The following is a 144,179-nucleotide window of genomic DNA, read 5'->3' as shown; positions in this document are numbered from 1 at the left end:
TACTGCCAATCACCTAGGACAGCTCTATAGTATTTCCCCCAAAACATCCCTTCCTTACTCAATCAAAGCCTTAACCAATAATTTAAAAAATCTATAAAACAACACACCGCAAAAAAATATGAAATGCAAATAAATCTTTAAGAAGTCATCCAGTCAATTACACAAGCAATGCTAGAAACAGGCTAAAGGCATTATCAAAAGCTTTAAACATAGTTGCCGCAATGAAACCTTAGTGTTTGCGGCCCATGGCCCAGTTCCCATTAAGTACAGGCTGGGTGTGCAACAGTTGGTGCGCTGACCTTGCCCAAAATGGCAGCCAAGCTACATTGGTGTAACAACTTACTCAAAAAATGAGATATTAAGGCTATTGCTTATGGAAAGTCTTAGATTGAAACAATTGGGTTTTTGAAGATGTGCTACAATTTTCAGGAAGAGAAGTATTTACTAAAATGTATGTAGCTGTTAATAGGAGGGACATTATGTGTTGGACTGATCAAAGAAAGCCTGGTATAGTATTGAGACCTGGTACTAAAGTTCCCATCATGACATTTAAATCCAAAGAAGAAAGTATAGTTCAGATTATATCTAATTATCCTACTGTTTTTACTGATACTATGGGCACAGTTTAGGGGTTTGAACATCGGATAATTTTAAAACGTGATCCTATACCAGTAAAACACAAGCTTAGGGATGTTCCCTTAACTGTAAGGGGGAAATTGAAAGACATCTTCATCAACTATATAATGATAAGATGGTTGAACCAGTCAGTGCAGCAGAGTGGATCAGTGCAGTTGCCATAGGTAAAAAAAATGGTAAGTAACGTGTGTATGGTGATTTGCATTCGTTCAACAAAAAATATAATAGTTATCCAGTACTTAAAATGAATGAATTACTATTCACCTTAGATGGTGCAAAAGCTTTCAGTAACATTGATCTCAAAGCTGCATACCAACAGATACCTCTAAAAAAAGAACCTCAAGCTCTCACATCATTTATCACACCATTTGGACCTTAAAGATATTTGCTTTTGCACTTGATTTAGCATCACCCGCAAGTGTGTTCCAAAAACTAATATTTACATCGTATAACGATGCACCTGGTCTATTAGCCTTTCAAGACAATATACTCATCTTTGCTAAGACTGTTCCTGATTATAATTGTATCTTAGACAAAGTACCAAACATTTTGAGCAAACATGGAATGACTGGGTCAAAGGTAAATGCAAATTTCTCACCAACAATGTAGAATACCTAGGTCACTGCATAACAGCAGAAGGAGTCAAACCTAAGAGGGACATTGTAGGTGTGTTAAGAAATGTGCCTTCACTAAACAATAAGGATGAGTTAGAATCCTTTCTAGGATTGAATGATTATTATTCAAGATTTTAAGTGGGTTTGTCACTCTCATGGAGCCGCTCAACAAAATGCCTCCAAAGACAGAGAAGTTCCATTGGGGATCGGAAGAACAAAATATTTTTTTTTAGATAAAAGACATAGGGGGTCATTACAACATTGGCGGTAAAAGCCGCTTACAGCCGTGCAGAAGACCGCCAATACACCGCCACAGCTATTATGACACACATCTTGGAATCCGCCGAAATTCATACACCCACACAACTCCGCCACACCAAAGGTCAGTGATAAACTGGCGGAAACAAATCTTCCACCTCCACGCCAACAGAAACACGCCCATGCTATTATGACCCACGAATCCACGCGGCGGTCTTTCAACCGCGGTATTCCATTGGCGGTACACACCGCCACGCTCAAAATACACACACTCTTACAAAACACAGCCACCTTGGACATTTCCAAATACACATACTTGACACACTTACAAACAGCACACCCAATACAATATAAAACACACACCCACATCACCCACAAACCCCTACGACCAAAAATTAGAGACAAAGGCGACAGAGAGATAGCACAGAATAGACAACCCCACTACACAGAGGCACAGAACACCATCACCCACACAACATCCACGCACAAAACTCCACACACCACTACACTCACCACAACCATCACCACATACACCACCCCACACCACCCCATGTCACGCCAAAGACACCCCCGCTTCTCCGAGGAGGAGCTCAGGGTCATGGTGGAGGAAATCGTCCGGGTAGAGCCACAGCTATTTGGCTCACAGGTACAGCACACATCAATAGCCAGGAAGATGGAGTTATGGAACAGAATAGTGGACAGGGTGAACACCGTGGGACAGCACCCAAGAAATAGGGAGGACATCAGGAAGAGGTGGAACGACCTACGGGGGAAGGTGCGTTCAACGGTCTCCAGGCACAACATCACAGTACAGTGGACTGGCGGTGGACCCCCACCTCCTCCCCCACAACTAACAACATGGGAGGAGCAAGTCTTGACCATCTTGCATCCTGAGGGCCTCGCAGGAGTCGGTGGAGGATGGGACACTGGTAAGTCAAATCTTAACTATCATATCCCCCACCCTACCTGCATGCTATCACACACCCCCTCCCTCACCCCCTCCCCTATCACTACAACTCCTCACTATTGTACCCATGACACCAACCACCCATCCCAACACCAAACCCTGCATGACACAACTAAGCATGGACACCCCTCACTAAAGCATGCCCACTGCACATACCCAGTACACCCCCCCAACCATAACCACACAACCCCACACACAGGAATGCTTGCACTGGGGTACACAAACACCCACCCATTGCACACCATTACACACACACGTGCAATAATCTAGCTCTTATGCCCCTGCAGGAACCCGAAGGACCGTCACCACACCAGAGGGTCCAGACAACACCACTCCACCCCCAGAAGAGGCCCACAGTGACGAGAGCAGCTCTGCCCTACTGGATCCTGATGACCACCCCGGACCATCGTGGGCCTCGGGACAGTCGGTTCCCCTTGCACAGGCACAGCCCAACACTGACATTCCACCCTCTGGTAACACCAGCACAGCACCCACCCAGCGGGCCCAAACCTCCCTACCCAGGACAGGTCAATCAGCGGTGTGTCCACCACTACAGGGAACCCAGGGTAACCCACCACCCCAACAATAACAGGGACCTGGGGGCAGTGGTAGTGGGCACACGGTCCAGGGGACAGAGGCACAAGAACACAGGGGAACTGGGAGGGCTGCTGTGCGACAGGGGGCGGACAGGCCAAGGGAACCCACTCTCCACGAGGCCCTATCCTCCATCATGGGAGCATACCACCACTCCCAGGAGACGATGGCGACGGTCCTGGACAAGTTGCAGGAGACCCTGCGCCTGCAGGACGAACTGTATTTGGGGTTCAGGGAGGAGCTCAGGACAATCAGCTCTGCCCTGGGCACCATCGTAGGGGTGCTGAAGGACATACAGCAGACCTTGAAGCCCACAGAAAGAGGGACTCTTATTCTGCGGACTTTGCGTGCAGTGGAGGTGTCTGGGTGGGGGAGGTGGGCTGTGGGTGTCCCTAGGCCAAGGCGAGTTAGGTAGACAAGGCCCCTCTGTAATGTAGGCCATGTGGCACTCTACCCCACCTCAGCAGAGTGCCAAGTCGAGGTATAGTTGCCCCTGTGGCATCCATGTGCACAGATGTCCACCATTGCCATATAGGCCATATCCCAGAAATTGCATGTGCAGAGGGCAGGAGCACGGCGTAATGCAGGGGGCAGCTGTGTTTGTCTTGTCCGCCAACGGTAGCGGTATGCCATGCACTAAAACTATCTTTCTTCTGTCTTCCCCCCTTTTTCGGCTTTCCCTGTCCTTTTGTACATCAGCATCAACAGGCGGAGGTACAGTGGCACCGGAGAATGAGGGAGCTGCATCCCACATGGCCATGGAGGGCCACACCACAATCTCTGAATACACCAGTGGGACGGAGGGCGAGGGGAGCTTCACGTCGGCCACCGGATCACCAAGCAGCGACACGGACTCGTTCGACGATGTGGGCTCCCTTGTGGTGGTGGCACCATCTGTGCCCCCCACCTCTACAGGTACAGCCGCCACCTCCCCTACCAGCCCCGCCCTCCCAGCAGCCCCTCAGCATTCGCCCCGTGCCCGCTCACCCAGGAGGGTGGGCATCACCTTCGCCCCAGGCACCTCAGGCCCTGCCCCAGTCACCTCTGCTGCCCTCAGTGAGGAGGCCATTGACCTCCTCAGGTCACTCACTGTTGGGCAGTCTACCATTGTGAATGCCATCCAGGGTGTAGAACGAGAGTTGCAACACGGTAATGCATTCCTGGAGGGCATTCATTCTGGTCAGGCTGTCCTTCAGCGAACCCTGCAATCTCTGGCCTCAGCACTGATGGCAGCCATTGTCCCTGTGTCTAGCCTCCCCCTTCCAACTTCCTCCACCCAGACCCAATCTCCTGTACCACAGCCCATCCCAAGCACACCTACAGACCAGCATGCACACAAGTCAACACACACAAGTAGCTCAAGCAAACATAGGCACCACACACACCACAGGCACTCATGCAAGCCTCACCCACATACAGACACCACAACATCCACTGCCTCCACTGTGTCCCCCTCCTCCTCTTTTCCCTCCTCCCTCCCAGTCTCGTCTACAAACACACCTGCATGCACCACATCTACAGGCACCATGAATCGCACCAAGACACCCAGCACCACAAGCCGCTCACCTGCACTCACCACCTCCACTGCCATTTACACGTCCCCTGTGTCCTCTCCCAGTGTGTCTGTGACGCCCCCTCCCAAAGTACACAAACGCCGGCAATCACTCACCCAACATCCATCTACCTCACAACAGCCTCAAGTACCTGCACATGCATCCAAAACAGCCAAAGTTACACCTCCGACAACCACCTCCTCTTCCTCCACTCCCAGACCCCCTCCAGCTGCCCATCCCAGTGTTCGTCAGAAACTGTCCCTCTGTAAAGTTGACCTTTTTGCCCGCACCCCCTCCCTCCAATTCATCAGTCCTGTCGTAGCACCTCAGCCAAGAAGCCTCCAATACCAGTAGTGCCTGTTCAAGGTTTTTGGAGTGCACCGGCCACCAGGGCAGGCAGTAGGACCTGGAGCCAAGGCACTGGCAGCCCACCCCCTGTAAAGGCTCTAAAATTGGAGAGTGGACGACGGGACCGTGTTAAGACTCCTGGTGGGAAAACAACTGACATGGGTTCCAAGGGGATTGGAGAGTCAGCTGTGACTCCACCAAAGGTGGGGAAGGGCCAGAGGAAGTCTCCCCAGCCTGTTGTGAGTGTCACGGCGGAGAAGTGCGCCATCATTTCCGGCGGTCGAGACACAACCGCCAGCACCGTCGTCACTGGTCCAGAGACCACCGCCAGAGTCACAGCCCAGGAGGGCCCAGGTATCGTCACTGGTCCAGAGACCACAGCCAGAGTCACAGCCCAGGAGGGCCCAAGTATCGTCACTGGTCCAGAGACCACCGCCAGAGTCACAGCCCAGGAGGACCCAAGTATCGTCACTGGTCAGGAGACCACCGCCAGAGTCACAGCCCCGGAGGGCCCAAGTATCGTCACTGGTCCAGAGACCACCGCCAGAGTCACAGCCCAGGAGGGCCCAAGTATCGTCACTGGTCAGGAGACCACCGCCAGAGTCACAGCCCAGGAAGGCCCAAGTATCGTCACTGGTCCAGAGACCCCCGCCAGAGTCAATGCCCAGGAGGGCCCAAGTATCGTCACTGGTCCAGAGACCACCGCCAGAGTCACAGCCCTGGAGGGCCCAAGTATCGTCAATGGTCCAGAGACCACCCGCCTCTGCCGGAGTCAGTGCCCTGGAGGGCCCCGGCTGCCACAGCTCCGCTGGGCAATTATGAAACGTCATGCCACACACCAATGTCCAGTGTAGATTACGTCATGCCACACACCAATGTCCAGTGTAGAAGACGTCATGTCACACACCAATGTCCAGTGTAGAGAACGTCATGCCACACACCAATGTCCTTATCAGAACTGGCATGTCAAAGCACTGCTGAACAGGGCAAAGACCACCATGGCAAAGCACCCCTGAACAGGGCAAAGACCGCCATGGCAAAGCACTGCTGAACAGGGCAAAGACTGCCATGGCAAAGCACCGCTGAACAGTCCTGAGCCGCCATGTCAAAGCACCGCTGAACAGTCCTGAACCACCATGTCAAAGCACCGCTGAACAGTCCTGAACCGCCATGTCAAAGCCCCGCTGAACAGGGCAAAGACCGCCATGGCAAAGCACCGTTGAACAGGGCAAAGACTAACACTTGACTTGGTAGGACCTACTGGGGCTTCACCTGACAGGTCGCAATATTTTATATTGCTTACAGACTACTACTCCAAATGGATTTATTTTGACGGTGTAGCTGAAACAACCGCTCAAGTTGTTACAAAAGTTTTAGAGAAAGCTTTCATGTTGGAAGATTCGCCAGAAGATCTTGTTATGGATAACAGTGCCCAACCGATTTCAGAGAGGATGGAAATATTTTTAAAAAATGGTTTTAAACATTATAATGTGGCTTTGTATTTGCCTCAAGCTACTTACTTAAAAAATAATTTAGACCACCATTACTTGTGATAGGAAGGTGGAGGAGTTTATCTAGAAAAAAGTGTTGGCTTCTCCCAATACACTTCACAGTGTTACAGGAGTTTCATCTTTTTGTTTATTGAGAAAGAGACAGTCTTGCACTGGATTGTATCCTACATGGTAAAATGTCAACTGTCTGTTTCATCCAAGAACTTGTGGATATAAATTAAGTTAATTCTAGTGTGATGGCTGCTGAAGAGAAAATGAAGAAGTATCATGAAGCTAAGAAACACAGATTTTGGGACAATATTAACATAGGTGACTGGGTCATGCTTAAGAGCATGAGACCCAGGAAGTCCAAAGCTGAATTCCAATTTTTTAGCCCATTCAATGTTGCTAATGTAGTTTGTTCATCTGTGAGACTGGAAGATGGACAATGGGGGCCTAGGAGGAATTTGATTCAGCTGAATTATTTTCAAAGCAATGTTTTAGGGAGTAAAATGCAACTTTCGAGAAACAAAGTACTACCCCCAGTAATACTATCTTGAAAGGGGATTAGGCTAGAACTACCTCTCAGTTACAAACAAGGGTTACCAATGATAATATTTTGTTAGGAAGAAGTTTTAACAATAATAGTACTTTACAAAATGATTGTGCTGGTGTCCTCAACAAAGATTCCATTCAAGGCACTGATACTGATGTGCATGATGATCGCAACATACATGAATACAACTCTGATGTTGATTACATGACTAGGAGTGGTAAACATTCTATAAAACTGAGGCATTTGAGAGATTTTGATATGTAAATGATTACTTTCATTATTTAGTTTCCTTTCTTATGTACTTTTTAAAAAAAAATTGATGTTGTTTTATACCAAGGAGATATGTGACTTCGTATATTGTATTATTTTGTCACATGTGGGAAACACGTTCTTTGCCCTGTATTCCTGGTCTTTGTTGACTGAATGCTATGCTACTGCAATGCTGTGATGGCTGTCGGTAACGGGCAGTAATCTTCACCTGCAGAACTGGAAGGACGCTGGCTGATGGGCTCATTATTGTTACACTGGAAAAGTGCAAATAAAGGGGATTTTTTCTTCACTTCATTTACCTTAATTTATTGGATAGAGTCATATCTACATAGTGCATCTGTAAGTGACTTTGCAGTTGTTTCATTCACTTTTTCTCACTCAGCGATAATAACCTGTACACATTAAAAGAACTGCAGAAAATAAATGAGGTATGTTTTGTGACGGATGTTATTAACAGATTTCAATAGACATTCTATACAATATATATCTAACACTGATTTTGTTTTGTATTATTTTAAATAGTTTTACATGTTAATTGTATTTTTTTATATAATTCTTCAAAAGTAAACCAGATCTAGTTATCAATGTTCTACTGCAAGAGTGAATCTTGAATGTGGACTACTTTATGACTGAGAAACTAAATAATTGTTTGGTTGATTAGGTTTTAAGTTTTGTAAATAGAATGCAGAGTGAGTGCAGATCGATAGTGTTGGCCCATGCTAAATATTTTCTTTTGGAAGATTTTACCTTATTACTAAACACGTTTGCCAGTTCGTCGCCTCTAAAAATAGCTCTCTTTAATGTACATTCCTTCACCAACTCAGGTTCAGCATAGCTTTAGCTCATCAGAGCTGCCAGTTATTCTCTTTCTTCTACATCGTTGGATGTCCTCTCTAGTCTTGTAAAAGTTCAACTCATAGCTGTTTCCTTTAACATACTACAAACTCCTTTCTCACTTCACTGTATTCTTTAGACTCCGTCTCAGAAGAATTCTTTCTTAAATTATTCAAATATGCAACTATATTTTCCATTCTCAATAAATGTTATCTAGATCTCGCTACATTCCACCCAATTTCTCTTACTCTTTGATTAATCGCATTTCTCTTAAATTTTACAGAAATTACTCATCTTTTTTCATTGTCATACACTCTAAGCATTGGATTCTTCATGCACACACATAGGGACAGTTCTGCAAGCATGGCCTGCTTTAGAATGGTGTGACCGCTGCAGCTGCACCTGGTGCTCACTTTGTGTGGGATAGGGAATGGAGGGGGGATGTGTTTACAAATAACTTATGGGTTTAAAGTACCTGTTGAGGAGTTCCTTGTCTGTCCAGCAGTTTTGTAGCAACAACAAAGGTGTCAAGAAAACTCTGGTAATTAATGTTCCTGCTGGAGAGAGATGGAGTGTTGTCTAGTGGCAGGCTGACCCCTCATAAAGTAATACTTAGGGTTAATAAGTTTGCTGTAAATAAAAGTGTACAAGCAGATAATAGAATTGTATTTTTATGTGGTTAGCTCAGTGGGTTACTGCTTTTGTCACAGAGATCTTTTTGTTACTTGCAGTTTATAAGTTACAATTCTAATACAGCACAGTGGCTTATGAACTGCCATTAAAGAGTTGAATGCAAACTGAATAGTATAGGTTAGAACATCATAGGCCTGATTTAAAGTTTGGCGGAGGAGGTTACTCTGTCACAAACATGATAGCTATCCTGTCCGCTGTAATACAATTCCCATATAGCCTATAGAACCTGAAATACAGCGGACTGGATATCCATCACATTTTTGACGGAGTAACCCCTCCGCCAAACTCTAAATCAGGCCGTATGTTTTTTCCTCAGTCTTTAATTATATTTTCATAATATTGCTAACAAAGGTTTGTTTGTGTAGAAAAAATGCATTTTTCTAAGGAAAGCCAACACCAACCACTGTTGATTGTTTTAAATCCTGAGTCTGTGCTTTTCCAGACCAAACTCTCCTAAAATATACTGCCTAATAATAGGGACGATGTGATTCCTACAACTCGTAATCCTCATTGTGTTTGTAACATTTCATATAGACTGATTTATACACATATGCTTAATTGCCTCTGTATTATGCATGTGTGATGTAAAGTGCTCTGACAATCTACACTGGTATGAGCAACCCTTTAAAACAAATTTAATGTATGTGACAGAAGGGTTAGGGAGCGATGAGGGGCACTGTTGAAGGGTGTTGATGAGGAAATCCATAGAGAAGGAGGTCAAGGAGGGGGGGCCAAATAAATTTGTCACACTGAGTGCTACCAGCGCTAAAGCAGATCCTGCTTGGAATGGTTTTGCTCTACGAAACAATTCCAAAAGAGTTGTGCATGTGTGTACGACAGCAAAAAATCAAAACAGGCATTTTCAAAGCCAATACGTCTGTACGGTTCTGTCACATTCAAGACCTATTGGATTTGCTCATGCTTCCTTAAGTGTGTAACATCAATTATCAATGTTTATATGCTTCCTACTACAGACAAATTATAAACATCAATAGTTGTTGGTGCAAAGTAATAGTGCTTAATATAACGCTAAATAGAAAGTCAGTATTAGCTAACACAGACTAAACGTAATTAGTACCACTGCAGCAGCTTACGTAATCCAGTATCACTGGTATCCTACACATACGGTCACCAACACTACCATGGATGTTTCAAATTAGTTACCTCTGGCATCAAGAAGAGATTTAGGGCCAGATGTAGCAAAGCTTTAGCGAGTCGCAAACGGCAAAAATCGCAGTTTGCAAGTCGCTAAAGCCACTTTGCCATGTAGAAATGCATTTTGCGAGTCGGAACCGACTCGCAAAATGCATTTCCGACTCGCAAATAGGAAGGGGTGTTGTCTTCCTATTTGCGACTCGCAATGGTATGCATTTTCATTTGCGACCGCGATTGCGGTCGCAAATGAAAGCGCAGTTACCATCCACCTGAAGTGGATGGTAACCCAGGCGCAAACCCCTTTGTGTCTGGCATAAAAAATAATTTTTCAGAGCAGGCAGTGGTCCAATGGACCACTACCTGCCCTGAAAAATACCGAAACTAAAGGTTTCGGTTTTTTTTTTCAAAGTGCAGCTCGTTTTCCTTTAAGGAAAATGGGTTGCACTTTGAAAAAAAAAGACTGCTTTATTTAAAAGCAGTCACGGACATGGTGGTCTGCTGTTCCCAGCAGGCCACCAATCCCGTGAGTGCCCTGAATCGCTATGGGGTCGCAAATTGCGACCCACCTCATTAATATTAATGAGGCGGGTCTTTGCAACCCCATAGCGACTTGCAGAAGGTGTCTGAGACACTGTTCTGCATTCCAAATTGCGAGTTGCAATTTGCGAGTCGCTGGGACTCGCAAATTGCAACTCGCAATTTGAAATCTTGCTACATCTGGCCCTAAATACTTTAGTCTCTTGCAAAAAATTCTCACTTACACTATTGTTTATCTTCCTCCCAGACCGTAATGCCGATAAACTGATTCTCTGTGGTTTCATTCTGTTCAGGGTCGGACTATGACAGAAAATAGGCGGGGGCAGCAAACTAGAGGTAACCTCTATTAGTGATTCAGAAAGCTAAAAAACTGACCCATGTTTGTAAATCAGGACAGTGGTGAACTTGCAAAGACACTCTGTAGAAGTCTTTTTGAAGATATGGAAGACTGCTTGGATTTGAGCTTTTTGCAGGCAATGTTTGTTTAGATATTAGGGAAATCAACAGTAAAAACAGGCTCAGAGGACCATAAAACAGATTAGGGTTGGGTTTAGCTTTGGGAGCACCCTCTGAGACAATCTCTGTTGGCACCCCCCTCACACCAATATAACCCGTGCCCTAAAGTAACTTTCACCCCCGCCATGCACAGCATTTTCATCAAAAATGTTACTGCAAATACTGTATCGGTACTATCAATGATGTTATCAAAGATGTCATAAGTGTCGTAATTTTTGGGGTAATTAGCAGTGCATGGCGAGGCCACGTGTTATAGATACCTTAGGACAAGAATTATAGGTGAATTTCTATGGTTTGGTACACTTAAAACCTGATCCTAACTATAACGTCCCTGTAACCTTTGTTTTTTAAGTGAATTTCTATATTTTTTTTAACGTAGAGTAATTTTAATTACTATACGTCAGTCTAACCACAACTGTGCACAGCCTTTGGCTGTGCAAGAAGGCATTTGGTCGTGGGGCCTGGTCTATTTAGGCCAGCTGATTAATTATTTAATTTTTTTTTTTTAAGAAGGGGGGCCACATGGGCCCCATCCTCCAGGGACCAGCCATGTGACCTGGGTGTCCCCAAGATCACCCCATCACAATGTTGGGGACTGCAAGGGGAGCCTGAAGGCCCCCGGGGGTCCCAGACAGCTCCCCGCCTCCTGTGGGAGCTGGCATTGTTATCAGAGAGAGGAAGCCATGTTTCCTCTGTTTCCCTGCCTGCATCTCTGTGTGCAGGGGAACAGAGTAAACCTCTTCTCGCAGTGAGGATGAGCTGCTTGACAGCTTTCCCTCACTGTGAGTGGAGTGTTTGCTCTGACTGTAGGAGCTGACAAAGCTTCCACCAAGCAACACTAAACAGCTATGTTGCGGGGATGGGCACTCTGGGACATAGCAGACTCCTGCCCTGTGGGTGGCGATCCCCAGAGCCATCTCTGGCTCCATGAGCACGGCCCCCCTCTAACATCAACAGCCCCAGAGAGGTGGTGGTCCACGGAGCCCGGTGTCCCCAATGGATCCTCCTTGTGTTTTAAAATTTGTGCCCCACGGAGGAGGTGGTCCCAGGGGCAATGGGGGGGACTGGACGGCCTCCTGCATTACTTTTAGAGAAGTGCCACATGGAGGTGGCAATCCCTTGGGCTGTAGGTTCCCCCCAGCATTCGTTTTAAACCTTATCCCTGGGGAGGTGGTAGTCCTCGGGGATGCAGGGTGGCAAGGTGGCCCCCCTGCATTAGTTTTACAAAAGTGCCCGGGGAGGGTGGTGGTCCCTGGGGCTGCAGGGAGGGACAGGTGTCCCTCCACATTAGTTTTACACATTGGTCCTGGGGAGGTGGTGGTCCTCAGGGCTGCAGTGGGCCACATGCCCTGCGTATTGATTTCAAACATCTGCCCCAGGAGGTAGCGATCCTGGGGCTGTTGGAGGGCCAGGCAACCCACATTCAATATGGCTATTCCCCAGGGACCTGGCCCACCTGGGGGCTTTAGTGAAACAAGCGCAAAAGCCCACACTTTTTATTTTTATTTTGGGAGGATCCGCTGCTGTAGAATATTTTTTAAATACCGATTTATTGTCCTGGGGGGAGCCCCCTGGGACCCCTGCACCAGAGGTAAGGGGTCAGGGTGTCCCTACCATGTCCCCTTTTTCTATTTTTTATATTTCTGTCTGTAACTCAGATGAAGCCGAGTCTCAACATGACTGAAAAACACTTCCTTGCTAACATGTTGGCAGCCAATCAGATCTCAACAGGAGATCGGGAGGGTTTGCAAAGCCTTTGCATCCCTATATATATACATTTGTTTTTCCTTTAATATTTCAACAACTGCTGGATGGAAAGGTTGCTTTCTGGACCAAGACTTACCTTTTTGCCCAATTTGGTGTAATTTTGTCCAGTGGTTAGGGCGATATTGCTGTTCAAAATCCCTATGAAAAGATAAATGGGGAAAAAGCATTTTAGAACCCCCCTTTTTCTTGGCCCCTCACTTGATAGATCTTCCTGAAACTTTCGAGACAGAAGCTCATTTGAGTGTCAAATGTTTTTGGAAAATTTGGTGAAGATTCGTCAACTGGCAGCAAAGATAAACGCAAGTAACAAATGCTTTTTCTATAGAAACTAGGTCTTAACTATAACTACCTACTGATGACCACCACTAGGTATTATATTATGAATATGTGTATGTAAATACATATGTATAATTATAGTATTCTATGCTTGACCCGTTCACAGGTAATTGCATAGTTACTATATACGTTTTTTGATGAGATGTTTGTGAGTCTGTTTTCATTTATCTATTACAATAGGAAAATAGTATCTTAACTAGCTACAAGCATTTCACTATTGAAATATTGAGGAAAGATAAAATAATGTTAGAAAAGTACACAAATAAATTAACTTCAAATTCTGCAACTCTTGAAAGACTGTGTTTTTACAATACAACTTTAAATATCAATATTTTATATTCCCTTACTATTTAATCATGTAGCTATATATTTACTACTTTAGTCCTACTGTACAAGAGGAAAAAATACTTTCTTGAAAGCTTTACTCTGACTCATCCCAAACCTATTTTACTACTATGGTCTCCAAAATAACTCTCCTAGAGTCTTCCCTCCAGTACCCTTCCTGGTTCACCCCAAACCTTAGTCTACTACTTTTATCTCCCAAACAACCCTTCTAAAATCTTTCTCATTCATCTCTCCTTTGACTCATTCCAAACTCCATTTTACTACTATGATCTCCCGAATCCTTTTATATGCACTCTTCCATCTTCCACCTCTCCTTTACACATCCCAAACATCAGCTTACTACTATGACCTTCCAATTAACACTTCTGGGTTCTTCACTCTTTTATCCCTCCATTAGTCTATTCAATCCAATGAACACACTCACATGTCATCCGCTCAAATTAACTGGTACCACCATAAACTAATACTAATAGTGTACTGTACTCATATCTCCCTATACTAATCCACCCGTAATCCTTTTGGCTTCTGGAGTAATGTGCTACTCCCTGAAAAGTGATTTGCATCTCATCAGGGGTAGTAAGTAGTAGTTACAATTACAAAACCCAACCATTTTTAGAGGTCGATGAAGATGCCAATTATGCTGAAATCATAGCAAACTCTAGCTCCAGTACTGACATTTTTTTTCAGCAAACTACTATACATTGAGGGGTCAACGTATATTATTAGGCAGCTACTCTGATACTGTGTCTGAATATTTTTTCCTGTTCTTGACTGTGGTCGTTCTACTGAGGGAAAATGCAAAAATGCCCCCAACACCCTAACAAATGTGTAACAATTTTCCAAAAGAAAACTCTGGCTTTGGGGAACAAAAGCTGTTCACAAATTCCTTTGACCATGGCAAAGCAGAACAGTGCTCAGACCTTTTTTTCTACAAAAGTGGCTCCAGGCTTGGAGGTGGGTGCCAGTTTGGCAAAAAAGATAACTGCTGGTCAAGCCAATTCTGAATTTAGCAGACCTATTAGCGCGTCACACCTTATTAAGTAAACTTATAAGGGAGACGAGTATAGGCAAGTGGACCTTTTGACTGTGTTTCGAGTTTTTCTCACCATGAACCCCCTACCTATAAAAATCAATAACCAAAACAATCAATAACATCAATAATCAATAAGAGTCAGTAATTTCTACTCACCATGACCTTCTAGTCATGAATAACCACACCTTTATGTAAAAGTTAGAACATTTATTTCCCTATTTTAACAATGCTAATGTAACTTAGCTTCAGAATCAAATGATAAACATTCAGAAACAATACTGGCTGACCAAAATGACAAAAGAATCGCAATCTAATCAAAGCTTGAGTTACCTCACATTTTAAGGGTATAGTACAAATCAATAGCAAGAATAACTGCACAAATGAAATACCATAGATTTAGGTTCAGCAAGGAAAAGACATTGGCTGTTATTACATGTAGTGAACTTCATCAGTGAAAATCCTAACTAACATCAGACTAGAATAGCATGTTTGGGCTTCATGCAAAACAAATTTAGTCACACAAATTTGAAAAAAACATCAAAAAAGTGGTTGGCACCTAGAAACAAAAGGAAATAGATATAACATTCAGTAACATTATTTTATACCTGTCTTCAATATGGTTCAGCAAGCTGTGACAGTCTTCGTCAATAGGACATCAGTCCGGTCATCAAGCTATCAGGAATCAGCATCAAAGCAAAGTCCCTGTAAGCAGTTCGGAGAAGAATAATCAAAAAGTGTGCTCTCTGTGCAGTCTGGCTAAGTTAGATTTCCTAAAACTACTTTCCACGTCCTAACTGGTCAAGGAATCGCATGTTTACCTCTAGTCCAAATAAACTAACAAGTTCATGGTTCACATGTCGATGATTGGCTACTCTTCTCCCTCTCTTGTCTTTCGGCTCATCAGGTTTCAATATTGTTGCAGCTTATACTCCAGTCAGTGCATCCATTATCTTTTCCTCTAGAAAGCAGTTTCTCATGAGAACAAACTTCAGCTATAAGCACATGGTCAATAAAGCGGGAAAATCAGAATTTAGGGCCAGATGTAGCAAGCGTTTTGCATGGTGCAAACAGCGAATTTAGCTGTTTGTGCCATGCAAAACGCACATCGCGATGCTCATTCCCATTTTGCGAGTCGGTAACCTGGTTACTGACTCGCAAAGTGGGAATGTGACTGGCAAATAGGAAGGGGTGTTCCCTTTCCTATTTGCAATTTGCATTGTGATGTAGAATTTCTTTGTGACCGCGAACGCGGTCGAAAAGCAATTCGCAGTTAGCACCCATTTCAAATGGGAGCTAACCCATTCGCAAAAAGGAAGGGGTCCCCACGGGACCCCTTCCCCTTTGTGAATGGGCCTGAATTTTTTTTTCATTGTTTCATTTTTTTATTTGTGTTGCAACTCGTTTTCCTTTGAGGAAAACGGGCTGCAATACAATAAAAACTGCTTTATTAAAAAGCAGTCACAGTCGCTCTGACTCGCAATTTGAGAGTCGCAAAATAGGATTTTCCTGCATCTAGCCCTAATTTCTCTAAGCATCTATTTTAGAAAACGCCTAAGAAATGCAGCTTGACATGAGGCCTGCAACGAGGCCCAAGACCTCGCTTAGTAAAGGCCTACAATTAATTAAAGCTAATAAATAATGCGTAACCCTTATTGTGACATATTACTACATTATTCAAACATGAGCTCAACAGCTCACATTAATAAGCTATTAATATTTACACTTTGTGAACATTGGCGTCGACTCTGGTGGGCGAACCTTCAAATGCATGCATTATTTCTCTCTAAGTCAATACCTTTTCTACGCAAATTCAACACTCAAAATACATGAACATTCATTAATAAACTGATTAATAACTTCAGTGTAAACAATCCCTCCTCTGATGTCTAAAAATGTCATCACACCAAACCTTCCCACGCAAATGTTTGCTCCAGCTAAAATTCTGTCATTTCTAGCCCCTTAAATCTTCGTACCCCTTTTGAATTTCCCCTAACAATTTTTCTCTTTTAATTTCTCCCCTACACTGATCAGTTTTCACTTTCTTCAATTTAATCATCCTACATAATTTACACATTTCTCATGCTCCAATTATGCAAACTACAATATTCAACATCCCTTGTGTAATTTGCAATATTATCCCTTCCCCAAGCCAATTTCCCACTGAAGCAAATCCTTTGCCAACCTTCTCTCAAACACCTGGTTCTTTCAACTCTTTCAAATCAGCACTTTCATTAGTCAGATTAGTAAGTAAGCTTCTAATATCTTTACTATTAACAGGAATATACAAACACCAATGCTTCAAATTAAGCATTTTTCAAACTTCGCCACCTATTGCTAAAAGAATGTCTAACGCAAGGCGGTTCTGAAGAGTCATAGCTCTTTCCACAACCAATTATATATCTATCAGGATCATGGCTCCTGAAACATTTGTCAGCATGTTATCCACAGTAGTAGACAACTTTAGAATCTTTATCAAATTCAGAACTACTCCTACTGAAGGAATAATTTCTCCAAATATATCTCCCACTATACCAGAAGGAGTCTCTCTCCATTCTATACTGTGATGTAATTCAGTCAATTCCAGTAATCTCTCTAAGTCCTCAAGTTGAAATATCTTTGGGAAAACTATCCCCAAATAACATGTACCATACCATCCTCTTGAAAGATGGTAATAAGCATTAGGTCCACAAATTTAATATATGCCAGGAAGCACTGGATCCTGTCCATTCAACATAAATGCCCATTTACTCTGAAACAAAAACACATGTCTACATTCACTTGTTCCCACAAACAAAGTGTCAGTGCTAGATTTAGGTCAATATACACAAGGCTTCCCTACGTGCTGTGCATCTAAAGCTAATTTTCCTAATGTTTTTATTGCACTATAAGCATAATAATTTCGAAAAATCCTTTCTCTAAACCCTTCTCTAATTTCTCCTTTAATGTCTTTCTCATGTCACCTGTGTGATCTAAAAAGCTCTTTTCTAATGGTGTAAGCAAGCACGTCAAGTTGTTTATGTGTGCATAAGCTGTCCCAAAAGTTAATGTACGCTCGGAGAAACCCCTCACTAATACTATGTCATTGTCATTGGCTACTCTACTTAGGTACCTAATTATGGGGACAAACCAAAACACTACATCATAATTTGAATAGAAATATTGACTATACTACTGGTTATAGAATCTTGTTGGTAACAGACTACAAGTTATCCCATAAGTAAGAGGCAAACTATGACAGGTACCTCCTTCAACTGATGAAGGAATCTGCATACACACATAACAATTCCTCGTATCCATCGTCTCAACACACTCACTCAATAAGTGAAAGAACACATTAGAAGAAAGTTCCTTTTGAGTGTTATCTACATGCAGATACTTCTCATCTAACCTAAACTTCTCTATCGCTGTTAATGCAATAGTCATCTCTAAAGCTGGAGTATGACTGGCTCTACTCTTGTCACGAACAGTCATATCCACAATCAATATCACACACAATTTGACACACACAACTGCCAAATCAATACTCATATATTTACAGCACTTGTTCTTCCTAACCTGCTGACTAATGTTACTCATGATCTGTAAAGATTCAGAAAGTAGAAGAGAAAACCTATAACTATGCAGCAAAAATCTAAAACAAAAATCTTCTTTCAGCAGCTATTTACAGCATTCAGTCTCACTTCCAGGATCATTTTTTCTCAAAGTCAGTAGGTTTGTCAAAATCGGTTTAGCAGCAGGTTATTTTGTCAAATCAGGTTTTCAAGTCTTTTCCAGTTATTTCAACAGTCTCTTTCTCTTTGTACCATTTCTCAAATTTGTCTCCCCAGTTCAGTATGTTACTTTCCTTAAAGTGCCAAAATATTGACCTGGAAGGTCTTGATCAAAACAAAAAGACAAATATTCTCTTTGCCATTCACTTGTTATTGCATACGCCTATTCAGGACCTGCGTACCTTTGACTTCTATTCTCTTTCTTTTCAATTTTCGATCTCCATTCCATTCTCCTTCACTTAGGTCTTCCCTTCTTATAGTATCTATGTCTTCTTCGATTGTTGTCACCACAACTTCTTCCTTTCTCTTTGCTTGTAATTCCAGCCATATATCTCCTTTCAGTGGACCCTTGATCAATGCTCTTTTCAGTGTTGAACTTGAAACTTCTTCTTGCTCTGCAGGATTTTCTCTTGACGGACCTGCACCTGGTACAGGAGAAGTCAGATCACGTAGGCTTTTATCCGTCTCAACTCCTTCCCCCTCAGGTCTGATGTTTGCTCTTTTTGTCTCTCAAATTTGTCTACTTCTGGGAGAGCCCTCCTCTGACTAGACTCTCCTGCTGCCTCATTTGAGTTTGGCTCACTTTCACCCTCTTGGAGGTCTTCTTTGTCTCTCACAGGAGTGACTGAACCGTCCTCAATGTGCTTGGATCCGGTCTCATTTCCTCTTTCTTCTCCTTCCAGCTCTGAGGCTTGCCTGGTCATTGTTGGTATTCTCAACAACTCTTCTTCATTGTCCAAAGGACATATCACTTTTATCATGTGGCTTGCGTTAATCCAATTTGGAACTCCAGCACACTTCACAGCTGTGGTAGTGGTCAGAACTACCTGGAAAGGGCCTTTCCACCAAAGTTCCAAACACCTCTTCCTCACATGTTTTCGGACCACAACCCAGTCACCAGCTCTCAGGTTGTGTCCTTGATCTTATGACGGTTGCAGTGGGGAGGATTCCATCTGCTGAGAGAAAGAGCAACCACATCAGCCAGACCTTTGCATTACTCCAACACCACATCATCTGTTATGTTCACAAGATCATTTGCAGGAATCGCTGGCAACCTCATTGCTCTGCCCATGAGGATTTTGTGCGATGACAATCTGTCTACCTGTCTGTTAGAAATGGGGTCTTTGGTTGGCAGTCAGGTTACCCCCTGTCCAAGCAAGGAACCTCACTCTAGTCAGGGTAAAAGAGAATCACCCTCAGCTAACCCCGGCTCACCCCCTTGGTAGTTTGGCACAAGCATACAGGCTTAACCTCAGAGTGCTAGGTGTAAAGTATTTGTACCAACACACACAGTAACTTAATGAAAACACTGCAAAATGACACAACACAGGTTTAGAAAAATAGAATATATTCATCTAAACAAAACAAGACCAAAACAACAAACATCCACAATACACAAGTCAAGTTATCAATTAAAAACCAAAAAGAGTCTTCATGTAATCTTAAACACAAACGCTAATGCTGTTAGTGTGGAAATATACCTGAGTGCATCAAAAATAACCCCACACGGGCAAGTGTGCATCAAAAAGGGGTTGCGATGCGTCAATATCACTCACTAGCGAGAGTGTGAGCCGTTTCTCCTTCAGTCAAGATGGCCTGTGTCATTTCTTCTCTCCGCAGGACAGCAATGCGTCGATTCGAACCACACTCTTGGGTCCGGGCAGGCCTTGCCTCGTTTTTACATGCCCAGCGATGTTTGCGAAGCAAATCCTGCCGCACGATGATCTGAAAACCACGCAGCAGGGGTTGCGATCTCACCAGCCTCCGTCAGCGATGCTGTGCGTCGTTTCCCCAGCCGCGTGCATCGACCTTTCAGTCGTGCTGCAGGCGAGCATTGAATTTCAGCTGTGACGTCAAAGGCATATGGAGTTTCAGCCGCGGATCAGAGTTGCATCGATCTTTTTCCCGCACAGCGGTCGGTGCATGGATTTCTCACTCTTGGTCTGCCAGCTTCTCCTTTCAGGGTCCCAGGAACTGGATAGGCATCACTTGGTAGGGTAGGAGTCTCAGCAGAGGCTCCAGGTGCTGGCAGAGAGAAGTATTTGTTGTCCCTGAGACTTCAACAACAGGAGGCTTACTTCAAAGAAAAGTCTCTCTTGTTTGTGAAATCCTGCCTTGCCCAAGCCAGGCCCTAGACACACACCAGGGGGTTGGAGACTGCATTGTGTGAGGGCAGGCATAGCCCTTTCAGGTGTAAGTGACCACTCTTCCCCCCGTAACACAGATGGCTCATCAGGGAATGCAGACTACACCCCAGCTCCCTTTGTGTCACTGTCTAGAGAGAGGTGCAACCAGGTCAACTGTCAAACTGACCCAGACAGGGAATCCACAAACAGTCAGAGTCACAGAATTGTTTAAGCAAGAAAATGCTCACTTTCTAAAAGTGGCATTTTCAAACACACAATCTCAAAATCAACTTTACTAAAAGATATATTTTTAAATTGTTAGCTCAGAGACCCCAAACTCCACAAGTCTATCCGATCCCAAAGGGAATCTACACTTTAATCAGTTTTAAAGGTAGCCCCCATGTTAACCTATGAGAGGGATAGGTCTTGCAACAGCGAAAACCAAATTTTGCAGTATTTCACTATTAGGACATATAAAACACATTACTATGGCCCTCCTTACAACACTGGCAGTAAATCCCGCTTACCGCCGTGCAGAAGACCTCCAACATACCGCTGCGGCCGCAGAATTCCACTACAGGTATTATGACCCACAGCCCAGAATCCGCCACAATACAGACACCCACACAAGTGCGCCACACCAAAGGTCAGCGATAAACTGGCGATACCAAAAACGACACCATCACACCAACAAGAATACGCCCACACTATCACGACCCACGAATCAACGCAGTGGTCTTTTAACCGCGGTAATCCATTGGCGGTACACACCGCCGCACTCAAAATAAACACACATATACAAAACACAACCACATTGGACAATTCAAAATACACACACCTGATACACATACACACACCACACCCACACACCCACAACACTATAAAACACAAACCCAAATTACCCACAAACCTTACTACCAGAAAGTTGAAAGCAGGCCACAGAGAGACACTACCTAAAACAACACCAGCATCCACAGACACACAACAACATCACGTACACAACATCCACGCACCTCAAACAACACACACCAACACACCCCCTCACACATCACAACAGACACCACCTCACACATCACCCACATCATGGCACCTCAACGACACACCAGGTTTTTAGAGGAAATCATCTGGGTAGGATCACAGGTGCAGCAGATGTCCATTGCAAGGAAGATGGAGCTATTGTGCAGAATTGTCAACAGGGTCAACGCATCCAAGAACACGGGATGACATCAGAAAGAGGTAGAACAACCTACGGGGGAGGTGCTTTCTGTGGTCTCCAGACACCAGATTGCTGTACAGAGGACTGGAGGTGGATCTCTACCTCCTCCCCCACAACTAACAACATGGGAGGAGCAAGTCTTGGCAATACTGCATCCTGAGGGCCTTCCAGGAGTGGCTTGAGGACTGGACTCTGGTAAGTCAAATCTTTACTACTATATCCCCCCAACCCACCTGCATGCCATCACATACTCCCACCATTACCCTCACACCCATCACCCCAACAACCCACAGATACCCCACCAACACAACCCACACATCCCAAAACCAAGCCCTGCATGTAACACCAATGCATGGACACCCATCACCCAAACATGTCCAGTACAGAGACTCACTCATGCCCCAAAATCACCAATCACACAAGGACCAAGCCAATAATGCAAGCACTGGAGTGGAGGGTCAACCTCCCATTGCACACAATGGCGTACACAGATATAATAATTATGCATTTACACCCCAACAGGACCCCTACCCAACGTCACTGGACAGGAGGTGCCAGACATATCCAGTCCCTCCACAGAAGAGGCCCACAGTGATGACAGCAGCTCTGTACAACTGGATCAAGATGACCAGCCGGGCCCATCTGGGACCTCGGGACAGTCGGTTCCCCTGACACTGTCACAAACCACCACAGAGCCTCCCTCCTCAGGAAACACCAGCACAGCACCCACCCAGTGGGCCCATCCCTATGTCCCCAGGACACGTCAATCAGCAGTGTGTCTACCACTACAGGGAACCCAGGCAAACCCACCAACCCAAGAAAATCAGGGACCTGGGGGCAGTGGCAGTGGGCACACGGTTCAGGGGACAGAGGCACAGGATAACAGGGAAACTGGGAGGACTGCTGTGTGACAGGGGGAGGACAGGCCCAGGGAACCGCCACTCCACGGGGTACTCTCCAGCATCATGGGAGCTTACCATCATTCCCAGGAGAAGATGGCAACGGTACTGGCCAAGTTTCAGGAGACCCAGCGGCTGCAGGAGGAACACTACCTGGGGATCAGGGAGGACTTGAAGTCCATTAACACCACCCTGGACACCATTGCAGGGGTGCTGGCAGACCTTCTCAACACCAGGAGGGACACTGGAGGCCTGGACGTTGAACAGACCTCCACCTCCGCCAGCGCTAGTGGACAGGAGGCACTTCCACAGGAACAACAGGATGCCAGCACCCTACCGTATGCAGATGGAGAACCACCCCACAAACGGTCCCTGAGATCCAGGAACAAGACAGAGAACATTGCCAAGACCCCCACCAGGAAATGAGACCCCCCCTGAATGTCACCATTCTGCCCCACTATGTCACCCTGTCCATCCTTAAACTGCCATTGCTCCACTTCCTATGCCCCTTTGGACAATGCACCTGTGAAAAAAATAGACTGGACCCTGCCATGGACATTCCTCCACCATCCCCCCAGCCCATTTTACAACCCCCTCCACTTATTAGCACAGGAATAAACACACCTCAATCACAAAACAATCTGGAGTCAGTCTGTGCTTTCACAAATGTGTAATTGCACTAACTATGGAATATAGCAATGTCAATTTACTTGTTCAGATACCAATGTAACACAGCTGTAGGCCAGCAGTAAACATAGCAGAGGGCACAAAGTGGGACCCAGATCTGTGAAATGGAAAGTCAAAGTGACAAGTCAGGGTCCATAAACTAAATGAAAATGACAGACTTATGCTAGCTCAAACAATAGTATGAGATGTGGGAAGCAGTGACATCTTCTTACCTGTGTCTCACTGGAAGTATTGCATGATGATGTTGTTTTGGTTGTTGATATCCTCTTCTTCTGCCTCCTCTTCTTCACTGTCCACATGCTCCACAGCTGCCACAAGACCACTGTCTGGCCCATCCTCCTGCAGAAAAGGCACCTGGCGTCGCAAAGCAAGGTTGTGCAGCATACAGCAGGCCACGATTATCTGGCACACCTTCTTCGGTGAGTAGTATAGGGAGCCACCTGTCAGATGTAGGCACTGGAATCTTGCCTTCAGGAGGCCGAGGGTGCGTTCGATCACCCTCCTAGTTCACCCATATGCCTCATTGTAGCGTTCCTCTGCCCTTGTCCTGAGATTCCTCACTGGGGTCAGTAGCCATGACAGGTTGAGGTAACCAGAGTCACCTGCAAATGTTGAGGGACAACTGTTAGACGCACACTAACCCTTAGTGACAGCCCCATACCCAGACAGCAAATGAAACTGTGTGGGGACTTTAGGCTCACCTATTAGCCACACACGGTGCCTCTGGAGTTGCCCCGTCACATAAGGGATGCTGCTATTCCTCAAAATGTAAGCGTCATGGACTGAGCCACGATACTTGGCATTCACATGGGAGATGTACTGGTCTGCCAAACACACAATCTGCACATTCGTAGAATGGTAGCTCTTCCTGATTCTGTACACCGGTTCATTCCCGTGGGGGGGGTACAAATTCCACATGTGTACCATCAATGGCACCAATGATGTTGGGGAAATGTCCCAAGGCATAAAAGTCACCTTTCACTGTGGGCAAATCCTCCACCTGAGGGAACACGATGTAGCTGCGCATGTGTTTCAGCAGGGCAGACAACACTCTTGACAACACGTTAGAGAACATTGGCTGGGACATCCCTGATGCCATGGCCACTGTTGTTTGAAAAGACCCACTGGGCAGGAAATGGAGTACAGACAGGACCTGCACTAGAGGGGGGATTCCTGTGGGATGGTGGATAGCTGACATAAGGTCCGGATTAAACTGGGCACACAGCTCCTGGATTGTTGCACAATCAAGTCTGTATGTGACTAGGATGTGTCTCTCTTCCATTGTCGACAGGTCCACCAGAGCTCTGTACACTGGAGGATGCCTCCATCTCATCACCTGCCCCAGTGGACGTGCCCTATGGAGGAGAACTGCGAACAGAGAGTCATCCAAAACTGAGGTATCACAATGTGTTATTTGCTAAAACGTTATTAATCCGCAATGTGCCGGTATCTGTCTATAATCCAGGCCTAGATAGGTGTGATGCAGTTAACATCCATCCCATGTGACCTCATGAAATGGCGGCTGCCTGACCTGTAAGGTGGGACAAGGGGATATGAGGTAACTGCGCTGGCGTTCTACACCGTCGCGGTGGGCGGTCGAAGACCGCGTCTGAATTTTGCATTGGTTAACATTGAGCCCTATGGGTCCCAGGAGCCAATGATGATGTATGCCGGCGGTGACGGTACGCACTGCCGCGGACATGACCGCCATTTTCTGTCTGTTCACTCACTTGCTACCTGACCTTCAACAGGAGAGGACGTACACTGAAAGGGCAGCTGTGACCTGTGTCTGGAAGCAACGATGGCTCATGTGTCTGGGGAAAGGGCCCCTGCCTTCACTTCGGAGGAGTTGTGGAAACTAGTGGATGGGGTCCTCCCCCAGTACACGCAACTGTGCAGTCCCACAGACAAACAGGTGAGTGCACTGTGAGCATGCTGCATGGGCAATGCCTGCTTGGAGTGATGTGGATGGAAGATACATGGAGAGGGTGGTTGAGGCCAGCATGTGCAGATGGGGAGTGTATGTGTGTCAGGGCAAGGGTGGGAACTGGGGGGCAATGAGTATGACAGTCCGGACGGGTAAGTAACTTCCTTTCCCCCTGTACTATTCCTGTAGGTCAGCGCCCTCCAGAAGAAGGGTATTTGACGTGCCATCGCCAAGAACGTCCAGACCCTGGGGGTCTACCACAGAAGGAGCACCCACTACCATAAAAGATGGGAGGACCTGCACCGCTGGAGCAAGAAGACGGCGGAGGCCCATCTGGGGATGGCCTCTTAACGTGGGAGGGGTGCCAGTCGCACCATGACCCCTCTGATGTTCCGGATCCTGGCGGTGGCCTATCCGGAGTTGGATGGGCGCTTGAGGGCATCACAGCAGCCACAAGGGGGTGAGTACACTCTCATTCAGATGACTTTGCGTGCATTACGAGGTGTCTGGGTGGGGGAGGTGGACAGTGTGTTTCCCTAGGCCAGGGCGAACTTAGTAGGCAAGGTCCCTTGTGAGGCAGGCCATGTGGCACCCCAAATCCACGAGTAGTAAGAGCCATCTACACCTAGTCAGGCTCCTGTGACTTCCAGGTGTGCATCAATTGGTCTTAGGCTTCGTACCCCATGGTCAGCTAAAATTTCTAGGAACTGTCAGTGCATGGCGTACTGCAGAGGGCTTCTCCCTGTGTGTTGCGTTCGCCAATGTTATTGGTCCGACATGCACTGAACATGTCTTTCTTCTGTCTGCCCCCCTTTTTGTGGTCTCCCTGTTCTTGTGTGCAATAGCATCATCAGACGGAGGAGCCTTGGCACCGGAGCAGGAGTGAGCTGCAACCCACTTGAAACAATGGAGTCTGAAGCCACCAGTGGAACGGAGGGCGAGGGGAGCTCCACAGTGGGGACAGGAGCCGACAGCAGTGACAGCAACTCCTCCTCTGATGGGAGCTCCCTTGCGGTGGCGGGCACCTCTGTGCCCACCGCATCAACAGGTACAGCCGCCACCCCCCCTACCAGCACTGCCCTCCCAGCAGCCCCTCAGCATGTTTCCCGTGCCCACTCACCCAGGATGGTGGGCATTTCCTTCGCCCCAGGCACCTCAGGCCCTACCCCAGTCAGCCCTGCTGCCCTCAGTGTGGAGGCTATTGACCTCATGAGATCCCTCACTGTTGGGCAATCTACCATTGTGAATGCCATCCAGGGTGTCGAGAGGCATTTGCAACAAACAAATGCACACCTGGAGGGCATTCATTCTGGGCAGGCAGCCCAACAGAGAGCATTTCAATCTCTGGCCTCAGCACTGATGGCAGCCATTGTCCCTGTGTGCAGCCTCCCCCCTCCAACTTCCTCCACCCAGACCCAATCCCCTGTACCTCTGCCTATCCCAAGCACACCATCAGACCAGCATGCACACTCATCAACACACAAGAGTGGCTCAGGCAAATATAAGCACCATCCCCACGCAGACACAGCAACATCCACTGCCTCCACTGTGTCCCCCTCCTCCACGTCCTCCTCCTCCCTCCCTGTCTTGTCTCCAATCACACCTGCATGCACTATATCCTCAGCCAATGCCTCCATCACCAGCACGCCCATCACCACACACCGCTCACTTGCACTCACCACCCCCACTACCATTCACACATCCCTAGTGTCCTCTCCCAGTGTGTCAGTGAGCCCTCCTCCCAAAGTACACAAACGCAGGCACACACCCACCCAACAGCCATCCACCTCACAACAACCTCTGGTCCATGCACCTTCACCCAAATTCAGCAGACGCACACCTCCTACAACCACTACCTCTTCCTCCACTCCCAAACCCCCTCCATCTTCCCGTCCCAGTGTGTCTAAAAAATTCTTCCTGGCTAACATTGACCTCTTCCCTACACCTCCACTCCCGTCCTTCCTCTAGGGCCAGGCATTCAAGCTCCCAGCCCAGCACCTCAGCCACCACATCCCCAGGCACAGAGGTGCCAGCAACTGCAGGGTCATGGAGTGCGCCACTCATCAGGGCTGCCAGTGTGCCACATAGCGAGGGCAGGGACATTCCACCACCTGCCAAGGTCAAAAAGGTGCCCACATCCCAGAGGGAGAAGCTGAAAGTACCAGCCACCAAGGGCTCAGCAAAAACCAAAGGGGAGAGTGGCAAAACAACTGCAGCACCATCAAAGGTGGGGAAGGGCCAAAAGCTGAAGAGCAGGTCAGGAGAGGGCATGGTGGCACCGACTGAGGGACCAGTGTCACACTTTCTGTCCAAGACCACGCCAAACTGTCCGGCAGCGAACAACACTAGCTGCCCCGCCACCACAACCGCCACCTGCACCGCCATCTGCACCGCCCCCGGCACGTCTACAGCCTCAGCAACAGTCCCCAGCCTCTTCCACAGTGGGCAGCCACAGAGGTCCTGCTGTGTCCCTCAGCAGGTGCTGACCCATGCACCGCCACCAGCAGCGTCGCAACAGACACCGCCCAAGCACCGCCATGACAGACACCGCTGGAAGCACCGGCCCACGGCATTCTCGGACACAGGCACCACCGCTGACATGGCTACCATCCCCAGTGGTAGTCGTCTGAGGCTGGAGGAGAGTTCCTGGACCCTGGGCAGCTTCCATGAGGCATCTCTTCCATCTCTGTTTGCACCTTCAGTTGGAAGGCGCAGCAGCAGTGTGGGGTATGTCACTGCCTCCATGGCGTATCATGCTACCTGAACCTCACAAATCTCATGGCACGCACACCCAGGTGGGGGAATTGTACCGGCCACACTGCACATGGAGCACTCTGGGCACCATTCCCCCTCCTGAACCAGTGGACTTTCACATCCACTACCTCAGTCCTTGGCAGGATGAAGCACTCTGGGCACAAAGCCCCCTACAGAACCAGTGGAGTATCACATCCCCTTCCTCAGTCCTTGGCAGGATGAAGCACTCTGGGCACAAAGCCCCCTCCAGAACCAGTGGAGAAAGAAAAGACATCCACTACCTCAGTCCTTGGCAGGATGAAGCACTCTGGGCACAATGCACCCTCCAGAACCAGTGGAGTATCACATCCACTTCCTCAGTCCTTGGCAGGATGAAGCACTCTGGGCACAATGCCCCCTCTAGAACCAGTGGAGACTGTTATCCACTTGTGGGACTGTGGCTTAGCACTCCCCAGGATAAAGCAATGGGAAAACCACCCACTGGAGAGACTTAAGAGTCTGTGGCTTTGCACTCCCCAGGATAAAGCAGTGGGCAAACCACCCACTGGAGACACTTGAGAGACTGTGGCTTTGCACTCCCCAGGATAAAGCTGTGGGCAAACCACCCACTGGAGAGACTTGAGAGACTGTGGCATTGCACTCCCCAGGATACAGTAATGGGTATGGAGCCCCCTCATGCAGCAGTGGTGCTGTGCGTTCATCAGGCTGAGGTGCCCCCCCTACCCCTCCCCCTGAGGTGCCTGTATATTTTCGATCTGATGCCCCAGCAGTGTTCTCTCTGTTTCCAGTCAGGTATCCTGTGTGGGCCTCGCCCATGCATTTTGGGCCCAGTGGTCCACGGACAATGATTAGTACACTATCCGGACTTGTGTAGTTGGTGTACATATTTGTATATACTGATTTTGGAGTTTTGACTAATAGATTTTTAATGATTACAATCATTACAATCATTTCCTTTTGTCCTTGCGTTCTTCCAGGGGGTGGAGGGATGTATATGTAATGTTGCTGCATATATTTGTGTGTATGTTGTTGTGGTTGAGGGTGAGGGTGGGGGTGATGCGTGTTGCGTGTGTGTGTCACTCTCATTCCTCCCCCCTTCCCTGTGTTGTAGGTGCAGCACTCACTGTGGTCACCACCGTTCGTATTCCTGGTAGAAGAGGAGGTAAACCAACATGGGCAGTACGTGTAGTTCGGGCTCCATGGCGTCCTGGTTCCTCGTTGGGTGTCGGGAGGTGAGTGTTTTCCCTTCTGTGTACTGTTTCCGCTGTGCTTTTGATAGCGTTGGTTCCCCCCGGGAAAAGGTAGCGTATAGGCCTCTTGTAATACAGTGGGCCGTACTTTGTCTCCTGCCTGTCTGTTGGCGGTGTCTGCTGCGCTGTTTGTTTCTACCGCCGTGGCAGTCAGAGTGTTAAAGTGGCTGTCTATGTTGGCAGTTTCTGCCACGGTCGTAATCCCATTATTGTTTCCTCCGGCCAGTTTGCGGTTATTACCGCCGCTTTAACACTGACCGCCAGGGTTGTAATAAGGGTCTATATGTCCTACCTTAACCATACACTGCACCCTGCCCTTGGGGCTACCTAGAGCCTACCTCATGAGTACACTTGCCAAGTCGAATTTACAGTTAAAACTGCACTCACAGACACTGCAATGGCAGGTCTGAGACATTATTACAGAGCTACTAATGTGGGTGGCGCAACCAGTGTTGCAGGCCCACTAGTAGCATTTGATTGAGGCAAAAAGATTGGGGATGACCCTGCAAAAAGGGCAAATTCCAACACTGTTGGGTGTGTTTCTCATTGTCATCAGAACTAATGGCAGTGCGTCAGGACATTTCAGATTCGTGGACTCACACATTTTCACCATTCTTGATTTCAAGGTACCATTCATCTGTTCCACTAGTTCTGATGCTTCAGGGCGGTATCTACAATGCAACTTCTGCTGAATGTTTAATGCTGCACATGGTAATTTCACTACTTCATTGTTGAAGTGACTTCCCCTATCTGATTCTAAAGAGATTGGAAACCCAAAATGTGGAATCAGTTCCCTAAGCAGTAGTTTCGCTACTGTGAGGCTGTCATTTCTTCACGTATGGTACGCTTCTATCCAATTACTAAAGATGCAGACAAACACCAACACATATCTCAAACCTCCACTCACAGGCACCTCAATAAAATCCAATTTTGTTCTGCTGATTGGACCTCCTGCTCTTCTAGTGTTGCTCAAATTGACCACTGTCCCTTTTCCCGCGTTCAGTTGTTGACAAATGACACAACAATGGCAAACTGCTTCAGCAACTTGTCTAAACCTTGGATTGCACCAATTATGTCTAAAAAGGCGAATCCCGGCATCCTTCCCAAAATGTGCTTGACCATGATAATACCTAGCCACTTGAGACAACAGACTGTCTGGCAAAACCAACTGACCCTCTTCTGAAACCCACAATTCATCCTGCCGCTGTACACATTTCATTTTGCTCCATGATCGTTTTTACTCCCTGCCAACATTATTCTGCAGTGTATTCAATTCTTACGGTGTATCTATCAAATGAACTGCATGACTTGGACATGTTTCATCTTCTTCAGGTAACAATTCCCACTTATTCTTGAATGATGTACAGTTCAGTGCGCAAAACCTGGTGACTTGATCCACATATCCTTTTTCAATTGACACAAAATCTTGTGATTTCAGATGTGCACTGCATTTTACCACAGCAATCTTTTCAGACATTTGGATAGCTTTCAACAAATCTCAAATTCTTTCACAATTTCTCACTGGTGAAACAGAAGAGGTTATGAAACCTCTCTGTGATCACAATTGGCCAAAGTCATTGACTATTCCAAATCCATACTGGCTATCCATATAGATGAAAAATTTAAGCTGAGCAAAAACATGGCACACTCTAGTAAGGGCTACCAGTTCCGCTACTTGTGCAGAATATACTCCTCAAAGCCAAAACCCTTCTAGTATACCAGTAATTGTGCACACAGCATGTCCTGCTCTCAGTACTCCTGTATTGTCTCTTAGACAGGAACCATCAACACAGATAATTTGGTCATTTTCTTTCAATCTGGTTTCTCTAATATCAGGTCTCAGTTTTGTGCACAGATCAGTTACTTCAAGACAATCATGCTCAATGTCTTCCAACTTTTCAATTTCAACATTTTCATTCAGAAGCAAGGTTGCTGGGTTAAGCACTGTACATCTTTTCAATGCCACATTTGGTGACCCTAGAATACTCGTCTCATAACTCGTCAATCTTGCACCTGTCAGGTATTGGGTCTTGGTTCGGGTAACCAAAACTTGAACTGAGTAAGGGACCATAATTTTCAGGGGGTGTTCCATCACAATGCTTTCACACTGTGCAAGGCTCTGGCCAACCTCTGCAACTGCATGCAGACAGCTGGTAAAGCTGCTTCAACTGGGTCCAAAGTAGCTGAAAAAGATGCTGTTGGGACCTGCATCAAGACAGACAAAGAACACGCATCACGCTCATGACAATACAACGTGAAGGACTTTGTGTAGTCAGGCATACCCAAAGCAGAAGCTTTGCAAAGACTCTCTCTCAATTCAGAAAACGCGTTCATGCAAGCTGGTGACCCAAATACTTCACTTCTTTCTGACAGTATTGCAATTTAATTGTAAACACTTTATGACAATTCTTTCCCAAATGGTTCAGCAAGGCAATTGTGTCGTACTTGCACTCATTCCTTGTCTTGGATGCAATCATCAAATCATCAATGTACTGTACCAATGTTGATTGGAAAGGCAATTCCAGTGACTCCAAATACATTTTCATGATCTGATTGAATATAGAAGGTGACTCAGAAAACCCTTGAGGAATTCGACACCAACAGTAAACTTGGTCTAAAATTTGAAACAAAAGAGAAATTGACTGTCCTTGTGAAGAGGCACAGAAAAGAAGGCTTGTGACACGTCTATGATGGTGAACCATTCAGCATCACATGGAATCTGAAATAGAATCATAGCTGGATTGTGCACCACAGGGCAACATTTGATCGCAATGTCATTTATTTTTCTCAAGTCCTGGACAATTCGAACTTTCCCACAGGGATTTTTCAATCCCATTATCAGTGAATTACATGGGCTGCTCAGCACTTCTTTCAAGACCCCTTGTTTTACAAATTCTGCAATTATGTGAGCAACCTTCATAAGGATATTCTGTGCCATGTGGTACTGTGGTACTGGGGAATGTGAGGAAAAATTGCTTTCGGCTTTACAGGAATTTTAACTGGTTCAACTCCCTTCTTTAGACCTATTTCTTTCCCTGTCATATCCACCACTTTCTCTTTGACCGTCGCCTGCAAATCAGGAGGAAGCTCTTTCATGGTGAACACCGGGAATAAATTTATCAGGGGCTACTCCCCAGTTGGGATACAGGTCTTGAATCACGGACTTCAGAACTTCTGCAGTTCTCACTGTAGAGCGTGTAGCTCCTGTGTCAACCAAGAATGAAACCTTGTGACCCATTACCTTTCCCTCAGACATATGGGCCTTACTTATCTAGTTCTAGAGAAGCTGCAAGCACCCATTCTTCTTCATCCGAACTCTTGCTCACGCAATCATAGTTTATTCCATTCTCACTGTGTAACGGGAATTGGTGAACTGTGTTATTACTTTGGTTAGACCTCTGACCTGCTGAGGAAGCATCACCTGCTGCTGTTCCATTGGGGCTTGAGGTATTTGAATTTGCTGTCTGGGTACCATTGGAAACTGATGTTGCATTGGCTGCAACTGTGTCATTTGTACAAGTGGCATCTGTACCTGCTGCACGGGTTGAAAATTCTGAATCTGATTCACATTATTATGAAAATTCAGATTATGAACTATGATTCTTGGTCCTTTCATTTTTTTAAACACATTGATGTCACTTGTCTGCTGAACAACACCTTTCTGTATCATTATCAGACACTCCCTCTTCCAATGTCCAACCGCTCCACAAGCGTGACAAGGCAACACTCTCATAATTTCCTGTTCATCATTCTGGACCACTACTGTACTCAAATCGGGACTGCGATTTCCATTACCACTTTCTCTGCAACCTCTACCTCTCATCTGATTATGAAACAACACATTTCCCTGCTGCTGCTGTGGAAAATGTCCCTGCATCCCTGTTTGTGCCGCTTTAATCTGCAGCACCATTGCCTTTTCTTTCAGCTTTCTCTGCTGCAACTCAATCTCGTTACTACAGTACTTTGCATACTGCAACACTTCATCAATCAGTATTGCTTGCAAGCAAATCAAATGACTCCTAAACATCTGGCTAATGTCAGGTCTCAATTCTTCCACAAATCTGAACACAAAAGGAATCATGTCTTTCTGTTCAATTGTCTCTGTACCACTGTATTGCTTAAATGCCTGCAACAATCTCTCATAATACGCATGTATCAACTCTCTCTGGTTCTTTTGTCAGCAATCTAAACTCCTCTTACATTCCATTCATAAATCAGCTGGAACTACAATCTCTAATAGAGTGTTCAAGTCTTCCCACAGGCAATTTGCAAGTTTCACAAACCTGTCTGTCTGCTGGTACCATTATACTGGCTTCTCTCTCAGCCTGGGATAGTCGTTTGTAAAGGATAGAATATCACTTCTGCTCCAAGGGACATGAACAAAATGTCCTCCAGGAATCTCTCTCAGTGGCAAGATTTTAACTGGATCCTTGCCCTGCTGCACATTTGCAGTCAACTTTGCACAATCCTTTTTTCTTTTATCTCTTTTCTTTGCCCATCTGCCTTCCCATTTCTCCAGGGCTCCCCATGTCCGATCACTTTGGAGTAACTCCCTAAGGTGTATGTTCATCCCTGCACATCTCATGTGCTCGAAGTCTTTTGTGTCAGAATTTAACCTGCAACTCCTTTTCAAATGCTTCGTTGCCTTTATTTCTAATTACCTGCCAGGTCTGCTAACATTTGGTGCACATCACTCACCCCCCTCATAATTTTTGGGCACAGATATCTCAATTTTGCGTAAGACTCTAATCTGTTTACACCCATAGTTCCTTCAATAAGCTCACCTGCTTCCATTCCTAGTCTTGTGTAGTTCAAGTACTTCTCTACCCTAGGAGCACTCTGCGGGGTATTCAGCTTGTCTAACCAATCAGTCAGCTTGTGGGCAGTCAAACCTTGCAACAAAATGTTGCTTGCCTGGACATGTGCTATTTGTTGCACCACTTTACTCGGGGACTGCGGCATCAGTAATTTCAGGCTCTGACTAAAATTCAACCCTATGACAGTATCCAGAGGAACTCCGAATGGGCTAAGGTGTAGCAATGATCTCGATCCGTCAAAAGTCCGTCCCATAGGAAAGACTACTTGGATATTCTCATTAGGTCCTCCCCTCATTGAATTCTGACTCAGTACTCCCTGCCCATCTGCTCTGTTTTTCTCTTGTGCAAACAAAGGTACAACTGGCTCGATGGTAACAGGTACAGATACAGCATCTGGGCTTGGTATAACACTCAAATTCTGTGGGTGCATAGTTCCCATTTTCTGACTCATCAATACAGACATCTCGGTCTGGGACCCTGTTATTAGAGTGTACTTTGACGTTACTTGTGACTGCACTTGAGGCAGTAAAAGTGGAGTTAGCTCTGTCTAAAACAACATCAGTTTTGGGAAAACCTGTCCTGTTTGCACTACTAAGTTTGCGGCAGTCTCCACTATAGGTACATCAGGGTAAATTCTAGGGACAATTGACTGTGGCAGCTGATTTTGTACTACCGGAGTAATAGGTGCATTAAGACTGCTCGGCATTGGGCTCTGTGTCATGCTAGGATCAAGCTGCACTGGACTCATAGATGCAGTAACCTGTGCCGGTGCTCAGACCATTCTCTTGCGCTGCATAGAGTGGGGGACGATTTCTCAATAACTGTAAAATAAACTCATCATCGTCTGACTCTTCCTCAAATGTCAAAGATCCTATAGACTCCTTTGGTCACCGCTCCCTACTCTCAGAAGGGCTCCTGTTTGTTTTTCTGATAGCTTTCCTTCTTTCTCCCTCTAGTTTAAACGCTGGAAACATTTTAATTCCCTGTAAAGTCTCGGGTCTCCACAACTTCTGAGCACTGTCCCATCTAGCCTCTGCTTGTTTCTTTTCTGCCTTTTTCATTCTCCTCTCAAGTTTCTGTTGCTGTCTGGCCACTAACTCCCAGATTGCTAATGCCTCGAACTTTGCTGGTCTCATAGGGGGTTTCAGATCATACAGCACCCTCCTCAGATTCTCTGAGCTCCTCAAATTAAAATTTCAGTGGGCAGGAAATGCTAAGCTCCCATCCTTCTCTGTCACTTTTCTCCATTGTTACAACCAAAGACATGGCATGACGCCCTGCTCTTCGATCACAATGTAAGCTGGTGTACCTTCTGACAGTGCAATATCCCCTATACACGTAGTAAAGTACGTATCTCCCCTTAAAGCACTCTTTAAAGCTTTGACATTTTTTATTTTTCTGACCTTTATGCTATTTCAAAATCAAATCAGGAAGTCACTTTTAATCACAATTATGTTCACCCACCTTCTCGACCAATTGCGCTTCACGGATGGCTGCCAATCCATGCGCGACCCTTCTCACTAACCAACCTATCCTATGGTGTCTCCAATGACGTCACACACACACACGTAATGTGGCTGACAAAGTCTTGCGGCTTGTCCTTTCAAACTCAGATTCACAACAAACTAATTAAAAATCATTGCGAACACTAAAAAACAGAGGGGGTCATTACAACCCTGGCGGACGGTGTTAGAGCGGCGGTAAGACCGCAAACAGGCCTGCAGTAAAAAAAAGGGAATTATGACCGTGGCGGAAACCGCCAACATAGTCAGCCACTTTAACACTCCAACCGCCACGGCGGTACAGACAAACATCGCGGCGGTCACCGCCAACAGACAGGCGGGAGACAAAGTACCGCCCACAGTATCACAACCTACCAATCCGCCACCTTTTCTGGGGCGGATTCACCGTGGATAAAAACACGGCGGAAACAGACATTTCAATGGGAAAACGCTCACCTCTACACACTCCACAAGGAAGGAGGCCACCATGAGCCGGAACTCCAAATACTCCCTGTGATAGTCTTCCTGCTCCTGTACGATCATCATCAACGCCGGCGCCGAAGACAACGGTGAGTACTGCACCTATGACATAGGGGAGGGGGGAGGCAAAAGTCAGGGACACACCCATGCAACACCCCCACCCCGACCCTCACCCACTACAACACACACACCAATACATATCCAAACAGTACAGTAACAACCCCAATACCCCCCGGAAGAATGCAAAGACAAAATGAAATGAGTGCAACCATTGTAATGTATCAAAATACAGTAAGCAAATATATACAGATATAATTTCACATTCAACAAAATATACATCACAATTAGTAGTTCAGGTATGCACCATTCAATGTCCTTGGACAACTGGGCCCAAAATGCATGGGCGAGGCCCACACACGATACCTGAGCAAAACGGAGAGAGCACTGCAGGGGCATCAGATAGAAATACAATAGGCACCTCAGGGGGAAGGGAAAGGGGGGCACCTCAGCCGGATGAGAGCACCACGCCAGATCCACGAGGGGGCTCCATGCCCATTGATGTATCCTGGGGAGTGCAAAGCCACAGTCTCTCAAGTCTCTACAGTGGGTGGTTTGCCCACTGTACCATCCTGGGGAGTGCAAAGCCACAGTCTCTCAAGTCTCTACAGTGGGTGGTTTGCCCACTGTACCATCCTGGGGAGTGCAAAGCCACAGTCTCTCAAGTGGATAACAGTCTCCACTGGTTCTGGAGGGGGACTGGTGCCCAGAGTGCTTCATCCTGTTAAGGACAGAGGTAATGGATGCTGTTCTCCACTGGTTCTGGAGGGGGACTGGTGCCCAGAGTGCATCACTCTCCTCGTGACGGTCCCAGTTCCCGTCACTGCCCCTGCCGCACATGGGCTAGCGGTGCTTGAGTTGGCGGTCTTTGCCCTGTTCAGCGGTGCATGCCCTGTTTAGCGGTGCTTGACTTTGACAATGGGGCTGCCAGTGACGATGGGGCTGACCTCCTGGGCACTGACTCTGGCGGTGGTCTCCTGGCCAGTGACGATGGGGCTGCCCTCCCGGGCACTGACTCTGACGGTGGTCTCCTGGCCAGTGACGATGGGACTGCCCTCCCGGGCACTGACTCTGGTGGTGGCCTCCTGGCCAGTGACGATGAGGCTGCCCTCCTGGGCACTGACTCTGGCGGTGGCCTCCTGGCCAGTGACGATGGGGCTGGCGGTGGCCTCCTGGGCAGCGGGGATGATGGCGGGCTTCTCTGCCGTGCTGCTCTTCCCAGACTTTGGTGCTGTATTCTGCCCCTTCCCCACTTTGGGAGGAGTCACAGCTGAGTGGACAGTCCCCCCGGGACCCTTGTGAGTGGTTTTGGCGGCTGGAATCTTCCCCCTATCCCGTCAGGCACTGTCCAACTTCTGGTTCTTCACAGGGGGGACTGGCTGTGCTGTGGCTCTGTGTCACACTGGCTGCCCTGGTGGCCGGTGCACTCCACATACCTCTAACAGGCACCACTGGTACCGGTGATTTTTTGGCTGGGGTGCTAGTACGGGCCCTATGAATTGGAGGGGGGGGTGGTGGGAAAGAGGTCAAGGTTGCTGAGGAAAAGTTTCTGACGAACACTGGGATGGGTAGCTGGAGGGGGTCTGGGAGTGGAGGAAGAGGATGTGGTTGTAGGAGGTGTAACTTTTGTTGATTTGGGTGCAGATGCAAGCGCTGGAGGCAGTTGTGAGGTGGATGGCTGTTGGGTGGGTGTGTGCCTGCGTTTGTGTACTTTGGGAGGGGGCGTCACAGACACACTGGGAGAGGACACAGGGGATGTGTAAATGGTAGTGGGGTGGTGAGTGCAGGTGAGCGGGGTGTGGTGGTGGGTGTGCTGGTGCGGGACGTAGTGGCTGTAGTGGTAGTGCATGCAGGTGAGAGTGTAGACGACACTGGGAGGGAGGAGGGAGAGGACGAGGAGGGGGACACAGTGGAGGCAGTGGATGTTTCTGTGTCTGTATGTAGGTGATGCTTGCGTGAGTGCCTGTGGGAGGTGTGGTGCTTATGTTTGCCTGAGCTTCCCTTGTGTGTTGACGTGTGTGCAGGCTGGTCTGATGGTGTGCTTGGGATAGGCTGGGGTACAGGGGATTGGGTCTGGGTGGAGGAAGTTGGAGGGGGGAGGCTAGAGAGAGGGACAATGGCTGCCATCAGTGCTGAGGCCAGAGATTGCAGGGTTCGATGATGGGCAGCCTGACCAGAATGAATGCCCTCCAGAAATGCAATAGTGTATTGCAACTCCCTTTCTACACCCTGGATGGCATTCACAATGGTAGACTGCCCAACAGTGAGTGACCTGAGGAGGTCAATGGCCTCCTCACTGAGTGCAGCAGAGGTAACAGGGGCAGGGGCTGAGGTGCTTGGGGCGAAGGTGATGCCCACCCTCCTGGGTGAGCGGGCACGGGCGAAGGCTGAGGGGCTGCTGGGAAGGCGGTGCTGGTAGGGATGGTGGCGGCTGTACCTGTGGAAGCAGGGGACACAGATTTTGCCGCCACCACAAGGGAGCTCCCATCGGAGGACGAGTCCGTGTCACTGGTTGCTGATCCTGTGACCGCCGTGAAGCTCCCCTCACCCTCCGTCCCACTGGTGTATTCAGAGTCCGTGGTGTGGTCCTCCATGGCCATGTGCGATGCAGCTCCCTCGTGCTCCGATGCCACTGTACCTCCGCCTGATGATGCTGATGCACAAAAGAACAGGGAGAGCACAAAAAGTGGGGGGGAACGACAGAAGAAAGACAGGTTGAGTGCATGGCTTACCGCTACCGTTGGCGGACAATACAGACACAGCAGCCCCCTGCACTACGCCGCACTGTTGGGCTCTACAGATGCAGTTCCTGGGATATGGCCTATATGGCTATGGTGGACATCAGCACACATGGATGACACAGGGGCATGTATACCTGTACTTGCCACTCTACAGAGGTGGGGTGGAGTGCCACATGGCCTGCATTACGGAGGGGCATAGCCTACGGAACTCACCCTGGCCTAGGGAAACCCACAGCCCTCCTCCCCCACCCAGACGCCTTCACTGCGCGCAAAGTCCGCTGAATGATAGTGTACTCACCCCCTTGTGTCTGCTGCGATGCCCTCAAGCGCCCATCCAACTCAGGGTAGGCCACCGCCACGATCCTGAACTTCAGGGGGGTCATGGTGCGACGGACACCCCTCCCACGTTGGGAGGCCATCCCCAGCTGAGCCTCCGCTGTCTTCTTGCTCCAGCGGCAAATGTCCTCCCATCTTTTACGGCAGTGGGTGCTCCGTCTCTGGTGGACCCCCAGGGTCCGGACGTCCTTGGCGATGGCACCCCAAATATCCTTCTTCTGGTGGGCGCTGACCTACATGAAATGTACAGGGGGAAGAAGAGAAGTCATTAGCAACTGCACCGTCGAAGTGAGTGGCCCACATCCCTACCCTTGCCATGTGGCACATGCATTCACAGTCCTTCCTGCTCGCAGAACTCTGCCCCCTTCCTTCTTACAACCAGCCCTCTCCACCCAGGCATAGCCCATACAACTTGCTCCCTGTGTACTCACCTGTTGGTCTGGAGGACCGTAGAGTAGCGTGTACTGGGGCAGGACCCCGTCCACGAGCTTCTCCAACTCCTGTGCAGTGAAGGCAGGGGCCCTTTCCCCAGACACAGCAGCCATAGGGGGTCATTCTGACTCCCGCCGGGCGCGGTCACCGTGCGCCCGGCGGGAGCCGCCAAAATACCGTACCGCGGTCGGAAGACCGCGGTGGGTATTTTGAGGTTTCCCCTGGGCTGGCGGGCGGCTTCCAAAAGGCCGCCCGCCAGCCCAGGGGAAACCGTCCTTCCCACGATGAAGCCGGGTCGTAATCGAGCCGGCGGAGTAGGAAGGTGCGACAGGTGCTACTGCACCCGTCGCATATTTCACTGTCTGCTGAGCAGACAGTGAAATACAAGCGGGGCCCTCTTACAGGGGCCCCTGCAGTGCCCATGCCATGCCCCCAGGGGCCCCGCAACACCCCCTACCGCCATCCTGTTCCTGGCGGGCGAACCGCCAGGAACAGGATGGCGGTAGGGGGTGTCAGAATCCCCTCGGCGGCGCAGCAAGCTGCGCCGCCTTGGAGGATTCCAACGGGCAGTGGTAAACCGGCGGGAGACCGCCGGTTTACCCTTTCTGACCGCGGCTGAACCGCCGCGGTCAGAATGCCCTCGGGAGCACCGCCAGCCTGTTGGCGGTGCTCCCGTGGTCGGTGGCCCTGGCGGCCACCGGCCGCCAGGGTCAGAATGACCCCCATAGTCTCTTCCAGACCGAGGTCACAGCAGCACTTGCAGTATAGGTCCTCTCCTGTAGAAGATCAGGTATCGAGTGATTCAACAGATGGAAAATGGCGGTGACGTCCGCGGCGGTGCGTATCATCACCACCAGCGCACTTCGTCATTGGTTCCTGGGACCCATAGGGTCCAATGTTAACCAATGCAGCATTGCGCCGCGGTCTTTGACCGCCTACCGCAACGGTGTACAATGCCAGCGTAGTTACCTCACATCCCATTGTCCCAGGTTAGAGGTCAGGCAGCCCCCATTTCAGGGGCCCACATTGCTTCATTTTCAACTGCGTCACACATACCTAGGCCTGGACTCAACACACATACAGACAACTTTTTGGATTATGTTTCGTGTTCTTTGAAGCTGTGGGTACATACCTCTGAGTTGCTTGACTCTGTGGTCGCTGTTGTCCTTCCTAGGCACCATCAGCTGGGACATGTGAGGAGATGGCGGAATCCTCCGGTGTACCTTCCGCTGGTGGACCTGTTGACAATGGAGGAGCGACATTTAATCATCACCTACAGGTTTGACCGTGCCACAATCCAGGAACTGTGTACCCAGTTGGAGCCTGACCGGATGTCAGCTATCCACCATCCGACAGGGATCACCCCTCAAGTACAGGTGCTATCAGTGCTCCATTTCCTTGCAAGTAGGTCATTTCAAACAACTGTGACCATGGCATCAGGGATGTCCCAGCCTATGTTTTCCAACGTGTTGTCCAGAGTGTTGTCTGCCCTGCTGAAACACATGAGAGCTACATCGTTTTCCCCCAGGTGGAGGATTTGGCTACTATTAAAGGTGACTTCTATGCCCTTGGACATATCCCCAACATCATAGGTGCCATTGATGGGACCCATGTGGCTTTGGTCCCCCCCCCACAGGAGTGAACAGGTGTACAGGAACCGGAAGAGTTATCATTGCATGAATGTACAGATGGTATGTTTGGCAGACCAGTACATCTCCCAGGTAAATGCTATGTTCCCTGGCTCAGTGCATGGGGCCTACATCCTGCGGAATAGCAGCATCCCTTATGTGATGGGTCAACTCCAGAGGCACCGGGTGTGGCTATTAGGTTACTCCAACCTGTCATGGCTACTGACCCCAGTGAGGAATCCCAGGACCAGGGCAGAGGAACGCTACAATGAGGCCCATGGCCGGACTAGGAGGGTGATCGAACGCACCTTCGGCCTCCTGAAGGCCAGGTTCAGGTGCCTCCATATGACAGGTGGTTCCCTATTCTACTCACCAAGGAAGGTGTGCCAGATCATCATTGCCTGCTGTATGCTTCACAATCTTGCTTTGCGACACCAGGTGCCTTTTCTACAGGAGGATGGTCCAGATGACGGTGTTGTGGAAGCTGTGGAGCCTGTGGACAGTGATGAGGAGGAAGCAGAGGAAGAAGACATTGACAACAGGGACTCAGTCATCCAGCAATATTTCCAGTGACAAACAGGTGAGAACACTTTCTTGCCTACTACAAGTACGTTCACACTTCTACCTCTATCCTGTCTGTCAATTTCAAGCAGTATTTGGTAACTGAGTTGTACATTTCCATTACGGTATCACAGGTGTGGTTACCAACGTGAGTCATCTGCTTGCATTCTTCATGGACTTGTGATGTCTGACATAGGTATGTTGACATTACATTTGTGAACGGATTTTGTCACTGTCATAGCTAATACACATTTTCAAAATCACAGACTGACTCCAGATTGTTTTGTGCTTCAAGGGTGTTTATTGACGTGCTAATTATTGGAGGGGGTGGTAAAATGGTGAGGGGTGATGGTAGAGGAATGTCCATGGCAGAGTCCAGTCTGTTAGTCTCACAGGTGCACTGCCCATATGGGCATAGGAAGTGGAGCTGGGGCAGTTCCAATATGGACAGGGTTACAAAGTGGGACAGTGGGATGACAATCAGGGTGGTCTCATTTCTTGGCGGGGGTCTTGGCATTGTGCTCTGTCCTGTTCCTGGATCTCAGGGACCGCTTGCGGGGTGGTTCTCCATCTGCAGGGGGTGGCGTGCTGGTGTGGTGGTCCTGTGGCGGTGCCTCCTGTCCACTAGCACCGGCAGAGGTGGTGGGCAGTTCATCGTCCATGCTAGTGTCAGGGGCCCCTTGGAGTGCCACGGTGTCCCTCATGGTGTTCTGTATGTCCTTCAGCACCCCTACGACGGTGCCCAGGGCGGAGCTGACGGTTCTGAGTTCCTCCCTGAACCCCAAATACTGTTCCTCCTGCAAGCGCTGGGTCTCCTGAAACTTGGCCAGGACCGTAGCCATCGTCTCCTGGGAGTGGTGGTATGCTCCCATGATGGAGGAGAGGGCCTCGTGGAGAGTAGGTTCCCTTGGCCTGTCTGCCCCCTGTCCCACAGCAGCCCTCCCAGTTCCCCTGTGTTCCTGTGCCTCCATCCCCTGGACCGTGTGCCCACTGCCACTGCCCCCCCGGTCCCTGTTGTTGTTGGGGTGGTGGGTTTTCCTGGTTTCCCTGTAGTGGTGGACACACAGCTGATTGACTTGTCCTGGGTACGGAGGTATGGGCCCGCTGGGTGGGTGCTGTGCTGGTGTTTCCAGAGGGTGGAAGGTCTGTGTTGGGCTGTGCCTGTGCGAGGGGAACCGACTGTCCCAAGGCCCACGATGGTCCGGGCTGGTCATCTGGATCCAGTTGGCTAGAGCTGCTGTCATCACTGTGGGCCTCTTCTGTGGGTGGAGTGGAGATGTCTGGACCCTCCTGTCTGGTGACGTTAGGTAGTGGTCCTGCAGGGGTGTAAAAGCATGATTATTGCATCTGTGTGTTTCATGGTGTGCAATGGGTGGGTGAGCGTGTACCCCAGTGCAAGCATTCCTGTGTGGGAGCTTGTGTGATGGTGGTTTAGGGGGTTGTATGAGTATGTGCAGTGGGCATGCTTTAGTGCTGGGTGTTCATGCTTAGTTGTGTCATGCAGGGCTTGGTGTTGGGATGGGTGGTTTGTGTTATTAGTACATTAGTGAGGAGTTTGAGTGATGATGGAAGGGGTGAGGGTGGGGGTCTGTGATAGCATGCAGGTAGGGTGGGGGATATGATAGTTAAGATTTGACTTACCAGAGTCCATTCGTCCACCGACTCCTCCGAGGCCCTCAGGATGCATAATGGTCAAGACCTGCTCCTCCCATGTTGTTAGTTGTGGGGGAGGAGGTGGGGGTCTGCCGCCAGTCCGCTGTACCGCGATGTTGTGCCTGGAGACCACGGAACGCACCTTCCTCCGTAGGTCGTTCCACCTCTTCCTGATGTCGTCCCGATTTCTTGGGTGCTGTCCCACTGCGTTGACCCTGTCGACTATTCTTCGCCATAGCTCCATCTTCCTAGCTATGGAGGTGTGCTGCACCTGTGCTCCAAATAGCTGTGGCTCTACCCATACGATTTCCTCCACCATGACCCTGAGCTCCTCCTCCGAGATCCCGGGGTGTCTTTGCCGTGCCATGGGGAGGTGTAGGTGATGTGTGGGGTGGTGTAAGTGGTGATGAGTGTGGTGATGTGTAGTGGTGTGTGGTGTTTTGTGCGTGGATGTTGTGTGGGTGATGGTGTTGTGTGCCTCTGTGTGGTGGGGTTGTCTGTGCTGTTCAGTCTCTCTGGGCTTCGTCACTAATTTTTTGTTGTAGGGGTTTGTGGGTGATGTGGGTGTGTGTTTTATATTGTGTTGGGTGTGTGGGAGTGGTGTTTGTATGTGTATCAGGTGTGTATATAAGGAATTGCCCAATGTGGCAGTGTTTTGGAGATGTGTGTGTATTTTGAGTGCGGCGGTGTTTACCGCCAATGGAATACCGCGGTTGAAAGACCGCCGCGTGGATTCCTGGGTCGTGATAGCATGTGTGTGTTTCTGTTGGCGTGACGGTGGAGGATTTGTTTTTGCCAGTTTATCACTGACCTTCGGTGTGGCGGACTTTGTGGGTGTCTGAATTTTGTCGGATTCCGAGATGTGGGTCATAATAGCTGTGGCGGATTTCCGCGGCCGCTGCGGTGTATTGGCGGTCTTCTGCACGGCGGTAAGCGGCTTTTACCGCCAATGTTGTAATGACCCCCAGAGTCAGTAATTTCAGCTCAAAACACAAAGAGCATGGGGAGCTTAGTGGACAGACCAGTCAGGCCTGTTCAACTGGTCATCAGATCACAGATGTAGTGATCTAATTTAGACATGATATGGTATTGGTAACCGTGTTCTATTAGGGGAGTCCTCCTTACGAATAGGTGGTCTCACACACATTATAGTGTCATGCTTCATCATGTGACCACTTATCCCCAACAAGGTAGGGAGGTACCACCTGGACGAACTCAACCTCATCATTAAAACAACTCTAAGGGAGTGCTGAAATGATATCTTTCTGGATAAAGTAGGGATCCAGTTGAGTGAAAATATAAACTGAAATTACCTAACAAATCACCAGTGTGTCTTATACCTTTAATAGTGGTGTTTGTTGGTAAGATTAAAAACACAATTGGGATACTATTGAGTATAGTGATTCATAGTGTCACCTTAGTCCTAATGGTCAACATGTTTCTGCCAGCTTATCTAGCCAAACTTGGTCTGGGGCATTTGTCAGGGCCTGGGATCCCTCCTACATATGGGGTGTGTGCCTCTCCTGAACTAAAAGTGAAAAGCACCTTTATAATACAATCTGGTCCTACCTGAGAATTAGCTCTATTAAGGGTGGCCCTTCAAGATAAGGGCAGGTAGCCCATGGTCTGGGGAATGGGGAGATGCCCTTTGTAGTCACACTTCCATCAAAGGAAGCATTCTTCATATGAATCTAATGGAGTCCCTGCCCCAGCCGCTTGCATTCATTGCAAGCGGCGGGGGCAGTGACCCGCTTAGGTTCTGCATGTAAAAAGTAATTTCCACTCACAATGACGTTTTAGTCATGAATGGCCACACCTTTATGTAAAAGTTAGAAAGTTTATTTCCTTATATTAACAATGAAAATCCCACATAACTTAGTCTCAGAATCAAATGATAAACATACAGAAGCAATACTTGCTGACCAAAACAACAAATCGCAATCTAATCAAAGCTTGAGCTACTACACATTCTATGGTCACAGTACAAATCAATATCAAGAATAACTTCCCAAACAAAATAACATACATTTCGATTCAACAAGAAGAAGACATCAACTGTTATTACATGTAGAAAGCTTCATCAGTGAAAACCCTAACTAACATCAGATTATAATAGCATGTTTAGCTTCATGCGAAACAAATTTAGTCACACACATTTGGGAAAACATCTAACTATGGCTCTATCAAAATAGCAGTTGGTAGCTAGAAACAAAAGCAAATAGACATAACATTCAGTAATGTCATTTTATACTTGTCCTCAATATGGTTCAGCAAGCTGTGACAGACGATCAGCAAGACATCAGGATTCAGCATCAAAGCAAAGTCTCTTTAAGCATCTCAGAGAAGAACAATCAAAAAGTGGGCTCTCTCCTCTCTGTGTAGTCTGTCTAAGTTAGATTTCCTAAAATTACTTCCCACATCATAATTAGTCAAGGAATCGCATTTTTACCTCTAGACTAATTAAACTAAAACCTCAAATCTACAATTTTACTAGTACATGGTTCACGTCGATGATTGTCTCCTCTTCTCTCGCTCTAGGCATTCTGCTCATCAGCTATCAATATTGTTGCAGCTTATCCTTCAGTCAGTGCATCCATTGTCTTCTTCTGGGGAGTTCAGTGTTACACACTACATTAAACATTGTTTCACTAGTAAGTACAGCATCTTGTAGCAAGCAGTTTCTCACAAGAACTAACTTTAGCTACGAGCACATGGTCAGTACAGTGGGAAAATCACAATTTAATTCTCTAAGCATCCATTTTGTAAAACGCCTAAGAAATGCAGCTTTACATGGGGCCGTGCAACTAGGCCCAAGACCTCGCTAAGTTAAGGCCTACAATTAATTAAAGTTAATGCATAATGCATGTTGGACATGGCCCTTGTGGCAGGTTCATCCCCTGACTTTTTGCCTCCTTCCTCCTATTTTTTCTGACCTCTCGCTGTTGGCTCTTGGACTCTGAGCACTTTAACACTGCTGATCAGTGCTAAAGTGCAGGTGCTCTCCATGCTCTCCCATCTAAAGTTGGTATGATTGGCTTATACCCATTTGGCATATTTAATTTACCTGTAAGTCCCTTGAACAGTGGTATCACTATACCTAGGGCCTGTAAATTAAATGCTACTAGTGGGACTGCAGTGCTGCTTGCACCACCCACTGAAGTAGCATTTCAAATCTGTCTCAGGGCTGCGAGTGCAGGGCCTGTGTGCGCAGTTTTCTGCCACAGGGACATGACATCTAAATTTACTTGCCAGGCCCAGAACTCCTCTTTTACTACAAGTAATTCACCCTTAAGGTAGGCCCTAGCAAGCCTTACGGGAAGGGTGCTATGTATGTAGAATGCAGGACATGTGCCTGGTTGCATGACCTGTCAAATAGTGACAAATAGCCTAACTTGGTGTCTCACTGCTAAAAGTGCTGCCTTCTCATAGGATTGCATTGTAAATGCCCTGCCTTAGGTGTAGGGGGTATTGTCTGATTTATGAGGGGTAGCATAGGCATGTTTGGTATGGTAATGGTGGTAAGAAATGCTGCTTACTAGTGTAAGTGGATTTTTTATTACTATTACAGAAACACCACTTCTAGAAAGTGAGCATTTCTGTGTGCTTATGACTCTGGTGTTTTGCAGCTTGACTCCAATCCCCATCTGGGTAGAGTGACAGTTGGGCTTTGTGCATACTTTTCAGGCAGCCTGTACACAGGGAGGGTGGAGTGCCACAGAGGTGCATCTGCATGCTGAATAGTCTTCCTGGGCTGGAAGAAGGGAGAGGCGGGGCAACCTGTATTAGTAAAGGCTGTGCCCTGGCCTCACACAATAGGGTTGTTTACCCCCAACTGATCTTTGGAGCCTGTGCTGGAGGAGAGAGGGGGCACACCCAGAACCAGTTGCAACTGGTTGGAAGATCCTCTCCCCTTCTTTGTAAACACACTGTAAAATTGAGTTTAAGTACAGGGGAGTTTTCTCCACAAATTGGTGACACTTTGGAACTTACCTGGAACTGGACACAATGCTGCTTGAGGGACTCACCAGGAACCGCCATGGACTGCTGTTGCTGTGCTGACCTGTGACCTGCTTGGTCACTGTAAGGAACTGCCACTTGCTTTCATTTACTTTGTGCTGCTGTTGGGCCTTGCCACCTGTGCTCCTTTTCTGTAATTGCTGTCCCCCAACGGCTGGGTTCTGTTGCCTTGGACCCCTGCAACAAGTCCATAGTGCCCTGAAGTGCTGGGAAAGAGCTTAATTTCTGGTACGTTTTTGTGCTTGAAAGCACGTCCTTGGTTGTGCCTGTGCGCTTGGGGAAGTGCCTTCCTGAAGCCCGATATCACCGCCGCGACCCGGGCGTTGTGCTTGGCCCGGCGTGTGTTTTTGATGTCTTGAAAACTTCGCCTTTTGATTTGTGGATGGGCAATGGGGAAGGCCTCATCAGAGGCTCTCTCTGCCCCACCGGAGCCCCAGAGAGTGCAAGGAGGACACGGGCGGGGTGGAAACCTCGACCGGAAGCTCCCGCTTTGTCATGGGCCCCCGCGGGAGGCCGGTGCCCTCCCACTGTGGCAACTTGTTCTTTTGGGGCATTGTTGGGGCGTCTCCCTGGTTGGAGGGGCAGTAGAGGCCGGGGGGAGCCCCAGAGATCACAGGCCCCAGGAGGGACCTGTTGCAAGACCGGAGGGGGTTGTGCCGCTCTCACCCCGAGTATCAACTGGGCCCCCATTTTTGCGCATAGGGACGCTGTGGGCCCCCTTTTCTGGATCCTCCTTGCACTGGAAGTGCCTCTAAATCATAATAACTGTACTTTATTGTGAACTGCATAAGTCATATGTTCCTTATATGGACATTACTAGTTTATACGTGTATCTGCCTATTTTTAGGAGACATTTCATATATGTATGCTAATGTTCCTTTTATGGACATAACACGCTAATATGTTTTCCTGACTTGACATACGTTTTATAATGTTCCTGATATGGGCATTTATGACATTTCTATGACAAGTACATTTGTGTAGTAATGTGATTCCCAACTACTGCTTATGTTGCAGAATACTAAGTAACCTGTGTGTTGTATGTGACTACTGCTGGTTCTGCAGAGTAACTAATGTGTAACGTTCGGACAACTGCTAAGGTAGCAGGATACTACTGATATGTTGTGTTTGGTCTAATAATTGTGTTGTGTACAATACAGTATATTTTCATATCACGTATCATATCATCATAGTGCATCACATGTGTTGTGTGTGTTGTGCAAATGCTTTACACATTGCCTCTGGGATAGGCCTAACTGCTCGTGTGAAGCTACCAAGGGAGTGAGCAGGGGTTATCCTGGACGTGTAACTCCCTTGCCCAGACTAGAGTGAGTGGGTCCTGCCTGGCTTAGGTGCATACCCAAGCCAACCAGAAACCCCATTTCTAACAATGCGTAACCCAGAATATGAAATATTACTACATTAATCAAACATGAGCTCAACATTTCACATTAATAAGCCATTCATGAGTACACTTTGTGAATATTGACGGCCACTCCTGTGGCCACACCTTCAAATGTGTGCATTATTTTTCTCTAAGTTAATACATTTTCTATGCAAATTCAACACTCAAAATACATGAATATTCATTAATAAACTCACTAATAACTTCAGCGTTAATAGACACCAGTTAGTCAGAAATAGTTCTGACAAATTCTAAGTGCCTCTGGGTTCAGAGCAATTTGCACAAAATACTCATAGACATCAGTGTGCAAATTCCTGAATACAAATCTCTTTACATGAGAGTTTATGCATTAGAGTTGTCATCCACAGATGTTAGCAACAGAGAATCATTTTTTAGGTTAAAAATCCATCTCTGTTTCTTTATTAGGAATCGTGAATCCGATCTGTTGGTTCGTACCTTCACCAATATAAAATTGAAACTCTGCCTCATTTTAACATGGAGTTAAACTAGAACATGTTATCTTTGCTTCCCACCCAAACTAAACTACCCCTGACTCATGTCTAACAAATTTAAAATGCGTACAATTTGTTATCTCTGGAGGTATTTCAAGTGAGATAAGGCAGACCTTGTAGACTGATTTGGATTAACTAGAGCTAGTGTGACTGAGTACCTTTACGCTGCTGATGTTGATATTAAGGGCTGGTACTGGGCTTTCATTCTGTTCTTGCCTTTAGCAAACTGTAAGAAAGCCCTCAGTGTCAGGCTGCATGTTCAATATCTCCTTCTCTATCAGAATGCTTTAAGCTGTGTAGACTTTGAAGACTGACGTTAGTAGTGACTGCATAAGAGACGTGAAAACCTGTTTTCAGGACAGTCTTGCATCAAACCTGTTTGCTATAACTCAGTGGAGCATGACACCGTTGCCTGAACATAATATAAATCAGCCTGGTGAGAGAACAGTCAGGAATGACATTGCAGCATGGTGGCAAATGCTTGATATCCCATTGTTTGGGTTATTGGGTTATTAATTCTGAATCGGCGGACCCTTGGCATATTAATGTACATGAATGAGTTGCAATAAAGTCTCAGAGAAACTGCTGAATCTCTGATATCTATGGCAAATACATACAGTTCCTCAGAAAAATAGCATTACATTTCAATCACAATCAACAACTTCAAAGTCAAGAAAATAACACAGTAAAATTCCCAATTTAGAAAAATTGAATGATTACAAGCACACCAAAATCAATAATCTAGGAAGGGGAACCAGATATAGGGACTTTTACAGTTGAGATCAAAAAGTAAAACAGAATTGTAATAGTTTAAGGTTCAGTGGGACATAGTCATCATTTTAAGCTGACCGTTAGAAAGCTGAGATCATAATCACTAAATAGCCATGCTGGTAAAAAAATTTACATTAGGAACGTTGCCTGATTTAGAGTTTGGCAGTCAGGTTACTCCATTATGAACATGGTGGATATTCCATCTGCACTATTATAAGTGCATCATATCTAATGATACTTAGGCCCATATTTATACTCTGCTTGCGCCGGATTTGCGTAATTGTTTTTTAATGCAAATTCGGCGCAAAGCTAACAACATATTTATACTTTGACGCTTGACCCGTCTAACGTCAAAATATCTCAGTGTGAGTCATTTTCTGGATGCGTGAAACCGCCTTGCATTAATGAGATGCAAGGTAGGCGTTCCTGTCCAAAAAATGACTTAAACACCTGTGCGCCATATTTATCCCACCATGCAACATTGGCGCATGACTGGTAGGCGGAGCCAGAAAATGACGCAAATCCTGATTTGCGCCAAAGATTAACGTCTGGGTCAGGGCAGGCATTAAAATGGGGCAAACGCACCAGTACTGAAGGAAAACCCACAGAAGCAACATCAGAGATCCAAGAGGAAGACATGGAGGTGCTATTCATCCAGCATGCACGAAGACGCAGAGCACAGGAGCAACAGCAGTATCTTCCACCACACGAACAGGGACCCCAAAGGCAATGCCGAAGGCAGGAAAGGATATTCCGGACCAGGACAACCCTTCAGGGCCTCAGTGAACATGACATCATCCAGAGGTACAGACTAAAATGGCAAGCCATACAGCAGCTGCTGCGCCACATTGAGCCAAAGTTGGCACGCAGCTTGCAGACACCCCACATCATTCCACCAGAGACCAAGCTGCTAGCTGTCCTGCAGATGTTGGCAATTGGCTCTTTTCAAACCACTGGTGCCCTGGTTGCCGGGATCTCACAGCCCTCATTCTCTGCCTTCCTTCCCAAGGTACTGGATGCCATCATCTCCCTCACACCCGCCACATCAGCTTCCCCAACACACAGCAGAAGCAGCAGGAGACCAAACAGGGCTTCTCTCAAATCAATGGCTTCCCACACGAGCCTGGTGCCATTGACTGCACACATGTACAGATTGTGCCACCTGCTGCAACGGAGCATCTATACCGCAACAAGAAGCACACACACTCCATCAATGTGCAGGCCATTGTGGATCACCAGGGATTGATCACCAGCATTGTGGCAGAGTATCCTGGAAGTGGACACGATTCATTCATCTTCTGCCACAGCACCATCAATCAACACTTCCAGGATGGACAATATGGTAATGGCCTACTTGTTGGTAAGTACAGAAACCTAGTTATGTATACACAGCACAGCTACCCTGTAGGACACACAACACATACACCACTATATTGACACGTGGCCAGGAAGACACTGAGGTTGTGACACTGCTAGTCATGTTTGATATCCTGAGCCAATGGGATACACACCTAAGGACAAATGACAGATGCAAATAACAACAGATGCCACTACAGAGCCACAAGAGAACAATGTAAAACCACACAGTGACAATGACATGGCCTGAACTGGCAGTACAACTTGGAAGATGAATCTTCCAATATCACATCAATAACACTCAATCGCACACCCTTCCAAGCAATACGTACTGTGTAAGGGGTGTGTAATGTGTTTTGCTGCAATTCAAACACCATGAGACACGTAGCATGATGATGCTGACTCTAATGAAGGTGACATGGAATCATTAAGGCAGTACCAACATCTCACATCACTCCTGGGATGACATTGCCCACTAGCAATAAGGAAGTGGACTGTGCTATGAACACATATTGATTTGACACTAATGCAACGTGCACACTGCTATACGGATTGAGACAATTACACATATACATAACAGATATACAGGCACATGGACCTTCTGACACTTAAACCTTCACCCCCACAACCAAGTTAGCCAGCTTACCTGCAGCAGGATCAGTATTGTAGGTACACATTTGCACAGGAGCCAACTCGGCACAAAAATAGGTTTGCCTAGAACTTGTCATACATGGGATATTTGTGCATTGTCAATTGTGAACTTTCAGTGCTGCCAACTTATGGAGACGTGTTGTACATTGTCACCTAGCCAAATCATAGCGCCCCACTGTTGTATTTCCCATGCTATTAGATATATTGAATTGGATGGGATGTTCAGGCCATTTAGTGCAACTGTGTTAGCACAACAGTGGAATCAATTCTGTGTGTGGAAGTATCATTTCACCTCCAGTGAAGTCACATGGACACTTCTTTCACATGACATAATGCATGAGAGATACACAATGAACTGCAAGTTTATAAATATACCGCTGATATCAGGTCAATCAGCCAAACACCAGCTTTGGTAATTAAACAACCGAATGCAGAAAGAACATCTTAGAAGCCTAGGATCCCACCCAATAACACAAACGCAGATGAGTCCCAGACGACACAAGATAACAACTGCCATGCAAAGTGATAATCAAGGTACAACCAACATCCAAATATCTACACTCATTTTCTATTTCAGGAGATCAGGGTTATGGGATCCAGCCATGGATCATGACCCCATTTGCCAACCCAAGCACAGCAGCAGAGCGTGCCTATAGTGAGGCACATCGGAGGACATGCACCATAGTTGAGAGGACCTTTGGCATCCTGAAGTCCAGATTCAGGTGTCTCAACATAACGGGAGGCAGCCTCCTATATTCCCCTGTGATGGTCTATGAACCAGACCCACAAATGCATGAAGAGGAGGAAGAAGATGAAGCTGTCTGTGAAAATGAGGGGGGCCATCCAAACACTGCAGCAGGATTGCATTGGAGACAACACATTATAAAAAACTTCTTCTAACTATAGTCACCATCACCACTTTGTTATCATGTCATTAAACACCTACCTTCATCACTCAATCATGCTCTGGCTAATTTTTATGCATCACTGTAGGAGGCTGGCCCGTCTTATAGTGGGTACCTGAGGGTACTTACACCTTGTGCCAGTTCCAGTTATCCCTTATTAGTAGATTAGTAGTGTTCTAGCAGCTTAGGCTGATAGAGGTAGCTGTAGAAGATCAGCTTAGGCTGAACTAGGAGACATGCAAAGCTCCTACTTTACCACTTATATCATGTAGGTACTATAGCATGAGAAACACAATACTTAGGGTTACTAAAAATAAAGGTACTTTACTTTAGTGACATTATGTCAAAAATATCTCAGAAGATAAACTCCCTTAGGAGGTAAATAAAATACACAAAATATGCACACTAACCAAAATCAGGTAAGTAAAACAGTCAGAAAGTAGTGCAAACACTGTAGAATACAATAGGATTCAATAGGCCTAGGGGCAACACAAACCATATACTCTGAAAGTGGAATACGAACCACGAATGGACCCCTAGGCTAGTGTAGTGTGTAGAGGGTTGCTGGGAGTGTAAGAAAACACTAAGGGTGTCCAAGATACCCCACCCCAAGACCCTGAAAAGTAGGAGTAAAGTGATACTACTTCCCCAGAAACCCACTAAACTTGTGATAGAGGATTCTGCAAAGACCACAACAGACTGCAAAGCACTGAAGACGGATTCCTGGACCTGAGGACCTGCAAAGGAAGGGGATCAAGTCCAAGAGTCATGAAAGTGTCCGGTGGGCAGGAACCCACTAAACCCCAGATGAAGGTGCAAAATGGCAGCCTCTGGATGGACGAAGCTGAAGATTCTGCAACAACGGAAGGTGCTAGGAACTTTTCCTTTGTGCAGAAGATGTCCCACGGAATTCTGGAGGATGCAGAGTTATTTCTTTGGAGAAAGACCACAAATAAGCCTTTCTAGCTGCAAAGGTTGCAGTTGAATAAAAAGGGTGCTGCCCGGGTCAAGGAAGGATCAGGATTTGCCACTTGGGAGAGGAGACAGAGGGGGCCCTCAGCAATACAGCGAGTCCCTGCACAAGAAGGCAGCACCCACAGAAGTCCTTGAACAAGGGTTCAAGAAGACGGAGCACAGCAGTCATCTCAACACTACAAAAGAGAGTCCCACGAAGTCGGAGGTCAACTCAGCGAGTTGAGCAATGCAGTACTGAGTGCTGGGGACTTGGGCTAGGCTGTGCATGAAGGATTCCTTGCAAAAGTGCACCGAAGCCCTAGCAGCTGCAGTTCACACAGTGCACAGGATTACTGTCTGGAGAGGACTTACCTCCTCCAAATTTAAACACTTGGACCACTGGACAGTCTGGGTCCCTTGGTTCTACCTTTGTTCCAGGGGCCACGCTCGTATGGATTAGAGGGGTCCCAGAGTACCGGTGACGCTAAAGTTTGGTGCCTGTTGTAGCAGGGGGAAGATTCCGTCGACCCACGGGAGATTTCCTTTGGGGTTCCAGTGCAGGATGAAGGCAGGTAGCCCCCAAAGAATGCACCAACAGGAAACAGTTGAGGAAACTGGCAGGATTATGCGCTACAATGTCACTGGAAGTCTTCTTGTTACCTTCTTGCAGTTTTGCATGCATCCTCGAGCAGTCAGCGGCTGGTCCTTGGCAGAAGTCAAAGAGTGAGGTGCAGACGAACTCTGGTGAATTCTTGCAAGTCGTTATCTGAAGAAAAGCCCACAGGAGAGACCCTAAATAACCCTCAGAGGAGGATTGGCCACCTAGTCAGGTAAGCACCTATCAGGAGGGGTCTCTGACGTCACCTGCTGGCACTGGCCACTCAGAGGCCTCCAGTGTGCCCTCACACCTCTGGATACAAGATGACAGAGGTCTGAGACACACTGGAGGAGCTCTGGGTACCACCCTTGGGGTGGTGATGGACAGGGGAGTGGTCACTCCCCTTTCCTTTGTCCAGTTTGATACCAGAGCAGGGACTGGGGGTTCCCTGAACCGGTGTAGACTGGCTTATGCTAGGAGGGCACCATCTGTGCCCTTCAAATCATTTCCAGAAGCTCTCCAGTCCTTAACACCTATTTCCAAAGGGAGAGGGTGTAACACCCTCTCTCAGAGGAAATTCTCTGTTCTGCCTTCCTGGGACTGGGCTGCCCAGACCCCAGGAGGGTAGAACCCTGTCTGTGGGGTGGCAGCAGCGGTAGCTGCAGAGAAAACCCCAGAGAGCTGGTTTGGCAGTACCCGGGGTCCATAGTGGAGCCCCGAGGATGCATGGCATTGGCACCCCAATACCAGATTTGGCATTGGGGAGCAATTCCATGATCTTAGACATGTTACATGGCCATATTCGGAGTTACCATTGTGAAGCTACATATAGGTATTGACCTATATGTAGTGCATACATGTAATGGTGTCCCCGTACTCACAAAGTCCAGGGAAATTGCCCTGAACTATGTGGGGGCACCTTTGCTAGTGCATGGGCGCCCTCACACTTAGTAACTTTGCACCTAACCTTCACTAAGTGAGGGTTAGACATATAGGTGACTTATAAGTTACTTAAGTGCAGTGTAAAATGGCTGTGAAATAACGTGCGTTATTTCACTCAGGCTGCAGTGGCACTCCTGTGTAAGATTTGTCTGAGCTCCCTATGGATGGCAAAAGAAGTGCTGCAGCCCATAGGAATCTCTTGGAACCCCAATACCCTGGGTACCTAGGTACCATATATTAGGGAATTATAAGGGTGTTCCAGTGTGCCAATTAGAATTGGTAAAAATGGTCACTAGCCTATAGTGACAATTTTAAAGGCAGAGAGAGCATAAGCACTGAGGTTCTGATTAGCAGAGCCTCCATGACACAGTTAGTCACTACACAGATACACACATTCAGGCCACAAACTATGAGCACTGGGGTCCTGGCTAGCAAGATCCCAGTGAGACAGGCAAAAACAAACTTACATACATGTACAAATGGGGGTAACATGCCAGGCAAGATAGTACTTTCCTACAATCACATGATCACTAGGAATCATAATCAGAGTTTAGCCTCATGGAGCATTGCAGAATTACAGATTAGGATACTGAAAAAGCCACATCACATTTGATGGGTATGAATGTACAGCTACATCACGCACAGTGTAAATGACATATATGCTGTCTATTTCACATGTGAAGGGCAATATCAGAGGACCACAGCTATGCGACACATCCATGTTGCCAACATGGTCCATTGCAGCACATGACACACAACTAAGACACCATCAATTATAAGGAAAAAAGTGTCTCATACATGATGCAGTGGATGTGCTATTGCACTGGTAACATGAATGTATGACCAGACCCTTGACAGCAGTAAGTGTGACATCAGCTATCTCTGCAAGGAGCATGTGTGACAAGAAGTCCATCTAGGCTGAAAATGGATAGCATGAGTGCCCCAAATATGACAAGCATTGCTCACAAAACATGCCCTGCGCAGTCCATCCCAGGTAATAAGTCCTGCCACTGCCATGTTTTAAGTCTCTCCCTTTTCTAAGGGGCCCTGTAAATGGACTATCTGTACCCTCAGATTCCTCAGCTGCTGACACCAAGACTCCCATTCTGACTCCTGTGTGCTTCCCACTTCAGAATGGCATGTCACAGTCATAGTTCATCAGTCTGCATGGACTTCAGGTAAAGAAATGTACTGCATGGTAGTCGGTAAGACCTTTAATCGGCTGTCTATTGCTTCCCATGTGAAAGGTCTACGTGGCCCTTTAAACCTGATTCTCAACACCACAACTTGTGAGAGACTGAAGCTGCACACACCTGTGAGCACTACCATGCAGATCAGACATTTGACTCTGCCCTGCCCTTGCTGCTGCCTGGAACTGCTTAGAAGCTGCCTTTTTCTGTATCTCCTTGTTGGGCATTGGTGTAGAAATCACTTGTGTACCAGAGCCCTTGGGGGATTGCGTAACAGTGCAGACCACCGCAGAAACTGTTTTTTGTTCTCACAGTGTTGTTCCTGCTTGTCCTAGTCAGAGTCTGCTCACTGTGTATTTGCCTTGTTCATTTTTGTTCCTGACAGAGCCTGAATCCTGTTAGCCAGACTGGTTACAGTCTTTGCGTTAACCAAAGAGCTTCCCTGTGGCTACATTTATCTCATAGTTGCTTACCATGCCCTCTTTTTCATCCTGTGGTATTGTGTCTGGTAGGTCTACAATGAATCCTCAAATGTACGGTATAGTTTAATCATTTTAGTTATCGTATTCTGTTCTGGGACATCTATTCAAATGGCCTACTCCAGCCCCCATCCCTTGTCTGGTTTTGCATGTATTCATTAGTGCCAAACAGTGACAGTGTGCTATGACTGTATGCATGGACTCCGTACGATGCCTACAGCACCACAAACAAGGATTGCTAATGTGCATGTAAGGACAAAACATGTGTGTGCCCTGACAGTCCAGACACAGATTCACTTCTGCTGCCACCTTCTGATGGTGCTTGCGTGGTGACTAGCTGTGAGATTAATCAGCACAGAGGCACTGATGTTCCCTGTTGCAGTGGGAATTTTAGAGCCCACCCTGTGTACAAATGTTGTGAAGAAACCTGCCTGTTTCAGATTACTGATCCATAACGTATTTGAGCACACCAAGGTTGGTCTGTCGTCAGCCTTTTAAAAGTTCTGCTGTGCCATAGCTGGGCTATCACCATGTGTGCTGTTAGTCAAAAGCAAATCTGCTTGAAGGATACCCTGTTAATTGAGGGAATGGCTCCACAGACTCATGACTAGCCCTGCACATAACTGTGACAACATGGAGGCCAATACTGACACAGGGTACACATGGCCACACACTTGAACTGGACACCTTTGTGCAATGAACCACTGTAAATATGTGAACACGTGCATCATGGTCTGCTGGTCCTCCACAGCCACAGGAGAAAAATAGGTCATTTACATGACTCATACTGTGGTGTACCAAAACCTTTTTGGATTGGAGTTGGGACTCTGTGTCACAAACACTGTACCTACCTAGCATGTTCAAATGCCTGACTCATGGGTAGTATACACACAAATGACCATGAAGTGGTATCCAACATTCCATTACATGTGACGGCTTACATTTTTTACATTGCCATTATCAACCACCGTCCTCTATCTATCCTGTGTATAGTTTGTCATGGGAGATGTTTTGTCCCCAAAGTCATGGAAGTTTGCACAGCATAAGTCACAACAGATATGACAAACACATATCCTGACTGATGTACCTCAATGAATGGCATCTGATGGTTATCCACAATTACAACACATGCATACAAGCACATTATGCAAAACACGTCTTGTGACGTTCACACAGAGGCCCAACAACAATTGAAAGAGCCAATTCATAGACATAAACACACAGGCCATGAGTGAATTTTTTAGGTTGCGTAGCCTTGCTATCCTGTATTGATGCACCACCTGCTCAAACTAGGAAATATCAATTTGAATACCAAAAGTTTGTTTTGCTGTTGCGTCAGTTAAGAGTGCTAATCCGGCACAACAAAATGAGTATTATGGTCCGCAGTAGTGTGGTCTGCCACATGTGCCCAAACACTAGAACACACAGCAGTCCCTAACAGCCTATCTTTGTATAGTTATAGCCTTCATGTATGTTAAAAAAGAGAACAATGACACAAATACAGTTATAGACAGATATTTTGACACAAAACCGTCAAAAAACACACATTTGCATCTAAATATGACGCATGTGTGTTAAAAAATGATGCTCACACCCATTATACATCGATTGGTCCCTAGCATTAATTTCAACACTGCACCCCATGAAATCGGTTATCCATGAAAAATATATTGATCATTGAATGAGGGGCAATTTTTAAGCATATGCGTCAAAAAATATTGATGCAAACCCCGTTAGCGTCATAAAACCTCACGCATCATAATAAAAACGCACCGCATTTGAGACAGGAAGTGATGTAATAGGATATCCTGTTTACAGAAATGGTGCAGTGGGTGTACTTTCACTTTCACTTTGCAGTCTGTGAGTCTTCTAGACTGTGTGGCTGTGTAGAGAGTTGTGCCTGTCAATATTGTGCTTTTGTCTCCTGTGTGCCATTTCCATTGTCATCTGTTGTTTTTGTAAGTGTCTCTCTAAATCAGTGCAAGTGTGTTTTTGTCATTTTTTGTGTTTCATTTCGTCTTTGTACTGTTGGGAGTGTGTAGTGGCCATTATTAGTTGGGGTATTGTTGGGCTGTTTGTGGGTTCTTTAAGTTTCATTTCCATACCTCCTTTCCCTGTATTTCCCTCTTTTCCCTTTCCTATCCCTATTATTTTTGTGATGTTGGGAAGGCCACTTCTGGGGAGAATGGGTGAGGAGGAGCTGGGGGCTTTTATTTGGCTGGTGTGCCACTACCTCCCCCTGATGTTAGAGGCTGGTGGCAGGGTCATACAGGGGTATCACATCGAGGCGAGGAGGCTCAGGTGATCCAAGTTGCTGTTCCACCTAAAGAGAGAGTTCAACAGCCAGTGCAACAGCCACCAACTTAAACATCGGTGGGCTGACCTCGTGGCCAGAGAGTAAGACCTGCTGGACCACCTGGGTGTGGTGTTTGGTGGCCCTGTTGGTGAGTACAAATTAGACTAATATGTTCAGTAAAATGCTCTGGAGTGACACTAGCAGATTTTGTGACACGCTGCATGCAATGTTTGTGGACATGCAGAATAAAAGTTGAGCATGCAGTGGCCCTGATTTAAACAGTATTTGCTACGCATTACCGTCATTTATTGATGCAAAAGCTGCACAAACTTACAAAAGAGAACTTGATCTTGTAAATTAGTGCTGCTTTGACGTCAATAGATGATTGTAATGCAGCACAAACGAAAGTGTTATTCAGGGCCTGTGAGTGTACCAGGAATGAGATGTATTTCACATGCTAATGCAAGGAACCAATGTAGTCCCCAATTTTTTGAATACATGTCTGAACAGTATTCATGGCCATACGTACAAAGATCTTCCTAACCTATGGTAATATCTTAGGCTGATATTTCGACTTGGTTTGTGCAGCATTTAAATTAATTATGGATGCCAAAGTAATGCACACTTGATAATATCTAAATATTTTGTGCTACTTTCCATAGCTGTAGCGTAAACAAATGAAGCAAATGCTACACATAAAAAAAGAACATCTGACCCTAAGTTCATTGTTCCTGTGTGTTTTATTTTGCCTTGCACACAATTGCTGGTACAGAGCTGATGCATTTGCCACCTGTGTCACTTTATAGCCCCAAAAAAATCTAAAGTTAATGGGTCATCATGGGATTCCTGAACTTTGTGAATGCAGGGTCACAAATTATTTATTTGCATGATGTTGTGCAAGGGACTGCCTCCATCATACATTCAAAGTGACGAAATAGTTTGGTAGTTTACGTTTGGTACATCCCTGCTGATCTAGTGCAGCATATGTACAATTGTTAACTTCTCAGTATGAAGGCTATCACAGACATGGGTGTATGCAAAGATCAGCAGGCCAGCACTCCTGTGAGTGCTGCCATTCTCAAGGTGAATACAAATTGAGACCTACGTCATCAAGATTGCCAAAGTAGGACATTTGGTAAACCATGTTTCAATTAGGGAACAGTGTCAGTTTGTTGTATAACCACAGATCACCCAACTTGGCAACTGTAAGGTAATGAATGAGGCTAACTGTGATCTCCATTACCTGATATAGGTACACAGTGCCCTGAGTAACACATTTCAGGTGCAATGACTACACCTCTGCCCATGCATTCTGTCACGGATGATCAAATTAGACTCTGTCAGCTTATCTCTTTGTTGTTTTGATTTAGATAAATGGCCAATCTATGTTTATCGTAACATTGTCATCAAGTAACACACAGGATCCCTGCCATCATGGTGTCATAGGTGGCATATATTGCTCTGGGTACACTGCCAATGTGGCATATGTAACCTACATACAACACAGGCACACATATAATGGACCATAGAAAGCACAATCATTCCTGAACTAAACTCAACCCACATGAGCATCACACAGTAACTCATTGTCCCTTGATGCACAAGCCACAATGCCTGAGTGACTGGTATTGCAGTACACCAGGAATGTGGCTTTGCATGTCTCTCATAACAACAAATGAAGAAATGGAGTACCCTCTAGAAATAATTCTGCACAAAATAAATTGAGTAATCATGTTTAGCACCACATGATTGTTAGGGCCGGAGCATGTGTGCATATGTGTGTCTATCACTGGAGTGACAGGGTCAATGCATGTTTGCAGTAGTATGTCTGTTGGGGTGTCTACCTACCTGAGGTGCTGCTCTATCATATAAAATGTAACACCCAGTGATTTGTTGTTCAAGGTTTTGTACACTGAGCAGACATTGAGCACAATTCACCCTTCCATGTTTTACAGGTGGACCAGCCCCTTACACAATTGGTGAAGTGGCTTGATTTGCGGACCCAGACATATCCAGTAAGTGTTGATATGTTAGTCCTGTGTTGTGTTTGGAGCTGTTGTGTGATTGACTCCTGTGTGTTGGACACATTGCAAGGAATGATGTGCTGGCACATGATCTGATATCTGACTTGAGTTTGACATTTTGTTCCATATTTGAGTTGGACAATCAGTAGCGGAGAGTCATATATTGGGATTCTAGTGCTGCGCTATGGGCATGGGCAGGTGACAGGGTGATATTTGTTGCTACATGTATGCCAATGATTAATTAGGAGGTGGACATTTTCATGATTTAGTCAGCAAGTCATACCCTGATTCACACAGACCAGTGATGCCGAAGTATGACCCACAGACTTGAGCATCCCTGTTAACTAATGAACATGTAGGACTGTATGTTTGACTTCCTAGCAGCATCTAGGCCCCCCTGTTGTGCTCCGTTTATGTGGCACTTGAGTAGAATGTCATAGGTGTGCATGCAGCTAAAGCCCAGAAGGGTGCTTGCATCTATGTGCTTGTTTTTGGAAAGGTATCAGTGAGATCAAATGATGTTGACAATTGGCCGCAATTAGGAACATAAATGTGGATGTGATTGTCCAATGTTTGAGTCAAGCCTAGTTGGCAGCTCTCCTTAACTGTGGTGGACTGACTAAACCCATGGACAGCTGTCCAAAGCTTCCTGGCTGTCCTTGATGTTTGAAAGTATGTGTTGCATGTCCATCACCCTCTAAGGCACAGGGTTAGGGATATGAAATATGTGTACCTAGGTGTCAGGATCCCAGTGTAGAAGACAGACATGTAACTCCAACATTCATTTGTTCCAACCTGGGATACCCCCTCATGATTAGCAGCTGCATACCATCCAGGCAATTCGATTTACAAATCATAGGTCTTGTGGGCCTTGATTGTCACCCAGAAGATAGTCATTAGTTGGCCTGTCACATGTGGAGTACTTGCAGCATTTGTTATGTGACTAATACCAGTACAATGATGCACAGATCATTTAAGTAGGTACACACCTTTTTGAGCATTGCTGTGCTGTTACATAGTAGATGTGTAGGCTGCGTTGGCCTGTCATTCCTCAGGGACATTATATGATCTGTACTGTGATTTGGACTGTTTCAGCACATTTTGAGGAAGTGTTACAATATCATCTGTAGATGTATCACACAATGATGTCACTAATGTTTGGCTTTCTCTATTTTTACAGCTGCCAACATGAATGCCCATGAGATCAGGGAATTCCAGAGGGGGGCAATGCGTTACCGCCACATACTAGATGTCGAGTCTGGGTTCCGCTATATGGCACATTGTTATTGCCATGAGAGAGCCACAGGGGTCTGAAGGGCATTTGCCCAAGGGGGGCCATCCTTGCCCACAAAAGCCACCACCAGCACAACAGCTCAGACCACAGTCGCCCAAAGGATGACAGCCACTGTTGAAGGTCCGTCAACCTCATCTGCTCCAGGCCCACAGACAGCAGCTCCTGCACCTCCCCCCTCAAGCACGGCACCGGTACCAGCAGTGCCCTCAGGTAGTGGAACACAGACAACCCCAATGTGCAGTCACATTCCCAGCTACACCAAAGTTACTTCTATGTGCATCTGCCATCCATTGCACCCACCACTCAAGGTTACTATGGTTCCCAACGTTTTGTGAAGTTTGGATGTGTTTTTAAATCTGTCATCGTTTGAGACCTGAATTGGAATCTTGGGCACTGTGGTACGTCTGCCTGCAGCCTGATGTTCATGTGAACCCTGATAAGCTGATTGATGTTATAATCTGATGTAGTATTGTATATATAACTCACGCCTATCATTTCTTAACTTGTCCTACCAGGTTACATATTTGTCCATACACTCGTACACATCCATTCCTGCTGTATGGTGTGTGTGTGATGAAAGTTTATAGTCAGATGTCACATAGATAAAGATTGTCTTGAAGGGAATGTTGGCCACATTGATTTTCATCTTATACATACCTTGAAGCAGACTTTCTCAGTCCAATGCAGCATTATACTGTTAGTTTTCAATTTACTTCAGAAATAAGCCTCAGGAAACCCAGATGATGATACCATCCAGACCCCAGTGCAGAGTTGTCAGCCAACAATCTTTCAACGCAGTTGTATTGACATTCTATGGCCATTGACATGTGGCACACATCTCTAATCTCTTACACAGTTGATGTGTCCCATTACACAGAGACAAAGTGGTTGTGTAAGTGCTATTTATTTTAAAGTGCTGTAGTGCAATAATTACATAGTCCAGGATTCTGAGTCCATTAGTGCGACACCTTCTATTGTGATGCAACACAAGTGCAATGGGGCATGTCATTGGACATGCTGGGGTGAAGTGTCATACAGTGCAGAGGAACATGAATTGCCAATGAGGTAGTGAGAGACAATCACAGAGCATAGTGTCAAGGTAAACAGTGTGCTGGAGAACAGTGCATGTGACCAACTGTTGCAAGACTGGCATGTTAACGAGCACAGGACCTAGGATATCAGTGCCCATGTGGCATGGACTGGTGCTACCGGGTACTCCTACAGGTGAAGGTGATCTGGTCAACGTCTTCATCTTCTGATGTGTGTGTTGTCTCCTCTGCCCTTGGTGGTGGTGGGTTTGAAGGTGCAACACACACTTCAGTGTTTGAAGACGTGGAGTCAGAATTCCCGGTAGCTGTCAACTGTGGGGCTATTATGGGTATTACTGCAGCAAGGAGGAGCTGATGGTTATTGAGTATAGCAGGCAATCACTATGGTAGGCAGCCAGGTCAACCCTGAGGGGGTCATGATTGCATTTGTGAACGCAGTGAAAGGTTTGGGATGCCAGGTGTTGTGGCAACTTCCTTACTGCAGTGGTGAATTCGCTTACACTTTGTTGTAGTCCTTGCAGTATGGATGTTAGCGATTGCATGGTTGCTGCCTGTTCTGCAGATGACATCATGCACGTACGCATCCCCTCAAGGCTGGCTGCCATATTTTGCATCCCCACCGCACCTCCTTGGCCAGCTCCCACTCTATTCCAACTACAGTCCTCTCAAAGGTGGTACCAGTAAGGTGGTACCAGTGTCCAGAGTTCTCACTGGGTTGGAACTGGCAGGGCGTACTGTTGGGGTGGTGGGTGGGCCTTCTGTAATGGCTGCTACTTCTGTGCTCCTCCTTGCGACTGAAGGTGGGGTTTGGAGGGTTCCAAGGACATCTTGGAGGGTCTGCTGGCTAATGTTTGTCAGCTTGTCTTCCATGTCATCAGTGAAGTCCACGGCAGGCATATCCCCAGGAGAGCCTTCGTCCTCTGCAATGAGATATTGTACAATTAGTGTGTCTGTGTTGTGGCATTTGTAATGTGACGTTCCTGACTTCCTATTAGTTGAACATTGTAATCTTGGTTCCTGGTCATTGTTCCTGTCATTAAGATTGGCATTCTCACAGGCCTATGCCCCACCTGCATGTCACATGTAGTATGGGCAGTTTGGGGAATTGTCTGCGTCACATCCTCTAGGTGTAGGTTCTGTCCAAATTGTATGTTGCCACCTTCTTGTCCTACTCAACCCTCCCTCTACTTCTATTATCATGGTGATGTCTTGCACAGGCTGTGGGTGTTCTGATGGCACTTGCACCACACTTAACAATCTGAAACTGACCCCGTCTCTGATAGTTCACATCCACCTATATGTTGCTGAGACCTAGCATATACTATGTATAGCATTGGCATGGCACAATACAGGTGTCAGCATTGGTCCTAGCAGTGTTCCATTTCCTCTTATGACTGTGCGGGTGTGTTTCACTAGCTAGACACATATGTCCTCACCCTCAATGCTGTTGTCTTAGACGTATGACATTTGGGATGTTGCAAGGTGGCATTGCAGCTATTGTAACACTGGTACTGGGTTGACCCTGAAATGTGCAGCATGGGTATGGCATTACTGCTGTGCACCTCATAATGTTAATAACAATACCTGATGTTTATTGCACCTATAGACATGAGCATTTGACAGGATTTGCACATTGTTAGTAATTACAGGGGATTGATAACGTCATCATCCTGAACCCTCTATTATGGGTGTGTTTGACTCATGGGCACGTAACTGCCATTGTCTATTTGACCTGCACACACAGCACAGCTGGTAGTGGCAACTGTTGTCAATGGTAAATACTACTTGCGGATATGGCCTGACACTGGAAATTGAGCCCTAGTTCATGTAGCGACAATACCAGCTGTTGTGTGACAGCAGGCCTGTTTTACGTTGTACCCTACCCTACCCTCCTGTCCTGGCTTTGCCTTTCCAACAGCCTTGGCATGGCAGAGTACCCCCATGCAAAGGTTGTTGGTGTAGTGTTGTGCTATGCCCCAGGTTTCCCCTGAACAGCCCATTCACCAGTGCCGTGCCCCTTTGCCCTTTCCACTATCTGATTATCATGGCTGACATGCATTGTGTAGTAGGTATGTCCCCCCCCCCGCTTGCAGTTAACATTTAGGCATTTTTGTCCTCCATGCAACTTACCCTGCATCTGTGTTGTTTCCTGGTAGTCTGCGCTGTCCTGTTCTTGAATCCCTGTGACGATCTCCTCAGGGCTGACGGCTGCCACCATCTCCTCCATGTGGTCCAGGGCCTCCGGCGGTGCTAGACTCCCACCATCAGTCTGCAGTGCTGCCTTCCTGTTCCTTGTCATCTTTTCCTTGGTCCTGCACTTGCATTAATGTCTGTGTTTCTTGCACTCCGTGACTGTTCTCCGTACTTATGCCACACTGTTGATCTTATCAACATTTTGCTGCTAAATTGCTACTCTCCTCCCAATTGGCAATTTTGAGGTGACAAACAGTTGATGCTGGTGTTCCTTCACCTCTTTCACCAGTATTTCCTGCTCCTCTGCACTGAACCAACACTTCCTTTTCTACTTCTCCCTCTCCTGGGTCTTGTCTGGATCCTCCTGTCTGGTTCCTGGTCGGTTGTAGTCTTCCTGGGGTCTCTCATGGCTTCTGGGATCCATTTTGGGGCTCCTTTGCACATATTGCTGTGTTTGCGCTGCTTTTTGAAGCTATTGCAACAAAAAAAAGGCACGTATCTGATTTGCAACGTCGTAAACCGAATAAAAGTCATTTTCGCTGCATTAACGTTGTTTTTCTTTACGACGTGGCGCAATGGTTAGAGTAAAAACAAAAATGACTCTAAGCCGTGGTTTGTGCCACGGAGCGTCAAAGTATAAATTTGACACCCGAGTGGCGCAAAGAAATGGCGTTAGCTGGCAGTAAAATTTTTGCGCAGTTTTGCAACAAAAAGTTTAAATATGGCGCTTATAATCCTGGATATTCCTCAATTTTGTAATTCAGTAATCCTCATCCAATCTCTAAATCAGGCCTGTTATCTCTGAATTGAAAAACAAAAACCTTCAGCTGGGCAAGGTAAGTGCTGAGGCCAGTAATGGTCCCTTGAAATTAGAAATGTCAAACAGATATATCATCATGGAGTTCCCACTAAAGCTGTTGGTTTTGCAACTAAAAGCTCAGAGCGGGAAAAAGCTGGGTTTCATAAAGACAGATCTTGCTTTGTTGCTACCGTGGATTTGCTGCCTTGCCCGGGTTCAAGCTTTACCTTGGATTTAGTTGTGTTTTTTTGTTCTTACGTTCTTCCAGTGAAGCAAGTCTAGAAGCAGTAGTCAGGCAGGGCTCCACAAAGCTGGATACTTTTTATGTGAGTCAGTTTTCTTGTCCTTAAAAAGAGCTATGAAGTGGACAAACCCTGGTTTAGTTGTCCATCTTCGGTGCACCCTTACTAGGAAATACTCTGTCCAATATCCCAGTCCACGGGAGATGGGTAAATTACTAAGACATACTTTTCTAAAAGTGCTGGAAATGTTCTTATTGAGCACTCCTACAGAGTTTACCTCCTCCAGGCAGGCTTCTAGGCAACAGGTCTCTCTCTAGCCAAGAGTCCTGTAGTGTCCTGTCCTCTGTGGTCATCGAGGCCTTGTTAGTGCCTGCAGTCCTTCTACTTTTTAATTGCATGGGACAGGCAAACAGGAGGTCAGCCACCCAAACCTTGCAGTGAAGTCACAGTCCCTCAGTGCCAAGCAGAAGTCAGAAGTCTTTTTTTCTTACTGTAGAGAGTTCTTCCTCATGTGTAGTCTTCTCAGGTCCATTAATGCACTGAGATGGTGATGAAGTGACAATGTTATCCTGTGCACTAGTCAGTGATTAGAGAATTTTCCCTACCCAAGCCTATCAACTTTCTTGTCCTATGCTTACCTCCATTTGCAGTACTTCTTTTTGGCTTCAGTGTAAAAATGTCCTAAACCCTTACATTGAAGATGATGAAACCCTTCTTCCTTCTGAAAGGTCTTTCAACAGGCCTCTAGCCACACTGTTGTTTGAATGATCTCTTCTCCACTCTGCAAGGCTCTGAACTGGTTCTCACTCTTCCTGTGGTTGGGCCCAAATAGACTAGGAGGGTTCTCGGAATGATTAGGAGCAGATCCCATCACCTCTATCTGAGAATAGCAAGTCAAAAGAAAAAGTGGTAAGGCACTCATTCATTCTGCCAGCTCTCTTGTACTACTCCCAGATGGCTAATCCCTGTGAAGTGGCCAGTTGTTGATAACATGTTTACTTTCCTGGGTCAAGAGGCAGGGCTATTGTTCTCTGGCGGACGATATTTAAACTCCAACCAGAAATGTGAATTGCCCTTTAGAGGGGTGATGAGTGTCAGAACTGTCTTAATGGCAGTTCAGTCTCATGCAGTTCAAAGTGCATTTTTATAAAGTTACTTTTCCACTAAAGGTAGAACAACATTTTAGCATTAAATCAGATTTTGAAAACTAAGCAGAAAATAACCTTGAATTATGTATCCAGCATTTTTCGTATAGAGATATAAAATAATGGTCAGATTTAAGAAACGTGTTGCTGCACCCAGTGTAGCTCCACTTTTCTTGCGCTCCTTAGCACCCCCATTAACGCCACCATGACTGGCCATTGTGGTAGTTAGGGAAATCTTTGATGCTAGTTCGGAGCTTTGCGGGATTAGCATAAAAAATGTTGACGCTAATCCTGCATAGCCCCTTGTAAACAACAGTGCACTTTGAGCAGGCGTTAAAAGTGCAGAAAAAGTTACGCAAAAAATCTCTAAGATTTCTTTGCACCATCTTTTCAGGCCCCCTAATGGGGGAACACCCCCCTTGCATACATTATGCCTGGTGCAGGCATAAGTTGGCACAAGGGCTACCAAAGTGTTGCAATGCATGCATTGTGCCACTTTGTAAATTTGGCAGAGTGATTTCTGTCTTGTTTGGCCACATTAGCTTTAAAACAAATTACGCTAATGTGGTGCAAGGAGGTGCTAGCGGCTCCTAAAGCTGCCCCTAAGTATCCCACCTCTCATATATTTTAGACAATAAGGTTCACTTTAGGGGTGGATTAGCAATATATAAAGCAGGTTTTCTTACATGATCAGGACACTTTACTTTCCCGTATGTTAGTTACAGCATTGCCTTGAAGCAGCAGCCCAGCAAGATAACTTTACTGTTCCTGGCAGCCACATATATTTGTTATGTATGTTTGTGGTGTAAATACACACTGCAGGGCCCAAGTTACATTTAACTTCCACGTCATTCCTGCATTTTTCTGCACCATCTACTATGACCATGCAAAAAGTAAAATAGAGTAATTGGATGAACCTAGTTTTATCAATACAATTTAATGCCCAGGGCAGGAACATTCTGGTACTGAATATCAGTATCACAGAGTACACAGTCCACAGTAGCAGCCTCAATAGGGTCCAAAAAGTAATAAATCAGGGGTGAGCATGCAGAAAAGGCAGATGTTCTCTAGGGGCCAGATGTAGGTAGCTACAAAATTGTGAGTCGGAAATTGCGAGTCTTTGCGACTCCCAATTTCCGACTCGCAAACATGTATCCAACAAGAAGAAGCGTCTTCATTTTGCGACTCGCAAATGAAGTCGCACCTCAGATTGTGAGTCCGCTGTTTGCGAGGTCGCAAATTGCGACTGTGCCGCAAATTGCATGCAGGTGCAGCAGAACACTCTGGAAAACACTTCCTGGCTCCTGCTGATGACATCACAGCCAGGAAGTTTACAAATACACCTGGGAGGAGGGAGGACCACACCCATTTCCAACTGCTGAACAACCACCAGGAGGAACAGTAGCTACAATGGAGGACTCAGGCAGGAAGAGGAAACTCTTATTTTCAGAGAAAGAACTGGAGGTGCTGACAGATGAATGCTGCCAGCACCATGATCAACTCTTTGGAAGGGTTCCCCTCAGTGTGCCTGAGTCTGACAAAAGGAGGATTTGGACGGACATCCAGGAGAAAGTGAATGCAATCGGGGTGAGCCATAGGAGCATAGACGAACTGAAAAAGAGATGGTACGACCTGGCCCCAGGACCAAGGAGAGGGTGGCAGAGCGCCTCCGGGAGATGAGGGGCACAGGAGGAGGCCCATCTACCGTCCCACCACCCACACCCATGGAGGAACGAGTGCAAGAGACCCTGGAGCCAGAGGCAGTGGCTGGAATAGGAGAGCTGGACACGTCAGCGCCAGGACCATCAACCAGTGAGTACCATGAAACATGCATGTACACCCATATCTGCAATACCCCCAACCACCCAGTACACAGCAGCATGCACAACCCAATTAGCTCCATTTCAGACTAGCAACCACAAGAATGGTGCATTATGGGCAATGTAGTACAGTAGGCAGCTGATAGGTAACAGTTTATTAGGAAGCATACAACAGATGTTAGATACTGACAGTGTGTCCCCTATGTCCCACAGGTCTCCCATAAGACACCACCACCAGCCACACCGTCCAGGGTGCAGAGGTCAGCCAACAGGCAGCACAGGACCCAGGAGCAGCCACCACAGGGCCCTGCACCATCCGACCACAGTCTCCTACAGATGCACCAGTGGACATAGTGGAGATTGGCCCAGCACCCGGTCCCAGCCACAGTGCCAGCCAACAGGACCCTGATGCTCCACCGCGTCGCAGACGACGTGTTGATGTCCCTGCAGTGTCCCAGGGAGATATAGGGGAGTCCTCCATGTCCGCCGCCGAGGCAGTTCTCATCAGAGGTCAGCGCCTGCAAACAAGGCAGATGAGAGTGATATCAGGGACCATGCGGCGAATGGAGAGAAATCACACAACAGGGCTGGCACAGATCCACACAGACTTTCAGAACCTGAACAGTCATGTTGGTGACCTTGCACTCTCCATCAGGCAACTAGTGACTGAACTTGTTACAGAGAGAGAGAGTGCAAGGCGCCATGAACGCCATCTTATCCACCAATTGAACCGCATGGCTGCCTCAATTGTCCGCCTGGCTGTAAATACTACAGGGCTGTCACGCCGGACAGTCAGTCTACAAGTAGACATGGGCCACTTTGCAGGCGATGTGGCTCGCGGCCTGGGACGGATAAGCCACACTGTGGTCATGATAGAGGTAAGACAGGTGGCTAGGGGTACGGCAGACATGCCTCAAGATAGTGAGGAGAGCTCCACTATCAGTAGTGCATCTGCCATGGACACCAGGGTATTGAGGAGTGGCAGTGCACGGCAGGGATCTGCTGACACTCCAGGCACTAGCCATGCTGGGCATCCCCGGTGTAGGGTTTGAGCTACGCACTTACGGACAATTGAGGCACATGAGGTTAATGTGTCCTCATAGCAGGTGGACATTTACAGCCCCTGACCAATAGTTCAGTTTTATAGTTATTTGGTTCATTTAATAAAAGTTCTTGTTTGTTCCACTTCACACCTGGGCTCTTTGTGTGTGACATTCATGTGTGTGGTGACAGGCAGCACACACCTTCCAAATTATTGGTTTGCAATGTGGTCCCGTCTCTGTCTGCCTTGATTTGCAATGCTTCTATCCCCATGATGGCGATGTGGTAGCTCTTGCTCATCATCCTCAGAATCTGGGTCTTCAGGGGTGAGATGTAGCCCACGTCTGGAGGCAATGTTGTGCAGTATAGCGCATGCGCCAACGATCTTGAATGCTGTTATTGGGGCATACTGGAGGGCTCCTCCACTTCTGTGGAGGCATCTGAATCTTGCCTTCAACAGTCCAAAGGTCCTCTCTATAACATTTCGGGTCCTCCTATGTGCACTGTTGTATCCCCTCTCAGTCTCATTGCTGGGTGTTAAGTACGGGGTAAGTATCCATGGTCATAGCGCATATGCACTGTCACCTGTTTGGCAAAAATTAACAATGTTAGCAGGGCATGGATGGTTTCCACATTGACCTGTGTGTATGTCTTCAAGGTGTATTCAGCTATACCTAGGAGAGATCCATCTCCAAACTCCCCACGTTCTAGGCGTTGGTGTATCCCGCTGTGCCTGAAAATGTACGAGTCATGTGTACTCCCAGGAAATTTGGCTACCATGTCAGTGATGACATAATGGGCGTCACATACCACCTGGATGTTCAGTGAGTGGGTACACTTCAGGTTGCGGAACAGATATTCCAGATTTGCAGGAGGGCATATTTGTATATGTGTCCCGTCTACACACCCTATTACATGAGGGAAGTTGGCAATCCTGTAGAATTCCAACTTGGTGCTGTTGATTTCTGCCTCATTCCTGGGTAGGTATATGTATCTGGACGTGTGTGTGAGTATGGCATCTAAGAAACATCTGAAGAACCATGAGAGTGCACTTTGGGATACCCCACCTGCCACAGCAATGACCCCCTGATAGCTACCCGAGGCCAAGAGGTGCAGTGAGCATAGCACTTGCACATGTGTGGGGATGGTGCTGCCGCGCACAGTCTGGCGTTGAAGCTGCAGATTGAGTAGATCTATTAATTCTAATATTGCTGCACTGCTGAGTCTGTATTTGTCATAAATCTCCTCCTCAGTTTGTTGGAAAAGTGTCTGCCTGGTTCTGTATATCCTCTCCTGTCTCTGGCTCCTCCTCCTCATCTGCTGTGCGGCGTGGGCTCTCCTCCTCCTTGCTATCCCATATATCTCTGCCATCTTGAGTAACCCAGGTGCCTTCTGGGTCTCCTTTTATACTTTGGTTCTGGTTACCACCTGCTCTGAATTAGTGGTAAATTGGGTGTGCAAAATGGGCTTTTTGCGACTAGTCGCAATTTGCGAGTGGCTTTTTCATATGGTTTGCGACTCGTAAATGGCGACTTCCTATTTGTGGGTCGCACAATGGGGTCGCAAATTTTGCGAGTTGGCCATTGGCTCGCGTCGCTATTTGCGATTCGGAAATGGGGTTTTTTGCATCCCATTCCCGATTTTGCGGGGTCGCAAATAGCGTTTCGGGCCATTTGCGACTTGCAAAATGTTGCTACATCTGGCCCTAAATTGCTATACTCACCATTTTACATAGTCTCATCAATCAGAGAAAGAAAATATCAGATGAAAGAAGGACTCTGTGTACAAGGCTGAATTAGTGAAAAATATTTGAGGTTGAGCTTTCAAAGTTTAAAATGTCAAATATTGAGTTTGGAGAGCCTGTCAAAAAGATTGTTTAGAATAACTGATTAAAACAAGATGGTCCAGAAAACCCATTTCAGTTCTTCCTCCTAAAGATAATTTTGCTTAGTGTGTGTCTGTAATTCTGTTTCTGAAAATGATTTTCTACTATTAACATTTGAGATTAATTTAACTACCTATTATGGCTTCTGCATACAAATGGAATTCAGACCAAACCAAACACAGGAAGATCAGCAGGGCGGACCAATTATTAAATAATGCAGCCACCTCACAATGCCGAAAGCTGACAGAAGATCAAAAATCACCCAGAACTACATGATAAACTGTCTATCAAAACAAATTGAAATAGCGTGAGAGCTGAAGGGCAGACTGTTGCAAAGTGATCCTTTGTAGAGTAGTTACCCCCAGTTGTTAGATTTTTAGGCCTCACATGTGGGTAATATTGAACTAAAGCAATGGACACAACTATCCATTTCCCAGTGTATGTGCTCTGACCCCTAAAGTCAAAATTAGCTTAAACCCCATTTGGCATATTCCATTTTAATATAAGGCAATTGGTTTTGGTATAAAAACATCATCAATGGTATGTAAAATTAAATGTCACATATTGACAGGGAATCAGATTTCCTCAAGAGTAGCACCTCAAAAGCCCACTTTCCAGGAGCACCTAGTCTGTAATAGTATTACCAGAGTTTTTTGAGTGACCAGATTAGGTGTGGGGAACTAGTGAGTGTACTGCAGAGAAGGGGATCAAGAACTAAACACCACTGTGAGTTAGTAGCTGTATACCAACAATCCCTTGTATTTTATGATAAGCAATCTACTAAACAGTTTCATATACTTGTGGAAAAAAGGTTATCTTCTACTACAATTTGTGTCAAATCAGAATCATCTGTTCATGCTTTTGGTATCTTCCTTTAGATCATGATCATGAACAATTCCTCTATTAACCAAAGATGATTTATCGTCTGTAATTTTTTCTTGGCAAAAAAGTCTCAGCAAGAATTCCTTCACAGACTTATTTTTCTTTACTGTATATGTAACTCCCATGGGATTGTTCTGCACAAAGTTTGTGAGTCTTGAAATTCTAGTTTATTACTCAAGGTTCTTTATTGCTCTAATAATATGTGTTCTCACTCATCTCTTTTAACTGGGAACATACAGCCTTACTGTTTAAGCATCCGTCAGCACAAGTTAAGACATCAAACACACAGGTTCTCAATAACGTTTATTTAAATCCTACCTATATTGGCTACAGCAATATTTGCAGATAATTATGTATCAGCAGCTCTTCCATAATCAAAAGCTTTCATGAGGCATTAATAACCCTTGGGGCTATGGCTCATCTGGTTTGGGATGGAGCTCACTGTTTTCCCAAAATGGCTAAAACAGCAAGCAGTGTGGGTAGGGTGTGCCTCCCTCTCATAGGATTCAGTTTTCCAAGACTGCCAATGGGATTTCCCTTGGTTCTCCCAGGATCTTGTTGCTTGTTCCTGTTTTTGGTAGGATTTAGTCCTGACTAAGGTCGTCATGCAAAGTGAGCTTTTTATTCCTGAAATTATAAATGTAAAATTAGAATTCAGGTATGTGGTAAACACAAATATTCTCTTTCCAGTTTTTCCTAGATTCTAAAAGTCACAGGGCAAACCCAATCTTGTGATCTTCAACTGCTTCTTTTTGGATGACAAAGATAATCTGTTCTGAGTCTAGTGCAGGTGGCCTACTGTCTCCTTTTACAGTCAGTATAGTACTTCAACTACATTTGCAAATGTGCATGGTTGTTGCTGTGATTGCAGGTGAGCAAGATGGACTTCAACTAAAAAGGCAGGGCTGGTCATGACACATAGGGACTGAAGCAATGTATTTTGCCATCCACTTTGGGAACCTAAAAACATGGCACAGGCCTACAGTGAGACCTGCTGCCCTTATGGCTGCACTTTTTCATGGTTACAGATATAACTGTAAAAATAAGCTCTTTTACAGGCCCAGAAATCTGCTTCCAAGTGCTACATAACACAATCCTAAAGATATTGTGTTGCCCATAATGTAGGGTGCGTAGTGCCTAGATGTGGTACATAACTAAATGCATGTTAGAATGTACATACAATTAAAAATACTTAAAGCCATTTTCAGAGTATTGAGTTTATGGAAATGCTGGCAAAACAGATTCAACTGCTATTTTTGCATGAGCTACAGAAAAAAGACAATAAAACGTTTTAAAAAATCCATGCCCATAGTAAAGTTGGATTTGTTTCAACTAGTTAGCCAATGTTACATTCAGAAAAGTTACTTGTAGTTACCTATCATTGCAGGCTAATTGGCGCTAGTTGAGAGCTGCTGCCCTGTCTGTAACAAGTTGTGAAATTCTTTGTAGGTGCCAAACAATACACCACTTTGATTGACAGGTCAACCTTAATGGAGAGGAATGAACCATCTGAGTTCAATAGAATATTCAGATTAGGGTTTGCTGTCCCTCCTATCGGGATTGGACTGTCAACTCCTGCGTGACAGGCCCGTCTGAGGGACATGTAGAACTTTTGCACATTTACAAAGGATCTCACAGGCCTAGATCATATTCCGTGTGTATCCTCTGTATGGTTACTGAAGGATCCTACTTTTTTTTAATATACAACTGTCTCATTTTTTATTGTACACCCAGTACCAGTACCTGCTTGTTAGAAATGGGGTCTTTGCTTGGCAGACAGGTTACCCCCTGTCCAAGCAAGGACCCTCACTCTGGTCGGGGTAAGTGACACACAATCCAAAGTATCCTGTGCCCAACCTCTGGTAGCTTGGCATGGAGCAGTCAGGCTTAACTTAGAAGGCAATGTGTAAAGTATTTGTGCAATAAGTCATACAATAACTCTATATAGCACCACAAAAATATACCACACAGTGTTGAAAAATATTTAATATTTATCTGGTAAGATGCAAGTCAAAATGCTTAAAATGCAATAAGCATAAGTAGGGATATCACTGAAAGGTGATATAAAGGCCCTCATTACAACCCTGGCGGTTGGTGTTAAAGCGGCGGTAAGACCGCCAACAGGCCGGTGGTAAAAAATCACGACCATGGCGGAAACCGCCAACATAGAGAGCCACTTTAACACTCCGACTGCCACGGCGGTACAAACAAACTGCATGGCGGTCACCGCCAACAGACAGGCGGAATACAATGTACCGCCCACACTATTATGAGAGGCCAATCCGCCACCATTTCCGTGGCGGAACCAACGCAAACAAAAATACGGCGGAAACAGGACTTGGAAGGGAAAACACTCACCAACCCACGAGGAACCAGGACGCCATAGAGCCAATACTCCAAATCCTCCCTGCGATAGTATTCCTGCTCCTCTACCAGGAGCACGAATGACGGCGGTGACGAGTACTGCACCTACAACACAGGGGAGGAGGGAGGTAAAAGAGAGTGACACACACACGCAACACGCAACACCTCCACCCTCACCTACAACAACATACACACTAATACATGCTGCAACATTGCATTTACACCCTCCAGCTCCCCCTGGAAGAACACAAGGACAAAAGGAAATGTTTTGAACGATTGTAATCAATAAAAATCCATTAGTCAAAACTTTAAATACAGTATAAACAATTATGTACACCAACTATACAAGTCCGGATAGTTCACCATTCATAGTCCGTGGACCACTGGGCCCAAAATGCATGGGCAAGGCCCACACTCGATACCAGACTCCAAATGGAGAGAACACTGCTGGGGCATCAGATAAAAATGAAACAGGAACCTCAGGGGGAAGGGAAGGGGGGGCACCTCAGCCGGATGAGTGCACGACGCCAGCTCCACGAGGGGGCTCCATGCCCATTGATGTATCCTGGGGAGTGCAAAGCCACAGTCTCTCAAGTCTCTCCAGTGGGGCTTTGCCCAATGCTTTATCCTGGGGAGTGCAAAGCCACAGTCTCTCAGGTCCTTTCAGTGGGTGGATTGCCCACTGCTGCATCCTGGGGAGTGCAAAGCCACAGTCTCTCAAGTCTCTCCAGTGGGTGGTTTGCCCACTGCTACATCCTGGGGAGTGCAAAGCCACAGTCTCTCAAGTGGATAACAGTCTCCACTGGTTCTGGAGGGGGCTCTGTGCCCAGAGTGCTTCATCCTGCCAAGGACTGAGGTAGTGGATGCATCTCTCCACTGGTTCTGGAGGGGGCTTTGTGTCCAGAGTGCTTCATCCTGCCAAGGACAGAGGTAGTGGATGTGATACTCCACTGGTTCTGGAGGGGGCTTTGTGCACAGAGTGCTTCATCCTGCCAAGGACAGAGGTAGTGGATGCCTTTCTCCACTGGTTCTGGAGGGGGCTTTGTGCCTAGAGTGCTTCATCCTGCCAAGGACTGAGGTAGTGGATGCCTTTCTCCACTGGTTCTGGAGGGGGCTTTGTGCCCAGAGTGCTTCATCCTGCCAAGGACTGAGGTAGTGGATGTGATACTCCACTGGTTCAGGAGAGGGCTTTGTGCCCAGGGTGCTTGATCCTGCCAAGGACTGAGGTAGTGGATGTGACACTCCACTGAGGGTGTTGCAAAATGCAAGCTGCCCAGGCTCCAGTAACTGACCACCAGCCTTGGACGACTGACCACTGCGGATGGCAGCCGTATCTGCGGTGGTGCCACTGGCTCAGGATGTCGCAGGGCCGCTGGCAGTGCTGGCGGCTGTGTTAGTTGCGGCGGTGCTTGCAGCTGCCTCAGTGGCATCAGTGCTGGCGACGGTGAAAGTCGCAGCGGTGCTTGCGGCGGACTCTGAGGCATCGGTGCTGGCGGCGGCCTCTGTGGAATCTGTGCTGGCGGCGGCCTCTGTGGAATCGATGCTGGTGGCGGTCTTTGTGGCGGCGGTGCTGGTGGCGGGTTCAGTGATTGTGGTGCTGGTGGCGGGATCAGTGACTGCGGTGCTGGTGGTGGGCTCAGTGTCTGCGGTGCTGGCGGCAGTCTCTGTGGTGGCAGTGCAGGTGGCGGTGCTGGTGGCGGTCTTGTCCCCCGTGTAGGTTGGCGTCGATGTGGACCTGCCCTTGACTTTCTGGCCCTTCCCCACCTTGGATGGTGGCACAGCTGTCTTGCCACTTTCCACTTTTGCTTTGCTTGAGCCCTTGGTGGCAGGTGTTTTCCCCTTCTTCCTCCGGGATGTGGGCCACGTTTTGACTTTTGGAAGTGGCGGAATGTCCTTCCTTCACTCCGTGGGACACTGGCAGCCCTGTTGCTTGGTGCACTCCAAAATCCCGCTATTTCTGGCACCACTGTGCCTGGTGATGTGATGGCTGAGGTGCTGGGTTGGGACCTAGAAAGACGGGCCCTAGGGGACGAACGGGGGTGGTGAGGTGTAGGGAAGAGGTCAACATTTGATAGTAAAAGCTTTTTAGACACATTGGGATGGGTAGATGGACGGGGTTTGGGAGTGTAGGAAGAGGTAGTGGATGTAGGAGGTGTACGTTTGCTGAATTTGGGTGAAGGTGCATGTGCTGGAGGCTGTTGTGAGGTGGATGGCTGTTGGGTGGGTGTGTGGCTGCGTTTGTGTACTTTGGGAGGAGGGCTCACAGACACACTGGGAGAGGACACGGGGGATGTGTGAATGGTAGTGGGGGTGGTGAGTGCACATGAGCGGTGTGTGGTGATGAGCATGCTGGTGATGGAGGTCACCACACACCACTCACGTACACTCACCAACCCCACTACCATTCACACGTCCCCTGTGTCCTCTCCCAGTGTGTCAGTGAGCCCTCCTCCCAAGGTACACAAACGAAGGCACACACCCACCCAACAGCCATCCACCTCACAACAGCCTCCAGCCCATGCACCCTCACCCAAATTCAGCAGACGTACACCTCCTACAAACACCACCTCTTCCTCCACTCCCAGCCCCCCTCCATCTACCAGTACCAGTGTGTCTAAAAAACGTTTCCTGGCTAATATTGACCTCTTCCCTATACCTCCTGTCCTTCCCCTAGGGCCAGACTTTCCAGGTCCCAACCCAGAACCTCAGCCACCACATCCCCAGGCACAGTGGTGCCAGAAACTGCAGGCTATTGGAGTGTGCCAACCATCAGGGCTGCCAGTGTGCCACGGAGCGAGGGCAAAGACATTCAGCCACCTGCCAAGCTAAAAAAGTTGCCTACATCCTGGAGGGAGAAGCAGAAAACACCTACCACCAAGGGATCAGGGAAAACGAAAGGGGAGAGTGGCAAGACAGCTGCGCCATCATCAAAGGTGGGGAAGGGCCAGAAACTGAAGGGCAGGTCAGGAGAGGGCATGGTGGCACCGACTGAGGAACCCGTGTCACACCTTCTTTCCATGTTGACACCAACCTGCACGGCGAAGAAGACCGCCACCTGCATCGCCAACTGCACCGCTGCCAGCACTGTTGCCACAGAGCCCGCAACCAGCACCGTTGCCACAGAGCCCAAAACCAGCGCCGCTGCCACAGAGTTTGCTGCAAGCACCGCCACGACTAACACTGCCGCAAGCACTACCAGTGGCTTGACGACATCCTGAGCCAGTGGCACCACCGCAGACATGGCTGCCATCCCCAGTGGTCAGTCTTCCGAGGCTGGTGGTGAACTCCAGGAGCCTGGGCAGCTTCCATGAAGCATCACTTTCAGTGGAGAAAGGCATCCACTACCTCAGTCCTTGGCAGGATGAAGCACTCTGGGCACAAAGCCCCCTCCAGAACCAGTGGAGTATCACATCCACTACCTCTGTCCTTGGCAGGATGCAGCACTCTGGGCACAAAGCCCCCTCCAGAACCAGTGGAGAGATACATCCACTACCTCTGTCCTTGGCAGGATGAAGCACTCTGGGCACAAAGCCCCCTCCAGAACCAGTGGATTATCACATTCACTACCTCTGTCCTTGGCAGGATGAAACACTCTGGGCACAAAGCCCCTCCAGAACCAGTGGAGAGATACATACACTACCTCTGTCCTTGGCAGGATGATGCACTCTGGGCACAAAGACCCCTCCAGAACCAGTGGAGTATCACATCCACTACCTCTGTCCTTGGCAGGATGAAGCACTCTGGGCACAAAGCCGCCTCCAGAACCAGTGGAGAGATACATACACTACCTCTGTCCTTGGCAGGATGAAGCACTCTGGGCACAAAGCCCCCTCCAGAACCAGTGGAGACTGTTATCCACTTGAGAGACTGTGGCTTTGCACTCCCCAGGATAAAGCAGTGGGCAATCCACCCACTGGAGAGACTGTGGTTTTGCAATCCCCAGGATACAGCAGTGGGCAACCCACCCACTGGAGAGACTTGTGAGACGGTGGCTTTGCACTCCCCAGGATAAAGCAGTGGGCAAACCACCCACTAAAAAGACTTGACAGACTGTGGCTTTGCACTCCCCAGAATACATCAATGGGCATGGAGCCCCACCGAGGAGCAGTGGCATTGTGCGTTCATCAGGCTGAGGTGCCCCCCCTCTCCCTGAGGTGCCTGTATATTTTTGGTCTGATGCCCCAGCAGTGTTCTCTCCGTTTGGAGTCAGGTATCTAGTGTGGGCCTCGCCCATGCATTTTGGGCCCAGTGGTCAACGGACAATGATTGGTGCACTATCCGGACTTGTGTAGTTGGTGTACATAATTGTATAAACTGGATTTGGAGTTTTGACTACTGGATTTTTATTGATTACAATCGTTCAGATCATTTCCTTTTGTCCTTGCGTTATTCAAGGGGGGGTGGAGGTGTAAATGTAATGTTGCAGCATGTATTTGTGTGTATGGTGTTGTTGGTGAGGGTGGGGGTGTTGCGTGTTGCGTGTGTGTGTCACTCTCTTTTCCCTTCCCCCTCCCCTGTGTTGTAGGTGCAGTACTCACCGTGGTCGCCGCCTCTGTCGTTGGAGCTCCTGATAGAGGGGCAGGAAGACCATCGCCAGCAGGATCTGCAGTTCTGGCTCCATGGCGTCCTGGTTCCTCGTCGGGTGTGGAGAGGTGTGTGATTTTCCCTTCTGTGTACTGTTTCCGCCGTGTTTTTATTCACGTTGGTTCTGTCCCGGAAAAGGTGGCGGATTGCCGGGTTGTGATAGGGTGGGTGGTACATTGTCTTCCGCCTGTCTGTTGGCAGTTACCGCTGCGCTGTTTGTTTGTACCGCCATGGCTGTCGGAGTGTTAAAGTGGCTGTCTATGTTGGCGGTTTCCGCAGTGATCGTGATTCCATTTTTTTTTCCGCGGCCTGATTGCGGTATTACTGCCGCTTTAACACCGACCGCCAGGGTTGTAATGAGGGCCAAAGTCTCTTGGAAGCACAAAATATGTGGATCGCGTGAACAATCTCCGCAAAGAACCGCATAGGAGGAGAAGAATGGAAACAAAGGGGTGTGCATCGATTTCTCGGGCCGCACATGGTGATGTGTCATTTAGTTTTCACACAGGGATGGCTGTGCATCGATTTCCTGGTGCTCGGTCATTGATCCTTTTCGGGTTGCGGGGTTTTCAGACGCCCCGGGGACGGTATATGGATTTCCTGCACTGGCAGGGCGAAGTCACAGGAGCTGCGCTGATCCGGTGGGCATTGCGTCGAATTATCTACTGCACGGCAGGCACTGTGTTAATTCCTCTCTGGAAGTCAGGCTGCGTCATTCTGGCTCGGCTGTGCGTCGATCCAGTGGGCTGTGCGTCCAATTTCCGGTCGTTACACTAGCTCTGCGTTGTTCTTCTCCTTGCGAAGTCGGGCTGCGTTGTTCCGGTTCGGCGTGCAATTAAATTTTCACAGCGGGACGGGCTGTGCTTCGTTTCTGGCAGGCTGTGTGTCGAATTTCACCACACAAGGAGTCCTTCTTGAAGAGATGACGTATTTTTGGTCCTGAGACTTCAGGGAATAGGAGGCAAGCTCTATCAAAGCCCTTGGAGAGCACTTCTTCACCTCAGCTAGAGAACAGCAAGGCAGCAGGGCAACAGCAAGGCAGCAGTCCTTCACAGAAAGCAGTCATGTGAGTCCTTTGGGCAGCCAGGCTGTTCTTGGCAGGATGCAGGTTCTAGTTACAAGTTTCTTCTCCAGGAAGTGTCTGAGTTGGTAGGGGCAGTGGCCCTGTTTATATACCTAAATGTGCCTTTGAAGTGGGGAGAGACTTCAAAGAGTGGCTTAGAAGTGTCCCAAGTCCCCTTTCAGTTCAATCCTGTCTGCCAGTGTCCCAGTAGGGTGTGGCAGTCCTTTGTGTGAGGCAGGCCCTCCACCCTCCTGGCCCAGGAAGACCCATTCAAAATGTAGATGTATGCAGGTGAGGCTGAGTATCATGTGTGTGGGGTGTGTTTGAGTGAATGCACAAGGAGCTGTCAACTAAACCGAGCCAGGTGTGGATTGGAAGGCACAGAATGATTTAAGTGAAGAGAAATCCTCACTTTCTAAAAGTGGCATTTCTAAAATAGTAATATTGAATCCAACTTCACCAGTCAGCAGGATTTTATATTACTATTCTGGCCATACTAAATATGGCCTTCCTACTCCTTTCAAATCAGCAGCTGCCACTCTAACAATGTATGAGGGCATCCCCAATGTTAGCCTATGAAGGGAGCAGGTCTCACAGCAGTGTAAAAATGAATTTAGGAGTTTTACACTACCAGGACATGTAAACTACATAGGTCCTGCCTTTTGCCTGCACAGCACCCTGCCCTATGGGTTACTGAGGGCATACCTTAGGGGTGTCTTATATGTTGGAAAAGGGGAGGTTGAGGCTTGGCAAGTACTTTTAAATGCCAAGTCGAATTAGCAGTGAAACTGCACACACAGGCCTTGCAATGGCAGGCCTGAGACAAGGTTAAGAGGCTATGAAGTGGGTGGCACAATCAGCGCTGCAGGCCCACTAGTAGCATTTAATCTACAGACCCTGGGCACATATAGTGCACTCTACTAGGGACTTGGGTATGATCCAATGTTACCATGTTTAAAGGGAGAGAACATATGCACTTTAGCACTAGTTATCAGTCTAAAAACCAGCAAAAACAGTGTCCAAAAAGTAGAGGGAGGCAGGGAAAAAGTTAGGGGTGACCACCCTAAGGCTGTCAGGTCTAACAGGTAGCATAGGAAAGTATCCCCTTTTTGGCATGTTACTCCAAATTTCTGCCTGATGTCAGTGTGTTTGACTGTGTCACTGGGATCCTGCCAATCAGGACCCCAGTGCTTATGCTCTCTCTCCTTTAAATGTTGTCATTGCATACTGGTAACCCAGTATTTCGTCCCAAATTGGCATACTGGTCACCCCTTATAAGTCCTTAGTATATGGCACTTGGGTACCCAGGGCACTGGGGTTCCAGGGGATCCCTATAGGCTGCAGCATTTCTTTTGGCACCCATAGAGAACCCATGCAAAGACTTCTACAGGGCTGTCATTGCAGCATGTACCCTTTCACAGCCATTTACACTGCACCAGGTCACTTATAAGTCACCCATATAACAGGCCTTCCTACCCTGAAGGCTGGGTGCTGAGTCTCTGTGTGTGAGGGCACCCCAGTACTAGCAGGAGTGCCCCCACATCATCCAGGACCATTTTCCCAGACTTTGTGAGCGCGGGAACGCCTGGCACAGCCCCATCGCGATTTCCACTGTCTCCTTGGCAGACAGTGGAAAATGCAACGGGTGCTGCTGCACCCGCCGCACCGCCATATTGCCGCCGGCTCCATTAGGAGCCGGCTGCAATGTTACAGCCCACATCCCCACTGGGCCGGTGGGCGGAAACTCTGTTTCCACCTGTCGGCCCAGCGTGGATGTTGAAATACGGCCGGCGGGTTTGTGCCCACATAGGCGGCCGTTTGGTGATTTAACCTTGGCTGGCGGGCTCTGCCACCCACCAAGGTTGAAATGAGGCCCTTTATATCACTTTTCAGTGATATCTCTACATTTACTTATTGCATATTTGATCGTTTTGACCTATAAATATCCAGATAAATATTATATATTTTTCTAAACACTGTGTGGTGTATTTTTGTGGTGCTATATGGTGTTATTGTATGATTTATTGCACAAATAATTTACACATTGCCTTCTAAGTTAAGCCTGACTGCTCAGTGCTAAGCTACCAGAGGGTGGGCACAGGATAATTTGGATTGTGTGTGACTTACCCTAACAAGAGTGAGGGTCCTTGCTTTGACTGCCAACCAAAGACCCCATTTCTAACACTACCCACATGCAGAACTGCTACTATTATTACTATCAATATCAATAGTAGTAGTAGTAGGAGTACACAACAGCAATTCTGGTGGAGAAATCTGCTTATTTTGTGCATAAAATTATAAAAGCAGCTAATAATTTCTCTTAAGAACTCTTCTCTACTGTCAACAAGTTTGCCAGTTATGAAGATCAGGGAAAGACCGTGAGCTCTCAATCTCTTTGTGGTAACATCACATCCACCCTTCAATCCAAAGTGTTGGATATTTTTAACACCTTCAACAGCAATCAGACGCTGTCTTCTTTCTAGCGGAGCAAAAGGACGATGGAACAGCATTTTCTCCTGCAGAGAATAACATGGCAGGAACTACCACAAAGTCAGACCGACCGTCGATAAACCTTGGCCAGACAGACAAGCAGGTTGCTCTCAGTCTTCCCTCCATTCTCACAGTAGTTTTTAGCCAAAACGTTTCCAAGTACCAAACTTTGGCTTTTGCCTTTCTGGGCAACTTTAGCACCAAGGGTCCAGGACTGGAGGGCACCACTTGGGAGGGTGTTAGAATTCATCCAGGCTTGGAGCTTCCTCTGTCCCGGAGACTCTGATTAGAAGTTCATCTAACTAACCCTTGGAATCACTCTGGTAGTCTTGGGTCTAAGCAGAGGAACAGGGCTCAAGCTGCAGAGCAGGCCTCTGAGAGTTCAGGCAGGCTGCAGGCAGCAAAGTAGTCTTTACAGGTGCAGCAAAGAAGTCTTGCTAAGTACACAGCATGCCACAGAAAATGAACTGAAGAGTGAGTCTGAGGGTATTATTTTTATATCTGGTGTTGTATTTGAAGTCAGAGAAGTTTCTAAAGAATTCCATTTGAAGTGCTTGAAGTTTCAAGATTCCTCTGACCTGGCTGTCTATATGAACAATGCTTGTGTGAAGGCAGAGCACAGCCTATTCAGTTGCAAGTGGGGCTGTGGCCAGCTCTGCCCCCCATCTTGCCAGTCGGTGTGCTATCGAGGAACACTTAATTCCTCTATTGAATGGCTTTCTGGGTGGAATAGAGAAAGTACGACTGCCTACTACACCCAGTCATGTGACCCAGGAGCAGGTTACAGACACCAAATAGTTAGCACAGGAAAATATCAACTTTCTAAAAGTGGCATTTTCAAAATTGTAACCTAAAGTCTGACTTTACCATAAGTATTTTTTATTACATTTTTTCAGACCCCAAACGTGAAACCCCAATCAAATGTTAGCAGTATTAAGGCAACCCAATGTTACCCTAAGGGTGGAGTGGGCCACATATTTGTGAAAAACAAATATAGGGGGTTTCACTGCCAATATATATAAAACTGTAAAAAGTACATACTCTTTTGATTACTGCTCTATGGGCTACCTAGAGCCTACTTTAGGGGTGTTATATAGAATATGAGGGGAGTTTAAGGCTTGGAAAGGCGTTCGGGTGCCACGTCTAATTTGCCGTTTAAAACTGCATTCATGATGCAGTGGCAGGTCTGGTACATGTTTTAAGTGGCTACTTGAGTTAGTGGCACAATAAGTACTGCATGCCCACTAGCAGCATTTAATTTACAGGCCCTGGATATATGATATACCACTCTACAGGGTACTTCAAAATAATTTAAATATGCCAATCAGGTATAAGCCAATTTTACCATGTTTAAGGGAAAGAGCACAAGCACTTTAGTACCCGTTAGCAGTGGTAAATCATGCAGAGTCCTAGAGCCAGAAAAAATGAAATACAGCAAAAAGTGGAGGGTAAAGAAAAAACGTTTGAAAAGTGACCCTGCAGAGAGGGCCAAGTCGAACACAAACACTAGCCAACACCCTATAACCACCCAGACCCACCCAGACCCACATCGTACAGTGAGCCTTGAGGCCATGCTCTGTGGTCAACCTTGTTTACACTTGAAACACTTCTCCTTGCACTGTCAAAGGGGTTTGGAGTAGCCCATGTGTAGAATTTTGCTCCACCGGCAGAGATTGAGGCATTCGAGTAATCCATGTGGAGCAGAGTTTATTCATGGTCATGAGATTAGGCTATGGCGCTATTTCATGAGAGAGCTCCGCAATACTTCCAGGCTGCTAGCGAGCTCACGTGAGACTTTGCGTTCACTCGCACTGCTGCCAGCCACACCAGCAGCCACAACAGTGCCCCTTGCGAGCACAAATTAATTTCTGGAGTAGATTTTCTACTCCAGGTGACCTTATATCTAGTCAAAAAGAGATTTTTGACCAGATTTTTTTCTCAAATGGACCCTGCAATTTGTTTTTCAGATTAAGAAGCCTTTTTTTTTCAACAGGAAGGAAGTGCATCAGAGACTCCATCTTCCTGTCGCAGCACAGCAGGCTCCTCTCAGTGCTTTCTCCATCTCCTGGTCACTTTTCACTTGGATTTTGGTTTGGAAGGGTCACTGTCTTTGTCTCCTGGATATAACTTTAGATTTAAGGACTTTATTTTTGTTGAATCACACAAGTGAGTTCAAAAACTATTGTATAAGGGTGTGTTTTTTTGCTTGGGCATTCACCAGTATTTCTTTGTACTTTAATTAGATTTGTAAATTTTATAGTGGCGAGTGGCCTGGAGATTTAGTATTGGCCTAGTTATTATTTATTTTGCATTTAAATGATTTTTTTACCTTTTGCAAAGGAACATTTTTGCACAGCTCAGAACCTTTTCTGCATGTTTTAACACTTGAAATGTTATTTTAGTATGTGGCCTAGATTTGCAACACGGCCATCTAGCCAGTAAGAGCAAGCACTAGTAGTCATCAGTGTATGAAATAAATGTTTCAGTGGTATATGTTTTTAAAACCTTATTTAGGGCAGGGATGGCATATGATTTATAAAAAAATTAGCCTACTGGTTCCATTTCAATTTTTTTAAAAAAAAGTATATGCGTTGTTGGGTAATATTTGATGATATAGGAGGATGTGTGTTGTTTTGAAATTGTTATAGTTCAGTTAATTTTCTAACGTTTTGCATTGCTGAATTAATGTTGGTCACTTTCCTTCACTGTTACCACCATCGTGCCTCCTTATGGCCAGTTTGTGTGTGTGTGAGTTTGTCATCAACCATCATTTCTCTTTGTTCTCCATGCAGTATGGCCAGGAGCCATTTTCTGTCCATAGGCTTCCATGTGTTTTTTTTTCTCCATGCCTCCTTGTTTGCAGTTGTTGTTTGACCATGTGGCTGGTAGCTGTTTTGTCCATCCAGATAGTCTCTCTTTGCCAAAGGCTTGCATGTGTTATTTGTTCCCCATGTCTCCTTGTTCACCGTTGTTGTTTGAACATGTGGCTGGCGGGCATTTTGTCCATCTAGCCAGTGTCCTTTTGCCATAGGCTTCATGTGTTCTTCTTGGTTCTCCTTGCTCCTTATAGTTGTTGTTTGACCATGTGTCTGACAGCCATTTTGTGTAGGCAGCAAGTGTACCTTTGCCACAGGGTTACATGTGTTCTTTGTTTTCCACGTCTCCTTGCTCCTTGTTGTTGCTGTTTGACCATGTGGCTGGCTGGCAGTGATATTGTGCATGCAGCCAGTGTGTCTTTGACATAGGCTTAAATACAAACCACATTCATTATTGATCATTTGTTTTTTAAGTTCCTGTTTTTATTTTTTATATTTTCCATTTTAATTTTTATTTTCTCTTTTATTTTTATATTAATGTTTTCTTTCTTTTTGAATTTCTTTGTTCATTTTATTTTTTATATTTTCTTTTTTATGTTTTGACATTTTTTAAAATTTTCAATTTTTTTCCCATTTTCTTTTTTTTTACATTTTGGTTTTATTCTAATTTTTATATTGAATTTTTTTAATGTTTTTTCTATTTTTTTATTTTAATTTGTATTTATTTCTGCATTTTGGCTTGATCCATCCATTCTGCTGAGCACTGCAGACAAATCAACAGCATAATTAATTTTGAAACTGATTTTTCCATTTCTCCTGGACCACCTTTATGCCATAGGTTATTTAAGTGAATATTCAATTTATTCTTGCAATTCTCGCAGACTACCCAGGTGCCTCCTTTAAATTTAAAACAGATGGAAATAAAGCAAAGGGCCAGATCTGCCTGTTGTGCTCTCTGATTTGAAATGTAATTTTTACGGTGTGGTGGTGTGGTTTGCCTTTACAATGTTTGATTAAATTGGTATTTATTACATAAATACCCAGCCACATAAGATTGCATTTATCTGCACTATTTCAACCTGCAACAATGCCACTTTTCACTAACTACATGTTTTACTTGCTTGGTTGTTTTTAGGTGCACAAGAGAAGAAGCCCCATATCCCCCACAGCACTGCCAAAAAGAAGACCTTACAGTTACTTTGGTTAACCAAACTCTTTTCCTTGTGCATCTTAGTGCCACTGCCAACCTAGAGCTTAAGTCAGCCCCAAAGAAAGTTGCTCCCAAGAAAGTGGCCAGTGAGAAGAAAAAGCAGCTTACCGCCAGTGGTGTGCCAACTGCAACCTTTTCGGGAGACGCGTGCCTGCCACACCAGCCTCTGGGGAGGAACCTGGGAGCAGCACTCCCACATCAACAGCACTACCCCAACCTAAGTCCAAGACCATGTCTGTCAGCAAGACAGCCACTGCAATCATGGCGACCCTGACAAGCGGTGATGTTGAATTGGATTTGCCCCTTCTGCAAAGCAGTACCTAATAGTTTCAGGAAACAGAGCAAAGTGGACAGCAGCCAGACATTCCTGAAGTTGGAACATAACTGGATATCAAGCTTTCTGCCAAGCAAGAACCTCTTTCTTTAGAATCAATGGCTTCCAGATCACCAGCAAGAAAAAAGGAAGAATACAGATGACGATGATAGGGACATGGAGTGGCCCCCGGCAGAGTACTGGAGACATCAGGAGAGGCAAGGGAAAAGAAAAGTTCCAGAAAGCCTTAGAATCGTAGAAGGGGATGATCAGGATGAGGATGATGACAACAAGCCAGTCATTGTGGAAGCTGGCACAGAAGAGGCTGACATTACTATCCAACCTGCACTGAGGGATGTGGCACAGGCGGCATCGCCAGCTTCCATATTTGTAAGGCCCCATCAGAGACCTGCACCAATCCATACCTCAGTAGAAGTATGCACTGCTGAGAGGCAATCAACACAACCACCTACCTCTGGTTCTTATTCAGGCATTGGCAATGGCCCAATAAGAAAGTACCCCTATCCAGTTTGGGACATTTTTATGGTTGGCAAACAGGAGGAGAACATTGCCATATGCTCCATTTGCCACGGGAGTGTTAGTCAAGGTAAGCATGTTTCACATTATGGCACTGGAGGCCAGATGGAAAATCATCACGCAATCCGGTGGGAAGAGTACCTTAAAAATCGCTGAACGTGGTCACAGTGGTGAAGGTGAGGTGAGCCAAGGAACATCAGCTACAACTGGTCAAATCATGGTGGAAGGTGAGGAGGAAGAGGATCACACCCTTACTCAAAGCAGCCATGTCCCCAGTAGTGGAACCTCACAATGCAGAGAAATACTCAGGGCCTCATTACAAGTGTGGCGCCTGAAAACTGCACACTCATGGTGACAGTCAGACCGCTGCACTTCAGGTGGTCCAACCGCCACATTAGGACCCTGGCAGGTGGACTCACCCGGAGACCACCATTCCTGAAAAGAACATAGTTCCCGATGAGCTGACGACGATCTGAGTTGTACTCTGCTATGGCGGAACTGAACTCTGCTCCGCCTGGCTGATTACTACTCAGCTTTTCACCAGCCTTTTTATGCCAGGGACCACACCAGGAAAGGCTGGCAGAAAGCCAGTGCTGGGCCCCCCTGCCGAGCACCATAGGAATGCCCACTATTTGTTTGCCAACAGGGTGTATTTCGATGGTGCTGGTATGCTACAATATTGGCTCCCTCAAGGGAGCTGAGACCAATATTGTAGCACTGTTCTTGCTGGTCAGCCTGGCGGGAAAGGTTAATACAGTGTTCCCGCCAGGCTGACATTGTAATGAGCTTGGGGGGGGACACCAACCAAATGATGGTGGCATCCTCCCCTTGTGTTTGGTGGTTGGCTTGCCTGACCACCAAACTTGTAATCAGGCCCTCAGAGTCAGTTGGAGACACCATGGCACACAGTGACTGCACCACGACGCACATTGATCCTACCACCACCTATATCTCAAACGCCTCCTGCATCAGCAAACCCACAAACGAAGAAAATCCATGCTACAAATATGGACATGTTTAGGCAGGAAAGGCCCTATGGCCACAACCACCCAATAGCACGTTTGTACAATGGGAAGCTGGCAAAAATGTTAGTGCTAGACGTCCTCCCTTTTTTTTGTGGAAGGAGTGTGATTCTTAGAGATTGTGGCAGCCCTGTGCCAGAAATGGAAGGTTCCAAGTCAGACCTATTTTGCCAAAGTTGCAGTTCCAGCACTGCATCACGATTTGCTGCAATTGTTTGGACAAGCATGTTGACTTGTTGTGAGGTGACTGATTACATGGGCATCAATGCACACTGGATCTCTTTTGTGGGCCTATAGCAAAAGCTATCTACAGGTCTTGGCCCTCAAGAAATATTTAAGAGCTTTCAGCAGCATACCACAGTAGCCATGTTCACCATGGAGAGATCAGACATAGCTGCAAACATTTTGGACAAATTTAGTAGCAAGGTGTCTCAATGGCTGAGACCCAGAGGTCTTCGATTTGGATTTGTTGCCACAGAAAATGGCAGTAACATTCTAGGCCATGGCCGATGGTGGCATTTCAGGTACCTGTGTTTGACTCACTGCATCAACCTTGATGTGCAAGACTTTCTTAAAAACACGACCGCTGAAAGACAGCCATGCTAGTGCTCATACAGACTGCTGTATTACAAGTCACACAGGCAGTGATGACAAACATTAACCAAAACTCCAACACCACCAGTAATTTTGAGGGTAGGAAATAGGAGGTCTTACAACCAGCACTGATAGCCCGTCAACCAACCACCGGACCTATCATAAGTACAAAGTTGCAGTGGCGGTCAGCCATGCTGGTCCACCAATGGCGCTCTGAGCCATGGTGGTTCTCTGTCAACAAAGTAAAACACAACACCACATTGGATGGATTTGAAAACAAGACAGCTGGCACACATTGCCACACCCTACACACCTGTAAATCACAGTATAAAACACCAGTCGATGCTCATAGCGTGCAGAAAGGGTGGGGCGGCACACGGGGGAAAACTAAATTAGTAACAAAATAAATTAAAACACTTACCTCCATCGCCACAGCTGCACTGCTCCATCCACTCCTCTGCTGGCTGCAGACACAGGCTCCAAGCCTGCCCTGCTGCCAATCCTGACGTTGCTCAGAGCAGTGTCAGGATTGGCTGGGAGTGCCCAGCCAGGGTGCTCCCAGGCAGACTGGGAGCCTGTGCTTGCTCTCTCCAGCCTGGCAACTGTTTTGCTAGGCTGTAGAAAGCCTATTGCGCATGTGTGTTTGACCGGCTTGAGACAGCCAGCCAGACATACATGAGCACTGAGGGGAAGTGATCTGCACTCCCCCTCAGGTCTCGTCACAGCCTGTGGCCCTGCCTCTTTTACCAATAAATGATAATAAACAGTTTATTATTGTTTTTTGGTAAAAGGTTTGCAGCTTCTGCTGCTTGCGGGGGCGACACTCCTCTGCCCTACTGGAGGAGCCGCTCCTGTAAAACACCCCCCTTCACACACCACAATCCTTTGCATCCACAACGCCAAATATATGATGAAAAAAGATAAAAACATAGAATAAGTACCCCACCAGCTTTCACTAAGAATATAACCCACACCCTCAACACATTTCTATCACAACCGTTTGCACCTCACTACTCCATTTACCCCTGTCACCTGTTTAATTCCTACCACTTATCAAATTTTTTATCACCACCATATCACTCGAGAAAAATCCCTGTTTCACTGAAGATGAGTCAAGAGTCATGGTGGATGAATTCATTAGAGAGCAGTCAGATCTATTTAGAGACCAGGTCCAGCACTTAAGTAGCGCCAGGAAAATGGAAATGTGGCAAAGGATAGTTGATAGAGGGAATGCTGTGGGCACCACCCTGCACACAAAGGACAACATCAGGAAGAGGTTGAATGACCTCAGGTTGAAGGTCCATTCCATGGCATCTGGGCATCAGCTGTATGTCCAGAAGACTGCTGGTGGGTCCCTATCTGCTCAGTTACAACTCACATCCTGGGAGGGGAAGGTCTTGGACATCCTGCATCCTGAGGGCTCAACAGGAATACCTGGATAAGTGCAGTTGGGTAAGTCACAACAACAAAGTATCAGCAAATTGTATTGTCATGCATGTTTACTGATCACCTTTTGACAACTTCATTCTCAACCCACTTAACAGCCCAGTGTTCAGCTGTCCATAGAACCCTCTCTGGACTCCAACATGTGAACTATGCTCACTTGGGGCAATAACAACCCTGTGTAGTGTGTGTAGTACAAGGATTGACAGCACTACAATTCCCATCAGGCACTTTTCCACCATTACAAAAACCTGATCAGTGTATCTTACTCAAAAGTACCTTGATTGTCACCTTCACATTGGAATGTACACAACTAAGAGGATGCTATCTGTTTACTGTGTGGGTAGAACAAGCACTGACAAGAATCGTAACGCCAGAGGGCACTGTTACTGTCACTCTACTCAGCCACTCCAGTGTCCTTTGCTCCAAAGACCCCTCTCCGTCTACTCAGCCTTTGAACTGTACTCACCTGAGAGGAAGCCATCTGTATACTGTGTGAGTAGAACAGGCACTGACAGGAATGGTAAGGCCAGGAGGCACTGTTATTGTCACTCTACTCAGCCACTCCAGTGTCCTCTGCTCCAATGACCCCTCTCCCTCTACTCAGCCTTTGAACTGTACTCACCTGAGAGGAAGCCATATGTATACTGTGTGGGTAGTACAGCTACTGACAGAAATGCTAAGGCCAGGAGGCACTGCTACTGTCACTCCACTCAGCCACATAAGTGTTCTCTGTTCCAATGACCCTTCTCTCTCTACTCATCCTTTAAATTGTCTTCATCTGAGAGAATGACATCTGTATACTGTGGTGGTCATTACAACCCTGGCGGACGGAGTTGAGCGGCGGTAAGACCGCCAACAGGCCAGCAGTAAAAAAATAGCAATTACGACCGTGGCGGAAACCACCAACAAAGACAGCCACTTTAACACTCTGACCGCCACGGCGGTACAAACAAACAGCGTGGCGGACACCGCCAACAGACAGGCGGGAGACAATGTACCGCCCACACTATTATGACAGGCCAATCTGCCACCTTTTCCGGGGCGGATTCACCGCGGATAAAAACACGGCGGAAACAAGAATTTCGAAGGGAAAACGCTCACCTCTACACACTCCACGAGGAACAAGGACACCATGGAACTGGAACTCCAAATCCTACCTGCGATAGTCTTCCTGCTCCTCTACCAGGAGCACGAACGCCGGCGGCGAAGACCACGGTGAGTACTGCACCTACGACAAAGGGGAGGGGGAGGAAAAAAACAGGGACACACACACACAATACCCCCACCCTCACCCACTACAACACACACACTAATGCATATCAATACATCACAGTTACACCCCCCAAACCCCTCCGAAAGAATGCAAAGACCAAAGAAAATGAGTGTAACCATCGGAATATATTGCAAACAAGTAGGCAGAAATATATATATATATATATATATATATATATATATATATATACACCATGTACAAAATATATACCAGGCACAGTAGTCCAGGTACTGCACAAAGAAAGTCTGTGGAACACTGGGACCACACGGTATGGGCGAGGCCCACACAACATCCCCGACCATGACGGAGAGAACACTGCAGGGGCATCGGACAGCAAGAAAACAGGCACCTCAGGGGGAGGGAAAGCAGGGGCACCTCAGCCGCTTGAGTACACAACGACAAATCCACGAGGGGGCCACATGCCCACTGTTACATCCTGGGGAGTGCTAAGCCACAGTCTCTCAAGTCTCCCAAGTGGGTGGGTTGCCCACTGTTCAATCCTGGGAGTGCAAAGTCACAGTCTCTCAAGTCTCCCAAGTGGGTGGGTTGCCCACTGTTACATCCTGGGGAGTGCAAAGTAACAGTCTCTCAAGTCTCTACAGGGGGTGGTTTGTCCACTGTTACATCCTGGGGAGTGCAAAGCCACAGACTCTCAAGTCTCCCAAGTGGGTGGTTTGCCAACTGTTCAATTCTAGGGAGTGCAAAGCCACAGTCTCTCAAGTCTCCCAAGTGGGTGGGTTGCCCACTGCTACATCCTGGGGAGTGCAAAGCCACAGTCTCTCAAGTGGATAACAGTCTCCACTGGTTCTGGAGGGGGCATGGTGCCCAGAGTGCTTCATCCTGTGAAGGACAGAGGTAGTGGATGGATGTCTCCACTGGTTCTGGAGGGGGACTGGTGCCCAGAGTGCTTCATCCTGTGAAGGACAGAGGTAGTGGATAACAGTCTCCACTGGTTCTGGAGGGGGCATGGTGCCCAGAGTGCTTCATCCTGTGAAGGACAGAGGTAGTGGATGGATGTCTCCACTGGTTCTGGAGGGGGACTGGTGCCCAGACTTCTTCATCCTGTGAAGGACAGAGGTAGTGGATGACAGTCTCCACTGGTTCTCGAGGGGGACTGGTGCCCAGAGTGCTTCATCCTGTGAAGGACAGAGGTAGTGGATGGATGTCTCCACTGGTTCTGGAGGGGGACTGGTGCCCAGAGTGCTTCATCCTGTAGAGGACAGAGGTAGTGGATAACAGTCTCTACTGGTTCTGGAGGGGGCATGGTGCCCAGAGTGCTTCATCGTGTGAAGGACAGAGGTAGTGGATGGATGTCTCCACTGGTTCTGGAGGGGGACTGGTGCCCAAAGTGCATCATTCACCCTGTGACGGACCCAGTTGAGTCAGTGCCCCTGCCGCTCATGGGCTAGCGGTGCTTGAGTTGGCGATGCCCTGTTCAGCGGTGCTTGAGTTGGCGGTGCCCTGTTCAGCGGTGCTTGAGTTGGCGGTGCCCTGTTCAGCGGTGCTTGAGTTGGCGGTGCCCTGTTCAGCGGTGCTTGAGACGGCGGTCCTTCATGGCCCAGCGGGGCTATTGCTGGCGGTCCTTCATGGCCCAGCGGGGCTTTTGCTGGCGGTCCTTCATGGCCTAGCGGGGCTTTTGCTGGTGGTCCTTCATGGCCCAGCGGGCTTTTGCTGGCAGTCCTTCATGGCCCAGTGGGGCTTTTGCTGGTGGTCCTTTATGGCCCAGCGGGGCTTTTTACTGGCGGTGGCCTCCTGGGCAGCGGGGCTTTTGCTGGCGGTGGCCTCCTGGGCAGCTGGGCTAGGCTGGCAGGGTCCTCCTGGGCAGCTGGGCTGGGGCTGGCGGTGGCCTCCGGGGCAGCTGGGCTGGGGCTGGCAGTGGCCTCCTGGGCAGCTGGGCTGGCGGTGGCCTCCTGGGCAGCTGGGCTGTGGCAGGCGGTGGGCTCCTGGGCAGCTGGGCTGGGGCTGGCGGTGGCCTCTTGGGCAGCTGGGCTGGGGCTGGCGGTGGCCTCCTGGGCAGCAGGGATGATGGTGGTCTTCTCCGTTGTGCAGCTCATCCCAGACTTGCCGGATTTCTTGTGGCCCTTCCCCACCTTGGAAGGTGTCACAGCTGACTCCACACTCCCACCGGGACCCCTGGGAGCGGCTTTGGTAGCCGGAGTATTCCCCCTCTCCCGCAAGGCACTGGCCAACTTCTGATGCTTCACAGGTGGGGGGCCGTCTGTGCTGTGGCTCCGTGCCACACTGGCTGTCCTGGTGGCTGGTGCACTCCACATACCGGTGACTACAGACACCACTGGTCCCGGAGATGTTTTGGCTGAGGTGCTACTACGGGACCAATGTGATGGACGGGGTGGGGGAGGTGTCGGAAAAAGGTCAAGGGTGGACAGGAAAAGTTTTTGGGACACACTGGGACGGGTATCTGAAGGGGGTTTGGGAGGGGAGGAAGAGGTGGTGGTTGTAGGAGGTGTTTGTTTGCTGACTTTGGGTGAAGGTGCATACGCTGGAGGCTGTCGTGAGGTGGATGGCTGTTGGGTGGGTGTGTGCCTGCGTTTGTGTATCGTGGGAGGGGGCGTCACAGACACACTGGGAGAGGACACAGGGGACGTGTGAATGGTAGTGGGGGTGGTGACTGCACGTGAGCGGTGTGTGGTGGTGGGTGTGCTGGAGAGGGACGTAGTGGCTGTAGAGGTTGTGCATGCAGGTGTGAGTGTAGATGAGACTGGGAGGGAGGAGGGAGACGATGAGGAGGGGGACACAGTGGAGGCAGTGGATGTTGGTGTGTCTGCATGTGCGTGTTGCTTGCGTGAGTGCCTGTGGGATGTGTGGTGCTTATGTTTGCCTGAGCTTCCCTTGTGTGTTGAGTTGTGTGCAGTCTGGTCTGATGGTGTGCTTGGGATAGGCAGAGGTACAGGGGATTGGGTCTGGGTGGAGGAAGTTGGAGGGGGGAGGCTAGAGATGGGGACAATGGCTGCCATCAGTGCTGATGCCAGAGCCTGAAATGGTCTCTGTTGGGCTGAGTTTGAAAAGCTCGGTGAAGGGCCACCTGACCAGAATGAATGCCCTCCAGGAATGCATTAGTTTGTTGCAACTACCTTTCTCCACCCTGGATGGCATTCAAAATGGTAGACTGCCCAACAGTGAGGGACCTGAGGAGGTCAATGGCCTCCTCACTGAGGGCAGCAGGGGTGACGGGGCAGAGCCTGAGGTGCCTGGGGCGAAGGTGATGCCCACCCTCCTGGGTGAGCGGTCACAGGGCGAAGGCTGAGGGGCTGCTGGGAGGGCGGTGATGGTCGGGGGTGGCGACTGTACCTGTAGATGCGGGGGGCACAGATGTTGCTGCCACCACAAGGGAGCTCCCATTGGAGGACGATTCCGTGTCGCTGGTGTCAGCTCCTGTCCCCGCTGTGGAGCTCCCCTCACCCTCTGTCCCACTGGTGAGTTCAGACTCCGTAGTCTCGCCCTCCAGGGCCATGTGGGATGCAGCTTCCTCGTGCTCCGGTGCCACTGCTCCTCCGCCTGATGATGCTAACGCACACAAGAACAGGGAGACCACAAAAAGGGGGGGGAAGACAGAAGAAAGACATGTTGAGTGCATGGATTACCGCTACCGTTGGCGGACACAACAGACACAGAAGCCCCCTGCACTAAGCCACGCTCTTGGGCTCCACTGTTCAATTCCTGGGAAATGGCCTACACGGCTATGGACGACATCTGCACACATAGATGACACAGGGGCATGAATAGCTGTACTTGGCACTCTACAGAGGTGGGGTGGGGTGCCTCATGGCCTGCCTTACGGAGGGGCCTTGCCTACGGAACTCGCCCTGGCATAGGAAAACCCACAGCCCTCCTCCTCCACCCAGACACCTCCACTGCACGCAAAGTCAGCAGAATGAGAGTGTACTCACCCCCTTGTGTCTGCTGTGATGCCCTCAAGCGCCCATCCAACTCCGGGTAGGCCACCGCTAATATCCTGAACATCAGGGGGGTCATGGTGCGACGGGCACCCCTCCCATGTTGGGAGGCCATCCCCAGCTGAGCCTCCGCCGTCTTCTTGCTCCTGCGGCGAATGTCCTCCCATCTTTTCCGGCAGTGGGTGCTCCATCTGTGGTAGACCCCCAGGGTCCGGACGTCCTTGGCGATGGCACGCCAAATATCTTTCTTCTGGTGGGCGCTGACCTAAATGAAATGTACAGGGGAAGAAGAGAAGTCATTACCAACTGCAACGTCAAAGTGATTGGCCCCCATCCCTACCCTTGCCATGTGGCACAATCATTCACCGTCTTTCATGCACGCAGCACTCAGCCCCCTTCCTTCTTACATCCAGCCCTCTCCACACAGGCATAGCTCATACAACATGCTCCCTGTGTACTTACCTGTTTGTCTGGAGGACTGTAGAGTAGCGTGTACTGGGGGAGGACCCTATCCACGAGCTTCTCCAACTCCTCCGATGTGAAGGCAGGGGCCCTTTCCCCAGACACACGAGCCATTGTCTCTTCCAGACCAAGGTCACAGCAGCACTTGCAGTGCAGGTCCTCTCCTGTCGAAGATCAGATATTGAGTGATTGAACAGATAGAAAATGGCGGTCATGTGCGCGGTGGTGCGTACCGTCACCACAGGCGCACATCTTCATTGGCTCCTGGGACCCATAGGGTCCAATGTTAACCAATGCAGCATTGCGACGCGGTCTTCGACCGCCTACTGCGACGGTGTACAACGCCAGGCAAGTTACCTCACATCCCATTGTCCCGCTTTAGAGGTCAGGCAGCCGCCATTTCAGGGGCCCACATGGCTTCATTTTCAACTGCGTCACACATACCTAGGCCTAGATTCAACACACATAAAGGCCACCTTTTGTGTATGTTTGGTGTTCTGGGTAAACTGTGGGTGCGTCCCTCTGAGTTGTTTGACTCTGGGCTCACTGTTGTCCTTCATAGGCACTGTCCGCTGGGACATGTGAGGAGATGGCAGCATCCTCCGGTGTACCGACCGTTGGTGGACCTTTCGACAATGGAGGAGCGACATTTGATAATCACCTACAGGCTTGACCGTGCCACAATCCAGGAACTGTGTACCCAGTTGGAGCCAGACCTGATGTCAGCAATCCGCCATCCCACAGGAATCCCCCCTCAAGTGCAGGTGCTGTCAGTGCTCCATTTCCTTGCAAGTGGGTAATTTCAAACAACTGTGGCCATGGCATCAGGGATGTCCCAGCCAATGTTTTCCAACGTATTGTCCAGATTGTTGTCTGCCCTTCTGAAACACAAGCGGACCTACATAGTTTTCCCTCAGGTGGAGGATTTGCCTACAGTGAAAGGTGATTTCTATGCCCAGGGACATATCCCCAACATCATAGGTGCCATTGATGAGACCCATGTGGCTTTGGTGCCCCCCCACAGGAGTGAACAGGTGTACAGAAACCGGAAGAGTTATCATTCTATGAATGTGCAGATGGTATGTTTGGCAGACCAGTACATCTCCCATGTGAATGCCATGTTCCCTGGCTCAGTGCATGACGCCTACATCCTGCGGGATAGCAGCATCCCTTATGTGATGGGTCAACTCCAGAGGCACCGTGTGTTGCTATTAGGTGAGCAGCTGGGAGCAAGACAGTGGGAATGGTTGTCTTGGTCTGGGGATATCCCTCCAGGTTAGTGCGTGTCTAACAGTTGTCCCTCGCCATTTGCAGGTGACTCTGGTTACCCCAACCTGTCATGGCTACTGACCCCAGTGAGGAATCCCAGGACAAGGGCAGAGGAACGCTACAATGAGGCCCATGGGCGAACTAGGAGGGTGATCGAGCGGACCTTCTGCCTATTGAAGGCTAGGTTCCGGTGCCTCCATATGGCAGGTGGATCCCTATTCTACTCACCAAAGAAGGTGTGCCAGATCATTGTGGCCTGCTGTATGCTTCACAACTTGGCTTTGCAACGACAGGTGCCTTTTCTGCAGGAGGATGGTCCAGATGGCGGTGTTGTTGCATCTGTGGAGCCTGTGGACAGTGATGAGGAGGAAGCAGAGGAAGAAGACATGCAGAACAGGGACTCAGTGATCCAGCAATATTTCCAGTGAGACACAGGTAGGAATACAAACCTGCCTACTACATGTACTTTGACACTACTACCTCTCTCCTGTCTGTCGTTTTCACCCAGTGTATGGTCACTGAGTTGTCACTTTCCCTTACGATTTCACAGATGTGGGTCCCACTGTGTGACATCAGCTTATATTCCTCATGGACTAGAGCTGTGTGACATAGGTTTGTTGACATTACTATTTAAAAAACATTTTGTCACTGTAATTGCTAATACACTATTTCGAAATCACAGACAGACTACAGATCATTTTGGGCCAGATGCATGAAAATATTTTGCACTCGTAAACAGTGCGAATCGCTAAATTCGGCCGTTAGCGAGTGCAAAAAAGTGGTCTGCAATGCATGAACGGCATTCGCAGACCACAAAGCAGAGATCGCTAAAATTGCGATTTCTTGCATTGCGACCTGGATTTTGCGAGTCGCAATTTGCGATTTGCTAAATCCACATTGCAAGGCGATGCTGCAAAAAATCGCAAATTGCGATTTTTTTGCAGAATGGCATTTTGCACATGCAAAATACCATGATATGAAACCAGGTAGTAACCTGGTGCAAAATTTAAAAATGCAATTAAACTGCATTTTTAAATTGAACATGTAAAGCACACATGTCCTTTTGGCATGTGTGTTCCTTACATGTTGCAAAAAATGATTTTGGGGTGCAGCAGAGGGGGCCTTAGGCCCTCAGCACCCTGGGCTTTTGCATTTCCAAAATTGCGATTTCTGGTTCAGAAATCGCAATTTTGGAAATGCAAAAAATTTGCAGCTATGGGCCAACAGGCCCATAGCTGCGAATGGGGCCGGTATCGCAATTTGCGATTCGGTAATAGCATTTGCGATTTTTAGGAAATCGCTATTACCGAATCGCAAATGTGATACATGGCACTTTGCGAGTCGGAAATAGAGATTTCTTAAAAATCGCAATTTCGGAATCGCAAAGGGCCGTAATGATACATCTGGCCCTTTGTGCTTTAGGTGTGTTTATTTAAATGCCCAATATTGGAGGGGGTAGTGAAATGGTGAGGGGTGATTGCGGAGGAGTGTCCATGGCAGAGTCCAGTCTATTAGTCTCACAGGTGCATTGCCCATATGGGCATATGAAGTGGAGCTGGGGCAGTTTAATTATGGACAGGGTGACAAAGTGAGACAGTAGGATAACAATCAGGGTGGTCTCATTTCTTGGCGGGGTCTTGGCATCATGCACTGTCTTTGTCCTGGATCACAGGGACCGTTTGCGGGGTGGTTCTCCCTCTGCAGGGGGTGGGGTGCTGGTGTGGTGGTCCTGTGGTGGGGTGTCCTGTCCACTAGCGCCGGCGGAGGTGGTGGGCAGTTCATGGTCCATGCTAGTGTCAGGGGCCCCTTGTAGTGCGACAGTGTCCTTCCTGGTGTTGAGTAGTTCCATCAGCACCCCTACGATGGTGCCCAGGGTGGAGCTGATGGTTCTGAGTTCCTCCCTGAAGCCCATATACTGTTCCTCCTGCATGCACTGGGTCTCCTGAAACTTGGCCAGTACTGTTGCCATCGTCTCCTGAGAGTGGTGGTAGGCTCCCATAAAAGAGGAGAGGGCCTCGTGGAGAGTGGATTCCCTTGGCCTGTCCGCCCCCTGTCGCACAGCAGCCCTCCCAGTGCCCCAGTGTTCCTGGGCCTCCGTCCCCTGGACCGTGTGCCCACTACCACTGACTCCAGGTCCCTGTTGTTGTTGGGGTGGTGGGTTATCCTGGGTTCCCTGTAGTGGTGGACACACAGCTGATTGACGTGTCCTGGGAACGGAGGTATGGGCCCGCTGGGTGGGTGCTGTGCTGGTGTTGCCAGAGGGGGGAAGGTCTGTGGTGGCCTGTACCTGTGTGAGGGGAACCGACTGTCCATAGGTCCCCGATGGTCCGTGCTGGTCATCCAGATCCAGTTGGACAGAGCTGCTGTCATCACTGTGGGCCTCTTCTGTTGGTGGTGTGGACATGTGTGGACCCTCCTGTCCGGTGACGTTGGTTAGAGGTCCTGCAGTGGTATAAAAGGATGTTTATTAAATCTGTGTGTGTGATGGTGTGCAATGGGTGGGTGACCGTGTACCCCAGTGCTAGCATTCCTGTGTGGGAGTTTGTGTGATGATGGTTTAGGGGGGTGGCTGGGTATGTGTAGTGGGCATGCTTTGGTGATGGGTGTCCATGCTTTGTTGTTGCATGCAGGACTTGGTGTTGGGATGTGTGGGTTGTGATGTTGGGACATTTGTGAGGAGTTGGGGTGCTGGGGGTGAGGGTGAGGGTGGGGGTATGTAATAGCATGCAGGTAGGGTGGTGGATGTAATAGTAAAGCTTTGTCTTACCAGAGTCCATTACTCCAGCTACTCCTGCGAGGCCCTCAGGATGCAGAATCACCAAGACCTGCTCCTCCCATGTTGTTAGTTGAGGGGGAGGAGGTGGGGGACCGCCGCCAGTCCGCTGAACCGCCGGGTGGTGTCTTGTGACCACGGAACGCACCTTCCTCCGTAGGTCGCTCCACCTCTTCCTGATGTCCTCCCGATTTCTTGGGTGTTGTCCCACTGCGTTGACCCTGTCCACTATTCTTCGCCATAGCTCCAATCTTCCTAGCTATGGAGGTGTGCTGCACCTGTGATCCAAATAGCTGTGGCTCTACCCGGACGATTTCCTCCACCATGACCCTGGGCTCCTCCTCGGAGAACCTGGGGTGTCTTTGCCGTGCCATGGGGTGGTGTAGGTGATGTGTGGGGTGGAGTGTGTGGTGATGTGTGTGGTGATATGTAGTGGTGTGTTGTGTGAGGTGCGTGGAAGTTCTGTGGGTGATGGTGTTGTGTGCCTGTGGATGCTGTTGTTCTTGCTGGTGGTGTCTCTCTCTGGCCTTCTTTCGGGATTTTTGGTAGTAGGGGTTTGTGGGTGATGTGGGTGTGTGTTTTAAATTGTATTGGGTGTGTGGGAGTGGTGTGTGTATGTGTATCAGGTGTGTGTATTTTGAATTGTCCAATGTGGCTGTGTTTTGTCAGAGTGTGTGTATTTTGAGCGCGGCGGTGTGTACCGCCAATGGAATACCGTGGATTTGTGTGTTGTGATAGTGTGGGCGTATTTCTGTTGGCGTGGCGGTGTCGGTTTTGTTTTCGCCAGTTTATCACTGACCTTTGGTGTGGCGGACTTGTGTGGGTGTCTGACTTTTGGCGGATGCCGAGATGTGTGTCATAATAGCTGTGGAGGAATTCGGCGGCCACAGCGGTGTGTTGGCGGTCTTCTGCACACCGGTAAGCGCCTTTTACCGCCAATGTTGTAATGAGGGCCTGTGTGTAGTACTTGGACTAACATGACTAGATCTCAAGAGGGCCAGTCTCTGTAACTCCAATAACCAGGTCAGTGTCTATATAACATTGAGCATCTGTCTGTGAACTCGCAAATGAAGTTTTCCCACCTGGGAGGGACCAAGGTACAGAGAAGAGGGTACTCTGTGTGATGTAAGAGCCCCTAGTGCCTCGTTGCGCCACATTCACTTTTCACGCTAATATTTCCCAATTAGGCCAAAATCGCCACACCAGATTTACAAAGTGGCACAATGTATTCATTGCGCTACTTTGTAACCCTTTGCGCTACATTATGCCTGCGCCCCATTGGGGGAATGAAAAAATGGGCCAAAGAAAACTAGGAGATTTCTTTGCGTCATTTTTCAGCACTTTTAATGCCTTAAGGAAAGATCCATCTAGATCAGCTATGCCAAAATTAAAATATTGTGGGCAGGAAGGAAACCTGTGCGCCAAAACAATTTGAGACAGAACAAAGACCCCAAGATGTTTCATATGAATGGTATTGGCAGCAGACACATTCAAAATGCACTGACCATGTGTACAACAAGGTTCTGGCTCTGACTGCATAACAGTCAACTAGGTCTTAAAATTACCTAAACCACATCCTTCCCAGCTGCTGTTTTGCCTGCACTGCTGGCAACAAATGGGTATATGACCATCCTTCCACGTGCTAATAAACTGAGACATTCTGAAGCTAGTTGACTGAAATGGAATTGATATGTTACCCAAATGTCAGGTCAATACAACTTTTAGCATGTGTACCTGTCACATAAGGTAAATCTGCAAATACAATGTGTATATGGCCTTAGCCAAATGTCACTGTTTACTACTGGAGGTAGATGTCACAATATAACCTTTAACATTGTATTTCTCACATCAACAGGTCTAGCTGCCACTGTGAGTTCCATCCCCACTGACAAGACTGCCACTACCCCATGGATGAAGTTCTCTGTGAGGACAACACTCCTGGATGTATGGACATTGAGGACAGTTCTGGCCCATCCGGGCAACCTGGTTGGATGACACCACTGAGCCTCACAGTGACCACATCGACTCCTCCCAGCCCTATTGCTTCAACATCTCAGGCAGCCAGTCAACCCAATCCTGTGTCCCGAGGACTGTGCCTACCATCTTGTATGTCCCAGTACAGGATCCTAGGTCACACCAAAACACCCCCAATAGTGAAGGTCCTGGAACCAGTGGTAGGGGGCAAACTTTGCCAAGGGAACAGGCATGTGGGGGTTGGGTGCATAGGAGGGATGGTGTGGGCCTGCAGCATGAGGCTGATGAGGATGACCCTAGCCAGGACACCATCAACCAAGTCTTAAGAGCCTACCAACAATCCCAAGGCATGATTGGCCAGGTACTTGCCGAACTCAGGAAGATGAAGCAGCTGCAGCAGGACTTCGATTGTAAGTCTCTGCAAAAGGGGGATGCCACCAACCTGGCCTCCATAACGGGGGGTTTAGGGAGATCAGTAGTACCCTGATCAAGGACTGTGAGCAACACCACACCCCTTCCTTTGGCCAAGCAACAGCAGCCCCTTCAACATCTGTGACAGCCACTGGAAGGGAGGCCCTGTCTTGGGAAGCACCTGCCTCAGACACCCTTGCCTCTGTAGTAGCAGATCCCCCACAAACGGGGATGTCCACCCAAGACTCTAAGAAGTGGGGATGGCAAGACATCAACCACTGCCAGCAAGTGACCTCTTCCTGAAGGAAATCATTTGTTTGCCACAGATTCACTCTGTTGACTGTTCTTTAACCACTTTCCATTTTCCATGGTTGTAGGGCACTAGACTTTGGTCTTCAAATGTTGTGGCATGTACTAATTCGATTTCATCCACCATGACTAATCCCTTCACTTTACGTTTTTATTAGAATCTCACAATTCTGTTCTGTACATGTGTAAATAAGCACACCTATCACGAAAACACTGCCTTACTACCATTTCCTACATTTTGAAAGGTTGAATTGTAAACCCATGTGATGAAAATGAGGAAGACATAAGGTGGCACTGGAAGGAGGGATATAACTCAGGTAGTGCAATGCTGAGGAGAGTTAGCAACACACTGACACATGTCTGGTCACACCAAACATTTTATTGAACAGTACAGCACATAGGTTGTTAAAATGCTTGGACTGTCATAGCCAAGAATGGCAGAACCATCTTGAGTCAGTCTAGATATCACAAAGGTACCATCCCCCAGACCATAGAAGAAAGGGCTTTGTCGGACCGTGTCCCATTGAATAGGCTAGCAAATTAGTATGTCAATTGAAAATGGGGGACTTATTTATTTAGGGCTGGCTCTCACGACAAATCCACCATACATCATCAGTAAGCAAAATGTCAATATCACGGTGCTCCCAGAAGGAGGATCCTCCCAACGCCTCCACACTTCTCAAGAAGAGAACCAATGTTCAAACTATCTGAGGCACCCGTGTGAATAAATAGGTGAATGTCCTTGTCTTGTGATAGATCCAATCTTCTTCTTGTCATAGAAATGTCCCAAAAATACAATAGCCAACGGTCAACAGCTTTAATCCAATCTTCTTATTATTTATTTGCAGATGTACCAAACAGCAATAGCCAACAGTCAACAGCCAACACGTGTTTCGTTGTGCAAGAGATTAGTCACATTGACACATTGACACATCGACTCCTCCCAGCCCTATTGCTTCAACATCTCAGGCAGCCAGTCAACCCAATCCTGTGTCCCGAGGACTGTGACTACCATCTTGTATGTCCCAGTACAGGATCCTAGGTCACACCAAAACACCCCCAATAGTGAAGGTCCTGGAACCAGTGGTAGGGGGCAAACTTTGCCAAGGGAACAGGCATGTGGGGGTTGGGTGCATAGGAGGGATGGTGTGGGCCTGCAGCATGAGGCTGATGAGGATGACCCTAGTCAGGACACCATCAACAAAGTCTTGAGAGCCTACCAACAATCCCAAGGCATGATTGGCCAGGTACTTGCCGAACTCAGGAAGATGAAGCATCTGCAGCAGGACTTTTATTGTAAGTCTCTGCAAAAGGGGGATGCCACCAACCTGGCCTCCATAACAGGGGGGTTTAGGGAGATCAGTAGTACCCTGATCAAGGACTGTGAGCAACACCACACCCCTTCCTTTGGCCAAGCAACAGCAGCCCCTTCAACATCTGTGGCAGCCACAGCAACAAATATATAAATCAGTACTGGAGATTCCCTTTCACTCCCCCACAGCGTGTACGCGAGGGCTGATTAGGATCATACATATTTGGTGCTGTTTGTTTCTACTTCACGACAATCGCAATTGGATCGTATGCCAAGATTGGACTCTGTTCGTGCAATCTGTTTGGATTACTATGATTATGGAGAAAATGAGTGTGCCTTGTCACTAGCTAGAGCCTAATCACACACCAAAAACAGTCTGCCAACTTAACATATGCCCTGGCACAGAAAGAGGATAGTACAACCGTCCATGATCGTTGGTTCATACTACTACAATGAGAAAGCATCTGGTGGCATTACACAAACCTTTATCAGTGTTGTGGCATAGGCACTGTTGCCTGCAATGAGGGAACATATAGACAGCTACACAAATTTCATACAGAATAATTGTCAATACAATGTTATGGGAGAATTAATGGATTGTTCTGGATGACATGTTGCAAGGGCACATGATCATGCATATGAGGCAATCGGACCAACTCACCACATCAAACAAGTCCACTTCAGAATTCCATCCACCCACTGTCCAGGTTGTTTTGACACAGGACTCATACGCCCTATGACAATCCAAGTCCACTTCATATGTCAGAGCAGCAACAGCTACTTGCTAATGTCCAATTCTCTGAAATGCCCACATAAGGATGGCATGGTGAAGAGACCTGAATAAAACATAATACTAGGTGTTTAGGCAGGAAAAATCATACATATGACCTAAACCTCATATCAAACTTCGGTAGATCCACTCACATTGCAATGAGACTGACACAAACAAAGCAGATCTTCAAGGTAGCAACATTTCCAAGTCTGACTTGGCAAGCAAACCCCTTGGCTGTTTACTGCATAGCTTGAGATCTATTGGAAACAAATACCCAACTAAACACATCCGAACCCCTACAGTTCCTCCTACAGTCACAGTATTACAAAACAGTATATACTTACACTCAAGTGAGGTAGTGATTAATGAGCTCTGCCTGCAAGTCTTCACCTTCCTCTTTATCACTGTCATCCTAACTTGTCATTTCTTGATTCTCACCCTGTGGTACTGCTAGCTCCTTCTCATCTGGAAAATATGGGATATCTCTCCTCAGGGCAATGTTGGGGAGCATGCAGCAGGCTACAATGATCTTACTAACTTGTTCGGGTGAGTAGAGGAGAGCTCTACCAGTTCTGTTCATGCACCTAAATCTGGCTTTCAGGAGCCCAAAAGCCCTCGCCATGAAATTTTGTGTTCTTCCATGAGCATCATTGAAGCCGACTTCCCCTGGCGTAATTGGGTTCCTCAACGGTGTCAAGAACCATGGATGATTTGGGTATGCAGAGTCCCCTGTAATGGAATGGGACATATGTGCAACTATGAGTCCCTCTTATCCAAATTGTTGCTGCAGACATTGCATACAAACAAACAGGACATATGTCACTTACCAAATAGCCAGGCCCTCTCTGAGTACAGCCGTGACATCAGCTGTGGAATTGCGCTTATCCGCATGATGAAGGCATGGTCACAGACCTGTGATACGTAGAGGTCTGCCAGACAAACAACTTGGACATTGGTGGAATAAAAGTACTTCCTGTTATGATAGACTGGTTCATTCATGCGGTGTAAGCAGGACAATATATGTACCATCAATGGCTCTCACAGCATGTGGGATGTGTGCCAAACTATAGCGGTTAACCTTCACATGTGTGAAATTTTCACATTGAGGAAACCGGATTTAGCTGTCCTGGTGTGTTAACATTGCTGAGAGTGCATCCTTCAATAAAAGACTAAACATAGGTTGGGACATGCCAGAAGATAGGGCAACTGTATTTTGGAAGGTCCCTGTGGCCAGGAAGTGCAACTCTGCCATAACTTGTACAATGGGTGAGATGCTATTTGGATGCCGAATGGTAGGCATCTGATCTGGCTCCAACTGATATTAGAGATTCACAATTATTTCCGGATTCAGACCGTAGATCTGGATAATGTGTGTTTCTTCCATGGCCTGAAGGTCTGGTATGGACGGTAGACAGGAGGATGTCTGATCCTTCCCCTCAGTATCACTTCAGCCATCACTCAATTTGTCCCTTGCAGCATACATTAGGCATGTCAATGACAAACTGTGACAAGGCATGTCATAAGTTGAGGACGTGATACACAGTACACATCACACTGTCAGTGGCACAGAATCAACATGTTTCACCCTTGCTTTGCCACAAACTGAGAGTACATCCTTCAATAAAAGACTAAACATAGGCTGGGACATGCCAGAAGATAGGGCCACTGTATTGTGGAAGGTCCCTGTGGCCAGGAAGTGCAACACTGCCATAACTTGTACAATGGGTGAGATGCTATTTGGATGCCGAATGGCGGGCATCTGATCTGGCTCCAACTGATGTTAGAGATTCACAATTATTTCCGGATTCAGACCGTAGATCTGGATAATGTGTGTTTCTTCCATGGCCTGAAGGTCTGGTATGGACGGTAGACAGGAGGATGTCTGATCCTTCCCCTCAGTATCACTTCAGCCATCACTCAATTTGTTCCTTGCAGTATACTTTAGGCATGTCAATGACAAACTGTGACAAGGCATGTCATAAGTTGAGGACATGATACACAGTACAAATAACACTGTCAGTGGCACAGAATCAACATGTTTCACCCTTGCTTTGCCACAAACATGTACTTGCCACTCAGACTGTCACTTGATGTCCCAGGACTTACATTATTGGGGGAGGAGAGTGTTTTGCTTCACTACTGACCGAGCTGAAACACTCATGTACTGACAAAAATCCCTGGAATGCACTTCTTAGTACAAAGAAGTCATTTATTATTTCACTACGCAAGGTTCCTAAAAGGAGATTAGCTTGCTGAAAGCACAAGTTTAAAAATGGTCACAGCAATGACATGAAATAATGTACAAATGATTCTCCACTGCAATATACACAGAAAATATATGTATCTATATTATAATGCAAAGCAAAAAATGAATAAAAAATTATGCATCACCATGAGAAAAGGGCATCACTGCTTCATCTCCCTCCTATTCAGCATTAGATTGCCAGATCCCAGAATAGATCGAGGCGAGAGAGATCAATTATCCTCATGGGAAGGATGGCCCACTCCAGTGTCCTGGATGTGCCTGAGATCTGCAAACTCTCTCTGTCCCCAGTCCATCTGGTCTCGGCTTCTTATACTTTGAACAAACAAGAAAGGAAAATTCTAGAACTTCCCTTTCCCTGCATGAGTTTATTTATTTAAAAAAATGTTGATTGCTTTAGGCCTACTTTGAAAATAACTCATCGGGACATGGCCACAATCTCAAGGTGCCAATCCAAAACAAGTCAGTTCCCTGCTGTCTGAGTACATTCTTATCAGATTACACCCTTTGTGGGAAAAATATGAAGACTAAAAACATGTGCACATTGTACATTGTGGAAAACTATTTGCAGCTTTTAAAGAAGCAGCGTCTAATGCTAAGATAAAGTCAATAGGCAAAATGAAGCTGGTGGTCACTAATGTGTCAGTCAGTGGTCAAAACTCACATATCATTACAGGGAGCTGTGCCACAAAGAAAGTTGTCATATATGCGAAGCAATGTACGAAAGTGGTGTCCAATGGGAGGACCCAAATTACAGGACAAGACAAGCACTTATCGTTGGTATTAACAACATTTCAGTTGTGACACATTTATCTTAGCCATATAACACATTTCATGCCTCTAAAATGGAGGATGCCTGACCTACTCCACTGGACATTTTGAACAGCCCACAACCATCAGTGGAAGTCATCATGGCAGAAGGCATTTGTTACTGTGGCGGACACAACCATGGGCTAAAGTTGTTAGCAGTGGCAGGTATAGGCCACTGGCTGTGTCTGCAGGCAGTGAGAAATGTGGACATGGTGGATGTGACCACCATGTTCTAAACAAATCCTCCACTTTACTTCTGACATTGCTGCTAGCAAGATCTCCAGGACCTGAACTTCTGTGTACCACCTCTGGGAGCAACCATGCCATGTCTAACAGGTGATAGGACCCTGCTTTCTCTCCAGAGAAGCTGTGGAGGCTACTGAAGGAGGTCCTAGTCCTGTATGGACAGCTCTATGGTGCATCAGAGGAGCAGGTAAGCACCTCATGTCCACTTTTTTCACTGTACTTCACCTTTTGTTCCCTCCTCAGAGGCTAGATTGTGCCCATGTGTACCAGAATGTAATATCAAGGTCATGGAGGTGGAGTTTGTGTGACAGTCAATGTTCATGTAACTGTGTTCAGTGCCAGATGTTGGGTCCTTAGACTTTGGTGAGTGTACCCTTTTGTATTTTATTTAGGATGCACACAACTAGGTGAGATGACATCACAAAAAATCACACCAAGAAGTACGGGATTCACTCATATATAGAGGAGTGCTCACAGGAGAAATACACTTAGACCCCCTGCCGCTCTTAGTCCTTACTAGGAGAATGCGGATGATGAGATGCTGTGGAGAATTGGAAAGAGATGGGGGAATTTCCTTTACAGACTAGGTGGTCTCACACACTATATAGTGTCATGCTTCATCATTTGACCACCTAGTTCGACCCGGGTAGGACAGTGCCACCTGGGCGGACTCAACCTTACTGTTAAAAGAACAGGTGGGAGTGCGTACATTTATTCTGGTCTGGAAAGATGTGGGATCCAGCTAACCCAGGAGATAAATAAAAACAGCTAACCAGTCACCTATGTAAAGTTACAATTTTAATAATGGTGTCTGTTTGGTGTAGTTAAAAGCAAAAAATGGGACACCTCCATGAGAACAAGGACTCACAGGGTCACCTATCTAAAAGTCAGTTGCCAACATGTTTCTGCCCTCTGTAATGAGCCAAGGAAGGTCTCGGGGCATTCGTCAGGGCCTCGAATCCCTAATTCTCAACTTAGTGAGAGAGAGCACCTGCTCCAAAACTATGGAGAGTGAAGGAAATAAAATAAAATAAAAGGCCTACCTTACACAAGGCAATACCTTGAGGGGGCCTAAGGAAAACAAAGCAAATAAGCAAAGCCAATAAAACAAATGGATTGTGAAACACAACACTGCACAGCAAACCACACACAAACGTGACAGAGAAAAAAAATATGTTCAAGCACTGTATATGTGTGGTAAACCAATCTAACGCTAAAAAGAGGTAGAAAATCTTACCCAATCCCTCAAGGCTACTAGCCTTTGGTATCCAGGAGGGGGAGTGTCCCCTTATTGTCAAACACTAAAAATAAACACACAAAAATAGAATTAATTGAGAATGGACTGAGGGTCCATACATATGTGAGAATGACCCAGCGGATACCTACACCTATAAGTAGAAGAGCTGGTTACAGGGAATTATCTGGGCCCGCAAAAGTTATGACCCGAGGGCTGGGAAGATAATAGACAAAGAACACAGGCAAAATGACCTGGTAATAATCATAAAGGGAGTAACACAGCGCAAGAGAGTGCACATATAGTTTCATCACAAAGGAAAAAAAACGAACAGTACAAGGAGGGTGAGACAACACAGGGAATGCATCTTATCTGTGCATGGAGCTCTCCGATACGGCCACTCACTGCTTCAAAGGGGGTGCTGGCTGTGCGCCTACACCGTCCTCTCCCTGGACAGCTTGCTAGAATGATCCAGGGAAAGGAGGTCTTTTTATTGTAGGCGAAGGTTAGCTGGGGCATAAAAAGAGCGTCTTTACTGCCACAAGCCCAGGTTTTTGGTGAAGACCGGTGCGAGGACCGGAAGTGAGGCTGCAACGTCGGGTCTAGTGACCATGCCATGCCATGCATGGAAGTGATGGGAATGGAGCTCCATGTAGGTTCTGTCTGCTCAGCCTGGGGAGACCAGTGCCCGTTAAATGTGCAATTGTGATACTGTGTTTACACCCTGTATCCAAGTATCTCATGTTATGTGAACCAATCTAGGCTCAGTGCGAAAATGTAGCTTATTGAGGTTCTTTCCCTGATGAGTATGTAAATGGAAAATGGTTTTAGTAGGGAGACAATGGACTGTGTATAATCTGCACCTGGCATCACTGTCAATGTGCGTCTCTGACCCCTGACAGGTCCCTTACTCCCCAAGCTCTGTTGACAGCATCACACAGGTAATATTTGTCCTGTGCAGGTTTATTGCATACATGGTAGTCTCACAGTGCAGACAGTGTGATGAATCCTGGGAACTCATGATATGTGACTCATTGGTTTCGGCACATAGCGGAAAATGGACAATGCATGTCTTTGTTTGTTGAATGCCATCTCTGTAGGATGGACTATTATGTCCAGAAGCATGTTGGGTGGCATATGTACATGATACAGAACCCTCACCACCTGAGGTGGCATAAATATGCATTTGTCAGTCCACAGGTCCAGACATGGACAGGTTAGACATCTTCTATACCCAACATGCCAGTCCCTTCATTGTTACCCATGTGTAATGTTTGAGTTTGTACTCTGGCAGTAACCTGTATGAACTGTATGCAGAAAATTATTCTTACAAAGTGTGTGTGTATTAATTAATTCATGCCTTAGGAGTGTACCATTCAGAAGCCACAGAGGTGTGAGGTGTCTCATGGTTCCTCAGCTCTCAGTTAGATTGCTAGTGCATGTCCTAGAAGATGTCATTTGGCCTACCTAGTCAGTGGAGGGCCTGAGCAGTCCACAACCAGCGGAGCGCCCACTGCAGAAAGAGGTGGGAGGACCTGAAACCCTGGGCCTGGACGATTGCAGATGCCCAGCGAGGGATTTACTCCCACATGGGCGGGATGCCCGTCAGACCATGCCCCCCTTAATGGCTAGCATTCTGGCAGTGGCCTACCTGGAGCCGGATGGGCATTTGAGAGCAGCACAGCAGCCACAAGGGGGTGAGGTGACAGCAATTTCCTGCCTGTCCCATTTTCAGGTGATTGAGTGGGGCACTGACTGCACCCCCTGGAAATTAAGGATGAACCATGTGTCACACAGTAGATGGGAGATTGTTTGTGTTGACATGTCATGTTTATCAAACTAATCTATGTTGCCTTCTGAACCTGGGATCTAGTACAAACATGGGGGGATCCTCAAACAACTTTCTCTACAGGGATCACAAATGGCTGTGTACAATGATCTTTTATGTACTTTTTGTTGTTGTAGTGGGTGTAATTTGTGACCCACAGATAACTTTCCCTGAAAGTCACAGACAAAAGGTAAGTGGGTTATAGATCACTGTCCTCTGCCATGCGTGGACAAGTGTCACTTTGTGAGCTGTACATTGTTGAAATATGTCCATTGTGACATGTATATTTCCATGTCCAGTATTCTAATATATTTCACTTTTGTATCTGAGATAGCTGGATTTCATTAGCATCATCTCAAATTGTGGGTACATCATGTATGTGCAAAATAGATGTGTGCATATACTTGTGTATGAAATATGGGAAGTTAATTTACAAAGGGATAGTATTGATGGCTGCAAGTAAACTGGGGTCAGCTGTGAGGATGGAGAGGTCACCTAGTTGTAGTATGGTCATTATGGTTGTAAAACTTCAGCCATGCCATTGCAGTTGTCTAGGATCTTGATTAGCCTGTGGGTAACTTTGATAAGTCCAGATGGCATGCACAATATGGTATGGCCACTTTGGTCACATTTTTTGATGGAGTCTACTTGACATGATGGTATTGTTTGTCAATCAGAGTTGTGATTGAGGCGTTTTCATGTATATGTTATTACTCCATTTCCCATTCTTTTACAGCAGCAGCAGAAGCAGGCAAGGGAGACGGGCAGTGGGGAAGTATCTGACCATGGGATCTAAGGTCAAGATTCCCCCGATACAGAGGGACCCAGTGGCCTGGAGGCAGAGGGGAGTGCCAGAGGGGAGATGGAATCCACATACTCATCCTTGGATTCTTCTCCAGTGGCTGCTCCCTAGTGGTGGTGGACCCATTGGGGTCCCCCAGTACCACCTTTGTCCGCCACCCCCTGTTCTATCACTATTATCGCTGTTGCTTCCCACCCTCTTGTCTGTCTCTGCTCACCCAATAGGGTGGGTGTCTCCTTTGCCACAGGCACCTCTGGGTGAACCCCTGTTACCCCTGCTGCCCTCAGTGAGGAGGCTATTGACCTCCAGAGAACAATCTCAGTGGGTCAGACTGCCATTGTGAATGCCATCAAGGGACTGAAAGGTCAGCTACAATTGACTAATGGATTCCTAGAAAGCATTCATGGTGCAATGACAGCAGCCAGTCCCCCACAATCTTCCACCCCCTCCACCTCCCTCTTCCCAGTCCAAATCCCCCTTCCCCTACCTACTGAAAGCACACAAACAGAATCTCATGCATCCACCTCAACAGACAAACATAGCACACAGAAACACAAGCACCACAAGACACTATCACAACAGTCAATGACACAGTCACCCCACCAACCCTACCCGCAGATACCACCTCAGCAGACACTCAGATATCCACCACAAGCACCACACCCGCGGACCCCACAACTACTGACACACATGTATCCACCACATCAACCATACCTGCAGTCACTACCCCAACATACCACAGCATCCCCCAGCACCTCCACCCCCAAGTTCAATACACAGAAATGTCCTCACTCACCCACCCAACAGACACCCACTAAACACAAGCATACTTCCCATAAGCACCCACCAAAGACATCCACATCCTCACAGCCCACAACTACTTCCTCATTCTCCAAATCTCGCCCCCTTCTGATGACCGTCCTGTGTTTCCAAAAAACTCTTCCTCTATGACCTTGGCCTTACCCTTGTTCTCCCCCTGAACCACACCCAGAAAGACCCCACCCAGCTCCTTGCCTGTCCTTTCCACCTCTAAGGCTACCCCTTCCCCCTGCAAGTAGCCATTCCTTCCCCCCCAAGATGCCCACCCCTCCCAAAAGAAGCCTACCCCTCCCAAGAAGAAGACTACCCCTCCCCAGCCCATCCCCCTCCCAAATCTGATACCCCACTCCCGATAATCCCTGAGGTGCCTGCCTGCCCCCCTTGATCCCCCTTCCTGTGGAGTTTACATGGTAGTCAGGTGTCAATTTTGGGAATAATAGTGTGCCAAAAATCATTGGCTGACCAATGGCCTTTGGACAATCATACTTGTTCCTATAAATAAACCCAACAGTTGTTTTGTTTTGGGTATACCTTTGCCCTTCAATTCCTTATCTAGCTTTCTGTTGTACCTAAGTGACTTTGGTTGTGTAACTGCAGTTGTGTGTGTTTGAGACTACTTGCTGCTCCAGTTGCTGTTGTTAGCAGATGCGAGTTTGTGTGCAGTGCTGTTGTTCCCCAGTATAAGGGTATATTTGGTGTGTATAGGAATGGTGGTGTCATGGCATTGTGCACTGGTTGGTAGGGAAAGTATTTCTTATTGTGGTGTCCAATGTGAGCATGTATGGTGTTAGACATGTCCCCCTGTTCTGGCTTGCTTATTCATGAGATGTGTGTCATCTTTAGTTTTGTATGTGCAGACATGGATTGTGTTGATTCGTCCTAACTTTGTTTGCATTTGACCGTGCATGTGTCCCTTTAGGTGTGTGCCCCTTACAAATGGTTCCTGTAGAGATATATCTCATCCAATAGGAGTTGTATGTGCTTTGTTGACTTTCCCTACCCCATTGTTTAGATGTGCATGACAATTGGTTTTGGTATTGTTTGTCCCTAAGGCCCATGTAAGTCATTTCCTGTGGAAATGTTGTTTGAAGGTCCTGTTCAAAGTGTTATATGTCCCAGTGCAGTCTCCTTTCCTGTGAGTCCCAGATGGTCCTATCCTAATTGTGTAGGTATGGTTATTATGTTGTTCTAGGTGTATTTGTCTCTCTGTGTTTTATGCATGCCATTGTGCTTCCAATGTGCTGTGATGTGTGTACCCATTGAAGGGCTGTTTACTGGTGGTGGTGTTTATGTTCCATGCCACATCGATAGATATGTGAGTTGTATGTGTGGATAGTCCCTGACCAGTGTGGAATGTGGTTGTGTGAGCTCCATTTGTATATGTGCTGTAGGTGTGTTGTTGTTGCTGTGTGTGACAATGTTGTGTACCCTTCTGTTTCCCTGTTCCTGATCTGTGTGGCCGTGTGTATTTGTATACTGTTTCAGTGCAGTGTGAGTTTTGCCAAAGTGTGCGCCATGTGTGTGTGTGCGTACGTGTCGGTGTTGATGCATGTCAGTGTGTGTTAATGTGATGTGTGACTGCTGCTCGTGGCATACCCCCCCAATGATGTGTTTGCTGGCACTACAAGCTGTTTTTAAAGGTTATGATACACGTAGGTTGATTGCGTCCATGTCGACATTGATTTCATGGTCTTTGATGAGCAGCAGCAGCATGTCGTTGTGAATGACTACATGGTGGCCCTGGACATGTAAACCTGCCTGTAGGTGAGTGTCTCCCTTTATACTGACCATTTTCTCCAGCTTCTACATAGTAGGTGGACCGCCATGGTCACATAGACGGTGTGCAACCTCGTAATGGGTCCGGCCAAAACACTGTCTCCGCTGTCCTGTTTATGCATCCTTGTGGCTGTGACGGTCTGTGCTGCCTGGCAGCGCCGACGGACCGCTGGTGGTCCTCTTTTTGTTAGACCATGGCCCAGTCGGCCAGATCGTTGGCGGTCGGATCACCACCACCAACATGGCGGTCATGGGACCGTCAAACTCAGAATCAGGCCCTAAATGATTGACATTGCTTTGTTGCTCTGTTGCTCTGCCTATAAGCATTTCATTTTAAAAGACATTAAAAATGTGACATTGCTTATAAAATTATATGTCGGCAATAATGTACAGTGTCTTTTGACACCCTTAAAAAAAGTATATTTATAGTTTTTAGTTCTTTGTGAATTGTTCGGATATATTTGCATAATACTTTTAACATTTTATTGTTTTTTGCTAAAAGCCTATAATTGTTGAAGGAGCTCCATTTTCTTTGTTTCCTCTGTTGTTTATGCTTGCTGGTTGTGATCCTATAGTGCTTGCTTTAGTAGTCTTTGATATTGTTAGTGTTACAACACCATTTGTTTATCTTTTCATTTTTTTCAGCTTTATTCAGATTTCTTTTGCGAAATGAAAACATTGGATTGAGGTTAATTTATCATATTAAATAAAAACAACATTAAAATGTATTTTTATAGCAAAATCTTTTGAAATTAAAAATTAAAGCTTAGATATAAAATTATAAATACAGTACTATGGATTATGATCATGAAAGTAGATAATCCTTCAATTAGGAATTACACACCTAATTCATACTTTTCATTCAGTATAATTCTACAAGGTAGATTTCATCACTTGTGTTGCTTAAAAACACAACTAATAGAGATTTGCCTTGAAGAGTTATTTTTGAAGTACATAAAACATGGCTCTGTCCCAACTGAATTTTGATTTAAAGGTTTTATTAAAGACAATGTTTAAAAGGGTATGTCTGAACCACACAAACCAGGTGTGGTGTGATCTCTCATGACTTCTTCTTGAATTAAATAATGCAGTGAAATGTGTTGAAAATGTACATAATAATCCCTTGTGTACTGGCTGCTGGTGACACTGACCTCTATAGACATGCCAAAGGCTTTTGATATCCTCTGCAGAACATGTTTGTTTCTCACACTGGAGCCAGTAGCAAGTGACAAGGAAATAATGACATTGATTACATTGGGCCTCATTACGAGTTTGGCGGTCAGACCGCCATAGTGGCAGCCGTCGAAAGACTGCCATGATAGCAGCCACACAGACTGCTGTTTTCCGAGTTACACAGCTAGGACCCGCAAAACTCAGCCAAAAAACTGACCCCACCATGACTCTGTAGGGCAGGAAATAGGCGGTCTGACCACCAGCACAACCAGCCCATCAACCAACCACCGACTGTATTACAATTCAAAAATCACAATGGAGCTCCTACCAAGGCGGTCTTCCATTGGCGGTCCGAACCACGGCGGTTGGCGGTCACCAAAGTCACATACTACAGCACACTAGTTACATTTGAAAACAACACATCTGACACACATCGGCACACCGACACACCTGCAAAGCAAACTTTAAAACACACTCCTTCACACACCATAATCCTTTGCATTGCCCACTGCAAGACGCAACAAGGCAGCTCAAAAAAGAGATATTCCGAATGATAGATTATGCGCCCCTCCAACTATCACAAGCACATATCCCACATCCTCAACACACACCCATTGCATCCAGTTGCATCTCCCCACTCTATACACTCCCTGTCAGCTGTTTATCACCCAGCACCCATTCGTTTTATTCCATCACCACCATGTCACCCCAGAAAAAATCCCCACTTCACAGATCACGAGTAAAGAGGCATGGTGGATGAAATCATTAGAGTAGAGCCTCAAATATTTGAAGCCCAAGTTCAAGAAACTACTATTGGAAGGAAAATTGAAATTTGGCAAAGATTGTCAACAGAGTGAATTCTGCAGGCAGCTGCCCGCACACAAGGGGCAACATCAGGAAGAGGTGGAATAACCTCAGGGGCAAGGTCCATCTATGGTGTCTAGGCACCAGCTTGGGGTCCTGAAGACTGACGGTGGTCCCCTTCCTTCTCACCTACACCTCACATCATTGGAGTAGGTCTTGGCCATCCTGCATCCTGAGGGCTTGACAACAATACCTGAAGAGTCAAGTTGTCTAAGTCAGAACAATAAAAATGGCATACAAATGTATTGTCATGCACGCTCACTGATCACCTTTACCCACCTTCACTGTCAACCCACTCACCAGACTGTTACCACCTGTCCAAAAACCACTATCTGCCATTTCACATGGGAACTCGACTTACCTGGGGGAACCACATCTCTGTATACTGTATGTAGCACAGGGAAATGACAGCACCACAATTCCCAGCAGTCACTGTTCTACTATTACCAAAACCAGAAATTCCTTGTCCTGAATTCCCTGAAGAACAGTACTCACCTGAAAGGAGAACAACTGTACAGTGTGTGGGAGTAGGTCAGGCCTTGACAGGAATGCTAAGGCCAGGGAACATTACTAGTATCAAACCCCTCCCCTAGCCAATACAGTGTACCCTGAAATTAAACACCCTTGCCCTTCTACCCACCCATTGAACTGTACTCACCTGAAAGGAGGACAACTCTACAGTATGTGGGAATAGGTCAGGCACTGACAGGAATGTCAAGGCCAGGGGGCAATATTAGTGTGACCACTCAGCCAACACAATGTACCCTGATACAAAGCACCCTTGTCCCTCTACTCACCCACTGAACTGTACTCACCTGACAGGAAGACAATTCAACAGTGTGTGGGAGTAGGTCAGGCACTGACAGGAAGGCCAAGGCCAGGGGGAAGTACTAGTATCCCCCCAGACAACACAGTGTACCCTGATAGAAAACACCCTTCTTCCTCTACTCACTCATTGAACTGTACTCACCTGATAGGAGGACCACTCTACAGTGTGTGTGATACAGGGAGAGAAATGGCTCATAGGTGGATCCCTTACTTTCACTCCTAGCAACAGTCCACTTTACACCTGCCAAAATACCTTTTCCTGGGAATACACACATGAGGTGTATACACCTGGGTGAGTCACATTGAACAACTGCACGTAGTACAGGGAGCCACATTACTGCTAAGGCCAGGAGGCCCTCTCTACCAAATCCAGTGACCCCGTCCAAACTGCATATGTTCATATAACCTTGTTGGTTTACTTGCTGTGGAAGTCTACTCACCTCAGAGGACAGACAATATGAACTGTGAGTTGTGATGTGAGTAACGTCACTATAAATCCCAGGAGGGCCAGGCCATGCAACCCCAAACATGAGGCCAGTGTCCATATGACATTGGCCCTCATTATGACCTTGGTGCCAGGCGGCCGCCAATGTGGGCACACTCCCGTCGCGGTCATTATGAGATCCCCGCTGGGCCGCAATACCGGAGCTGGCTCCAAATGGAGCCGGCGGTGTTGCGGCCGTGCGACGGGTGCAGTTGCACCCGTTGCACTTTTCACTGTCTGCATAATGAACTTGACACACCTGGGAGGGACAAGGATGCAGGTCATTGTACACCCTTTGATGTGGCCACATGCCCAGATCCATCTTGGGATGCAATGCCAAGATGAAAATAGTGTAGACAGGAAGGACAGCTCAAAATGTCTGGAAAGAACATCTAAGACAGATCTAAGGCCCCAAGATGTGCCATCTGTATAACATTGGCACTAGTCACATCCACAATACACTGACCACAGAATGACAATTATCACTTTTTATCCAAGGTTCGTGTAATGCCTGCGTGACAGACAACTAGGTTTCAAAATGACACAACAACATCCTGCCCAGCCACTATTCTGCCTGCACTGCTGGCAACATATGAGTCCATTACCATCCCTCCAACAGATAATAATTCCAGACAGTTTGAGGCTAAGTCGCTGAACTAGAATTGGTATGTGACTCCATTGTCACGTTATTACAAATGAGAAGATGTGTAGCTGTCACATAAGGGAAATCAGTAGATCCAATTTGAACATGTCCCTAGCCCAATGTCATTGTTAACTATTGAAGGTGGATGTCACAATACAACCACTAACATTGTCACCCTCACATCAACATGTTGAACTGCCGTTGCAACTACTGACAGCACTGAGGAGACTGCCACTGCCCCCATGGATGAAGCCCTTACTCCTGGACCCCTGGACGTTGAGGACAGTCCTGGTACATCCGGGCAACCTGGTCAGACAACATCGGTCAGCCTCAGCCTGACCACATCGAGTTTTCTCAACCCGCAGCCCCTACATCGCAGGCAGCGAGTTGCCCCCAAACCTGTCCCCGAGGACAGTCACCACCATCTAGTGCACCCCAGTCCAGTTTCCTGAGTCACAGTCAGCCAACTCCGACAATGAAGGACCTGGAACAAGTGGTAGGGGGCAGGCTGCACCAAGGGCACAGACTTGTGGGGGTAAGGTGCGTGGGAGGGATGAAGTGACACAGCGGCAAGAGGCTGGTGGTGATGCCGCTGGCCAGGATCCTATCAGTCAGGTCTTGGGAGCCTACCAACATTCCCAAGGCATGGTGGGCCAGGTACTAACTGAACTCAGGGAAATCAAGGAGCTACAGATGGATTTCCATTGAGAAATGCGTGAACCGTGGGAGGTCCACAATACTAACATAGCCTCCCTAACAGGGGTGCTGAGGGGCATCAACACTGTCCTGAGCAGGGATCGACAACAACATCGCACCTCTTCAATTGGCACATCTATACAAGGCCCTTCATCTGTGCCAGCTACTGGAAGGGGGGCCCTGCCACTGTAGGAGGTATCGCCATAATACACAAAAACTCCATCAAAATCTCCACCAACACCAACGACTCCCTAGACAACGCAGAACACCTACACTTTCAAATACACATAAACCCTAACACCACCCTTAGAGGAACCCTCATCTACAAACCACCAGGACCCCGCTCCCATTCTGTGACACCATCACCGATACCATCAGCTCCCATGCCCTCTCCTCCACAGACCACATACTCCTTGGTGACCTCAACTTTCACCTGGAAAGCTCCCAGGACCGCAACACCACAGCCCTGCAGGACAACCTCACAAACCTCGGCCTCAAGCAACTGGTCACCTCACCCACCCACTCAGCGGGACACATGCTAGACTCCATCTTCACCTTCAGTAGCCACATCACCTTCACTCACACCACCGAACTCCACTGGACTGAGCACCACTGCATCCATGTCTCCTTCATGAAACCCACCAGCAAACACCAACAACACACTACACCCTACCGCATGTGGAACAAGATCTCCAAGGAACACCTAATCTCCAACCTCGCACAAGCTCCACCGCCCATCACCAACGACCCCAACACTGCCGCCCACAACCTCCCATGATGGTTAGAAACCTGCACAGACTCCCTTGCCACTTTGAAAACAAACAACAACACCCATACCATCAAGACTGCCCCCTGGTTCACCACAGAACTTCAATCTTCCAAATGAGAATGCCGAAAAATTGAGAAAGCCTGGCGCCAAGACCCTCAATGAGCAACTTCTCCACCCTCAAAACAGTCATGTGGAAACACCACCAACTCATCCGGACCACCAAACGATCCTTCTACAAAGAACGCATAGACAACAACACACACAACAGCAAGGAACTCTTTGCCATCATCAAAGAACTCACCAAACCAAAATCCTGCACCATCGACCCCCCACACTCCCAAGGCCTCTGCAACTCCCTCTCCAACTACTTCCAGACCAAAATCGGAGACATACACAACAGCTTCTCATCAACAGCGCCTACAGCAACCGACATAACCAACACTACAACACCCTGCCGCAACCCTGCCGCACCAACTGACTGAACACCCGGACCCCCACCAATGACAAAGAAATCGGCAAAACCATGAACTCCACCCACTCAGGCTCCCCAACAGACCCTGTCCCCACCACATTTTCAACAAGGCCGGACAAATCATTTCTCCACAGCTCCGTGCCGTCATCAATAGTTCCTTCAACACCGCAACCTTCCCAGATATTTGGAAGCATGCCGAAGTCAACGCTCTTCTCAAAAACCCCAAAGCAGACCCGGGAGACCTCACAAACTTCAGACCCATTTCTCTTCTCCCCTTCCCCGCAAAGGTCGCCAAGAAGATAGTCAACGCACAACTGCCTCACTTCCTTGAAGAAAACAACATACTCGACGCCTCCCAATCTGGATTCCGCAAGAACCACAGTACTGAGACCGCCCTCATCGCCTGCACAGATGATATCAGGACCAGAGTGGACAAGGGCGAGACCGTCGCCCTCATCCTCCTAGACCTCTCTGCAGCTTTTGACACTGTATGCCACCAAACTCTCCGCACACGCCTGTTCAATGCTGGAATTCACCACAAGGCCCTGGACTGGCTCACCTCCTTCCTCGCCCAAAGAACCCAAAGAGTTCACCTCCCTCTTTTCTGGTCTTCAGCCACCAAGATCATCTGTGGGGTCCCCCAAGGATCTTCCCTCAGCCCCACACTCTTCAACATCTACATGGCTCCTCTCACCAACATCCTCCGTCCCCACTGCATCACCATCATTTCTTATGCTGATGACACCCAGCTCATCATCTCCGTCACCAGGAACCCAGCCACCGGCAAGATTAACCTGCACGCCGGACTCCTCGACATCGCCAAATGGATGACAACAAGCCACCTTCAATTGAACTCAAACAAAACAGAGGTCATCATCTTCGGCCCCAACAAGACAGCATGGAACGACTCCTGGTGGTCCACCGCCCTCGAACCACCCCCAACACCCACCACCCACGCATGCAACCTTGGCATCATACTGGACTCATCCATCTCCATGACCCAGCAAATCAACGCCATTTCATCCTCCTGCTTCAACACCCTTCGCATGCTACGCAAGTCTTTCAAATGGATACCCTTAGAAACAAGAAAAACAGTCACCCACGCCCTCATCAGCAGTAGACTGGACTACGGTAAACGCCCTCTACGCAGGGACCACAGCCAAACTTCAAAGAAAACTCCAGCGAATCCAGAACGCAGCCACACGGCTCATCCTCAACCTCCCTCACCACAAACTCATATCCACCCACCTCAGATCCCTACACTGGCTGCCCATCAACAAAAGGATCACTTTCAAGATCCTTGTCCATGCTCACAAAGCCCTCCACGACACTGGACCGGCCTACCTTAACGAACAAGTAAACTTCCACATACCAACTCGCCAGCTCTGCTCCGCCGACCTTGCCCTCGCTACAGTCCCTTGCATCCAACGCACCACCTCCGGTGGCAGATCCTTCTCCCACCTCACCGCCAAGACCTGGAACTCCCTCCCCACCAACCTATGCAAGACCCAGGACCTCCTAACCTTCCGAAAGCACCTAAAAACATGTTTTTTCGAGCAGTAACCGGCCCCTCCCCAAGCACCTTGAGACCCTACCGGGTGAGTAGTGCACTTAAGGAAATTATTTGATTGATTGAATGATTGATTGTAGTTACTGAACCCCTCCCGCAAGCAGAGACGTCCTACCAAGCATCCAGAATGTGCGGATGACAAGACAACAACCACTGCCAGCAAGTGACCACTTCCTCACGTCACTCCTTTGTGTGCCACGGATTCACTCTGTTGACTTTTCTTTGATCACTTTCCATTTTCCATGCGAGTAGGACACTGAACTTTGGACTTCAAATGTTGTGGCCTCTACTCTATTGATTGCATTCACCATGACTGATCCCTTCACCTTACTTTTTTTTATTCTAGTGTCACTATTGATTTCTGTAGTAATGTAAATAAACGCACCCATCAATAAAACACTTCCTACTATCTCTCTTTTTTAACTGTCTAAAATGTTGAATATTAATCACATATGAAGCACATGAATAAGAAATAAGATGGGAATGGATAGAGGGAGATGTCTCAGGTAGTGTCATGCTGAGGATAACCAGCAACACAATGTTTATTTTACTGTATTGCACATAGGATGTTAAAAGATTTCTGGACAGTCATAGCCAAGAGTATCTTTGCCATTTTGAGTCAGGTCAGATATACCAAATGTAAAGTCCCCCACACCACACAAGCAAGGGCTTCGCCAGACCTTGTCCCGTAGATTAGGCTAAGAGTCTGGGATTTTGTCACCAGTTTGACCCTTATCACATACCAAAACCAGGTCTGACAACTTAACATACACCATGGCACAGATAGAGGGCAGTACAGCATACCCTGAGCCCACGTCCTTTCCATTACAATGAGCAAGCATCTGGTGGAATGTCACAAACCTGTGTCAGTGATGTGTCAAGGGCACACTGACCTGCAGTGAGGAAACACTTTGTCAGCCACTAACAGACCATATTGGATCAATGCCAACACAATGTGAAGGTAGAAGGCAAGGATTGTGCAGGATGACATGTTACAAGGCCACATGATCACATACATTACACCATTGGACCAACACACCACAGCTAATAAGTTTATTGTGTATCTCTGATTCCTGCCCACCCACTGTCCAGGCAGCTTGGGCATAGGAATCATACATCCAAACTTTGTGACCAACATTACCTGAATCAATCCATGTCCACTTCACATGTTAGATCAGCAACAGCTACCTGTCAATGACACAACTCTGTAATGCCCACATCAGGATGGCATGGTGAAGGCAGCTGAAAAAAAGAACAATATACAAGGAGGTTTGGCCGGTAAAGGCATACATAAGACCAAAACCTCATTTAAAACTTCAGTTGATCCACTGACAGTGCAATGTGACTGACCAAAACACAGAAGATCCACATGAGAGTCATATTTTCAAGTCTGACTAAGCTAGCAAACCTTGGCTGTATGATGCATAGCATGAAATGCCCTGTCTCCTAAAAACGGATACCCGTCTGAACACATCCGGAGCCCTACAGTTTCCCATACAGTCACATCACATCACATATTTTACACTCAAGTGAAGTAGTGATTGATGAGATCTGCCCACATTTCTCCCCCTTCATCCACATCACTGCTATACTCACTTGGCGTTTCAGGAGACTCACCAGGTGTCACTGGTAGCTCGACCTCATCTGGAATATTTTGGATATTTCTACTCAGGGCAATGTTGTGGAGCATGCAGCAGGCCACAATGATCTTACACACTTTTCCGGATAAGGAGAGGAGGGCTCCACCTGTCTTGTCAATGCTATGAAATCTGTCTTTAAGGAGCCCAAAAGCCTGCTCCACGACACGCTGTGTCCTTCTAAGAGCCTGGTTGAAGTGGACTTCCCCTAGCGTAGTTGGGAGTCCTCACTGGTGTCAACAACCATGGAGTGTTTGGTCCCCTGTAAGGGAAGGCAACATATGTGCAACCATGAGTCCTGAGCATTCTCTCACTAGCAGCAGACATAGCATTCAAACACATGACATATGTGACTTACCAAACATCCAGGCCCTCTCTGGGTACAGTTGTCACATCAGCTGGGGAATAGGACTGTTCCGCATGATGAAGGCATCATGGATTGAAACCGGATAATGGGCACACTCTTGGGGAATGTAGAGGTCCACCAAACAAACAACTTGGACATTCATAGAATGGAAGTTCTTCCTGTTCCGATAGACTTGTTCATTGCCATGTGGTTGAACCAAGGCTACATGTGTACCACCAATGACTCCCACCACATGTGGTTTGTGTGCCAAACCATAGAAGTCAGTCTTTGCATGTGGAAAATCCTCACATCAAGGAAACCGGATGTAACAGTCCAGGTGTTTCAACTTTGCTGAAAGTACATCCTTTAAGACCAGACTGAACATGAGCTGGGACACCCCAGTAGACAGGGCTGCTGTATTTTGGAAGGGCCATGTGGCCATGAAGTGCAACACTGCCATGACTTGAGTGATGGGAGGTATGCTCTTTAGATGGTTGATTGCTAGCATCAGATCTGGCTCAAACTGACAACAAAGATCCACAATGGATCTGGATTATAAGTCTGTCCTCCACGGCCTAAAGATCTGACAGAGGATGGTAAACAGGAGGTTGTGGGATCCTTCCCCTCGAAGGGTAACTATGTGGGATAAAATTAGAGTATAGTCGTCATTCAATGTGTGATGGATGATGTCTGGAGTCTCTCAAATATATGTGCACAGAGTACTTTTGTTGTGATGGTACATCTACAATGGTTGTCTATTTCTTGGGGTGCCACAGACAGCAGTATGTCACCATCGTATATCATCTGACAGGTTCATATATGCCTCATAATTTGTAATTAGTCATGTAGAACTGCGGTAGCAATGAGGGACATGACAGGTAGGGCCAAAGTGTATATCCACTTAGGCCCTCATTTCAACCTCGGTGGTCTTCTTTGAAGACCGCCTAGGTTACTCCAGGCCGAAAACCACCAGTGGTGGCGGTCTTCCGCCAACCGTATCATGATTGCTGGCAGCCTTCCGGCCTTTTTCGGACGAAGAGCTGCCAGCAGCCATACTGGCGGTCAGCGGTGAAGTGGAGGCTGCTCCACCACCACGTCATCAGAACACCGCCCACCGAATTACATCACAGTACTCAGCGTGGCGGTGTTCTGGTGACAGGGTGCTGGCAGCAGAGCAGCCCCCATGGATCCTGTTCCCTACCAGAGGATCACCGGAACAGGTAAGGTGATTATCCGTTAGGAGAGGGGGTGGGAAGTGTTGTTTGTTGTATGTGTGCATGGGGGTGCGCGTGTGAGTGTGTAGAGTGGTTGTGTGAGTGTGTGTATGCATGCGGGGGTGTATTGTGTGTATGGGAATGTGACATATATATCTGTGTGCATGTGTGCATGTATGTGTGCGTGTATGTGTATGAGTGGTGTGAGCGTGCGTGTAGGGGTGTGTGGGGAGTGTGTGGGTGTGTCTGTGGGAGAGGGGAATGGGGGAGGGGTACTACCACCTTTGGGGGGTGGAAAGGGGGTCGTGGGTGTTGGGGAGGGCTCCGGGGAGAGGGAGGGGGGTGGGGGAGACCCCAAACAGTGCCAGGGAATAGTGCCTACTGCCATGGATTGAGTGGCGGTACAAAACCCCACGAAATCCATGGCAGTATGAGGGGTCCTGATACCGCCAGCGGTCTAGTGATGGCCGCCGGGCTGGAGACCGAAGTCTCCAGCCCAGCGTTCGTTACCACCCTGGTGGTCAATGTGTAGAAGTGGCGGTTTTGCATGGCGGTAACCGCCATGGTCGTAATTCAAATTTTTTTTTTTTGCCGGCCTGGTGGCGGTATTACCGCCTCTTTCACACCGACCGCCAAGGTTGTAATGAGGGCCTTAATGTTCATATGTACCCTTGACGTTGAATCATGTTTGGAGGTGCACTGCACATACGTCATGATTGGACATTGTGCCCTAACTGTTAAGATGTATCATGGATTGACTTGCCTTGATGGTTGCATCACATGTGTTTGAGGTCACGGATTCATCTGCAGACAGATGCCATGCTTGCCATGTCTGAAATGTGGGTAGTGATGTTGCTTCTCTGTGAACAAAAAATTGGGGTCCTTCTGTTAGTGATTGCAAGGTCTGTGTCTCCCCTTCCTGCATTGTACAGTTGTCTAATACTAATACACTCAGATGATGTAATTCTGATGGGTGTCAGACATTGATGGTGTCTATCCTGGAACTTATAAATTCATTGTTGTGTGCATTCTGGAGACATCTCTCCATAAGATTTAGGACCTTCATTGTTGCACCTTGCAACGCCACATGTGGGGCACATTTGAATGACCTTAGTGCGGGTGCTGGACTTCGTCCATGCTACTGTAGTTGTCTGGGAGCCTAGATTTTGCATGTGTTACTTTTGAAAGTCCATTTGGCATGCATGGTTTTGTATTGGAGCATGATTGTGCCACTTAGCTGGCATTTTTTGTGGGAAGCTACTTGACATAATGGTATGGTTTGTCTCTCAGAGTAGTGATTGACATGTTTTCATGTCCATGTTGTTACCCCATTCCTCTTTCTTCTGGCTGCATCAGCACAGGCAGGTAAAGCAGTCGGGGTCGAGCCGAGTGGGGAAGCATCTGGCCATGGGACCTCAGGACAAGACACCACTGACACAGAGAGACCCAAAGGCCCAGAGGTCATGGGGAGTGCCATGGGGGGGACTGGATCTGCATCAACATCCTCAAATTCCTCCTCCAGTGGTCACTCCCTAGTGGTGTGTGACCCATCAGGGACCCCTCAGCACCATCCTTGTCTGCCACCCCCGTTCTATCACTGACCTCCCTGTTGTTCCCCACTCAGTTGGCTGTGCCTGCTTGTCCAAAAGGGTGGGCACCTCCTATGCCACAGGCACTTCAGCCCCAGCCCCTGTTACCGTTGCTGCCCTCAGTGAAGAGGGTATTGCACCTGAGGTCAATCTCTGTGGGTCAATCTGCCATTGTGAATGCCATCCAGGGACTGGCAACCCAGGTCCAGTAGACCAACGCGTTCCTGGAGGGCATTCACAGTGCAATGGCTGGCCTACAGAGGTCTTTTCACATTGTGGTCTCCACTCTGACAGCAACTAGTCACCCCTTGTCTTCCGATCCTCGTCCACCTTCCTCTTCCCAGTCCAAATCCCCACTTCCTAACCAAAGCATTCAGACAGATTTTCATGCATCCAACCCAACAAAGGTAGTGCACACAAACACAAGCACCACAAGACACACTGGCACACACACAAACAACATCTACCCACATACACAGTAACAGTCACAACTTGCCCTGACACCCCCCACCCCCAGCATCACACACACAACATCTGGCATACCTACAGTAATCACGTCATCAGTCACTGATACAGCCACCACACCCATCCTACCCACAGACACCACCCCAGCAGACCCTCAAACATCCACCCCAGTCACCACACCCACAGACACCACAACTACAGACAGACCTACATGCACCACATCCACCATAACTGCAGTCACCACCCCAATAGAAAGCCACCCACCCACCGCGGCATCCCCAGTACCCCCACCACCCTCAGCCCAAGACACATAAACGCCCTCACTCACTCACCCAACAGACACCCACCACACACAAGCATACTTTCCACAAGCACGCACCCAAGATATCCACTACTACACATCAGACAACCACTACCTCAACCTCCAAATCCCAACCCCCTTCTGATTCCTGTCCCCGTGTGTCAAAGAACCTTTTTCTATGTGAACTTGCCTTACCACTGTTAGTCCCCCGGTGCCCCAACCAAAATGAGCACAACCCTCTCCAAGGCCATCCCTTCCGCCACCAAGGCCTCCCCTGCCCCCCCTGCAAGAACCCATGCCCCTACCCGCCAAGAAGAAGTCCACCATTTCTAAGAAGGAACCCCCCTTCCCAAGCCCAGATCCAATAACCCCCAAGCTCCCCCTCGGATAATTCCTGAGGTACCTGTCTGCCTGCCCCCTTGATGACCCTTCCTGTAGAGGTTACATGGTAGTCATGAGTCAATTGAATCCCAACACTGTTCCATTTGGGCATCCAGAATGGACTGGCCTATGGCCTTGGACTTAATGAACTGGTCATTTAATAAACCAAACCAGTTGTTGATTTGTTGGGTACATCTTTGTCCTGCTATTCCTTTCCTAGCTTTCTGTTGTCCCTGATTGATTTTGGTTGTGTTCCTGTAGTCATGTGTGTTTGTGCCTGCTTGCTGCTCCATGTGGTGTTGTTTGCAATATGTGAGTTTGTGTGCAGTGCTGTTGTACCCCAAGAGAAGCACTTCTGTTGTGTTATGGGTGTGTGTATGTAGAAGCAATGTTGGTGTCATGGGATTGTGTAGTGTTTGTTTTGGTACTTCTTTTTGTGTTGTGCCGTGTGGTCATATATGGTGTTGGACTTGTCCCCCTGAAATGACTATTGTAAACATGTGATGTGTATAATCTTGAGTTTTGTCAGTGCAGACATGGAGCGTGTTCAGCTGTGCGAGATTACTTTGCATTTGAGTGTGCATGTGTCCATTTAGGGGTGTGTCCCTTGCTGCTGGTTTGTGTAGGGGTTTGCCCCATGGTGTGCGGATTGTGTCTGCTTTGTTGACTTCCCCTTCGCGGTGGTGTAGTTGTGCATGACAAATTCTTTTGGTATTGCTTCTCCCTGAGACCCATGTACAGCTATTTCCTATGTGCCTATGGTTTGAGGCCCCTGTTCAAAGTGATATGTGTCCAAGTGCACCCTCCTTCCATGTATGGTCCATATGCTCCCATCCTAGCTTTGTAGGTTTTGTTGTCCTGGTGCATTTTGTTTATTTTGTCCATTTGTCTCTCCATGTATTGTGAATGCCATTGTGCCCCCATTGTGGTGTGATGTGTGTGTCTATTGCAGGGTTGTTTCATGGTGGTGTTGTATGTGGTCCATGGCATCAATAGATATGTGTGTTATATGTGTGGACAGTCCATGGCCAGTGTTGGGTGTGAATGTGTGTGTGTTATTTGTATATGTGCAGTAGTTGTGTTGTTGTTGCTGTGTGTGAGAATGTTGTGTCACCTTCAGTGTCGCTGTGCCTGAGCAGTGTGGCCATGTGTAATTGTGTAGTGCTCCTGTGCAGTGAGTGATAGCCGAAGTGTGCATATTGTGTGTGTGTATGGGTCTGTGTTGATGTATGTCAAGGAGTGTGTGTCGTATGAAACATGTAGCTGCTGCCCATGGTGTACCCCCCATGTGTTTGCCGGCACAGCATGCTGTTTTTAAAGGGTTAATGTTAAAGGTAGGTGTATGTAGTTACGGTTGCTGTCATCCATGGCAGCGTTGATTTTGTTGTTTTTCGGTGAGCAGGAGCAGCGGCATGACATTTTCAAAGGGCTCCATGGCCACTCCAGACGTGTGTAGCTGTCTGCAGGCGAGTATCTCCCTTTATTGTCTCCATTCCTGACAGCTTCTACATGCTGGTTGGACCACCATAGTCACATTGGTGGTGTGCAACCTCGTAATGGTGCTTCCAGGTGACTATGGTGGTCTGTGCTGCCTGGCTGTGGCAGCGCACTCGAAATATGGTGGTATGACGGGCCCTTGGCGGTCAGACCGTCACCACCAACATGGCGGTCCTCGGACCGCCAAACTTGTATTCATCCCCATTCTTGTACTTTGCTTCAATAGCCAACATTCAAAATAGTCAGTATTTTGAGAGATCCAGAGAGGCTATGGATCTGACTGAGGGCATGGTACATGGAGAGGGGATGGACAGAGGAGTAGCGCGTTATGGGTTTATTGACCAGATGTCCCTATTTGTGGATGATGTTCTAGTCCATATGCAAAAATTGACTACTGATGGGGGTCATATACTGGAAATATTTCTGGGCATATTACAAATGATAATACATACTGTTCAATCATGTGTATTCATAGAACATGAAAAAAAAAAGAGAGAACATGTGACTCAGCTACTACTGAATGTGGATTTGAGGATGTTTTTTTGCTGTATCATAGGGATTCTGAAATTTTGGGATTCAAATCTTGTTAGAAACGCTGCATACCGAGGTAACTAACTCATTTTGAAACAAGATCCCTTCTCCTGAATATGTAAATTCAGCCCTGTACAAAATGATACTCTAACCCTGATAGTTTGTTATTTTGAAGATAATTATTATTGCTATAAATGTCAACATTGTTTACAATAAATCTGAATGCACAGTTCTTAAATTTAATGTGAGTATGCTGTGGGTAGTAGATTAACTGTAGCTGAGCAACACAGCGGTTCATCTCAGTGTTGCACGTGTTACAAAAAGTGTTCTCTCATCTGCAATGGATATCCTAATGATGTATGTTGTAAAATCTTAAGGAGGTGCCTTGTATTTCTGGCAATGACATTGGAGGCCCTTTGGTCTCTTTGCTGTTGAGAAGCCAAGCATCAACAAACATTTGGCTTGTGACTGGTGTTGCTGTTGTAATACTGTTGGAGGATGTGAATGAGATGCATCTAGACAGTGAAACTGCATGCATAGAACCTCACATGATGGTGCAACGATGAACATAATTAAGATGCAACAAGTGTCACATTAACACACTTGTTTGATTTTATTTGGATAGGCACTTTTGATGTGCTGCAGGCTTGGTAGTACCTTACAACATTTGATGATTTGCATGAATCTGGTGCACTCCCGGACAGTCAATTTATTATCCCCTTCTGTGCCCAGGACATAATAGTTACGTCCTGGGGCACAGTGCTGCTGTGCCCAGGACGTAACCATTACGTCCTGGGCACAGAGCCCAGAGGGAGCGCTAGCGCTCTCTCTGTTGGGTTCCCCCCAAAGACAGGGATGGAAGGGAAAGCCCTTCCCCTTCCACTCCCGGCCCCCCACCCCTCCTGTGACGTCAGCACGCGATCGTGCGTTGATTGTCACAGGGCCTCCTCCCATCGCACTGGAAGCTCGACTTCCAGCGCAGTCAGTAGAGAAATGCTTTGCATTTCTCTTCCGATCACGAGAGGTAGGCCCAGAGAGGCTTCAAAGGGAAGGAAAGGAATTTCCTTCCCTTTGAAGTCTCTCTGAGCGTTTCAAAAGCCGGATTGCAAAGCAATTTGACTTTTGACATGCCCACTAGACACCAGGGATTTATTTTTTAAAATGAAACTGCCATGAGAGAGCGACCCCTTGGGCAAGGGTTGCTCGCAGGGGGGGCATTTTTAAGGCCTTTAAACCTCTAGGCACCAGGGATACATTTTTTTTATTTTTTATTTTTTCTTTCAGAGGTGGGGAGCGACCCCTTTGGCAAGGGTCGCTCCCATAGGGTGCAAATTATATTTAGGCCATTTCTGCCTCTTTTTGGGGCAGATTGGCCTATTTTTATGAGGCCAATCTGCCCCCAAGGGGGACAGAAACCACTAGACACCAGGGAGTTTTTTTTCCGTGAATTTCACGTAAGGGGAGCGACCCCTTAGGCAAAGGTCGTTCCCCTGGGGAGAACATTTATTTTAGGCCAGTTCTGCCCCCCAGTGGGGCAGATCAGCCTATTTTAATTAGGCCGATCTGCCCCCAGGGGAGGGAAGAAACCACTAGGCACCGGGGATTTTCGTTGTTGTTGTTGTTTTACAGATGGGGAGCAACCCCTTAGGCAAGGGTCGCTCCCCTGGAGAGGCAAATTGTATTTAGGCCATTTCTGCCTGCTGATTTTAGGTCAATCTGCCCCAAGCGGGGCAGAAACCACTAGGCACCAGGGATCTTTTTTTTTGCGCCGTCACACAAGGGGAGCGACCCCGTAGGCAAGGGTCGATCCCCGGGGGGGTGGGAGGGCAACTTTATTTTAGGCCATTTCTGCCCCCCCTGGGGGCGCATCGGCCTATTGTTATTAGGCCGATCTGCCCCTCCTGGGGGCAGAAACCTCTAGGTGCCAGGGCTAATTTTTATTTTGGTTTGTTTGTTTGTTTTTTGAGAGATGTTACCCCTTGCTGGATTCAGAATTTTGTCTACTTTTCAGAAATGTTTCGGTTTCTGGGATCCAGCATTGGTTTCACACCCATTTCTGTCACTGACTGGAAGGAGGCTGAAAGCACACAAAATCTTAAAAATGGGGTATGTCCCAGTAAAATGCCAAAATTGTGCTGAAAAAAAGGGGTTTTCTGGTTCAAGTCTGCCTGTTCCTGAAAGCTTTGAAGCTGGTGATTTTAGCACCGCAAACCCCATGTTGATGCCATTTTCAGGGAAAAAAACACAAGCCTTATTCTGCAGCCCCCTTTTCCCAGTTTAAAAAAAAAAACTAAATTTTCACTGTATTTTGGCTAATTTCTTGGCCTCATTTTGGGGAGCCCACAAAGTCTGGGTACCTCTAGAATCCCTAGGATGTTGGAAAAAAAGGACGTAAATTTGGCGTGGGTAGCTCATGTGAACAAAAAGTTATGAGGGCCTAAGCGCGAACTGCCCCAAATAGCCAAAAAAAGGCTCGGCACAGGAGGGGGAAAAGGCCTGGCAGCGAAGGGGTTAAATATGTTGATGTAGTGTGTTTGATTTATAAGTGTAGGAAATAGACTAATGAGCCAGTAGAAAACAAAATGTAGCAAGTGATGTTATAGCATGGTAGGAGTCAAAGGACAATCACTGTGATTTATCATTGAATTATAGATGTAACTATGATTTATTTAGACACACTGAACCAGAACAGACAACGAGCTGTAGCAAAACATCACAGATTGCAGGTACACCAACATTTCATTAAAGTCTAAATGAGTGTCTGGGAATTGTAATTTAAATTATGATAGGATCTGATTTTTAACAGCCCTTATCAGCCACAAGCTCCCCCCAAGTGGCTCCAACATTTGCAACACCTTATGCATGCATGCTACATGAACGTTGCCCACAGGAAATTCAGAATCATAGACAACTCCAATCTCATGGGTGAAGTTGTGCAATCATAGAATCCACTTAACAAGTTGGAGACCTCATCACATTCAATGGTTTGCCTCATGAAGCATCTCTCGGCTATCTGTTGTCACACAATAGTAGGGCAATGGCAAGTTCAATGCCGCAGGTCCCACACAATGTCAATCATATAGCTATTCTTCACATACCCAATGTCACATCATGAATAAATGATGGCCAACTATTCCAGCCATGTTGCTGAGAGAAGTACAGTAGCCGGAAGAAGGTGACCTAGAAACACCCATGTCAAGCTGGAAAAAAATCAACAATGGTCACTTCACTATATGTACACTGTCTAAATGGACTCCTGGAGGTTGTACTAATGTTGCCCAGATAGATAACACATACAATATTCTGATTGCATCAGCAAAGCCAATAACCCATTGAATGTTGTAGGGGCCCAGGGATTCTCAAGTACCTGTAGAAGGCCCTTAAAATGTTGTTCAACGGGAAGCCATATCTCTGTCTGTTTTTGTCATGCAAAGACATATTCTCTTGGATGAATGTTGTACACAACCACATATGATTCCTACATTGCTGCGAGTAACTCCCTGATGCATATCACACTTAGGTAATGAACCTTTATCATTGAACATGTAGTAAGCATATTGCTAAATGAACCTACATCAATGGCATGGAAAAGCACATTGTGGGTAAAAACTGTAGTCCTACCTGTAATGTCCTTCATTGCTACTGCAGTTGTACATGCCAAATTACATGGAATGACAGGTGAGGGTATGTGTGAGCCACCAATCAATGGTGAAACACTCTTGTCTGTGGCACCACAGGTACTGTAGCCCCATCAGATATGTTGGCATGTACACATCTGTGAGGGAATCAGGCATCATCCCATGACGAGAGGTAGACCATGCATGAAGCAGCAGTTAAAATGATATGGCAAAAGTGAAAGGTACAAATATTAACATGTAGCCCCAAGAAATGATGGCAACAGTGATGTCACCAAAATCGTATCACTGGACAATCACTACTTACCAAGGGAAAGTACAGATTAGAGACTGCACCCAAAGGGCAATGTATGCTGCGTCAAATGTATGATGGCAACCTTCACATGACAGACAGTAGTAAGGCATCAGCAGTCGCACACACAAGAGACAAGTGGCCGTAGGGGACAAACGCCAATAGACTCACTGAGCAGACACATGGATGAGTACAGTGATCTATTACTCCATGTTATTTGGGCTGACACACTGAAGACAAGTCGATTGTTGGGTACAAAGGACACCCACAACAACAAACAACATGACCTGATTGATCACTGTACTCAGCCATGTTTTGGCCCTGGACAGTTAATTAGCTATGGACTGTATATTTGATTGTGTCCTGCGTCGCTGGTCCAACAGGCAAGGCACATCAGCATGCACCAAATACCATACCTACACAAACAACCACTCATCTTGTGTTCATACATGGCCTGTCTCCAATCTTCAGTCGGAAATGGCAGACTCCTACACATCAACATGGCAATGTAACAGGCAGAAATATGTCCAGGACTCACCCCCGGGTTGCTGCTGTGCTCCCCTCTAATGCCCATCAGGCTCAGGGTAGGCCACCACCAGAAATCGGGCCATTAGGGCGGTCAGGGTCTGATGTGAGCTGTGCCCACATTGGAAGGACAGCCCCAGCTAGACCTCTACAATCTGTGGGGCCCAGCGACACAGCACCTCCCACCTCTTTTCGACAGTGGGTGCTCCACTGACTATGGACCCCTGGGGTCCTCACCTTTCGGGCAACGGCTCTCCAAATTCCCTACCTCTGATCGGTGTTGACCTGTATGGATACAAGAGACAAATCAAAAGGTTACAAATCCATTTTTTGCCCAAATGGTTGTGTCTCACACATTTCAAAAACACCAGATATATGTGTTATAATTGTAAACACAACACAAGTATAAAGCACACATGCTGATAAGTAAATGGACATGACTACACACGTTTTGATTCAGCTGCAGACTAACCCACTACCCTGCTCATAGCCTACACTGACTAAGCAAGCCTACTGACAACAATGAACCACAATAACGCAAAACATACCAATGTGGCCTTCAGAAGGGTAAAGTCCTTGGACCGGACTGGACAGACAAATGTACAGCCAGCAACATTGACTCAATGCATACAGTGCCTCCAGGCAACTACCTTACCCTAACACTTAAGTGACAATAAAAGGGCTGCCATGGGTGGCACAGAAAGTTGTTTCCCTGTGCATGTGTGGACATGTGGGCTACTCATTTTTAACTCATACCACTTTGGGGTGGGTTTCTGGGGTATGTACCTGTAACACACAACACATCGTTTATCATACGTGGCAATCCTGCAGAGATGCCATCAACATACTTAGGTCAGTTTGGTCTGATCAGTTGCATGTAACTAAACTATTGAGTCACGTGTCATTCCCTCTCAAACTCAATGAAATATCTGCATTGTTTGTTTGGTACTTGTGCAATATGCATGTACCAGACGCATAACACTTATGTGTTAGACTTGGCATCATTGGTATAGCCTCTCCTACATTTGTGCCTCTACATTCCAGGTTGTTTCTGTGTTCTGGACTCTGTTTTTGCTGTTTTGGTTGCTCTGGACACTTTACCATTGCTGACCCGTGCTAAAGTGTAAGTCTTCCCTGTATAAATTGTATGCGTACATTGGCTTATCCATGATGGGCATATTTGATTTACTGGTATGTCCCTAGTAAAGTGCACTAGAGGTGCCCAGGGCCTGTAAATAAAATGCTACTAGTGGGCCTGCAGCACTGGTTGTGCCACCCACATTAGGACCCCTGTAAACATGGGTCAGACCTGCCACTGCAATGTATGTGAGTGCAGTTCTAAACTGTCAGTTCGACTTGGCAAATTTACCCACTTGCCAGGCCTAAACCTTTCCTTTTTATAAATGAAAGGCACCCCTAAGGTAGACCCTAGGAAGCCCCATGGGCAGAGTACAGTGTATGTTAAAGGTGGAACATATACTTATGTGTTTTACATGTCCTGGCAGTGAAATTCTGCCAAATTCATTTTTCACTATTGCAAGGCCTTTAAATATGATTAAAGCACAGATTCCCTTTGGGAGCAGATAGACGAGTTGAGTATCTAGACTCACAATTTAAAAATATATCTTTTAATGAAGTTAGATTTTAGATTTTGTGTTTCAAAATACCATTTTTAGAAAGTAGGCATTTTCTTGCTTAACTTAAACCATTCTGAGACTCTGCTTGTTTGTGGATTCCCTGTCTGGGTCAGTTTGACAGTTGGGTTGTTTGTACCTCTCCTCTAGACAGTGACACAAAGGGAGCTGGGGTGTAGTCTGATTATCCTGATAGGCTATCTGGGCTGAGGGGAGGGGAGGAGTGATCACTTACACCTGAAAGCAAGGCAGGATCTTGAAAACAACATAGAGTTCTCTTTGAAGTAGGCCTACTTCAAAGGGAGAAAGGTGTATAAGAAGAGTACCCAAACCCACTGAAATTTCAGATTACTTCTGGAACCAAGAGGAACCTCTGCAAAGGAGAAGAGCTGGAAGTTGGAGGGGGAGTACTGCCCCTTTGCTTGTGACTGTGCTTTGCCTGGTTGGCCTGCAGTAGCTGCTTCTGCCTGAGAGAGAACAAAGACTGGATTTTGTGTGACCTCCCACTGGTGAGGAATGTCCAAGGGTTTGAAATGAGCTTGCCTCCTGTTATTGAAGTCTCAGGGACATCAAAGATTTCTCTCTGCCAGCACTTGGGCTTTCTGCTGAGAGTACTGCCTGTCAAGTGGTGCCCTCACCTGTCTCTGGGCCCTTGAAAGGTGCAGCTGGTGGAAAAGAACTGAAATCCATGCAAAGACCACCATGTGGGGAAACATTTGACGCACCACCCGCCTGGCAGCTGAAAAATGATGCACCAACAGCCTTGTGGCTAACATCGATGCCCCACCTGCATCACCACTGGACGATTGACGCAATGTGACTGGAGAAACGACACACAACACCCACAGTGGCTGCTGTTAACGACGCAAGCCCCAACACAGCACAGTTTCTTGACACCTTGCAGCCAGATTTCGACGTAACATCGCTGGGCACGGAAAATCAGTGCAAAGCCTCCCGGACCAGAGGTGCCCATTCAGATTGACACATCGCTGTCTTGCAGGAGAGAAGAAATGATGCCCGTCAACCCGACCAGAGGAGCAACGATGTACGTTCTTGCTTGCAAGTGAGAAATCAACGCATCGCTGGCCTTTTCTGATGCACACTTGCCCATGCGGCTTTATTTTGATGCGAGAGCTACTTTTGTACGCTAACAACGTTCTCGCTGTTTTCTAAAGGATTTAAGACTCTTTTTTCATAACTTGACTTTTGTATGTTGGATTTTTGTCATTTTGGTCTTGTTTTGTTTAGATAAATATTACCTATTTTTCCAAACCTGTGTTGTATCATTTTGTAGTGTTTTCACTAAGTTACTGTGTGTGTTGGTACAAATACTTTACACCTTGCTTCTGAAGTTAAGCCTGCCTGCTCGTTCCAAGCTACCAAGGGGGTGAGTATAGATTAATTGAGAGTGATTTTCCTTTACCCTGACTAGATTGAGGGTCCTTGCTTGGACCGGGGGTAACCCAACTACCAACCAAAGACTCCATTTCATACATTATGTAAAGGTGACAACAGAGTTGTGGTAGTAAGGTGTCATAAGCCAATGACACACATTGACAATGAGGGAAAATGCACATATGTACTAGGCCATGAAGTAACCTCAGTAGACATCCCTAATGTAGTCAATGGACAAATGCTTTCCGTCCACGTCTTGCCAATGGAGACTCTTTGTGGTCACATGCCAGGATCTGCAGGTCTGCAAGGAGTGGACCTGGTGCACAGTAGCATAGCCACAGTTACTCTACCCCAGCGTGCCTACGTCCCATACTGGGACATATATATGACAGGCCCTGGTCTCTGCAGGCTGAGCATACAGAACCTACATTACACTCACATTTCCATCACTTCCATGCATGACAGTACATCATATGCCTAATCCCTATGTGGGCTGTGGCTTTTGTGGCACTCTGAAGGGTACAATGATTTTCATATGGTTCTAATACAAGTTTGCCGAGGCCAGATGTGGGCTGAATGCTCTGTGGCACTATACACATCGCTAACAAGATCCTCAAGTGACTCAAACAGTACACATATACAGCTCATGCTATGATGCACATATATATCATTTGACATCTACAAACATCATACAGAAATGCCATTGTATGGCTGTAAAGTATCCTGCCTAGATATATGACTGCAACAGAATAAGGATCTAGGCCTTATCACACACCACAGAACACAATGTTAGTCTAAATTACATTGTGATATTCTACATGATCTGCACAATGTAAATCCTATGTATGGCACACAAAATGTGACAACAGTCCTACTGGCACACAGAGGCACACTGTAGCCTAAGAGGAAGGAAAGGATGGTGTTGAACAGAATCAAATAGGCCTATGAGGTTCTTACTTGCTCCTATGGTGAGCCATAGAGCTGACCTGACAGGGGAAGGACCTCCTCAACGAGCCTCTCCAGCTCCTCAGGAGAGAAGGCAGTGGCCCTTTCACCTGCTTGGCATTATTGCTCCCAGAGGCGGCACACAGCAGCTGAAGTAGGGCAGGTGTTGATGGCAGCACTGTAAGGATTCTAGTGAGTGAACTTGCAAAACGCGGTCTAGGTGTGCAACACAAATGCAGTCATCACCACTGACAGCCACAGCCGTTGGTCCACGACTGTCACAGGCAACAACATTAGCCTCAGGCTGTGTCAGCCACGGTTGGAACTGCCCACCATACAGTGACCTTCTGCCGGTATCCGTGGGGGTTTCCTAATGTGCAGTGATATAGGTCAGGCATTCACCATCTTGAAGTTGGAAATACAGTACTGGGCCCTGATAAATGTGTCACAACATCAATATATGTGTCAGATCATCACAAACATTCTAAAGCAGCCTTGTTGTGTAGGTTATACTACACCATCACCAGTGTAGTGTGTTGCTGAGAACAGATGGCATATGATGGCGATGCAATGTCCAATGCTGCTGACGGTATTTTTGGTGGTTGGAACAGACTATTACATTTCAAGGGGCATTTGAGGAACAGATAGTTGGGTGTTGCCAAAATCCATGTTGTGGACACGTGTTGACAAGCACAGTGGTCACATTGGACCTTTGTGTAGTTGACAGCTGTGATGTGTACTGGGTGCAATGTATATCTAGCAACACAAAAGGATGATGGACGGAGTGCTGAACAATGCAAACACTCACCCCCAGTCACAGATCTGGGTTTAATCCATCGTTCTTTTGCTCACCATGCCACCCCAGTTTGGACCCAGCCATATGCAAATCAATCTTAACCCAGTTCCTCATGGGAACTGTCCAGCCCAAACTGCTAGTCCAGGTCCTCCCTGGACCGGAAACAAGCATCCTGGAACCAATTTCAGGGTATCACCCTTCATCAGCCAGGCTAGCTTGACTCCAGTGGCACAGTGATGTATTTCCAGTCAGAAATGCTTTGTCAGCTGACTTTGTTGCTATACATTATGTATGCTGGTGTGGACACAGTGAATAATGCTCCAACTGATGTATCTTCACACATAGGTATCCTGGGAGAGCGAGGAGGCAGCAGCTTCCAGTGTACCGTCCATTGCCAGACCTTCAACCATGGAAGAATGTCACATCATAAAACAGTACTGTTTGAATAGGTAAATAGTTGTGGATTTATGTAGTTGATTGGCGCCATACCTTATGCCTGAAAATAGTAATCCCACCTGCACACCACCCGTTGTTCAACTAATGACAGTATTTCACTTCCTGGCCACAAGGTCCTTTCAATATACAGTGGCAATATCTGGTGGTATGTTCCAACCTATGTTCAGTCTTGTGTTAAGAGATTATGAAATCCATTGACAGCTATATGAGGTTCCCCAGCATGAGGATTTAGCCAATGTGGAGGCTGACGTCTATGGTTTTGCTCGCCTCCCACATGTGGTGAGAGCCATTGATGGCACACATGTTGCCCTGGTGCCACCACAGGGCAGTGAACAAGTCTATTGCAACAGGAAAAACTTCCATTCTTTCAACATGCAAGTTGTCTGCTTGTCGGATCTCTTTATTTCAAACATCTGTGCCCATTTTCCTGGTGCAACCCATGATTCCTTTGTAATGTGGAAAAGCACCATCCCCAAGCTGATGTCACAACTGCAACCAGAGAGGACGTGGCTGGTTGGTATGTCACATCTGTCCTGATTTTGTGTGAGCAATACCAAGAGCTACAACCATGAAGTGAGTGATTCATTGTTGCACTAACGTCTCATTCCTAAACAAGAGACTCCGCATATCCAAACCGTCCTTGGTTTTTGACGCCGCTGAGGAATCCAACCTTGCCAGGGGAAGAACGCTTCAATGAAGCCCATGGAAGAACATGGCGGGCAGTGGAGTGGGATTTTGGCTCCTGCAGGCAAGATGTAGATGTCTGGACAGCACTGGTGGAGTCCTTCTCCACTCACCCAGGAAATTGTGTCAGATCACTGTGGCATGCTGCATTCTCCATAACATCATCCTGCAGAGGAATATCCATTACATCCCAAAAGTGGTAGAGCCTGCGGTGCCACCGGGTGAGAATCCTGAAATGCCAAATAAAGATGAAAGCGATATTGAGGAAGGAGCTGACTTGCGACAAGATTTCATCGACAGCTTCTTCTCATGAGTGTAAATATGTCAATGATCTGTAGTTGTGATAATGTGTCTAGTAAAAGGTTGGAAATAGGGAGCTAATGCTCAGGCAAAATCAGCCAAAGGGTGTTTGATGAGGTAGCTTTTGACTCATCCACATCTTGATGATGTTGCTTTCCTTGTGTTAGATTTATTGTAATGTACTTTGTTCACCAGATGTTTGCTATGTGACGTGTCATATTTATGGTTTCCTACCCACACTCCTCATTTTGATCTTTGTTCAGGTACTTTCACCATGACACCTCCATGTGGGCATTTCAGAGTTGTGACATTGGCAGGTATGTGATGCTGTTTGGACATACAGGGAATATAGGTCACAGATTTGGGTTGTGGAAGACCTGTGCCAAGACATCTTACAGAGAATTAGCATGGAAGTTTAGAAGAATCCAGTGGACTTCTTACTTGTTGTGTGGTGGCCTTGAAGCATTATGTGTGTCATCATGTGAACAAAAAATTTGTAGTCATAGGCCAAAATCATATTAGTTTCCCTTCACATTGGCTAAACACTCTTTTGGTCTGAACTGTATGTAGCGGTTGATGTGTGTCATCATTGTAGGCAAAAGTGCCTGTGCCGCATCACTACATTTGTTTGTGTCATACCACCAGAAGCTGAAGCACTGGATTGTAATTATCCTGTGATCGGAAACTGTTGTACTGCCATCAGTCTAAATCTTGCATGATATGATGTTGGATTACTTTTGACTGGTAGGCGATATGGCTCCAGCTGATTATATCAACCACCTTAATGGTTGCCTATTCTACAGGACAATGTCTGATAAATCCCTTCCTTCCATGGTCTGGAGGTCTGAATCTGTAAATTTCATCACTTACCGAGTATGATTCAAACTTGTGTGATTTGCTATGTTCCAGTCATATTGACAGCCTGTGCACTGAACAATGTAATAAAATTCCTTTTTTGACAAGACAAGACACTTGCATGTATGTGTTTGTGTGGAATGGTTATAATCCTGAGCTGGATACAGTACGCATGCCACATATCCCTGCTTGCACAAGAACCTTAGATCATCATCATATGGTTCACATGGTCTGACATAACTACATGGCCAAATGTGAAATTAAAGACAAAATACATTGAGCTTGTGACTGATGAATTTATTGCAATGCTACTACTAACAGAAAATGTAAAGTGAAGGGGTCAGTCATGGTGAATGAAATGAGCAGAGTCACACCATTGGAAGTCCAAAGTCCAACGTGTCCTTCCTATTGGATATGGTTTGTGGGTCAAGATCAGTCCACAGAGTGTATGAGTGACATAAATGAGGACATTAAATAAGAGTTTTTTTGCTGGCAGTGGAGGGTATCTTGCCATATACACCTCCTGGATTCTTTGCTGGATGTCCCCATGGATCAATTGCTGCAGAGGCAGGGGTATCTGTGGGTGGATGTGCCTCTGGCAAGGCCTCCAGTCCTATGGCTGCAGCAGATGTATGTTGGTGTGATGTAGTTGACGCACAGGAAGGGGTAGATGGTGGGGTGAAAGAACTGCTCAGAGTGGTGTTGATTTCTTTCAGCACCCCTGTTAG

Source organism: Pleurodeles waltl, chromosome 3_1 (genome assembly GCF_031143425.1).
Source record: "Pleurodeles waltl isolate 20211129_DDA chromosome 3_1, aPleWal1.hap1.20221129, whole genome shotgun sequence".
Classification (NCBI taxonomy): domain Eukaryota; kingdom Metazoa; phylum Chordata; class Amphibia; order Caudata; family Salamandridae; genus Pleurodeles; species Pleurodeles waltl.
Note: the sequence above shows the minus strand (reverse complement) of the source record.